Here is a 121,896-nt window from a genome sequence, read left to right on the forward strand (position 1 = left end):
TGGCCGAACAGATAAGCAGACTGACAGGACGCGAGCAGGGGTTTTTTTTATTAGCGCCTTCGTGCCGAGACGTCGGCGAGTCGGGGAATGGCCGGCCATTATCGAATCGGCGACCGCGAAACCGGGCAAATGGCCCGACTCCGTAAATGCCAAGGATGGGGGGCCTGGGCTGTGGCAGCCAGGGGCTGAAGTGCCTCACGTGCCTTTCGGATTGGACGCGGATGGAATCGGTAAACAATCACATCACGGCAGTTAAAACGAGGGGGAGAAACAGCCCCCCCCCCTCCCCCCCCCCCCCAAAGGTATTGCATCATAAACTGAGATGCATGTAATTGAGTCTGAAGCTGAGCAGCCTGTCTCAAAGCTCCCCTTTGTATTGTGTGACGTCTCTGTTTTCATTTACTGTGAGTCCTACGTTTTGTCCCTCTCCTGGGTTACAGTACAAATTCTGTCACGATTAGGGGTCAGAAAAAGCACTATACTGGTCAATTTGTATACATCTCTGCAGTGCATCAGGGATTTGGAAATAAAAAGCTCTCTGTGGAAATAATATATTTGAAATTTAAAATAGCTCCAGGTTGGTACATTTTATTTATCATCTGGCTTAGCTGAAGTGCCTCGATTTCATAAGGAGTAGAAAAATAGAAAACTATTTTCATTTATCATCTGGTTTGACTTAAGTGCCTTGACACTTTAAGAACTAGGAAAAAAAAGAAAACAGTTTGCAGAAACACGATAAAAAACGTTCGTTTTTTTTTAATTTCCTGTAAGTCAATGAATAATTTCCCAGCAGGCCTGTAATGAAGTCCATTCTGAAATGAAAAAAAAACAGAATTTTGACTAATTCAGGTCTGTCCGAGGTGAGAGACACCACGATACCGCAGCGATGAAACACAACAAAAGAGGCTAACGTTGCACAGAGACTGGCGTGTGCCTGCCGAACTGTCCCGAAGAAATCTGCTCCATCTTCATAACTGCACAGCACGCAAGAAACAGCACAGTAGACCACCCTGCTAGGAGCTGAACAATCACTGCAATGTAGAGAGCATACTGAAGATATGATATAACCGATAATGAATATATTGCATCACCATCGAGGAGAAATACTGGAGAGTTTTTGGCCCAGTAATTTCTACTGATTAGCAGTCCATTAAGATGCTGTGTCCCAGCGGGTAGTATTTCACTTCACCGGACAGAGGATGTGTAGGAATTGAGATAATGCTGCTGTTGATACCTCCCAGGCCTAACTGGCCTACACCGTCGACTTTGCTCCTCGTTGTGCAACAATTTTTCCATGCACGTTTTTCCTTTTTTCCTGAATCTGCATTGAGCAACCAGCGCAAGCACGTGCTAGCCGGAGGGTGTGGAACTCTGATGTCCTTCTCAGCACACAGTACTGAAACAATAGCACCACTACAAACATTAGTCAATAGATAAATCACTTCATAATAAATATAATAAACTAATATTATTATTTAGACATTTCTCATTAACATTTGTAAATATCACCTAGATTGTTAAGATAAAGGCCTGCACTCAACCAAAATTTTTCCATTACCTTTGACTCTCAAATATATTCAAGAGTAATTTTTTTTTCTTCACAAATAGGATTGGGGGAATTAATTAATTGAGGGACAAAGTTAAGGCCAAAAGTTGATGTAATTCATGCCTTAGAGTCTTGTTCATAATGTAACTGATTCGCTGCATCACTCCCTTGGGGTCCGAGGTGAGATAATCAGCCAATCATGGCAGTCGATTCGAGGCTTAAAGGTCAGATGGGCTACCCTGACCTCTGTCTGACCAGGATATAAATATAGTGCACACTTCTTCCTCTCACACTCCCCATTGCTGAGCTGCAGCTTTTAGATAGCACATGTCAATCACTTAGTGGACAAAGACTGGAAACATACTTGAATTTTACAGTGCTACGTGTAAGCGAAGTGGTTGTGTCCCGAGTGACATTGTTTGCGGGGGCGGGGATCCTTGATTCTGTGTTGGCAGTATACAGTTGTTTATAAAAACTAAACTGGGTTAATTAGTTGGGACAGAAGCCCGTAAACACAACAGCCTTTCCAGGCCAGGGGTTGTGCAATCCTAATCCTAACCCTAATTTTAACCCTAAACCCTATTTGTTGCCCTAGGATTCCTGTGCAATGTTTTTATTAAGATGGATGAAAAACAATGTAAATATGGTCAAGTCAATGAAGTAAACACAACCTTTGTGCATTTGTGTGCGTGTGTGCGCATGTGATTGTGTGTCCGTGTGTATGTCCCTGTGTGTGTTTGCATGTGCGTGTGCTTTACGGCTGTAACAATTTGGTGATTTCATAAAACGGCTGAAAGAGAGATCACAACCCACAGGAATGTTCACGTGCCTTGAATGACCAGCCAGCAGATCTTGCCGGAGGATCTCCAAAAATCGAATTCCAAGGCCATTTCCCCATCTGACCACAGCTTATTCCATTCCTTACGGACCATTTCCATCCTTTAGGCCTGGAGTGAACACTTCCTCTTCTCTATAAATTGATCTTGTCAGCAGATCGTATCTTCTCTTCATTTCCCCGAAAGACTATATTTGCGATCAAACGGGAGAAAATCGACTTTTCACAAGAAACTCAAACCCGCTTCAGAGCTCGGCCCTTCCAAACCACACTATACTAATCCATATTTAGTTAATATATTGTTTATATCTACAATCTGTTGTGTTATACATAGTAATGTCACCGAGAACTGAAAATTCAAAGTAGAAATGAAAGGTATGAAATGTGAGTTTTTCCAGATATATCTACAACTGTCTGGTTCAAGGGTTTGAAATGTCACCCAATGCTGTCACTACTACTATGCAATTATCCAAATGTCACTTATATAGGGTAATCGGTTCTGTTTCAGACCAACTAACTTTTAATCATTGTCAAGTAATAAAAGCTCAATAACAGTACCACAAACTAAGTAACAGTCTCAGCAAGAATACCATAGATGTTCAGTAACAGTACTATAGACTCTCAGTAACAATACCATAACTTCCAAGTAACATTGCCATAGACTTTTCCCAACATTACCATAAACTCTCAGCAACACTGTCGCAGTCTAACAGAGCCAGTATCATGACAGCAATCTCTGACAGAATAGTATCACATTTTTACAGTTTTAATGCCATAGATGCAGTGTGTTACAATACTGAATAGTGACAATACTGTTAGGAACAATAGACCCTTCTCAGATAGCACACTCATCCTAAGAATATTGCTATGTGATCACAAATCTTAAGCTGTAATCCAGCTACAATCTGTCTTGAAGAAGTTATTGTTACATCAAGAGAGCAATGAAAAAAAACATATCATATGTATGTGTCAATAAATTAATATCAGCATGGTTTGCATTTCCCGAGTTTGAGAACAGAAATAGCAGCACAGAAGTAAATGAGCTTCTCCCTTGCGTATATCCCGTATATATCAGTATACAGTCAGGCGGCCTTGCTAAATCCCATAGCCACTCTTCACTGGGCAATTGATGGAAAGGCTGTCCAAGCAAGAGGAAGGAGGGACTCCCCAATCAGAGCATCTATGTGCCACGCTAATTCCCTGCCATTCAAAAGCCATTCTGCAGAGCTGGAAAAGATGGAGTCAGCCCCTCTCAACGATTCAGGGAGGGTTTAATCTTCTAGATCCGCTGAACAGTCACCCGCCTGTCTGGCCCGCTAGACAGACCTTGAGAGACGGCGTCTGAACTGGAGGGCCAACCTTTTTCTGTCAAACCCAGGAGAAAACATGGCAGCTTGAGTGTTCAGGGACATTTTTGCTTTGAAATGATGCTATTTCGGCCTTGCAACGCGCACACAAAGTCATCAGTCATATCACTGTCTCGGAACTCTACAGGCTGCTCCCTCCCTCTCTCCCTCCCTCTCTCTCTTGCTCGCACTCTTTCCCTCTCTCTCTCTCTCTTTCCCACTCTCACTCTCTTTTTCTCTCCCTCTCTCTCCCTCTCTCTCCCTTTCTTTCCCTCTCTCACTCTCTTTCTTCTCCTCCTCTCTCAGAAAGGTCATAAAAAATGGTCACGCTATGAGAAGCTCAAATTGCGCTGAAATTTTCATTACAGAAAATGTATTTTCCTGAAAAATATATAGGAAAGATATAGAGGAAAAATGTACAGCAAATATATAGGGTCTTTCAATTGATACTTATTCCACGCTGAAAAAAGCAACCATTACCTAGATCATAACAATCAACAGCTTGAAGACACATTTACAAAATCAGTTCAGGTTTTGCTGCCAAACTAGCAGAGATTGTGGTTCCTAGTATTTTGCTTAATTTGCAGTAAGACCAGCTAATTTGCATTTTATTTACAGATACTTGAACAGTTTTAAATGTGTGTGTGCATGTGCATGTGTGTGAGAGAGATATGGTGTGTGTGTGTGTGTGTGTGTGTGTGAGAGAGAGAGCCTGTGCGCAGGATGGAGTGAATGAATTCGTAAACACGGTTGAGCTAACCCCTACATGTGTATTTCCACCAGTGCTGTTAATGTCGCCATTTCTGACATGAAAGGTTAAGCAGGTTCTGACAAAATGACAGATAGTGCAATCATGTGGAAAAAGAACCACTGGTTCTGTGCCTCCCCCTGTCCAGAAATGAGATAAGGTGGAGGGCGAAGAGGACTTACACCTGATTGGATTTATTGGATTTTATGGAGTCTAATCACCCACAATTCTCTAGCCTGCACACAGCCAAGTTGTATCTCAGAGCTGGATTCCAAGTTCTTACTGAAGCAATTTATCTCCACCCACTGCCACTGTGTGCGGGGGAAATAGATTTTAATTGATCCACACTAATATCACACAGCCTTACAGCGTGTCAGACCAAAATTAAATGAAAAACATAGCCCTAATCTGTTCTACGATAAATCACAGGAGTACTATAAATGAAGACAAAATAATAATGACTATCACTTCTAAAAATGTTAACTACTCTTGAATTTAAATTAAATAAAAAATAACACATCAAATTAAACCGGAAAGATCATTTCAGCATTACCCCTAGGAGGGTAAACAAAGTTTAAAGGCCAATATTAAATTAACATCATAGAAAATATTTAACCCATAATTTGCTACAAATGCCCTTTTCAAAAGTCCAGGCCTTCATTAAGTTTCTAATCTTCACTTGGTGGTAAAGTTTAATCACAGTAACTGACCAAGGTTGGCCAATTCTGCATAGTCCTAACATACGCTAAATTCTAGCATTACGAAACACCCAGTGCACACTAAATTACACATTGTGAAGTAGGTCGGGTTCAGTGGTTAGCGTTTGAAGCTCCTTGTTTAAATGTCGGAATCATCAACCAGCTAATGCATAATTGAGGTAATAACGGCACAAGAGTGGACACTAAGACCTTCGGTTGCCATCATCTGAGGCTACTTTAAAGGCTATATCATCACTAATGGCATAATGCCCTCTAAACCTTTCATGCAAGGGCGACCGCTAGCCAAGAACGCTGCTTCCTCCAGTCCTGATGCTCAGTGCTGATGGATTCCAGTAGTTCATTAGCATCCGAATGCTAATACTTCGAGCGAGGGTGAGCGCAAGGGGAACCAGTCCATTTAACATCTGTGCCACCCTGCCTTTTAACATGAACTGAATAATGTATTTCAGTGAAGGTTGGAATTTTTCACACAATGCTGTTTTTTTTTTTTTAATCACGAAATCACACAGACTGCTACAGCAGTGAATCTAACATGACGAGTAGGGAAAAATGTAACAGTGCGAAATTCTGACTCACTTTCTGCTACTCAAATTTTATAAGAAACCACCATAGCAGTTACACAGAGCAACTACCCGCGCGCCCCCCCCAGGACCACCCCCCCCCCCCCCCACCGGACCATTTCCGGAACACTTCCCAGAACATCCAGACTCAGCAGTCTGTTGAGACAGTAACACAGAAAAGAACTATATATTTTATTTATTTATTTTTAAGGATTTGTGAGGGAAATTTTAAAACTCTTACACTATTAACCTGCACATCCTGTTATTCCTACAGCCACCCTGCCTTACAGATTTCCAGCACCCCCGACCCTCCCCATCTCCACATTTGTTCAGTTCTTTCTGTTTAATTTGTCTTCTCTCCGTTTGATTTTTATGTCCAATTTTTTTGGGGGGGAAGCAGGGGCAGGGATGAGTCAATAAGCATGTCCTATGTCCAGATGTGTGGCCTGGGCAATGGATCAGATGTTCCAAAATACAATGAGTCTAAGGACCACAGTTCTCTCATTTGTCAGAAGAACTAAGAGAATTCTGCTACATTGGGGAGGGGACTGGGGGAGGCTGACAAAGGCCCCCCTGGGGGGGACGTGCCAAAATCAACAGAAGAGCGCCTCCGTCTACAGGCCTTGCACACGCCCGATTTGAGCAAGTCCCAATACGCCATCATCTGTCAGCCAGCAAGAGCACAAATACATCTTCTGTAAACAATCCAAATTACATAACACAAACAAAACAGCCCTTTAAATAGACAAGGACATAGCCAAATAAAATGCATGGGAGTGACTCCAGATATCAAATCCAACAGATTCCATAAATTTATGCTGAGTCAAACATCGGTTTCAAAATCAAAACAATGCGAGACATCTGCCGCAAAAGCTATTTAATACCATCTTAAATAAAAATAAAGCTGCATTTTTTACTGGCTGCTAATCGAAAGCGAGTGGGTCAGTCATAAAATATTAAGACTGAGTAATCGTACCGTAAATACAGATGTCTCTCACTTTTTTTAACTGTTATTTTGCCCCCCCGTGAGCAAGAGAAACATCACAAACAAGTTTGTTTATGATGTCAGAAGACGCGCGTCACGTTCGCTGGCAGATAATCAAATAAACGCGCTTCACTCAAGCGTAGAGAACGATGGAGAGAAAGATGCTGCATCAAATCACTGTCTGCAGCTATGAGGAGGAGAAAAATATTTTTCTCATCTTGTAAATTAATCCAATATGACATCTTCCATTCAGTAAGCACATTTTATATGCATATGGTATTAATGGATGGAATCTGTGCAGGCACCAAGATGAGAATTATAATTTGTACAGGAGCCAATGGATGACTGTTCTGATGAAATAAACTATTTATTCCCTTAAATAAGATATACACAGTGATGTAATATAGTTCACATGTGCAATCAACACATATTTCATGCTTACATTTTATGAAGCCCCTCTTTCTCCTTAATTATGCATCTTCCGTTACATACAAGATACAAGAGCCTGTTTAGAAGACAGGATATGCACGCACACACACACACCCACACACACATTAAAAACACACACACATAGCCTGGCCATCTCTCAGTTCAACATCTCCACATCACCCTCAGTCACGGCACACACACCAACATCACGGCACACACGCTAGTTTTATAGCACCCACGCAAACATCACAGCACACGCACTGACGTTACGGCATACACAAACATAACAGCGCACATGCTAACGTTACAGCACATGCCCTAACATCACGCCATACACGCTAACCTTATGGTACCCACACTGACATCATGGCACACATGCTAACGTTACAGCACACATGCTAACATCACGGCACACATGCTAACATTGCGGCACACATGCTAACATCGTGGCACACATGCTAACATTACGGCACACATGCTAACATTGCAGCACACACGCTAACATTGCGGCACACACGCTAACATTGCGGCACACACGCTAACATTGCGGCACACACGCTAACATTGCGGCACACATGCTAACGTTATGGCACACACGCTAACATCAGGGCACGCACGCTAACATCACAGCACACCCGCTAAAGGCTTGGATTCCACGCCATATGGGACCAGCCATGCTGGGCATACCGCCAACCCGCCAGACGCCTCTGAAAGGTCCAGAACGGTCAAGGCGCCTCGTTACCCTGCCCCACGCCCTCCTCCCGCGGTACCCCAGCCTGTACCTCCGTACTGCTGCAGACATTCGGCGGGGAGCTCTCCAGCCTTACCCAATGAGCAGCCAGCAGCCGTCTGACTCCAGACGCACAGTAAACATCTCAGGCTCCATCAGCCCTGCTGAACCCCCACCCCCTAAAAAACCCTCCCACCGCCGCCGACAAATCAAAACCACTCAAGCTGTGACCTCCGTTCTGACAGCCCGCCTGCCAAACGAGCGGGAAACGCGGCGTAGTCTTGGGGGAGCTGTCGCCGCCCACGGCCGATCGCCACGGCGATTTTTCGGCCAAAGAGCCTGAGGGGGTTTTCCGCTTTGGACTGACTGACCAAACCTCACCTCAACGTCGTTACGGCACGTGCTCCCCGCTGCGGTCTACAGACCATAACCGGACCATGTCCCAGAGGCTCTCTCTCTGTCTCCCAAAAACTCCTCTCCCAGAAACCGCTCGTTCTCTCCCTCTCCTAACAGTCCTCTCCCAGAAACCGCTCTCACTCTCTCTCTCTCTCTCTTTCCTAACGGTCCAGAAAATGCTGGCAGGCGCCGGGACCGGCTCTACATGCATAATTAATACGGCAGAGCCGTGCGTTTCCTGTGCCGACGGCCCTATTACCGGAGCCATCAGCCTGGAGATGACGGCCCACTCAGGGGGTCCAGCTGTAGACCTGGCCCAGGTTAAAGAGCCCCTACAAAGCTGTGTGTGTGTGTTTATTGTTTATGTCTGCGTAAGTGAACATGACAATGCACGCGTGAATTTGTATGTGGATATTTGTGCACGTATGTGTGTGAGCACATGCATATCCTTGTCTGCTTGTACGTGCATGCATGTGTGAAGTGTACATGTGTTCATCTCTACATGTGTTTACATGTTTGTGTGTGTGTGCACACGTGTGTGCATGCGTGTGTTTGTGTGTGTGTGTGTGTGTGTGTGTGAGTGAGTTACCGTAGTCAGTCCTGAATTGCGAATCTTGGCTCGTTCAGCCATGTTGTGTTGTCTCTACTGCAGCTCGCGATGCAGCCTGTTCTTGACCGGCACACACAGATGTAGGTCACAGTGTGTATTAAGCTGACTGAGGCGTGCTGGGCACAGAAACACAATTATGTTTAACCTCTAAGAGCACTGTACTGTAAAACTGACACAATTATATCAAAACTACATTACAAGGCTCAGTTAATCTGTAAAACTAACAACTTCTGCAAAACCACGGCTTTAATTAACAAGTATAAAATGTAAAAAAAGGAAAAGTGAATCAAAGAAAATGTAGGCATTATTAATAACAATAATAATAATAATAACTATAATAATAATAATAATTACAACAACAACAATACTACTACTACTACTACTATTATTATAATTATTATAATTATAATAATAATAATAATTATTATTATTATTATTATTATTGATGTGAACTGATATTTGGGTTGGGGCATCTCAACTGTATAAGGTCCATTTTCTCCATTGCAGCCATTATATTTCCCCATAATATTTTGCCGTAATTCTCTTGGACATCTACCACATGCATTATATGGAAGATTTATTATTTTTAATGAAGCTGGAAAACAGTCCTGTCCACTACTGCGGGGAGAAATGCTCCAGGTCAGTTATGTTATGTTATATTATATTATGAGCATTAAAATAACCCCAAGGGTAATTACGCTTTCCAGTTTTTTTTTCAGTTAGTGAATGCATGGATTTGCGTCTGTATATAGTAGGGCTATACAGTACTAAGGTAAACAGGCATGCCAGCACAGGTTTTTAAGAACAGGTGCTCTTCAATAGCCTTAGTGATTAAATACATTCAAACACAATGGTGGACTTAAACAAAACAGCTGGCTGAATGCTCTGGTTTATGTCCATTAAAGGTGAGAGTACACCATCATTTTGCTATCATAAAAAACCAAGCCTTTACGTGTATATTACATTACATTACAGGCATTTAGCAGACGCTCTTATCCAGAGCGACTTACACAACTTTTACATAGCATTTTATATTGTATCCATTTATACAGCTGGATATATACTGAAGCAATTCCGGTTAAGTACCTTGCTCAAGGGTACAACGGCAGTGTCCTTACCCGGGAATCGAACCTGCGACCTTTCGGTTACAAGCCCAGTTCCTTACCCACTGTGCTACACTCCGTATATAATATACATAATGGACTTGATTCACTAAGACCTTCAGCACAACCCAATAGCATGACCAATAATTGGTCATGGTATTTGCTTTGCACAAATCATTGGTTGGTTTATCTGTATTGTTTGTGCTAAACGTTTTTGCACATGCTAAAGGTCTTAGTAAATCAGGCCCTATATGTGACTCAGACTGACTGAAACCAAATCTTAAAATTCTGAACCAAGCCAATAATAGAAGAGTTTGAGAAAAGGCAGAGGTAGTTTCAAAATCAAATCTGGTAGTAATTACATGAATAATAATAACAATTATCCTGCTGCACACATACCGATCATAATAGAGCCAGAATAAGCAATAACAACAACAACAAAAAAACTGTTACTGGAAAACTTGATGATCTTTAATGGAAAGGAGCAAGCAAAGGCCATTATGCTTTACCATACATCACTGCAGACAACTGGGGTAAAAAGCAAATCAGAGCTTCTGTCTGCCAGGGCTTTCAGTCCACTGCAGGCCAATCACAACACGTACAGTAAGAGCATGTCTGGCAAGAGCCGGCCTTAAAGCAGTCTAATGACCAAACTAAGAGCGTTGAGTGGCTATAGGGGAACGATATTACTTTACAAGGGCTTCCTGTTATGCTATTTTCCACACAAAGTACTTTTAAGGGGAGTACTAGAGAATAACTTGGCAGCCCTTCAAACAAAAACAACAGAAATGCAAAAAGAGAAATTCTGATAGAATTTAAAAAGCTGCAGCTAACGGTGACGTGCTCAGACCCAAATGGTGGCGGACGTCTCCAGACAAACAGGAAGTGCCAGCACTGAGGCGCACTATCGAAGCGACCGGGGTGTGGGGGGCGGGGCCCGAAAATGACCGGCCTCGTCCCGAGGACTGGACGATTACCATTGTCACGGGCGGACAAGGCCGGCCCTTATCTCCGCACATGCTCCGCGGCCCGGCCTTTTGTCCCGCGCGTTTGCGCGCGGACCCGAGAGCGGCGAGAGCGCAATCGAGCCATGAATGCCTTTTCAGTGGCCTGTGAAGTGGGCCCTTTTTTTACAGCACATGGGAAGGAGAGATACAAACGAGGGAGGGGGAGGGTAATGTAAGATAAGCACTGAGACGGACACGGACATTGCTGAGGAGAGGGCGGCACAATGGTACTCTGTGCTACCCCTGGCACGGCTCTCTTAAAACAAGACGCCGTTTTTCCACTACGGGGGACAGAGGCCGGCTTTGTGATTCGCTGACGCCCGGCGGGGTCCCCTCGTCTTCGAACACTCAGTGACTTCAGAAATTACTACGACTGAACATATCGATGTCCCAGAAAAGAAAAAAAAGAACTGGATCCATTATCCAAAAGTATTTGACCTGTTCCCCATCAAGCCTGGATCAAATACATTTTTGAAATATTTTAGTTTTTTCATATGCTGGTGAACCAAACATGCTGTTCCCTCAGAATGTTACATAAGAAGCATGTTAATGACCAGATGTGCAATCATACAAAATAATATTCTGTGAAAATCGGTGCTTATGTTTCAATTCGCCTAATTAAAAACTTGCAGGACATTTTAGTGATGTCTAAAGGGTTAAGTGTTTCGAATATTTATTTCACAGAGGCTGATTCCTGTTGCTTTGGTTCTTCCAGTGGCGACAGGGTATGTACAGTACTGAAAGCTTTCTACGGTAAATAGGCTAGCTGGAGATTAGAGGTTAATGGATTGGGGTTCTAACCTTAAGCTCACTGTCACTGATGTTAAGTCCTTCAAGTTATTACCCTTCATCCAATAAACACACAATTAACCTCTTGGATTTAGACATGTTAATGCATTCACCGTTAACAGGTAAACAACAGCGAAATCTGAAGCAACTTCCTTCGCTAAATAAAAAAAAAAAAACTGTTCACTCAAATTGTAAAGTTCAAACAGTAAATAACAATTTCATTAGATTTTACTGCGATGTGAATTACAATTTCATTATTTGTGTTGCATATTTAATATCTTACTCTACTAAATCTTGGTCCTATATTATTGAATACGCCAAACCGAGCAGCCGCCAATTTATCCTTTTCAGATGGCGGTATCATTTGGCTTCCACTTCTCAATAAAAAACAAACAGTGGCACGGACATAAACACATTAACTTCAAGAGCGATAATTAAGGATTGAAAGCGGTAATAGCATTGAAACACCGAATAGCCTCTCTGGGGCCATCTAGAATTACACCGTTGGTTACGCAATGTCTACAGGGGCCAAGCTGTGGTTGCACCTAGGGACGCTCTGATTGGCTGAGAGATGCTAGCCGTTAAGTGTAGGAGAGTAAGAACAATGGGAGAAGTGATCTTTGTTTTCGTCCCGTTAAAGAGACACTGCGCTAATGCTATCTTGCTGACTGGATGGTAATGCTATAGGCTAAGTGACACACTGTGACATCACTGACAGGGTTCATTATTGATTTACCTTGAGTTGTCAAAATGGACGAAATCTGCTCCTGATGTCAGAAACAGGGTTTGTGTTCTGTCTGATAGGACTGCTGTCATACAGGACTGTTGTTTTTTATATCTGTCTACTTGAGTTTGCTTTTTGAATGTTTTTCAAATGAGAATTTAAAAACCGAATAAACTGCCATCTTAGTTAATGCATTTTTTTTATTTTTATGAGTGTGTTCTGTTTTTGCTTACTTCTCTTCTAAAACAAATAATAACAAAATATAAATGGAGAGGAAATAAGATTAACATGTAACAAACGTTTTTTTTTTTTTTTTAATTAAACGTAAATAATCGTTGCAGCAGCAGAATGAATGATATGCACTGAAAGATGACTGAACTGGATTAGGCAGTGTGGTGTCTCCGTGGGGTCTCTCTAACAGATTCACCCTGTTTTGCTCGGGCCTGTGCAGATGGTCAGGCATCAAGCTCTGCTGCTACTCCCCTGTGTCCCGGAGGAGAGGAAACTGATGGAGAGGCTCCGGTTCTGCCTGCCATGCCAGCCATTCGGGGGGGGGGGGGGGTGCCAGCCATGTGGACCAAAGCCACTGGAGTGTTGAGGATGATTCAATTTGGAGCAGCTCTAGTGACCATTAACACACGCTCAGGTCTCGACGCTCAGGGTTTCGATTTCACGGCGTTCCGCATTGAGGCTGCTCTGTCGCACTCCAGCCACTGCAAGAGCTGACTGCATTTTTAAAATAATAAAATATGATGAATTACTTCATTTACTTCTTTCTTCAGCATTTCCTTCTACTTCTTCTTCTTATTAGTATTATAATTATTATTATTACTTTTATTTTTATTATACATTTTTCTATTATCAACGATGCATGATATCATGGATCATGGATCTTAAACACAGTTACACATCTATTATTGCGACCTGTTTTCATCCAATCCACATTCAGGCTTTATTTTGCTTTTAGTCAGTGAAGTTAGGAAATTAGGAAATTACATTCCCTTCGATGAGTGTGACTATTATTTTAACCTTTATTGTACCGGGATGTCACATTCAGATATAAAACTTATTTTGTGACTGAAACCCAGCCAATATAGGGCAGGAACACCAAAGCAGGTGAAGCATAAATAATATACACAGCAAAAGTAAACTTCTAATTATGTACAAAAGAAAGTAAGAGCGCTGTTCCAACAAACAAGCTGGAGATTTCATAATGTGGTTCAGACATGCATTATCGGAGACACACCTTCAATAGAACTTTGTGACAATGGCAAACTATGCATGAAGACATTCTGGTACTTTGACTGAGTTTTGTACAATAAACATGATTTCAAAAGCTGAAAACAGTTGAAGGCTGTTCAAAGCCAAAAGGCTTAAAACGGGCAAAAGTTCAAAACTGAAAATAAATAATAAGCCTTTTCATAATGCCTGCGAGATTGAGAGGTTTCCATTTCCAGATCATGATACAGAATACACTACATTTTATTCATGTCAAAGCAAACTTTCCTGTGGAGGCATTCATTTCTCTTTGGGTGGAAAAGAGAGGAGGTGATGTTTTTCCCCCCAGTAACAGCAGTCCTTTCAATACGACATGACAAAAGCTGCTTCCGGTGGCTGGAATATTTCCACGATTCATATCCAGTCAGGCAAATAATAATCAAAAGGTCAACGGTCAAACACAACAGCTCAGTGAGAATATGAGTCCAGCTTTCTTATTTCCGCACAAGGATAAGCAAGCATAAAAGGTCTTGTGGACAGATGAGACTAAGATTTGCTTGTACCAGAGAGATGGCAAGAGCAAAATGTGGAGGCCAAAAGAAACGCCCCAAGATCCAAAGCTCATCTGTGAAACACGGTGGTGGGAGTGTTATGATTTGGGCATTTATAGCTCCCACAGGTACTTTCTCATTTCTCCTCACTGATGAGGTAACTGCTGATTGCAGCAGCAGACTGAGTTATGAAGTGTACAGAAGCATTTTATCTGCTAGAATTCGACCAAATGCCTCCCAACTCATTTGACAGTCCTTCATCCAACAGCAGTGATCTCATACATACTGATAAAGCAACAAAGCAGCTTTTCAAAGCCAAAAACTGGAAGATTCTTAAAAGGTTAAGTCATTCACCTGAACTGAATCCAATTGAACATGAGTCTCTTATGCTGAAGAGAAAACGCAAGACAGCTAGCCACCAAAACAAGCAGGGGCTGAAAATGGCTGCGGCACAGGCCTGGCAGAGAACATACCCAGCACCTGGTGATGTGTATGGGTCACAGCCTTCAAGCACTCATTGCATGCAAAGGATATGCTACAAAGCACTAAGCATGACTACTTTCATTTACGTAATATTAATATGTCCCAAACACTATGGTTTTGGGAACTGGTTATGTATAAAAAGTGCTGTCACTTCTACATGGTGAAACCAAAGTGCATGAACGATCCATATGATGCATCCAACTTTCCATACTAAAATATTTGTTTTCTGGTGTTTGTTAAAGGGCGGCTCTCTTGGCTCTGACAGTATTTCTTTCTGTACTGTACGCACACACAGCAGAAGCTGTGGGGGTGATGAGGAGAATCTCCCTTTGGATTTTAAAACGGGTCTCCGGACACAGATAAATCCAGGCAGCACGCTGAGGCATACAAAGTGGAGAAGAACAGACGCTCTTTGTAATGTGGAGAGCAGGGTGCGCTCTGGACAGAGTGGTGTCTCAACATTTATATTTAATGCCTCTCCTGCCGGGGTGAAGAGTCTATTACAAGTGCCGCACAGACGCACAGACGCGCGCGCGCACACACACACACACACGCACACACACACACTCGCTCTATGGACATTCTGACTCTGTGTGAGTGTGTGTGCGCGTGTGTATACAGTATGTGTGTCCATGCATCTGTGTGTGTGAATGTATGACTGATTGCATGCGCGTGTACGTGTGTGTGTTTTGTATGTGGCAGCATATTTAAAAGGTGAGTGCTGAAGCCAGAGAGAAACTTCATCACTTTAAAACTAAATAATTTGAGACAGTATTGCTTATGTTAAATAAGATATGATTATACAGAGCACTCTCCATCTTTTATTTGTGCGAGGTCATCATCAGCATCACTGTCATCATCATCGTCAACATCATCACCATCATATTATTTATCGTCACCATCATCATCATCATTAGTATTGTTGTAAACATAATTTTGCCTAGTCTCTACCTGGGGTTAATTCTCAAGAGTTCTTTAAACAGGAGTGATGATATCTTTGTGGACTTGGCAGCTACCCTTTATATATAGACTGACACACATAAGAAATCAAGACTTTTAATTGAAAAAAGCCTGCATGCTATTTAATTAAAAGCTGCTTGTAGGCTTGTTACTATGTTGCCTGGCACGGTTTCCATTCTGGCTCTACTTGCCACTCTAGTTACTGTGTAGCCAGTCATGCCCTCCAGCTCTACTGCCCATCCGGTTACCGCACAGCCTGTCATGGCTTCCATTATGGCTCTACTAGCCCCTGACAGGCTTCTTTTCTTTTTTTTTTTTCTTTTTTTTTTTTTAACTGTAAGGCCTCCGCAAATTATTCCTGCCTCACTAGAGGTGTGAACCGGAGATAAGACACACCATGCTGAGGGGAGCTCATTGATTTCACAAAAAAACACCTCAGAAATGATAATACGAGGGAAATATTCACAACCACACGTTCTCGCATTTCATTGACATGCTCGTTAAGGTTGTTTTTCATTTTATTCAACCAAAAAAAAAACTGATATCTGGAAGATTTGATCCAAGTTAAGATGAAAGCGAGCTGCCAGGAAGAGGAAAGTAATCCCAGCTCAGTTCTGCTTTGATTGAAACAACCCTTCCAGCTGATTTTCTTTGTTAATTAGGGAAGCACCATTACCTCAGCAGGTCCCTCTGATATCTCTATTTCAGGGGTATCCAATCTTATCTGAAAAGGCCTGGTGTGGCTTCAGGTTTTTGTTTTAGCTCAGCACTACGACACCTGTTGACCCAATTAGCTCATTATGGTCTCCAATCAAGACCTTGATACGTGTCTTAGTATTGTCTGAAGGCAAGCAAGAGAAAGACCATTAACTGTCAACCCTGAAATGTCCTGTTCATTTTCAATGCTGTAATTAAATTATTTACTTTCAATTGTGCTGCCTCTTGACCAGGTCTCAGTGAGAATTGCTTGTTAAAAATAAGGGTAAAATAAATTTAAAAAAAAAAAAATGCTTCTTCACTGACTACCTGACGCATTATTATGTAAGAGAAACAGTTATGTAAGCACTCCAGAAGGTGGTGATCTAATTTGCAGCCAGTGTGTGCCACTTCACCTTCGCCGAGCCGAAAAATGCAGAGAACGTAATTTGCATGATTAGTGCACGAGTGGGATGAGTTCACAGAAATCAAAGAAAACCTTTCATGTGCAAAAACACCAAGCTTTTCAGGACACAGTTTTCAATTTTCCTCTGACAAAATGACAAAAAACAAAAGGAAGGGAAAAAAATATTTATGTATGTATATATATATATATATATATATATATATATATATTCTGTTCCATCTACTAGAGTACTTGGTATTCTAACCTGTGTTGATGCCCTGAGGCAGAGACTAAATGGACACCCTGTTTACGGGAACGATCGTCGAACGTTGCTTTCCAACACTCGCTTGCCTCCTTTTATCCACCTCCACTCTGTATGCGGGGAGAGGGGGAGTTCCAGCCTTTCAGCTGACCGCATAATAAAAACAGCAACTCTGCAACGCGAAACGAGAAGCCAACCTGGACGTCGGGCACGCCGTGTCGAATGCAAATGGGCCGGGCCTCAATGAGCTGGACAAAGCGGGGTGTCCCATCAGGGCTTGAGGAACAGCGACGGGTCAGAAAACAGCCCAAAGCCCCGCCCACGACGCCCTCCCCATCTTGACAGCCCGAGACTGAGGATTGCTTTTATTTGGAAACATGGCGGGCGCAAAATAATGACAAAGGTTTTTTTTTTTTTTTTCCTCCACTTTTCATTCATGATGCATCGTTCCGAGCGTACTTAATTCAAGACAGCGACCCTGTTAAAAGTCCCAGGGGTTCTGTTTCTGAAATGACACACGCCAATAGTCTCAAGACCGATAACCAGTGCTATTCAGAATGACAGTGATCCTGCTGGCATTGGCGAGATGCAAAACTCTAAGGAAAGAGTAGGCTGGATTGAGTAATAATATAATAATATGTCTGTAGGTTTTTTTATTTTTTTATTTGCTAAAGAATTAGGAAAATAGAACTCTTTAAATATCAGATAGAGATGTCAACGTGAACTGCACGTAACTGATAAATATTTTACAGACTTATAATAATCGTCTACTCCCAGTTAAATATTATATTTTCTGCAACAGTACTCCATATCTAGGGATAAAGGCCATTTATTACCATTAAGTGTTAAGTGGCAATTTTGGTCACACCTCCCCTAAAAATAAGGTGATGCTAGCATGTTTTAATTGACTGACCAATCATTGCATTCTGCCTAGAAGAGCAGTCTTTTAATTGGTCCATACAAGTCAGCGATTGAAAGCTCACTGCGGCTAACCCCATTATGAGTGAAACCTCACTCGGCCATCAGTCATCATCACCCATCATTGTAGGTGCCAACGTAGCGATTAATAATGCCTGATGCACAGGGCTGAAAGCTTTAATGAAAGTTCTGAACCAGGACCCACTGAATCAGGGATATAATGTAGCATCATCTTTATGGACATTTTAAAAGCGTACAGCCTCCTACAAAGCCACAGGGAAAGAGCTAAATCACCATAAAAAAAGACATAAATCACCATACTTATCCACCTGCATACCTGCTCGCACTGGAAAACTTATTGTTATATTATGAAAAGGAGTGAGCAGCAGCATGGATATTAAATTATGTCCTTTCATGGGGAGAAATTGGGCAGACCACTCCTCTGCGTGCTGTATGTGTATGTGATGGGTGTAGGTGTGTGTGTGTGTGTGTGTGTGTGCGTGTGCGTGCGTGTGCATGTGTCTCTGTTTGCCCACTGTTTGCCAGTTCTCTGTCATGTAATAGGATTTCTGCATTTAAAAGCGCTTCACTTATCCGTGTAGCTCCTGGAAGAGGAGATGCTATTGATCCGCAAATCGGTTTTTCTTCTTCTTTTTTTTTTTTTTTACTGCAGAGTGTAAGAGTAAAAGCGGGGGGCAGGTGCTGTAAATGCACTTTTGAGCTTCCGGAGTGCGAAGCTCTTCCCTCCCTTTGATTTTTGCTCTATGGTTCAGGGCTCAATTTGTCCCTGGCTGTCAGCCATTACTTGTTTCTTCCCCCACTTCACCGGGTCCTCCCACAGACCACTAAAGGCCAGAGGCAATCAAAACAATAACATCAGTCTATTTCCTATGTCCAGCAACAGAAATGCAGTGGTCTATGTCTGATATAATCAGTCTCTGTCCGGCCTATGTCCAATAACATCTGCCCGTATCCTAATATAAGTAAAATAGCACCAGCCAATGTCTTAATACAATAATAACACTTTATGTCCAGTCTGTGTACATTAATAACAGTCAGTTGTAATCCATGTACAATAAAAGTAGTCCATGTCCCGCTCCCAAGAAAACAGGGTCATCATATCAATTAGTTATAACATGACAATTACCTGGCAAGATTGAAATGTGCATATTTTAACATGGAAAAGAATAAATCAATGTGTCACACTATAAGTACATGATCTTCCTTGAAGTAAAGGCCACTGGCTGACGGTGGGTCATGGAATGTTCAATATAACTGCTGTCGTCCTTGATCCTTAACCCTGTGTAATACAGTAAAGCACGCACTACATTTGCCCAATTGACAAATTGTATCTTTCACTGATATCACTTACTGTTTGGGGGTGGGGGGTGGGGGGGGGGGGGGGATTATGTTTGCTTGAATTAACTATTCATAGTGGGTACCACACTGGGAAGAGCAAATGCCCCACTTAGTTTGGCAACATGTCTTTTTAACTGGTTCCTGGCTCCATGGCAACGAAACCTAGACAGTGCCCACTGCAGTGGCACTCTGCCAAGGCCCGATTTCTTCTCTCAGATAGGTAACACTACAGTCTGCTGTGTAATGCCCAAGCCGGCCCACATCCACTTAAGCAGTCACTGCAACGACAAACCAACCCACAAGGACCCAAAACAACGTTTAATAAAAAATTAAAATAAAACAGCTTCTCTTACGGACACTCGCGTACTGCCTTAGACTCTGCTCTGCAGATTCAGGAGATGAAGGGGGGCAGTTCTTTGTGTCGCTCGAAATTAAAACGGAGCTTCTTCGGGGACATTTTAATCGCAGAAAAGTATGTCACGCTCTGATACTGGCACAGTGCATGCCCCAATTATAACATTCCAACAGATAAAAAATGTCTTTACTTGAACAGCAAGGGCACTGCAAATCAAGGGATGGATAAATTGTTATAAGACTTCCCCAAAGACCCCCCTGATAATCCATTTCATTGCAGAGTGTAATTCTCAGAATTTTAAGATGTAGGTTATGATATCCATTTCTTTAACTGTGCATACTTCTGAATATCCATTATAAATCATTTAACTGTGCCCCAGATTACATCTAATACCATATGAGAAAGAAATAAAAAGTTAAACCCAAATATGCATTAAACAAGCAATAGAAATCACAGAGAATAGTAGAATCACAAGAATGTTCTGTCTAAATATAGGCTAAATATCTGAAGGATAGAACATATTCTGTCATCTTTGATAATTAACAAGAACAATTACAACTTAAAGAACACTTCAAAGCAGGCATTGGATCAATACTGTTTAGCGTTGCAAAAGCTGTCCGTGTGATTCACCTGATATAATTAGAGTTGGTGCATGGCCCTTTGTACTGTCACATAAAGATTCCATTTTTGGACCAGCTGGAACTGAAACAGACCACGCTCAAAACTTAACAGTACAAACATCCTTAGAATAATTTCATTTTGCCCAGTGATGTATTCAAAATAATACATAAGTTATATATACAAGATCTGGGTACATCAGGACTGGTATCACAGTCAAAAGCAGAGCACGTAAAAAAAAAACCACAGAACCAAGGACATGGCAGTCCTTTGGATTGCAGAATGTGATGGTGTAGCAGTGATACGTAAGCTAATATTCCTAAAAGGAAGAACAGCTCTTTGTACGTCTATTTTTAAATCAGGAGCATATTCCCCAAAGAATCGCTCAGTGCTGTAAAAGGCTAAAAATAACTCCAGGTTCTCAGCTCCGTGATGGTTGTAAAAACCCGTGGGGATTTGTAAAACACAAAGCTTTCATCTCAGTGAATTTCTCTGACAATTTAAGGTTTGGCCTTAAGGTCCGTCCTTCAAAGTCCCCAGCATGCCTGATCAGCAGCAAGGAAAGGGCGGGGCATCTGGTGCCACCCACTCGTCTGCATGGAAGATAAAATGTGGCAAGGTCAGGCTCTCTGTAGGAGGATGAGTTTGAGAAGCACACCAAGCATCAGTGAATCTGTCCTTTATCTCAGAGCATGAAACAGAAAACGCACAACCGCACCCCATAAACTGCACCTTCATCCTGTCAGTCACACGCCCTGTGACGTTTCAATTCCCTATCAGAGTGTAGACCGGTTAATGTAGTAACGAGCATAGCAACAACGTCGACCGGGCGGCTACTCATACTCCGTTCATAAGAATAAACCTGTGCTACCAAAGCATTATAACCTGGCATATGGCACATTTAATTTCACTTCTCATCCACATAATACACAAGTTAATTAACATCTGTCACTCTATGGGCGTGCACCATTAATGAGTTTATGTTGGAATTACGGTTGTAGCCCGCTAGGCTAAATAATACGAACATCTAGTTAACTGCCAATGACAGCTGCAATATGGGCAGGGCCTTGGGGTGGGGTGGGTCCCAATGTCAGATCTTTTCATGGAGCAATAATACCTGGCGGTGCCCCTGGACATAGACACTAGGCCCTTTCTCAGTGTATACGGTTTACCTGCTGATACAGTGCACCACATTTGCTGATGCAGTACACCATGTCACTGCGCTGCTGAGGTCACTCTACTGGCTATCGGTTGCTGGCAGGATCAAGTTCAAAGTCCTGACCCTCGCCTACACTGCAGCCAACAGTACAGCCCCCACCTATTTACTGGACATGATTCAATCCTACACGCCAGCTCGACCATTCCACTCTGCCACAGCAGGGTGACTTGCACCCCCTGCCATCCGGGGGAATGGTTTTCACTCATCCCTACCACGGAGCTTCTCCTCCCTAGCTCCCCAGTGGTGGAACAAACTCCCTGTTCTTCTATGAACCACTCAGTCATTGCTCATTTTCCACCACGGCCTGAAGACCCATCTCTTCAGACTACACCTGGACTATCACCACTCCGCAGGACACTCCCATTCTAGGATCACTCTTATCACTTATATCCTTCCACTTTGTTCCTATAGCACTTTCATGTAACACCTGTACCTCATGTACCACTTTCCTATTGCATGTACCTCCATCCAGCACTTATATTGCACTTGTATCATTACCTTGATTTTGTAGCTTGTTGTCATGCATCCTAGTTTGACTTAACATTACTCTCTGAACTAGCCTATGCTTACTGAGTGAACTGGACTTAATGTGTTCATGGATACGAATAACTGTTACATAATGAGTATCGGACCTGTGTTTTGTAGTTGTTCCAATGACCTTCGGTATGCACTTGTTGTACGTCGCATTGGATAAAAGCGTCTGCCAAATAATTGTAATGTAATGCAACGTAATTTGCAATATAGTGTCTGGCAGTCAGACGGAGGACTAAAGGCAGGGGCACACTGCCAGGTGTGACAGCAGGTTCAGGAAATCAAATATACATTCCCCGCAGTTACCGACGCAGCAGGGCTAATCCCTTCAACAATGAAAATATATTGAAAATACATTCACAAACATCCTGTAATAGAATGAGTAATAGATTTCGATATATAGAGACATTCCAAATATATTTTCCATATATGCCAACATATTGCCGTTTTTCCTTAACAATATATTGTGTAGGTTATACTCAATAAGACCAATGAGGCAATAATTTATATATTTTGCTAAATATCTTAATACATCATTCAGCTTCTTAACACAAGTCACAAATATTCTACATGTCAATTAAGTTTCTTATTTCACAAACAAGAAGGTGCTATGTCTTAGTTTATTAGTAAGTATGGACAAATTCTGAAAATATAATAACAGCCATGCAGTATCATAAAAAAAAACAACTAATCAAGAGTGCCAAAATGTTGGATCTGTAGATACGGAAGAAATATATGTTGGTTTCATAAAAGCTTCTGTGAAGAACTGGAGTGAGAGGCAGAGATGGAGACTCATGTTGAGTGTAGAGGAAAGATAAAAGGACCCCCCTGGGGCTCCGCCCCCTCTACAATATGAATGCTCTTGCGGGGGCGGAGCTTAAATGCACCTACTCACACACAGTGCTGAACAAGTGCAGGCTATACCAGCCTTTCAGGGAAAGGTAGAGTGAATGCGTTCTTCGTCTTCTTCATTTTAACCTATCTACAGCAGAGGGAACTCAGGGCCGACCTTCTGTGTGAGTGCCTACTTCACTCGGGATGGCTAACATGCACATCTCCCTTCATTTTAATTATTGATTACAGGGGTAGTAATTGCGCTGTGGTCAAGGAGATGCCCCCACCAATTTGGGATGGTCACGTGTTTGTGGGCTTAAGAAATGTCTTACTTTGCCCCAAGCAGGATCTGGAACGCCTAATTATGACTCTAGCCCTACTGTGTCTGTATGCGTGTACTTGTGAGAGCACGGTTTGTGATGTTGCGCGGCAAAGGAAAGAACTGACATACGCTGTTTCAGAGCAAACCTTCCCGCTCAAGTGTGGCATTGCATTTGCCATGTTTTTTCACCGGAAAACGAACACTCTCACTAAGGAACAATCTGCTCCCCACCGCTTCCAAAAGGCCAGACCTGCCAATCACCACTGAGTGCCTTTATTATCTAATGCAAATCAGTTATCTTTTTCCGAAGCCGGATGAACTTTTATCACAACAGCCTGCTGAATACTTAGCTCTAAGAGGCTTCTTGTAACAAGGTAATTCAAGAAAAACAAGACATTCAAATGACCTCCGAAATATTGGGCAGCCAGAAGCACCCTTTCAAGCGAAAGAGAATGTATCGCATTGTTTAACTGTGCTACTGAGTGTCATAAAATGAGTTCACTGAAGGCTCTCCTACTTGAATATGCAAAAAATAAATACTACAGCATTACTACCCGGTTCTACCGAACTGATATACAGATGGATTGTGATTCTAAAAACAGAAGCTTTGCCTGATGGCTCAGGGGGTGATACTTCACTTCCCATTACGTTAACTATTCGACATGCCATTCTACCTCATTTCCGTGGGAGACAAATATCTTTACCCAGACATGTCAGCTTCGAGAAGGTATAGTCACGCGTTGTTCTGGTATTTACTCTATAAATATCAGGTACCTGCACAGACAGACACCAGCATATGCTGAATCATAAGCACCCAGCCCCATGACAGCAAAAGTGCCATTTTGGCTGCCATTTATCTTCCTTCTTTTATACACCAGATGCCCTTTCCAATCACAATCTATCTCCCTCCCCAGCCTGAGAGCCCAACAACCCCCCCCCCCCCCCCCCCCCCCCCCCCACTTCCATAATTGCACTATCCCACCCCTCCCTAAACAGTCTGTGCACGGCCATGATGACCCCAAAGTAAGGAAGGAGACTGCTGATCTGTGAAAACACTCTTTTAATACACAGAAGCACCGTGACGAGAACATCTGCACATGCAGACCCCAAGCGTGATGGATACGGTGGTGAAGGCGCTGTGGTTTCCTCGTTAAAAGCCAAATCTTCAAGTGGGCGGGGACATTCCACATATGAGTACCGCTATTCTGCTACTTACGTTTAACGTTCTGCTTCTCATAAGCTCTATGTAAGCTACCCTCCCCGCCCCCAATCCATGATCGCAATTCCCCCCAGTCCACTGTCACAATATAACCCCCCAAGTCCACAATCACAACCCCCTCCTCCCCCTTAAGTCCTTATCCTTCTGTCCACTTAGCAGGGGCTGATCTGACAGGAACGGGCTCCAAGTCTGCTCAGTACATAGACAGAGACAGCAGGAGCCGTAATTCAAATGCACAACACACAGCTGAACGCACCGCAAAAACACTCAGAGGGTAAAATCAACGGTAATTAAGCACATATGGTCCCTGCTGAACCTGTGTAAACACTGTTAAATCAGATTTAACACAGACTACTTTGCTTTGTGAGGTCAATAAGCACATCACACCCCCCCCAGGGGAGGGGGGGGGGGGTTAGTGTGTTTGCGTCGACAGGGCAATTCCGGGAGCTGCCCCATACGGTGGCATTCTGTACAGACACAGCGTCCATCCCGGCGAGCGAGCGCTGAGGGGCGTGTCCAGCAGCGCCCAGCCGGGTTCTGACGCACGATCCGCCTCGTGCGCCACGCCCGTGCCCGAGTTCCGGCCGTGCTGGCGATCGGCACGATCTCAGAAACCAACGACGGGCCGGAGCATCACGCCCGGCAGGAGCCGGGCAAACATTCAATGGCCGTGCCGGAGGCACCAAACCAGGTGGGAGGAGCTGAGACGGGACATTCCCCGGTTTATCAGCCACACTCCTGACATTCTACAGAGCGCTGAGACGGAGCCAAGATGGTGGCCACGTTTGTTTTTAAGACCCGCCTCTGCAAAGAGCTCAAATGGATGACCGGTGATTTACACCGAATGTAGTCAATTATCACTGCGACTCAAACTCAAGCTAGGACTGCTGCAATATGCTTCACTGGTAAAATATTGAGAAAGCCATCTTATTTTAGACTGACCTTATTGTTCACACACTCAGGGACACTTACTCAATCTTTACACCATGATTACAAGGGCGCTCGTTAACTTTGAGCCAGGTTTAGTCATAGCTCTCCCCATTGTATGTGTGCATAGACAACAATCACGCACTGCAAGACTGATAAAAAATGGTATAGTAGACTTTGAGATGTTGAAAAACGTGAAAAAAATGTGAGCAAATGCTGCACAATCTGTCTTTCTTAACACGATGGAAACAGAAGCAACACACTGCAGGAGAGCAATACTACCCAGAGATTTATTGTCTTAGAATAACCACCAAAATGATCCATTTATGCAGTATGTTGATAAATAATAACCCTCTGGGCTTTCGTGTGACACTAACGAGCTGAAGTTAATTGAACTGGGCACAAAAAACCAAGCGAGCATCAGAGGAATATTAGAAGGCAGGATGGTAACTTCGTCGAATGGGCTGGGTTTTCTTTCACTGTTGTTGTTTTCCAGAATGTGACTCAGCTAACTGAAAAGCTGACTGAGTGTGAAATATAAATGGCCAAAGACGATTCCGATATGCTGTGCCTGTCTTCAGTGGGAAGTCAGTGTCTTTGAAACATCATTCACACAAGGTAGCACATCAATTAAAACACCACTATAAGGCATTAGGGCGTAGGCTGTTAGGTCTTTCAGGAGGGTATTTATCCGTGAATGTTCAGTAAGGTGCAGGTGGTTCCCCTGAGGTCCACGCCCCCCCCCCCCACCCCCCCCCCCCCCCCCCCAAGACACCCCACACACACACAAAAAAACAAAAAAGCATGCCGTCGCGATAATGGCACCGCTTAAAATGCAACAGTACCTCACAAACAGAGCACTACTTATTGAAACATACAGTATACATCATATTGCATGCATTTCATGATGACAAAAAACAATAATAACGCTGCAAATTGGGATCTACTGTGTTGGGTTTGATTAAATCTGTTAAAATGACATGAAATAGATGAGCTGCATTCAAAGGAAACGCCTGTTGGGACCGTGACTAAAATCCTGCAGTTGGGAACTAGTTCGGAATTAGACAGAAAAAGGTGAGGTTTGGAAACGCAACGGCAAGTCAACCACCCCCAACCCCGCCCCCACAGCGCCCTTTGCGCATGCTTAAATTCCACCGTGTTCCACTGACCCTGACGCTGCTCAGCGGCATTACCAACACGCGAGTATTAATTTTACTAACTAACCGCAAAAACACAACTGTTAGCGATACCATTTCTCGACCACATACAAACAACGACACCTTACTTGTTAAAGAGAAATAAATAAAAACATGAATAAAGAACCACTGTCTTAACATTTTTAATTTAGGACGTATGAATCAGTATGATAAATGTGTATAATATATTTACGTGCAATCAGCAAACAAGCGCGCGCTGTCCTTCCCAGTGATTTATCGCTCGCGCAGAAGGGATGCTGCCAATGCAAATGTAACAGCCTTTCAAATGCAATATATGAGGATGCGCTGGAGCCAGACATCCACTTTTTAAACATTACTTTTTGTGCCAAAGCCAGTTAAACTATTTTTACGCACACCGCGGCGTTCCAATCGTATACTGTTCTGCATTGCGGTAAGTTACACTATTATATTTGCTTGGGTACACCGCATATAGCCGTGCCCATTTTCTTCTGTCAGTCTCATCTTCCTGTTTTAAAATCCAAACACATTTTGCTTGTCGCATTTTTATGTTTATGCCATTGATTTTCTTACCTGTAAAAACGGATCGTACGTCTGTGCAACATCGGCAAAACACACCTGCCTCAGTCCCGCATCGTCGCCGTAGAACCAAGCCGGAGGAGCAGCAGCTGGGTTTTCAGTCTTGGATTGGACGCCCGGCGATGACAGGCACATTGGGAAGGGGGGGCGCTCAGACGGCTGCCATTGGACGAAGGAAATGACATCGAAGTTTCTATGCGTGATGGCTAAGTACTAGCCTTGTAAACGCTGCAGTGTATTTTTGATTTTTTTGCCGTTATCGGCGGTCTAACACCGCAGTTGGAATGTGTGATTTATATGAAAAGGCGTCATTATCTGTCAATTGAGGGCTTGGAACGAAATATCAGCGCGTTTTAATATTTGTGATATGTGCGCCTGCACGTCGTCGCTGTGCAGTCTGATGGTTTAAGATAAAATGGATGGAGCTCCTTGCCCTGTGCTGAGGTGCCGAGGGAGACGACAATACCGTCATGCCGACAGTCACATCCCCAAGCTACAAATCAGAATAAGCAATGACAGGACACTCGGAGAATCGCGGTTCAGTCATTGAAACATTTTCCCTGTGAGCGGAGACTTAGCAACACAGTCAGATTCGCCACTTCTCAATTGCAAGGAGTTTCCACAAAAAAAATGTAGCCTACTTGTTACATTTTGTCATACGCCGGTGTAAGATACAGCGCCGTGATTTCTGATTTAAAACAGTATATTGACGTTCTTGATTTATTTATTGATTTTTTATTGTGATCGTTGAAGGCGGTTCTGACTAAATTTCAGCATTTGATGACACATCAATAATGAATGACGTAACTAATACCATTTGAAATATGTCGAGAATGTTTGGAGTAATTTCATGTTCGCATGTATTATTCAATGTATGAGAGCATATTTGTCAATATATACAATATAATTTTGTTGCATGCATGAGCAGATGGCGAATATTTTTTGCTCAAAATGAAAACAGAAAATTGTGGGTTCAGCCCGAGAAATGGGAACAAAACAAATGGACTAAGCTAAACAGCCGCAGATGTAAAATTATTTGTTGCTCGGTGGTCGGTGTGCCAGCACAGTCCTCCGTCTCTAACTGCATATGAGTCTAATGTGAATTTATGAGCGCTGCCACGAACAAGGTAATTACCTGAGAGATGAGGACTTTCCCTCTCCAATGAATTGGCAGGCATGATCGGTTCAGTGCTCACTGTTTCGCATAAATGGAACTATCATGTGCTTCACCAACCTAGTATTCAGCTATTGAAAATACAAATAGGAAACCGCGTCTATCTGATCAAGATCTATAATAAAACTGTACTCTTAAAGCTGGAGCCTATTGTAAAACTACAATATAATATATTTATAGTAACAATAGTATTATTTAACAATAGTATTATTATTATTATAAATAGTATTATGTATATGTTTCTGTATTTTGTGAGGAGAATAACATATAAGAACATGTAAATGAGCATGAATTTTATGCACCATTTAAACCCACTACTTTACAACTAACGCGAATGAATGCACGGAAGAACAGCTGTTGGAATCCATAAAACACACTGAGATGATTCGGCCCAGTGGTGTGTGTGTCATTGATGTGGAAGCACAGCGTTCCTCTCTCTCTGCTGGTGAAATAAAAGTGGTAAACACAGCACACTCAGACCTGCTGTACAGAGAAAATACCTGCCACAGTCACACGGGGCAGTCCTGGTCTGTGTTATTGGATGGGGGTTGGGTGTGGGGGGGTCAGGGGGGGGGTGAGGTTTAGACCACTGATCCCCGGAGGATGGGGAACCCAGGGAATCATCCTCATCCCAAATCCTCAGAGAGAGAAGGGGCATAATCCCCGCACTTTCATTGAAATGGGTGAAGGATGAGGGGGAGGAGGAGACAGAGGGAGGAGGGAGGAGAGGGAGAGAGAGAGAAAGATAGAGCGAGAGAGGGCATTAGTGTCAGATAAAAAGAACAAAAACAAATGCTTGGATTTTACCCACCGAGGGGAGTAGTAATGCCGGGAAAAGAACTAGCTAGTACACTCCCCCAGGAAATACGTCTCTTGCGAAATGTCCAGGACACTGTGCGGGAAAGGCAAAATTCACTAATGCTGTGTAACAAAGCACCAGAGAAGCACTTTGTACAGCAATCCACAGAGAGTGTGTAAAAGCCACAAGGCCTTGACATTGACATTAGCCTGCTCCGGCTTCTGAGTGAACATTTTAAACTGAACAGATGTGTGTTTAGTTTAGCCGGCTTTATACTGGTGTTCCCGGGCACCCAAGACCGTTCATCCCCCAACTGAAGCTACTGGGGATCCCTGCCATTTGTCTGCCATATGGAAATGCCACCCCGCAATCATAAATAATTATCACATCCATCTCTCAGGCCAGAAAAGGAAAAGGCCAGATTTGCATAAAGACACAAAGGACCGGCTCATACACCGAAGAAACAGATTGCGCAAACCTTTGATCACACAGGAACCGTGACCGTGCCAGGAGCATCAAATCCACATTGACACCAAATGTACCAATTTAAAAAAACATAAACAAACAAAAAAACAAAAAACAGCAGTCCTCTGAAATCGCCCAGAGACAATAATTAAAAACAGGAGTTTGTTTCTTTCTTCAAAATTCTTTGGACATTGCACAATATTGCACATTGAGCAACAAACAGGACCAATTGTACTCTAGCTATTGAGGCCATGTTTCGCACAAAGAAGAAAGCAAATCTCAAAAAAGATCCTTATATCCTGTCTGGTAAATCCACCTGAATGTCAAGAGGTTTAAAGGGCGCCCGATTGGAAGATGGTCAGGATATACATGACAGAAGGAACTGGTGGAGTCTCAGGCTTAAAGCAATGAGTGGGGGAAGGGGGGACGGTTAACCCTTTGAAGTGTAGGTTTTTTGGAATGTTTTATTTTCTCAATTCTAAATCAGTGTTCTAGAACTCCACTGCTGCTTGCAATTACCAGTAGCGACCGTTACATCAGCATTAGAATGTTCAGTTATTAACACTAATCACATTTTTTTGACCTTACTCCTCAAAGGGTTAAGGGGCAGGTGCTGATTTGGTAATGGCGGCCAGCAATAAAAGCATCAACAAAAGAGCATGTCATGTGATAGAATTAGCCATTCATAGGGATCACACATCCATTCCTGACACAATGAAGAAGTGAGGGAAATAAGCGCTGTCTATGGGGTGTTTTTGAGAGCTTTTGAGCCATACGGAGATTAAAAAACACCATAGTCATTTGATCATAAAGTACTGTGGTACCTGGCTCTGATTGGATGTTGCTAAGACACAGAGAACTGTAAGTCAAATAACTAATGCAGATTGTCTGTTGCAATTCTATGCCTAATTAGTTTTGATCAGAACAAGACATGAGGCAATTTAAGATATGGTGAGATATTATTCAAGACTTATTGCAGATCTAGATTTGTTTCGGATTTCTTTGGCAGAATAATTTAAATAATACTTGGCTCCTCTTTTTCATTATATGAATAATAAAAGAATTAAGTTAAATAATAAAAACAATCCACGGATGCGCCAAACCTAGGTCAAATTAGATGATAGTAAAAATTTGCAGAGACTCCTGCATGTCTCTGCAAATGATCAATGAAACACGATGATAACAAAAGGTACAATCATAGGGAAAAAAAATTCTGAATATAATTTTTTTTTAATTCTCTTTACATTTTCAGAAATCTGCAGGAATTCCACTGGTATGTTAAAGGTGGGTGTATTTCAAATAATATTTTGGCTCAGGCCTGCCACAGAAAGAGTTTTGGTAAGCTCTCATTGTGCTCTTGTGTTTGTGCTCTTAATGTATATGTAATATATTAGCAATAATTTAATAACTTCATCATCATAACCATTTGTTTTCAGTTGCAGTCGGAACAGACTGGGCTATATACTATTTCACAGTGAATTTGAAGTAATCCCAGTACTAAAATGGTTTACCCTCACCATGCACTAGGTGGCAGTGTATACAAGAATATACTCTATTTCCTATTTAGTAGCGATCTGGAACACAGTCGTACAGACAGATGAAATGAGCATTAACTTGCACCAAAGCGATGGATGTGGAGAATGAAAGGAACTGCTCATGATCCAAAGAACTAATTCTCTCTCTGTAGGCAGCAATTTTTTTGGGAAATAATTTCCCAGATATGTGTCAAATTAAAAATCCTGTTTTCCCCCCAGCCATACGGTTGGGGGCAAGTGCTATTTAAAAATAAAATAATAACGTTAATTAATAACTTTTTAATCGTTTTGTTACTGCATCTAGTGACTGTGTAACATGTATAAAACTACACTACATTTTATTTTTTCTACACTACAAACCACAGCAAAAAAACTGGATTTTCCTGCCTTTGATTCTGTGTTCTACAACAGTACGCTAAAAAGAAAGATAACCTGCAAACTGCGAATTGTGCTAGATATATTTATTTATACTTATAACCATATTTTGCAGTCGATTGAATTCCACTTGTACTCATGGAGGTAAAATTGAAAAACAAAAAAATTAATAATGAGGAATAAAATAAATTGTTAGTGAAATCCTGAAACAAAACATTTATTTTCATTTAGAATACAAAATCATTTGCGATAATATTATAGAGTATTCCACCGGGCAGACTGAACATGCACACGGCCACATGAACCAGAACATAACATCGTACCACCGCTAGCAAACACGTTTCCCAGGGAACCCGCACTCTGAGATTCCGTCGCGTTTCTTCTTCCAGAACCATCCGAGGAGTTGCACGGATTCTTTGTTTTCTTTTATTTGCAAAATCGGCGCCTGTACCGTCAAAAGACAAACAATCACGGCGGACAAAAGAAACACCACCTGAAGATTGGGGGGAATTGTTCTCTGGCCACAAGATTAGTTTGTGAGTGTCTTACCATTCGTGCGAGTTATGAATATACAAAAATTCAGAGCAAATTAAAATTTTAAGGTAGATCATACCCCCACTGGCCATATCTTTTAAACAGTAGCATGTGCTTGTCGCTCTCTTTCTCTTCTGTGGCCTAAATGATTTTACAGTCAAGTTGGGCATATTTACAAAATTCAACACAAATATCTACACATTAAAAACATACAACTGAACTTAAAACTTGATGCAAGTTATGAAACAAAGCACGTCATGAGCTTCCGGAATTTTCACCCACAATTCTCCTGACTTTGACCAAGGTTGAACAGTATTTAGGCCGAATCCGAGCCACCTGTAGCCTACTGTGTATCCTTTTATTTTTCTGCTACTCTGTAAAGCGTCTTTGCGACAGTTGTCCGTATAAAGCGCTATACAAATAAAATTCACTTGATTTGACAACAGCTACCGCTGGTCCCGTGCGATGGAACACTTGCACACAATCGACGAAACGGAACCCACTGCATAGACAACCCGCACTATGGAAAAACGAACGTTCTGAAGATGGTTCAATTTTGGCATGCCACTTGAATAGCCTAAAATGGCAGTTTACTGGCAAGTTGGCAGTAGTTTTAAGCTGTTTGACTGAAAAAGTCTCCCCACCAAATTTCCCCTTTTCTGTAGAGAGAAGCGATGGGAATCACTGTAGGTTTCTGTTGAAAACAATGGAGATTAAAGGCCTACACATCACTCATTTTCAGCTTTAGATTATGAACGTTCTCCGTGAGCTGAGACCTTTTCAATGGATGACTAACTGTACAATTATCATTCTTAAAATTCTGTTCACATTTTCTGTCCTTCGTGTCCAAAAGAATTAACTGATTTGTAAATGTTTCTAGCACATTGTTCCCTATGAAGGCACTATATACTGAAGGGCACCACACACCACCCACATTCAGTGACATCAACAAGACACGTGTGTACGTTTGAACACGTGACACAAACAGATGAGCCACTGGTCAGGACCAAAACACGTGTGTACGTTTGAACATGTGTGATACAAACAGACAAGTCTCTGTTCAGGACCAAAACACATGTACAGTTGAACATGTGTGACACAAACAGACAGGTCTCTGTATAGGACTAAAACATGCGTGTGCGTTTGAACATGTGTGACACAACCAGTCGAGTCTCCGCACAGGACTAAAACGTGCGTGTGTGTTTGAACATGTGTGACACAATCACATCTGGTCAGGGAAGGCAGGGAGCTGGGTGGTTACTGTACAGCGTGTTGTGTTTTTTTAAAAGAAAAATCTTTACATCACCATGCACATGTGCTGGAACCAAAACATGGCCATATATGCAGGGCGTAGCCATGGAAACAGGGAGATTAGATGGGTTTTACATGCAGACTTATAGCCTCCATTTTCATTAGTGCAATTGCAACATGAAAACATTTCAGATGTCAATGACAACAATGATGAAATAAAACATAAATATCAAACAACCTGAATCAGACATGGTGTTGCGTATGTAGGTGTGCGACAACAGAGTACTGTATTTTCATATACTGAGATCAAAGCCCAATACATAAACACAACCAATTTCCAATCTATATATTTTTTTCTGCAATTATATACAAACAAAGCTCCTGTCTTGCAAAAAAGACATATAATAATAGCTATACATGTAGTCACGCATTTCACAACAATGTCCACAAAGACATTGATGCCTTTTTTTATATAATACCAATAAAACACTTTTACAATATAACAAAAGGCATACCCAGTAATTCAGATGTGCACCGTATAGTCAAAATGAATCACTGTTTCCACGTTATACACTATATTTTAAAAAAAAATTCTCTGTGTGTTATAATGTGTGGAGAGAAGATTACGGTTTCCATGCACTATATTAGAAGCAGATGAAAAAAGACGCCCGGTTTTTAATGCAGACCTATCGCCCCGGTTGGACGTGTTGAGAAAATACATGTTTGCAAACGATAAAACTGCAGTTACTGTATGCGTTCCCGTTCTCTCCGCTCCTGCTCACGTTCTTCCAGGTTCCCGTGTCACTTCCGCGGGGCTCTTGGAACATCTGTGTCACTGGTTGTTTTTAGGCGGATAATGTCTTTGTTTTGTTTTGTTTTTTTTTTTCAACAGTAAATGATCATGTGATGAGAGGTCAAAGGTCATAGTGCCATGGAGACGACGAGTGAGATGAGGGGGTGGACAGTTTCTACGGCAACTCCCCTGTGTGTGTGTGTGTGTGTGTGTTTTTTCTCCCCCAACCCCTTGGTTACACGAAGGAGTTCATGGCGTTAACGGGGGAGGGCGCCTCCGAGCTCTCGTTCCCCTCGGCGGTGTCCTTCTCCTTCTTCCCGCTGTACTGCCCGATAAACGACCCGTCCTCGTTGAACTGCCCGTCTCCGCCCTCGCCGTAGTCAACTAAACTGTCGTCACTGTCGTCTTTCTTTACCGTCCCGTTGGATGGCGTGCGGCTCCCTTTCAGGGGCTTATGGTCCTCGGTGTCGCTAGGAGAAAATAACATGCAGGCGTTACAGGTGAAACGACGCTTAAACGGCAGCAAGGGTTTTACTTTTTTTTTTAGATGCGGGAATGATGCAAAAACGCATGCCGGCCGGTCTCTCTGTCCGTACACGTCCGCACGCGCCCTTCTGTCCTTCAGATATCGGTCAACAACGCTTGCTTTGACGTGTTGTTCGAGATGCAGGCAGAGCTCACGATGAGACTGGCCAGGAACGCATAGATATACAGGGGCTGAGTATCTATGTCCCTGTTTTATGATGAAATTCAATTTGAGATCAACCTCGAATGGGTTCCTGTGAAGAACGTACGTGGCCCTGGTTCAAGTGTGGAACCTAAAGTATAGGCGAGTTTGTGCCTGTATTTGGCCGTTTTCAGGTAGACCGACATTTTGGTCCAAACTTTGGTCCCCAGCCTAAAAAAAACAAAATGGGTGTGCAAGATTGGATGGACTGATTGGATTTCATCACAAAACAGGAAATTTCCCATCGGAGTGAAACGTAATTCCATTTCCCTTCCTGTAAGCCAGTGCATGAAGGAGACGCGGCGCGTTTGTGATTTTGTGATTTTCCTCTGACAGCGGTTCCTCTCCACAGGGGGAGATGGAGCTATGGGAAGGGGGGGGGTGGGGGGGGGGGGGGGTTGCTGTGAAAACTGGAAATCCAAGGCAATGATAAACGTGAATGGCTAAAAGCGGTATTGTCAGCCAAAACAATCAGACGTAGCATCCAAAGGGGCGGGGGGTCCGCGGATAGAGCTTTTAGTGGCGGTTAGTCCATGTTAACCGTACAGAATGCTGAATATGCTGATGGCTATGGCAGCGGATGTCGAACCAGCACCAGATACTTTTTAAGGCCCGTCGCGGTTTCCCACAATGCTTTTCACCCATCTGCGGTACAGTGGTGACTGCCGGACAAGAGTGCCTGCTCAGTGTCTCCAGCCACACATGCGCCGGACTTGCGGGTTCCTTCTTACCTTTCCAGAGACCTACGCAATCCCCAATTCAAAGAGTGTGTGGAAGGAGCGCATGAACACCACGGAGAGGAAAAGGCAGATCTTATTCTAGAGTGTCTTCACCCCTCGGAAAAGTCTAGAACACGCTCCCCCGGAACACCAGCTACAGCTCTTAACAGCATGGTTCGCCAGCGCTCCACAGGAAGCTGAGAGAAGACTCGAGATCGATTTACTGTGCACTCAGCATCTACCGCCGTGAGACGAGAGCAGCTCTTTCAGCTCCACAGATTAACAGGAAGTGCGGAGAGATGCAATTCAATACAGGTGCAGACTCCCTAAACGCTCTTATGCACTGTTCATTCTTCGAGCAGCACCGGGAGTATGGATCGACAACACGCCCAGTTAATCTAGAAATCCTCTGCACGAGATGGATTACGTGAACGCGGCTTGATACAGGCCTCAATACGGATTTCAGGCATGAGTTTCGACACACTTCCATTAGTGTTATTTGTACATGCATATCATCATTTTTAATGTAATATCCTGTAAAAAAAAAAACCATAAAGTAATCTAGATTATTTCAAATACCTGAAAGCTCATGTCTTGTCAAACAAATGACCAGACAAAATGTCTGTATGCCTTTACTGAAATCAAGCTTGACTTAAACAACAAGTAAAATGTTATTAATATGAATCATTCATTTCGAAAAAGGAAAGGTATTTTAAATGACATATTTAGACATTATTTTTTACATTCCATTCATTCATTAATTCATCCCATTTATGGTCTGACAGACTTACAGAATGTCAAAATGGCAGAGAATTTGTTATGCAAAACATACATGTCACACTTTAATTAAACGTGCCCCAAGTCTTTCAACACTTGTATATATAGGTTGCGTCTCAAAAGGAAGGCAGCTGCATTGCTGCCTGCTTCCTTAGAAGTGAGCCCGCTTTGAAGGTGTCGTCCTAACGGAAAAGGAACCTCAAAAGGCCATAAATCTGGGATGCACTTTGAAGGCAGGATGATGTCACAGAAAAGTAACTCGATTTCCGTCAAATTAGCTGACTAGTTCATGGAAAGCTCACAGAGGCTTAAAAATCATTCTCTGTTTTATACAGAGAGGGGTAACTGTACCACTTATGAAGGCATATGTCGGTGCACATACGCTTACATATGAAGCTTTTTAACGTATTAGTTGTTAACATATAAATTAGATGCGTATATCTGAGGGACGTTTTAGGACAAAAACAAGTTGAGACGTGTTCTTGCCTTGAGCGACTGTGCGAACGGTGGCGGTAGGGAAAAGTTTCCTCGAGGTCCCGAAAATGTTTTAAAGCCCAAAATCCTAAATCAAAAGAGATGGCTTAACACTACACCAAGGAGCGCGCTTCTGGAGTGAAAAAAAACACACAGCCAGAAAGCAAAAACACAGCCCACCGATGCAAGAAACACACCCACGCACAGACCCGCTTTTCCCGCAGGTACGTCACGGCAGGGTGGTCCAGGTGGAGCGAAAACAGCTGCAGGTGCAGCGCTGCTGGGACTCTGAAGGCGGAGTCAGCCCTCACCTGTACTCCCCGAAGGTTCCGTCGTCCTCCTTCATTGGCTGGATTTCGGGATCTGCGTGAGCGTCCTCTTTTTCTTTCACTGGAGGGGAGAGAGGGTAACGGTTCTTCAGAACCTAAGTCTGGGTTGCTCCGGAAACAGCGCAGCATAGCACTGAGGGACTGAAGTTTGTGACCAAGAGGGATTCGGGTTCAAATCCAGAGAGGGGCATTGCTTGTGGAAAGGCTGAAAATCCCCCGGTATATACCATGCAGTGACATCACCGGTGTGGTATCATGAGATGATATCTCCACAATGCGAGGCCGGGCAACATATTAATGACGCATGTGTTTAAAGGGGCTATGGCTAAGCACTATTTCCTGCTGTGCATGTTTAAAGGGGCCACGGCTAAGCGCTATTTCCTGTTGTGTGTGTTTAAAGGGGCCACGACTAAGCTCTATTTCCTGTTGTGTGTGTTTAAAGGGGCCATGGCTAAGCGCTATTTCCTGTTGCGTGTGTTTAAAGGGGCCACGACTAAGCTCTATTTCCTGTTGTGTGTGTTTAAAGGGGCCACGGCTAAGCGCTATTTCCTGTTGTGTGTGTTTAAAGGGGCCACGACTAAGCTCTATTTCCTGTTGTGTGTGTTTAAAGGGGCTACGGCTAAGCGCTATTTCCTGTTGTGTGTGTTTAAAGGGGCTACGGCTAAGCGCTATTTCCTGTTGTGTGTGTTTAAAGAGGCTACGGCTAAGCGCTATTTCCTGTTGTGTGTGTTTAAAGGGGCTACGGCTAAGCGCTATTTCCTGTTGTGTGTGTTTAAAGGGGCTACGGCTAAGCGCTATTTCCTGTTGTGTGTGTTTAAAGAGGCTACGGCTAAGCGCTATTTCCTGTTGTGTGTGTTTAAAGGGGCCATGGCTAAGCGCTGTTTCCTAGGCAGAGCGAGGTGCTGGAGGCAGGCCCCACAGGGCCCACTCACCCGGGTACTTGCCCCCCTTGTTCCTCTTGATGAAGCAGACGATGAGCAGCACCAGGATGAGCAGGGCGATGGCACACATTAGGCCGATGAACCAGCCCTGCGTGGCGATGTCCACCTGCCGGCTCGCCATGGCTGATCACGTGACCCCAGGAGGAGGAGGAGGAGGGGGGGAGAGTGAGAGAGAAGGAAAGGTGAATTTAAGAAGGCTACTTTTAGGTTAGCTCCTTTACTCCGGGAACAGAAGACGTCCTCAGGATACGAGTGCCCCTCCTAAAGCACCACTGGCAGGGAGCCATCAGTGTATTTGCATGCGATAAAACGGCAGACGCACTTGATTGAAGGATAAGACAGTGACGCGCGGAGCTGCTGCACATTAGCATGCGGGATCGCATGCATAGATGCACGGAGGTGAGGATTCGGACACACAGGAAGCGCACAGTGTGTTGCACCCGTTACAGCAATGGGGTCGTCCTAAAAATCGCATACACACATGCGCGCACGCACACACACTCTCGCACGCGCACATACGCATGCACATACGCACACACACACACACACACACCAGAACAAACAAATACAGATATCATTCTACTAATGAATGATAATGATGAAACATGCACAGCCATCCCAAAGTGTAAACGTATGCCTGGGTAAAAATATGAACACTGTTTTATAATCCTTTATGCCTTTGGCACTTCATCCAAAAAAACCAAAAGGAATCATGCAGAAACAAAACATGTCTGCTTCACGACAGAACATGCTTCAATGCCTTCAACGATCTGAACAAAAAACGTTGGTGGATAGCATTCCCGCGTACACACAAAAAATCTAAAGGTTTTCAGCCAGAGAGGGTACCATGCAGGCAACATCTGCAACGACTTCTGGAGCACAGGAAACACAGGTTGGGACTGACATGCCACCTCACCTGGAACCGTAATCGATAAATCCTCTGTACTGTGCACGATCGCGTCGGACTGATCTCTAGCGACAACTCGCACTCTATACGAAGTTCCCGGCTTTAAGCCTTCTATCTGATACGTCTGGGAGCCATTAACATACTCTCTTTTCCAATCTTCTTTACCTAGGAGAGTATTAGGGGAGATAATCAACTTTGAACACATTGATAACAAATCTATAACAGTAAATGATAAAGCTTTGATAACGGTAAATAAAAATACAAATACTGCACGGTTGAAATTATGAGGCGCTTTGAATTCCCTAGGTGTTCATGCATTTGTGATGGCCTTTTATTATTTATAAAAAAATAATGACAACGTAAAACATTGAAAATGAGTACATAAATGCATTAATAAATGCATTGAACTAATTTAAATTAACATTTGGCAATTTTACACTTGAGTCAGACCCACAAGTACGGTACGGACAACACGCAACCAAAGGCTTAAATGCAAACCCAGCTTTAGATCTGGATTTGATCTGGGCTGTGGGGCACATTTGTGCACAAAGAACAGGGCCTCAAACAGACATGCCAATCTCAAAGCCCACATTCCTATTCATCTAATGCACATCTAATGCATATAACACATAATTCATAAGATAAATACAAAAATACATTTTGAATCCTGAAATCTGAAATTAATTTTCCTTTGAAAACAAAACATCATTTACCTTTTTGAAAACACATCAAATTTTTCTTTTATTCTACAAAGTAGGACAGGTTGTAAAGTTTCTTTTTTGCCCATAAATGAAATAAACAAAGGCAAAACAAAGATAACATCTTACTGTTTTCTACGACATATTCAACATAAACGCTCTTATCGGCTCCCCAGTATTCCCAATTGATAACGGCTCCGTTCTCCCTGACGGACCAGCTAACGTTCCCAAAAGCCGGAACGGCAGGAGGCACTGAACACAGGGAGAGAAGAGAGAGCTGTGAAGCTAACCGCAGCGGTGGCCGCACGGAAAACAATGCCGCGCCACAACGGACAATCACTTCATAAAATGGAGGATGATCACAGAAACATCAAACTGATGGACACATTCCTAACCTTACTGTAGAAAATGAACTTTTTTTTGTTTTACTGTAGAAAAAAAGCCTGTGCTGTGGAATGAAGCAAGAGAACTGGATGTCAGGATAACATGTATCTTTTAGCTTAAAAGGTAAGTTATTGGACAGATATGTATTTATTGGGAAGAGGAGATCTAGTGAAACGTACATTTTCAGAAACTGCAGCTACTGTATATATTTATGCGCTTAAAAAACAAAGCACAATAGGTGCTTTCAAAGTATAGGTTCAATGAAAACGCGAGCTCACGACAGACAGAAGACCTACTTCCCCAAGTACATCCCTAGTTTCATACGAATGCAAGACAATATTAGCCTCCATATACTGTAGCTTGTCTATCAGCATACTGTAGTAAAACAGAGAATAAAGGTTTCATAGCAGTGAAGGCACAGACGTCTGCCAATGTGGGGTTAGACTGGAAATAGGATCGGTCTCTAGGCTAGGAAAGAGAGGTACCCTTGCGAAATGTAGGGCGCGGAGACTGTGTGATTGGTGAGATTGGATGAGGGGGTTCTGTACGCCCTGGAGAAACACGGAGAAGAATAAGAAACACACCACACAGCAGACGCAACACAACGCAAGACGTTAAACATGGTTAGAGACAGGTCGAAGGTAAGAAACAGCAATGTGCTGTGCTCTCATGATCATTCCAGTAGGGGTGCCAACACTTCCTTGTCACACTGCATATAGGTTACACATGCCACGGTCAACAGATTCAGCATAGCACTGAAGTTGATTGGGTGTAGTTGAACAGGTGATTAGGAGCAGATATTATTGTTCATTTACCAAATTAATTACATTAGTAGTGCATAGCAACCATACAGCAACCTCAGTTTGGTAGGTTACTTACAGAAGCATTACATCAGGTGTCCCAAACTGAAAATAAATAATTCAATATTTATCAAGACATATAATAGAAATACAGATATCCCAGCTAAAACAGGACCGTTGGCAGCCCCACGAGTGTTGGCAAGTATGGAAACAACAGTATGAGGTCATGCTACACACCTTGCTTACAAGCTACAGAAAAACAACAGCAGTGGCGGTAGAAAGATGCGGGGGGTGGGGGGGGGGGGGGTTCATCGTAAAGGAAATTATTACTTGGTTTTCTTAAGGGCACAATTGGCTGTGCGATCAGTACTGACTTTGATAGACGGACAAAACTATCGTTTTATGCACGATACATCCATCTTGAAATTTTGTCAGTGCCCTAGCAGCGCTTTCGTCTACGGCTACGCTGTATCTCCGTTTCAGGCTGTTGTTGAACGTCGCGGTTTGCTTATTCGCTCCCTAGCGATGTGTCGCTGCACACAGCCACGCAGTGCGGGATCACAGGGGGTGGGATTTTCAGAGAAAGAGAGAGAGAGGGAGTGGGAGACGCATGCAGATCCAAGGGCGGGTTCAGGTAAAAAATAAATTTTTAAATTTTAAAAAGAAGAATGAGCGACATGCAGACGCATCCTTTTGAATGTCCGTGTTACCTTTGCCCACTTCTACTGCGGGCTTTCCCATTAAAGCTTTGAAGGGAAGAACAGAGAAACAGAAGAACTATGTGTAAGCTGAGCAACCCCGACAATTCACAGCAAAAGCAGCACCTTCTACCTAACCACGATTGATGTTTTAATGGAAAAAAACATTATAAACGACATCCTGAAAAAACGCATAGATAAGCACAACAAAGCAGACAACAAGGAAAACCACACTGCACAACGAGTAGCCTAGCACATCTAAGACAGGTTGAAGTTTTATTTCTCTCGAATTTGACAGATTTTTGACTGAGGATTAAGGCGTGTGCATAGTTTACAAAAGTAGGTTATGCTGCCAGTAGATCAAGATCCAAAACCACCCATGCTGTCAGAAAGCTATTTTGATATAATTCTAAACGTATTATGAATTTTACACAAACGCAGCCAAGAATACATATGTGTATATTTCTGTTCACATCACCTACCGTATAACAACTGAGTCATTAAAAAATGTTGACATACCGAAAACATGATCACAGAAATGACAAAGTCAATGTTTATACCTATATAAACTTTTGGACCTGCATGACAGTTTCAGATTAAACTGAAACTCATTTTTCAACCACGAGACCACAAATATATTACAAACATCCATCAAAGAAAAACTACAGTACAGCTAACTAAACTACAGGGTAAAAGCGAAATGGCAGACAATGGTAGGAGGCACAATCACACCTGGGAAATATCCGAAAATGACATCGCTAACCATGGGTTTGATAATATGATTTATGATTCTGAAGTGATTCTCAATTTTCCTCAAGATGGCATTTGAAAAATTTCAAAGCTGAGTTTAATATTGTCAAAAATCTGAAGGCACTAAGCATTTCGAGTCCATTGCTAAACACAGACACACAGACTGATAGACACACACACCACGGAAATCAATATTTTTGTGGTTATCACCATGTCTTTTGATCAGATATGAATTCAGGCAAGTGATGAGGTGGCTGTCAAACTTTTGTACAGTAACTTCTCAAAAATCAAATTGATCATTGCCTTATATTTCAGTTAATCAAACCAGAACATGCACAGGCATAACCGAACATATGCATTCATAATCATTCACAATTTTATCTAAAGATTAGGCTATGAGAAAGTGCTCCTGGAACCACAGATGTCTTTGGCTATAAAGACAATACAGGCAACGTATGTAATTTGAGTTATGCACTAAGGAAGGGTTTGTCCTACAAGTAGTGTTCATTTTGGTGAACATGACAACACTGACAAGATTAAATGAATTTGTTAGGATATACAAAATGAGTCTGAACAGTCTGAAGATGAGTCCTTCAACTCTACAGGAGTATTTAAAATCGAAGTATTGGCTATAAGTATGACAAAATGTCTCCACAAAATAGTGCACAGGGGGTTGTTTCAGTCGACAGGTTCGAGCGGACCTAGGGATATACTAATTGGACGGCACCCTCCTTTTTTAAAGTGGATATTAAACTCACCCTCATCCATAATGGAAATCGCCTCTTCTGTCCTGGCAGGTCCCGGGCCTTGTGCCGTGTTTGCGTGGAGGTAAAACTTGTAGCGGGTGATGGGCTTCAGATTCTGCAGAGTGAAGGAAGTCTCGTTGGGCAGGAGAGTCACTTCCTCCAGCGGCCCAAGCTCGCTGGTGCTGTTGACTGGAAAGGGAGGGGAAACGGTGGGTGGGGTTACCGAACTGCAGGTCACAAGCTCACTCATCTTGGCCTGTCTATCAATCAATTAATCAATCAGTCAATTATCAGCTGGTGTCAGAGTGTGTATCCTGTCAGGTGTAGCAGTACTCACTGGGCTGGTATCTGAGTGTGTATCCCGTCAGGAGCCCATTGCGCTCGAATGGAGGCTCCCACTCCAGAGTCACAGAGTCCAGGTGGATGTTGGTAACCCTCAGGAGGGCCGGGAGTCCGGGCACTGCACAAGGACAGACAGCATAAGTGTGTGGCCTAAGACTGCTTAAGTGTCCATTGAATCTGAATGCACTCTGAGCTTAAGGCATGTTGCCTTTGCTCATGACATCATGACTTTTTGTCTGACATGTTTTCAGTTTTGGGCAGTTCTGAGAGCTCTGGCGCCTTCCCTACCTCCCTCGGGGGTCTTGAACTGCTGATTGGTGCTGTGTTGCCCGTCCCCTCTCCCGTTGAAGGCCCGGACGTTGAAGGTGTAGAGGCTGTAGGGGTGGAGGCCGGGCAGCTTGCCGTGGGTTTTATTTCTGCTGAAGGTCAGGACCTGCTGCTCCTCCAGGTGTGGGTGCTGTTTGTGCAGACTCCTTTCCTTCCAGTAATGCACCTGCAAGGTAGCCCGCCCCCAACACCACACCTCCATCAGCCTGGACCCCGTTGGCCAATCATCATGCACCTTAATTTACATGCGGCCAATCAGCTGACACACTTATCCAGAGTGACTGACACTGGAGACGTTTCACATACGACCCATTTGCACAGCAAACCATTTACTGAAGCCATTACCTTCGCTCACGAGTACAACATCTTGGAATCGAACCTGCAACCCTTGAGTTACAAGGAAGCCCAGTTCCCTAACTGTCATACTACACTGCCACACCATTGAACAATGCTTTATGCCATCTGCTGATTCATGCATCTAATCGCTTTTATCTGCTTGGGTGTTCACATGTCGTGTTTTATGCAGTACCCTCTAACTTGGGACAGCCAAGGCAATGTAGCCTTTTGGCTCAATTAGGTATGGTGCATCACATGGAAGGCATGACTGTTTTTAATTGCCCATTGTCCCTGATAAATAAAATAAAATAAATGCAGCCTAGGGGTGGTAAATGTAGTGCTGTACTGTAGGTGCGCTGCATTTGTCGCCTGAATGCTCCTCGTGTGCAGACATCGTATTGATTTTCTGAAAAATAGCTAATACTGTAGCACTTAGAAAATGTCATAGTAAGGCTAAAGGAAATAATAAAGTAAGACTTTTCTTAACAGGGTTCCACTGCTCTGTTCAATGAAAGCTTTACTGGGGTAAACATGGCAGGAGAGATCGGTTCCACCCCCTTAAATTCTAAAGGGGGCGAATGGGCCGTTCGTTGGAGATTTCCAGGTGTCCGAACACTGGAAGTAAAGGCCTTGCCACCCTCTCATGAATGACAGACTTCTCTGACTCCCGGCCCAAAGCTGACTGGCTCTTTCTGCTTCCCCTCGCTCCGTGTGGAACGGGACGTAACCGCGAAACCGTCACACAGGCGTGGCGTCCCCTTACCCTGTAGCCTTTCAGTCGCCCCCGGACCGTTTCGGGAGGGACGGGGTCCCAGTGCACTTCCGCCAGCGTGCTGTTCTGCACCTGGACCCTGATGTTGCCGGGGGCGACCGTGGGCACTGTGGTAGAGAAACATTAAGGATTAGAGTCGGGCCACCAAATGAATTCACATATCATAAACAAGGCTGTAAACCCACTAGGGAGTTATTAGCCACACCCACATTTATATTTATTGTCTTAAAATATATGCCCTGTGTGTGTTGAAATTTAGACGCGACTCACTGTCCTCTCCAGAGTAGCCCAGGAACACCTCCGGCTCCGGGCCGCTCCCGAACTTGTTCACCGCCTGGACCTTGATCTCGTACGGGACGAAGGTGGGCGTCCCCGAGACCACGAACTTGGACACGTTGGCCACCGTCACGGAGGACCAGTCGTTGTCCACGTCCTTCAGCCTCCAGATGACTTTGTACTGCAGCTCGGGGCCGTTGGACTGCAGGCCTGTCAGGGGCTACAGCGCACAAGCACGGTATTACATCACTGAGCCCGATCCATTCACTGAGCGCGTTTTACTCATGCTAATTAGCTACACTGGCAGCCACTGAAGGACACTACTTTAAAAGTTGTTCAAACGTAGTGTATATATCATTTTTTTCCTTGTTTTTTTTTTACCTTCCATGATATCACCATGTTGTTGGGTTCGGTTCCTACACCTTCCACTCCAGTAGGGTTTTCATCGGGTGCTGAAAGTCAGAGGATTTACAAACACAATCAGATACAGATCCTACATTTGTAAAAGACATTTTAGAATATATTACAATATATTCCATATCTGCAAAGGATAGCTTGCTAGCAGTCCGGCTATGGGTCTGGGTGCTAGGCTAATTCAGGGCCCCCTCGCATCGCTCCCCTTAGCGGCTCAGGTGAGGGACGTTACCTGCCCCCGCGGTCCTGTACTCCTGCGACCGGGCGCTGGGCTGGCTCAGGCCCATCTTGTTGAGCGCCAGGACCCGGAAGGCGTAGTGCGCGTAGGGGGACAGGTCCAGCAGGGCGGTGGTCTTGGACCCCGGGACGTCGGTGAGGTTCAGCCACACGTCGGGCTGGTGAAGCGCGTCCTCGTACTGGATGAGGAAGCCTGGACAGAAACGCGGACGGGAGAAAAGCGGGTTATCCTACGGGGGAGGGGAGACGAGGACACAACATGCCGCGTGACCTCGGTTAGGAGTTTAGTTTCCCTGCGCGCTGAACTAGAACACACCTTGCAACAGGACACGATATACAGGGTCGTGTTAGCACGCATAGGCCTGGCATGCATTTAACACACACGCACACTAAATTAGGTAGAGCAAGGACAAATACTAAATCGAGTCCCATTAAGACAGACACAGATTTTCAGGTATGAGAACACAGCTAATTAGTACACATACAGTAAATTCCTCTACGTAAGACATCACTGTTAGCACACTGTTAATGGACTGTGATAAGCACACATACACTCCACTGACTGGGGCACCATTGGGACGCATACAGATCGCAGATGCGTTAGGACACCTACTCTGGATTTCGCTGTTGTGTTCGTCTCCAGGTGTCCAGGTGAGCTGGACGCTGCGGCTCTGCAGGTCCGTCAGCTCCAGGTCGGTGGGCGGGTCCGGTCGTTCTGGAACAGAAAGATGTTTCAGCGCCGCGGAGAGGACCGGGAGAACAGCGGTGTGCGTTCCCACGGCACGTTCCCACGGTACGGCTAACAGCATTCCCATGCAAACTCACTGTGAGTCAGTGCTACGCAGGAACCTTAGAAGAACAATAACAATACACACACTGACAGGCTGATCAGGGCTCCTCATTTAATGATCTCCATAAGGAGAATTTTAATTATTTCCTAAGTTATCTCCATGAGGAGAAAAACGTTCAAGCAGATTCTACAATGCTTCTCAGCCCATTCCTTCATGAATAATAATCTACCATCATTTGCTATTTGGGGGAATGATATACATGGGTTTCAATTGCTAATAAAAAACTGAATTGATAATGATCTGACTTTACATTCTAAGACATAACCAAACACATTAGGATGATGATCACATGCTTCATGGTTGAAATGTTTCGGTTGTCTATGTTATGAGAAATGAGTAGCATGCATGGCTTGGGACAGAACTGAATGAAATTTCAAGCAATGGTTAAACCATGATATTCCTCTGCTGGAAAGCCAGACTAATTAAAACCCACTCCAGTCAAAGAAGTCCTCCTCTAATCTTTAATATACCTTTCCATAATCATTAATAATTTACTCATCTTTAGAAATCTTTAGTTTACTCTTTCTTTTTCTTGCATTCGCAATGCAGCTATGCTAAAATGACTCTCATGTCAACTGCAGATACAATTTTGTGGCTTGATACTGGCTGAATTATATTATCTAACGACAGTTTTGTGTTGACTATCCTTTCAGAAATAATCCGAACCTTTCAAGAGAATGCAGAAATGAGCAAATATGCAATGATAATAACACAGTCCATGATGCATCAGCAAACAGTCTTCGCACTAATCTCACATTCCACAAAACAAGACGTGATCTGAAAAATAAAAACCGTAATCTGAAAACCAGGACACAAAAAGAAGCGCATGACACAAAATCAATGTGAAATGACCCATACCATCTACAGGCAAACACACAGAGAAAAGAGAGGCAAAATCTCTGGATTTTAAAAAAAATTGTAAAAATGGACCGAATAAGCGTGGGAAAGTCCAAGCGGAGGCGATGCGTGAGATGTCTCTCAGAAATGTTTACAGTACCTACCATCACTTAAGCATGACACACACACACACGCACGCACACACTCACTCGCTCACACACTCACACACACAAACACACACACAGACACTCACTCACACACACACACACACACACACTAGCGAATGGAGCACAGATGATCAGGCCACGGCATGCTTGAACACGGACAGAGGACGAAGTTCCAAACACAAGCTCGGGCGGAGAGGAGGAGACAAGAGAGATGGATGCTGGGAAGGCTGGCTGGCCATGTGCTCGTGCTTTACCGTAGACGATAGGTGGAGGTGGGGTAGCCTCTGACAGGACGAGGGCAGGAGTAAAGTAGGAGTTAGCAGTTAGTATAGAGTAAGAGTACAGCCCTTCTAAAATGAGAAGTGAAAGAGTAGCACCTTTTCCCCACTGACTCTCAAGTCAACTGCTTAAATAATATATATGTGCTGCTTATGTAAAAGTTAGGCCATGAAACAGGCCTATCTTCTCATCATGTTTATTTAAATTTATCCTCCTAAGACCCTGCATTCATTTTAGTCCCCTGTACAGTAGGTGACATGAGTCTCTGGAACCATAGATATTAATCTTGAGAACCATAGATATTACTATGCTGAAACCTATACAAGGGACATTCAGTAAAAAATAAACCTTTTTCTGCCAGGTCTAATGAGTATATGATCTGTAGCTGGTCTATAATTTCTCACTGTGATAATCTGAGCATAACAGGCCAAATTGGAATACAAATAGTGACATTTTTAGCCAAATAAATATGATATTTAAATACAATGAGGCTATAAAATATGACGAGATGCTACTGAAGTAGAAAAGCTCATGTTGTCATGCGCCACTGAAACTACTTTTTCTTGAGTGTTTAAATATGGTTTGGCAGTACGTAGCGCCTGCATTTAAACACAACTAAGTCCTGTGTTGGTCGATCTCTGAGGGATTTGGATAGTTGGGTCAAAAGCTAATAGGACGGGCGAATGTTACCGACGACGGTGAGGATGGCGGTGGCGGAGTCCTGGTCCAGCGTAGTGTTCATGATGCAGGTGTACGCGCCCTCGTCCTCCTCAGTCACCCCGGTGATGGTCAGGCTGTCGGAGTCCACCACAAACCTGCCCAAAGAAAACAGCCATGTTCCCCTCAGTCCAGTGGGCTCCAAACGGTGCTGAAGAGAGGGCCACTTTAAAGCAGGAAACAACCCTACGGCTTGGTATTTTACCCATAAAAATTCAAGACATACCAGAAAAATAATATTTAAGACTGTTGGGGTTGCTAAAAGAGTACAACTCTCACTTGTAGACAAGAAATATGTCTAAACTAACTAATAGAAAACACCCAGCTTTCATATGAGTACAGGTTAAGTAAACACAGTACTTATGACAGATAAAACCGAACTACTAAGACAGAAGAATCGAGGACAACCCATAACAAGATGGGTACGTAGCAGTTTTCAACCTACATTCAAATTAGCGCACATCCGTGCCCCATTTGGCAAGCCACCAATGTAAATAATCACCTGACTGCCACTTCAAAGACAGCCAGGATATAAACACACTCTCACTCTCACAGGAAACGACCCAGACGGGGGGAGGAGTGGCCTCCCGACCCCTTTAAATATCCGTTCTCTTTCTCTGGATTGGATTTCGTTTTGGATTATCTGAAAGATATAGCTATATGAAGGCTATCTGTCAAGTCATATCTCCTTTTGTTACAATAAAAACGTGTTGTTTGTTAGGTTTATATGACACGTAATGGTTATTAATGGGCCTCTTGGTGACACTGCATTTTTGTATTCCTGGGAGGAGCACGGATGTTCTCCCCTGTTGTACGCCGCTCTGGATAAGAGCGTCTGCTTAGCGACGGTAAGGTAGCGTAGCAACACCTGACCTCTCGTCGTCGGGCAGCTCTCCGCTGTCCTTCAGCCAGGTGACGGTGGGGATCAGGGAGGGGTCGTGGGTCACCCTGCACTCGAAGACCGCGTTTTTGTTTCTCTCCACCTCCTTGTGCTCGTCTTGCTTCACGATACGGGTGGGCTCTGAACAGTGATTAGCGGCGGTTAAAGGTCAAGGGTCACTTTGCATGACTGGCCTTGATGACAACGCAGATTACATCAATAATTATAACAACAAGACCCCTCCCCGGGCCACAGGAATCATTAGGGGACATGGTGAGCTAAACTCAGGTGTGACTGGGACCGCCCTCACCTTTGACCTCCAGGTAGACGTGGTTCTCCTTCTTGCCCAGGTCATTTGTGGCCACGCAGGTGTACCGGCCACTGTTGAGGGGCTGAGCCTCGTGGATCTCTAACGTTCCGTTCTCGTGCAGGCCGTACGGGTCCTTGGAGAGGACCCTATTCTCGCCCTCCTTAAACCTTACGGACAGAAACACATGCAGGAGTCAGTGGCGCTGAGACAATGGGCTGAATTCAATCAAAATCTGTCCTTATTGAACAAAACTGATGCTATTCAATCAAAACCCGTTGTTGCTGAACAGTACTGACACGGATGTGCAGCTGTTTTACAGGTGTAATTTTAGACATGATTAGCTTTCTGTGAACGATCACGTCAGAGATGTTAAAATGATGCCAAATTATGATTACACAATCTCTCCTTTATTAAAGGAGTAGCAGCTATTCAGACTCTGGAGATACTGTAGAACCAGGCACCGAGGACTGTAAAAGGAGTACTCAACGTCTGATTGATTATTTCGCAGGTCGCTGTGACTGTTTCATACAGACAGGTACAGCCTGTTCACACCTCCAGGGCCAAACAAAGCCATACACTCGCTCGCTCGTGGTCTCACCATGTGATGTTCGGTATGGGAGACCCAAAAGAAGCACAATCCAGCAGGGCCGGGGTGTCACGGATCACCTGGTACACTTGGTTGAGTGATGTCAGGATCCTCGGAGGTTCGTCTAGAGAGACACAGACAGTCTCGGGGCTCAACAAGGCGCAAGGAAGCCTTTACTGAAACAATGAACCTTTGAATACTACCTAAAAGGTTTACAAATAATTATTTGAAATAATTATTTAACTCAGATCAGTATGTTACACTAAACAGGTTCTGCATGCTTTTGTGGATGACACCAGTCCAGGAAGGTGAAGGTTAAGTAACACTCACTGAGGACATTGACAAATGCGTTGGCCAGCAAATATCCATATTCATTGGAGACGTTGCACTGGTACACTGCACTGGACCCGGTCTGGGCGTCGGAGAAGGTGATGGTGTCATCATCAATCGTCCTGCTGGGGTCTTTGGGTGTATCTATCGAAGGATCACAGTCTATATATATTCATTTTTTTTAAATCTTCTCATACAGTTTGACATTATACAGATCTCTGACATATATTAAAACAGGGGGGTGCAATCTTATCAAAGTGGGCCCTCTGTGGACACAGGCTTTTGTTCAAGCGCTAGAACTCCTGATTCAAGTAACCAAGGTCTTGACTGAAGGCCATGATTAGCTGATTTGTTGAACCACAACTGTCAATTCAATTTCAATTGAAGAACTGAACTAATATTCAATTTATGATTAGAAAAACACCCCACATTTTCCAGAGATTTTTCAATAGATGAATTGAGTTTTTGATAATAGGACTGACACCCCCCCCCCCCCCCCCCCCACCCAACCCTTTGTTCTAGCCTGACACTAAAATTAAATTAATCGAATGATGGGTTTCAATCAAGACCGTATGGACTTCAGTCAGATACTTCAGTGCTGAGCTAGATCAGAAGCATGTGCCCATGAGCTGGCATAAGACTGGATGCCCCTGGTTCGGTCACGGGGCGATGGGCGCGGTGGTACTTACTCTCAATGGGCACCCCGTTCATGGACCAGGTGACTGTGGGCTTGGGGTTCCCCTTGGCCTGGCAGGTGAGAACGCCCGTCTCACGGGGTGCCAGAATCAGGTTTTTGGGGGCTTTTCTCCAGTACGGGGCAGCTGTTTTACACGGTAAAGCCAAACCGTTACCAAACAACACACACATGTACTTCTTACTCACAAACAAACTTTGAATAACCACAGTTACTGAGCAAATCACAAGAAGCCCCTTATCAAATTCTTACAACTTCTCTCTGGTGTCTTCAAACATATAATGGTGCAAAAATACTTTTAATATGAGCGCATATTGATTTGCGTTGTTGGCAAACAAAAGCAAACAGACAGAAATGTTTGTGTGCGTTTGACACGGGGAGCAATTTTCACAATGTGCATGTTGCCTGTCTATTCTGTGGAGAGGACAATCTTCTGATTGGCTGAAGAAAGAGTATGATTGACAAGTCATTCTAGCTCCACCCATTATGGGGTTCATCGTGAGTCACATGACTACTACCTCCCATGCTGATTATACTATTTAAATGAAACGTAATTACATGCAAAATGTAAAACAAGACGGCTCCTTACAGACCTTTCACGATGACGGTGATGATGTGGTGAACAGTGTCCAGGACATTGCTGGCCGTGCAGCGGTAGTCCCCTGCGTCCGCCTCCGTCACCTCGGCAATCTTCAGAGTCTTCTGGAAGCTGTGATCGGACGTCCTGTCGCTAGGCAGCTCTGCGTTCTCCCTGCTCCAGGAGATCTCTGGGGTCGGCCTTTTTTTTGGAAAAGAGATAGCGCCCATAGATGCAATGAGGTGCCTCATCGGCATTGGAGATAGAGAGATGCAGCCAGGATTATCCAACCTCAACATTTGCCCTTAAATAACTTACAAATAAATGGAATCAATGTAAGCATTTTGTTCATTGAAATAAAAATAAATGCAAGCATTCTTTTTTTTTCCCCTTCACAAACAGTTTTCCAGGTTGCTTTTGGCAGCAGCTGCTGACCTTGCAAAACTGCGGTTGCGGAAATCGAACGCGCTTGTAACTTCATCTGCGGGGGACAGTTAAGGGCAAACGCTGACGCAAACCCTGGCCGCCACAGACAACACGTGCTCACAACGCCCGCCTGTTGCCGCGGTAACTCACAGGCCCTCGGCGATGCATTCCAGCTCCAGGTCCTCGCCCCTCAGGACCATCTTGGTGCTCCTGGACCCCGGTGGGAGCATAAAAGATGGCCGCCGCTCCCCCACTGGGCTGTCTGAGGTAAATAAGAGTCAGGAGACAGTGTCAGAACCCAAGCGGGTCTCATTTGGGCCTCTCTTGGATCCAGCACCAAAGAACCATAGAGAAACCAGCCCTGACCAGCAACCACAAATTCACCATCCCTGATTCATCACTGTTCATATACCCTATACATACATATACAGAATGGTAATTACAGTAAAACTACCCAGAATGCACCAGTCATTTAGTAAACAGTATACCCTTTTTCATCCATTCATAGTTTTTCAGTAATGACTTATACTCACCAATTAAGAGGAAACATGTTCTTGCATTGACTTATTTCAGTAAACTTACTGTTACTAGTCATGACCAGAAAAATTTCAGTGGTGCATTCTTTTAGGTTTAGTACACAAACAGACCAAAGCAAACAGAAGCTAATACTATATATATATGTGTGTCCACTTGTGTGACTTTGGTCCATAGCAACACATTTCCATCAACTTTTACCATGTACAGAGCTTTCACCCACTGGAACCAGCCAAAGACACACTTTAAAACAATGTATTTTCTGCTCTCTCTTACATCCGTATGCCACACAAACATAATAAACAAATAAAAAATAATAATAATAACCTGAGTGGAATCCTTAAAACAATGAGCAATACACAGAAATGAAATGAATGTGTGAATGGAGAGTTGGGATTAACAAAAGGATGAGTGGATGGAGAGGTGAAAAGACTGTGGTGACTTCATCCTTCTATGTTCCTTTGCAGCTCTTCTGGCTTCAAAGCTCATGGAAGGATCTGAGGGAATTACCCACAATGCACTGGGACTGTTTGGGGGAGGACCTCATCAAAGAATCATCAAAATAACCATTTGTGTAATGGCTAAAGAGAGAGGCATATTCATTCCTTTAGAGGAACAAAAATGCTCTCTATACAAGCAAAGGCTACGGAAAAGAATAGGTCTCTGAAAGAATAGATTGCAAAAGCAAAAAATGATTTTTTTTTCTTTGTGGTAATGAAAACAGGCATTCACAGAGATTTTGCAAGCTGGGCTTGCTTGTTTTTCCATGCATGGAAGTGAGTACCATTGATATAAAAAATATAAAAACCACAAATTTACAACTAGCCATACATTGTAGTTGTACTGTGTTCCACTATTTGTTCATTTTATTTTATTGAGCTTTCACTGTATTCAAATACAAGTTGAAAAGCTGCACAGAATAAATACCTCCATTTCCCATGTGAATGTCCTTTTTTCATTCATAAATTAATATTTTATGTCAAAAAACAAGGAAAGGAAAACTGTCTTGGAATGTTAATGCGGTTCTTCACAGACAAGTGTGACTAGTGAAAGAAGGAGTAGGTTTGTAGCCCAGGAGGAAATGCGATTAATTCGATTCAGGGATGAGGTAGCGTTAGTGGTTCTGGGGGGTAAATGTTAGTGGTGGGGTTCTGCGTTGTTATGTTGGGCAGCATTCACTAGTTGGCACCAGCACTCACCACCAAAAAAATCAGTGTCATTCAATAAAGCTGCCATTGTCTCATTGATTGCATCCACTGTAACACAAAAGAAATCATAAACATGCTACCAACAGAGTCCAACAAATCTGCTCACAGACATGCGATGGCTGAAAACAACAGATTCATGAATAATTAACGCAAAAAAAAAAAAACATACAAATCTAAAGAAAATTACACAAAGAAAATGCGTTCCTAAAATAAAATGACAGAAGAGGTTTGGCGCAACGTCAAATCACGGGGTAACCAGCTGTTACTGTACGCGAAGCGGCCTGACTGGACCCCTTGTTCCTGAAAACGGGACGTGACGCAATAACAGTGCTCACGCTCACAGACAACAATAAAAAACCAAAGAATAATTTCGCTGTCGCACGGTTTAGTCAGCGAATTACCAGCCGCCTTTTAGACAACCTTTCAACAATGCTTCCTTTCTCGACCGCCGCCGCATCAAGATCGTAAGTGAATTTTCCGCTCATTCGGCGCGGCAGACGCAGGGCCGCGTATCGTACCGTAGTGACGCGCGTAGCGACGGCGAGGCCGACTCACCGTTGAGGACCTTCACGGTGATGGGCTGCTTCTGCTGTATGGTCTGCGTGTGCGGGAACCTGGCGTAGCAGATGTAGTCGTTGCGGGTGTCCTCCGTCAGCACGTTGGAGAAGTACAGGTCTCCGTTCAAGGCCTGGGACACGCGTTCGCTTTGGGGAAGCCTCTGGAAATCTTAAGACAAACAGGGAGAAGAATCCCTTTTGAGAGGCCGAACGCCATGACCAGGGTTCAATTAACGCAACTGCATCATATCATATTGTCAGAGTAATATTCACTGTGTGAACTGGACTTCATGTATTCATGGCTATGAATAATTGTACAAAATGAGTATTGTATTTGGCTTCTGCCCAATAAATGTAATATCACTAGTAGAGTATTTCCAAAGACAAGGACAAAGATGGGTGTTTAAATCTACACTTGAAAGCTTACAGCACATTAACTCGGAATGGACCTGCATGAAATACTTTCTTAGAAATTCAACTTAGAAAGCAGATGCTCATCACAGGAATAAAATGACTTGTTCATCTCATAACAAAGGTATGCATGCAGCTTGCATGGAAAAAGAAAAGATTTCATTGACAATTTAAAAAACACATATTCATCAATAATAAGAATAAAATTCAATTTCCCGTGAAATGCACATTTTAAAAAGACACAGCTGATGGCTTAAAACAACTTGACATACTGCAGCACAACTGTATGATTCTGAGTGCGTTTGGTGGAATGAAGCAATCTATTGAACATGTCTTTCAACATACAGAAACTACATGATGCTGCAGGTATCCCACAATGCACAGTGATGGCCCATATCGGAGCCTTCTTCAGAGGTGCATTTCCTGAGGAAACTCACTGTTGTCCATCCAGAATACGATTGGCGGGGGAAGGCCGGCCGGGGGCCGACATGGCAGAATCAGGGACACGCCCTCCTGCACGACGAATGGGTCATTTCTCTCTTTTGACCACAAGGGGGACCCTGTGAGGAGGGACAGTAGAAGTCTGTGGTAAAGTGAAAGCCTTTTTCCTTTCTGCATCTCTGTCACTCAACTGCACTCTCTTTGCAAGCTTTTGCTCAGGAAGCAAGAGAGACAGAAAAATAAAAGCGCACATTGATTTATAAATGGGTTGGATTCGATAAATATTATGTTTTTCCTGGTCTCTGACAAACAATTAACTTGAAAGTGTAAACTGAAATAGCTGGATCTCGCCCATTGTGAGATTGCCAATGATCTGTGTCTACGATGAAGTACACGAATATAAGACTTTATAGAAGACCGATTTCATTTCATTTCTTTACATTTTTTGTACCCAATTTTTCCTTCATTTAAAAAAAAAAAACATATTTACAAGTTTGCAACTAAAAGTGCTTTACATATATTAAAAACATATATACTATATGTGTACACGCATAAACATAGGTCCGATATGCACAGTAAATAGGGAAATGAAACTGGGTGTGGGTAGAGCAGGAACTGGCGCAGTAACTGCGTTGGGCAGCAGGGGGTGCTCTTACGGGACTGGCGGATGACGATGTTGTTGGAGACGGCGGTCCCATGCTCGTTCCGGGCGATGCACTGGTACACCCCCTCGTACACCTCCGCCCTCTCCCGGCTGATGTCGATCACCAGGGTCCCCGAGTCGGACTTCATGGTGACCCGCGGGTCCTTGTCGATGTTGAAGTGCGTCCCGTTTCTGGTCCACGAAAAGCTGCGCACGCAAAAACAAGGCAACGAAATATAACGCTGTCAAACATCATCTCACGCTTCTACATATACTATATCTGATTACGAAATGCAGTATCTACATGGAAGAGGAAAAGTATCAGTGTCCCAAAGCTAACTAAGCACACCGATGTGACAAGCAAATAAGCAACAAGCAAAAGGCATGCAAATATAATATCAGCGCAGCCTACAAAGACACTATGCATGGAAAAAACAAACAAAACCAATCCCAGCTGTGCTTGGGATTTGCCATTTCAGTGCACAGGCAGGAAATCTCCCCACAGTATATGCAATAACAGACACATTCAGCATCCATCATCACTTAGTACCAAAACTCTTTCGTTTCTCTTGTTGCAGCACAAATCAAACACATTACTTCACATACGCATCATCATAAATAAAGTTTAGAGGTAGCGCCAGAACAGAAGTGTTATGTTTGTTATATATGGTTCCATAAAGACACATTACATAATGCCTGTATGAACACCACATAACTACTTTAAACGCCACTTTAAAGGATCCGCAACAATTTTATGACTGCAGATATGCAGGTTCTGCCTTTTTTATTGTTTTATATAAATATCTCTATGCGATTGTGACACACTCATATGGTGTCCTATCAATGCTTTAGAAATGAGCACTGTGTTTCACCCATACAATAGTGTTAGAGCCTTTATGAATGCCTTTGTGATATTATGGTTTAATGTACAGACTGCCTCAGGCAACCAAACACAAGATCAGTATTCATGGGGTGATATAGGAAGGGGCTGAATCCACCATTTGTCACATGCCGCACCCTAATCCACTCCACGCCCTGATTCCAGTATGTAATTGGTGGGACCATATCCGCACCTGATTGGACAAGGAGCCGAGAGTGGGGGTGGAGCTAGAAGGGTGTAATTTGTACCACACTCATCGGCCAGAACTCAGGTATTCGCCAGTAGAAGTCTGCTGTACCACAGATTTGTCTAAATGCTTCCGTTTCCCCATTGGTAAAGTGGTTCACCACACAGATTTCCTTCAGATGGCTGTTTACATGCTTTTACCACAGAGTTGTTAAAACAAACCGTAGTGTCGGATGTAGCACTGGATTGCTAGCTAACACTAGCGGGCTACATGTACAGCTACATAATGTAACTGTAAAACAATAGATACCTTTGATATTCTAACATACGGCAGGCTGAATTTTTATAATGTCAGTTTTGGGGACCCTGGCTCACCAGAATGACGTTTCTCACACGCACTCCTACCTGGGATGGGGCTTCCCTTTGGCCTCGCAGTGGATGACGATGTTTTCTCGCGGGTCGATGATGTAGTCTTTCGGCGACTGGTTAGTTATAGTCGGTGGCTGGGGAACTAAAGGAGGTGGGGGGGGGGGGGCGATGTCAGATTTGGATGCAATTTTACAACAGACAGCGCAGTACATACCAAATAATATAGATGAATGACAATGCATTTGCTACTATCCATTCTCAAGCACAAGACAACGTCATGCAGTGACACTATAGATCTGGGTTAACTCCACAGCTAACAAAAGCAAACTTTTAAACAAGCAATACGCATTCTAATATACATACATAACAATACAATTAAACAAGAGTGATATTATCTACTGTAAAGCAAAATAAAATATCATGCAGTGGCACGGTCTTGGAAATGGTTTAACTGCATGTTCAGCAACCAGTACATGCAACGTGTGATAGGGAACCAGACCTAGCCAACAGGAGAAGATGGAGAGCATGCAGTGGAATCTGAAACGTTTTGTTCATTGATCGCCCCTCCAAGACAACACATCACTGTTTACAGAACGGCAGTGACACTCTCCATGTGAAAAGCAGCAGTGTTTTTATAAGGAAATCCTCCAACTAAATAAACAAGGCCAAAGGATGAAATGCAAAAAAGTACTAACCAAAATACATGCAAATATAAGTCCACAGACACTGTACATGAAAAACAAAAACAAACCAAAAAAAACAAAACAACCGAAAGCACGTTACACATGTGCAAGCCTTTTAAAGCACACCGGCTCCACGGCAACAGTAAACCAACTTACATCCTTCCAGAACTTTAGTTTTTGGCCCCAAAGAATTGGTGCAGGCATAACAGACATGATAAAGAAAAGCGGACGTTAGTGCTGAGAACATAACATCCTTGCGTTTTGCTCATGAAAAAAAAAAACCATCAGAGTATGTTGGCCACAGGTTTGTAAGTAAAATGTCCACAATGTTCTTCTGTGGCTTGGACAGAATTTATAAGGCATTTACTTTTGTGGATGTTCTCATGACGTTATTTCACAAAATGGGAATCTAATTACCCCCAAACTTTGTAAATGGTTCGTGTTTCCCGGGCAGTGGCTAAAAAAGTGGGCTAGAAACGGGACCCTCGAATGGGGTGGGGGGAGGGGATGTGGTTGGCATGGCTACAACACTCTTGAATAAGCTGCTTAACCTTAATTTCTTTAGTATATTTCCATCTGTGGATGTACAGTGTTAAATATAGGCTACACAATTTGTCCTGGATAAGACAAGCTGTTACATGGATATGGTAAACTTGCTAAAATAATTCATTTTAATGCTCACTGTTAGAATAAAACCATGATTTATCCTGGATTTTGATGTGTACACTGCTCATTCAGGTATGAAATGACTGGGGTCAGGATTCTGGGCTCAATACTTGCATTTGAACTAAAACCTGAAATGCAAAGTCAGAGGTACTCAAATCTGACCCTTGAGACTAGTGGCACTGCTACTTTTTCTACCTGAAAGTTAATTCATTGCTTAATGACAATAATTGGACAGAGATTTAACTCACCTGCTGTCCCAGGTTTGCATCAGTCCTGATTAGATTGGAAGAATGAAAACTAGAAGTACTACTGGCCTCAAGGGCCAAATTTGAGTATGCTCAGTGCTCAGATTATAGCAGGGTCTGGCAATTCTGGTGCTGGAGGGCCAGTGTGTTTTCTTTTCCACCACTTACCCTCGCTAAATTAGCCAGCTGGCTGTTTACACCAACAACACCAACACTGGTTCACTCATAGATTAGATCACAGTAAAACATTTCATATAGGGATTAGGGAGACAAGATCAGTCTTTGGCTGTCATTCATGCGCTTAATAAGAAATGTAGCTAAAGTATCAGGTGACATAAATGCTAGGGCTAATTAAGTCATTAAAGCCAGAAGCTGACGTGAAAACCAGAAACAGATACAGCCCTCGTTGCCCACCTCTGGGTTAGAGTAAGCCCCCTTTTCATAGTTCCCTTTTATATAGACAGTCTTCCGCACATTCTCCAGCCATTATAAAGCCAGAAGATTGTGAAAACCTTCTGTGACTATTTAAAATACCCTTCATAGCACACAATAGCTGTCCAGGCCAATCGAAAACTATCAATAAAATCCAGAGAGTGAACTGTCTGTTTAAGACTCGTATGCCTGGGAAAGGTTTCTCTGCTGGCAAAGCATGGATTCAGTGGAGCCTACCTGCACTACCTGAGTTCCATGCAAATCTACGCTGCCAGCCTGCACTTGCTGGTTCAGTAGATCAGTAAATTTGGTAACCTAAAATGTGGGCATGTCCAACAGTACTATGCCAATGTGCGGGCAAGGCATAGAATCATACACAGATGGTTGCAACAATTTTTTTTCTGAACCCACAACCCCAATCATGAGGAGGTCCCACATCTATCCTGAAATCAGTAAGACATAATCGCTTATACAGAGAAGAGTAGAGGGGGGTGTAGTTATCTAATACAATAGGAAATCATGTCGAGGTATATTGGGAAGCACAGCTCAGTCAAAAAGCCGGATGTAGGGCAACCTCAGATATAAACTCAATCAACCCATGTCAGTTGACTTAACTCAGAAATAAAAGTGTCCTTTTTCACAAATGTAATTTGCCAAGTCAATCTTGGTGAACATGGCAAACTGTATTTGCGGAAAAAATATCAGTATATAAGTTTAGAACAAATGTTGATTGACTCCAGGTCATAGTTAAAACTGCCCCCACTGTCCAATGTGAACACCTGATGATGGCTTCACTGAGGCTTTCCTCTAGGTGCCAGCAGAGGTAAAGCACGCTGCGATGGCGCGACTTCCTGTTTTTCGTAACTCACGGTCAAGAGGCACTTCCAGCGCTGAGATCATGTGACCCAGGACCAGCACGAGCGCGGGCCCCCCGAGCAGCTCGTACTTCCTCTTCCTGTTCATGGCCGAACCGTGTCTCCCTCTGCGTCTCTCGTCAAAGACACGTCCCTCTCCTCGGTCAGGACAGCAGCTCCAACCCACAGCACATCCACGCCCGCCTCACAGCTGAGAGGGGGGGGGGGGAGGAAAAGAGATGCAGAGAGAGAAAGACTTTTACTTCATCGATCTGGATATCTGTGGCCCAGGGATCAATCGGCAGCAAGAAGCATTTCAGACAGCCATTAAAACAGTGAGCACATGAGAGAGAGAGAGAGTGGGATAGAATGAGAAAACAGATAAGAGAGAGAGAGAGGAGAAAGAGAGAGAAAGAGAATGTAACAGAGATAGTGAGAGGAAAGAGAGAAAGAAAAGGATGAGGAGAAAGAGAGAGAGAGCGAGACAGTGAAGGTGAGCGAGAGAGACGAACTCAATCCCCACACCACAGACAGCAATGCCGTGGTCTGCCGCTCTCTCCGCTCGCTGCGCTGTAGATAATCCCGCCCGCGAGGCCACGCCCCACACGCAGCCATAACGATCATGCCCGCGATGCCAGCTCCATTAGGCTGCCAGGCTGGCACATAGCTCACATTACACAGCGCTGCAGCTTCAAACGGGCACCTCTGCCCGGCTCCTCACACACGGACGAATGGCAAGCACCGCTCTGCAGGGCACTACCAACCTGGGATCATTTTCATCACATAAATCCCTCTACTTTGCTCCTGTAGCACTTTCATGTTACACATGAACCTCCTGTGCCACTTACATTTTACATGTACCTCCATCCATATTGTACTTTGTCTCATTTTCTTTATGTTGTAGCTTGTCATGCCTCCTAGTTTGACTTAGCATAGGCTAGGTCAGAGAGTAAAGTGTTCATGGCTATGAATAACTTCATGAAAATGAGTATTGTACCTTATCGGACCTGTGTTTTGTAGTTCTTCCATTAACCTTGGGTAAGCAAATATTGTACGACGATTTGGATAATAGCATCTGCCAAATAATATAATGTGAAGCACCCACAATCCTCCAGTTCCCTCCACTAGCAGTGTCAACACACAGAGAGAAACTCATCAATTAAGTTTCCGAGGGATCCATCAAACATGAAGGGCAAGACAGTGCTGGCAAAACAAAAGGCGATTCTGTGTACGAGAGACTCATTACTTATCCGCAAGGAAGGATTATTGTAACATCTAACACGGAAAAAAGCGATAATATAAAATATGACAAAGCGACTTGCAAAAAGGCGCATTTAACATGCTAATAAAACTGCCAGTAGAGCTGGAAATAGGTACAGAAAGGTAGCAATAAATCTGCGCTGTTGTCAAGACATGTGTGACACAAATATACATTTACATAAATACTTTCAAAATAAATAATACAATGGAAAGATTCATGGATATTCATAAGCTGGTACATGACTGTGATTGGTAGAGAGGGTAAATTGAGTCGGTAGATAAAAGGAACAAAGTACACCACACCCAAATAAACAATGCAAGAGACAAGGGAAAATATGAAAAATGAGCACCATTTCTGCTCCCAGAAAAAGCTTATTCACCAGGAAAAAAAAAACATTTTAATCATAATAATGGCATTATAAATTTTTATCTATTTTTGTGTGGTGAAAAATCTTTTTGGAGGGAAGTAATCATGGTGTGTGGACTTGATTCCCATTCTCCATGATAAGATAAGACGAAAACTGAATCACTAGCTCTGCACTGCACAGAGCAAAGCCATCAAGATGACTCAGGTTTAAAAGTGCACAGTACGGTCCATATTGACGTGGGATGTGGAGATGCTGGTTATGTCAGCTAAATGTGCTCGGGGGTCTGCATTATTTATGAGGCCTGAACTTATCAGAGCGATGCGATGGGAATCTCTGCGGGCCAACCAAGGTGAGCCTCCCGGAACCGTGGAGACAGATCAGGCCCGGGAACCCGATCCATTGTGATGTCACAGAGATACTGTTCCATCTGGAGCTGGACGTGTAGCACAGCTCTGGCACTGAAGGGTCGATGTAATAGTTTCTATTAAAACACAGAGAGCGACTGCCTGATTCCTAGAGACAGTCAGCTCTGTGACTTAGGCCTGGATTCAGTCAACATCTTATCTTCGGCTAAGAAATACCGGTACTTCTCATCAATCCAAGCACAGACTGGTGTGTTCAGCGGAAAATCACGGAAATCTACTAGCTGAAAAGTCTGTGAAGAAATTCAAGTAAAAACTTGCATTTAACAGTTAAAAATTAAGGACGCATGTTGCAATTCAGGTCTTATACTGCCTGTAAAAGGTGCAAATACAAATTTCATGTTAACAATCAGGTTTGAGGCCTTTAATACACTTTCCTCTGCAGTTCAAGTGTTTTTAGTGTTTTACTGGGCCTCATTTTTAAAATTCAGACATGCAGGCAACTTTCTTTAGCAGAAAAAGCATCACACACATCCACAGAATAATAAAACTACTCTATCAGACCCAAACAACCTCACAGCTCTGAAAGCTGTTCTGCCTGGCAAGAACTCGGAAACTTCTGGAAAAGTCTGAAAGATGGAGCTGACATCACTGTGAAAATTAAACTGCCAATCATATGTCAGGAGATAAAGGATCCCTTTGTTTCCAGGCAACAAGACTGTGTCATTATTTTTTAAAAAGGCAAGAGACCTTTGGTGAAAAAGAGATGAAATGTTCTGACAACACAGATCCATAATTGGCAAGAGGGTTCAATTTGTAGTGTAGAGTCTTGAATAAAAAGCTGGTGGGGGGGTGGGGCAGATGTTTTATGGAAACATACGTATTCAATTAGACAGCAACAGACAATTGAACTTGCTAATAAGTCAGCAATTTTACAACATATTCGTCAATGCTTTCACCTTCTCCTTCCATCTGTCAAGTACAATTACAGTCCTTCTTTCCTTTTTTTTGGTTCCAGTGCTTTCAAAACTGTTTTGCCGTCTGTAATATGCAGCAATTAAACTGTTCCTCCACTGCAGGTTGACAACATGCTTTCTAAAGGCATTCATGTATACATCAGGGGAAAGAAATGTGTCATTCAGAGACAAGACGTCAGACTGCAACTTTCTGGCAGTATGTCCCTCAGCGTGAAAGAGCATAATAAAAAAAGTGAGTATTAAGACTGGAAATTTTTTGACAACAAATACACAAATGTATGAATGAATATATCCTTCCGAATGCACTTGCAAGTATGTGCACACACACACATACACACACACGCCCCTTCACACACACACACACACACACACACACACACTCACACTCACACACCTACACACACATACACACACACACACACACCCCTCCATTTAGGGTTACTGACGGCATGTTTTCTTTACCTCAGGCTTCTCCTGTCCAAATAAAACCAATTTAAATGTCAAGGCTAATTCCCCAACCTCCACACAAACCGAACTGCTGTGTCATGTCTGTCTATAGCAGTTTATTTCGACCAGGCTTCATTGGGAAAGAAAGGGACCTCCCGTGTTCTCTCTCTCTCTCTCTCTCTCTCTCTCGGACGCATCATGGCAGACATGATTGCAGATAGCAGGTCTGACGCACGCCTCAGCTGTTTCTCTGCGGATTTTTTTTTCCCTGTATCGGCTCTTTGGTAATTTATCGCTGAGCTGGGACCAGCCCCGCCCCAATGGAGGGGGGGAGGGGGGTTTGGGGATCTGTCACTCGCTGGCCTGCCCCATACAACAGCTCTCTGGGGAACACTGCACCCCCGCCCCACCTCCCCACCCCCAGTGCAAAGACAACGACCCCCGTTAGCAAATCACTGTGCAAACCGGCCGGGTGTTCTGACACAGGGAGAATTCATGGGAGCAATTTTACATGTGGGGGTGAGGGGGGGGGGGTTGGGGCGGTAGGGGTGGGTGGTATACATTTCCACACATCACATGCACAGCTTGGTAAACCTGACTCTGCTACTTGGTTCATTTGCTTATTGACCATCCGTACTGCAGTGTACTAGGTGTGTTTCTTCTCCAAATGCTGCTCATTTTACATTTCTCAATGTAATTATTACCTTTAACTAAGTCCATCACAAGAATTTCTTCAAAACGTCTTATAATAAGCGCATACTGCACTTCAGACCCACAAACATATATTTAACAGGGTCTGTGCAGAATTATCTATGTGGAACTGGCTGTACAAATGGGTGATTGGAGATTGACATAATATAGAAACATACTCCACACTTTAAATGTGTTTCTTTAAAAGAAAAAACAGTCAAACAGAAGATTTAATCAAGCACTTAAGGTCAAGCACCTTCTTTAAAGTTAAACCAGCAATGCTCCACCAGGGACTCAAACCAGCAGCCACTGACTTACAAGCCCAGTACATAAACCACTGCACTGCACCACCACACACAGCGAAGGCAAGAATGGCAGTGAAACATAACACTAAAAGGCCACACAATAACTGGCGGGAAAGAGAAGGGGGGGGGGGTCATTTCTGCAGGAACCCCCCCCCCCCCACACACACACACTCCCAGGTGCACAGAACAGGAAATAGTAATCACCTCGAATTTTGACCCTACAGAGAGCAATTTGAACTTTTGTCTTGTCTCGCTGCGTTTCTCTATTGGAGCGACGTGTTAAGGGTAAGCTTGTTTGTGGGAACTGCTCCAGGGCGAGACTGAAAGACCAGTAAGGTGTTGGCCCCATTCAGATTACACGACGGCTTTGGGTAAAAAGGTGAAAACAATAGGCCAGAAGAACCCAGGGTTCACCGTAGAGCCTTCAGGCACTTTTTGTTAAGAGATATATCATAGGAAAGGAAATGCTAGCAAAAAAAACCCACAAAAATGACAACCTGAGAATCTTCATCCGCAAGCAGAACTCTTCTCACCCAATAGTTATTCTAAATCCTCACTAGGTTACAGTGAGGAGCCTATTCTTCTTTAGCAGCAATTCAAAAAACATCAAGTACTACAAAAGGTTTGGTGTCCAAACAGAGATATGAATTGACTTATCTTTGATTCATGATTCCAAAATGCATGATATTTTCTGCATGTAAAAAGAAAAAAAAAATCTCTGATTTGTTATATTAAATTTTCCAGGTCTAATTCATTTCGGTCAATTTCCTTTACACTATTTAGTCACGGTCTGATTAAACGTTCGCAGCCTTTCGATGTCCACTTCAGACTTAAAGTAAACATGTCTTTCGGCAGGGTGATGTATGGTTTGTTAAATTGGGGGAGATTCTCCTCAGTATGTGCTCTGTAGCTCCTGGTTCCACACTCTTACGAACAGAGAGGGGGCTTTTCCAAGACCCGGCTTCGTCCGCAGATCGTCCTTTCCCGAAAATGTGCTCGCGGCAAGGCTGAAATATCACAGGCGAAACACTCCTCTGAGAAGCAGACCCAAATCGCAATGCTGAGGCCGGAGGAGAGCTCCCTTTCACAGAGACGGTGTGCAGGCAAATCTTCTGCATCTAGACTTCACTGACAGTATTAATGTCACACAAACACACACATTTTCAAAGGCACAATAGATCCTGTCTGAAGAACTCCCACTACACCCGGCACTGATTGGCATGCCAGATTAGAAAATAGATCTTTATTTTAAAAAAAAAAAAAATAAAAAAAAAAAAAATATATATATATATATATATATATATTTCACAATGACATCCTACTCAGGCATGAAGTCAGCATCTGTCCTTAAATTTGACTTGGAAATAACTGCAAGTTTTTGTCTATTCACAAGCAGACAAGGTACATGAGGCATCATCAGAATGTACTTGCTCAAATGTGCTTTTGAAGAAACACGTGCATTTTCTAAAATACATTCCGGGACACATACTGGACCCAGCCCTGAATGTGCAGGTCTTTCCCACACTGTGAGCAGTATCATGAACTCTATCCGGTCCTATCACTTTTCCTCTGCAGAGAGAAAGTATGTGAGACAGGCCTACTCACGTGGCTCGCTCTATCAGAGAAAAAGCAGAGAAGTCCATGCTACAGTTATGGAGAAGCTAATGTGTTCATATTATTATTGTTGTTGTTTTCATTATTATTATTGTTGTTGTTATATGTGGCTATGCCGTGTATGGGCAGGGGTGGACAAAAATGCAATGAATATATTACAAAATAAAAAAGATGTCTCTAAATTTTGGGGTTTTTGGGGACTGGGGCATGGGCACGAGCGTTCCCGGGGACCCCTCTGCCGGCCCGATTCCAGCTGTCAGGCCCCAGCCAGCTACAGGGGTGCAGATCTACAACCCTGAGTCCCGCACTGGGACAGTGTCCAAGCCCCATCCCCAATGAAGCCTGCCCTATTAGAGAACCCAGGGGGTCCCACTCATTCCATTCAAGTAAACAAATCACTTCACAACATAAAGGCAGTTATAGAAATTACTGGCACTTTCAAAATACTTCAATGTGTTTTTAAAAATGCATGTATCCAGTCCACATTAAAATATATTGCAGTATGTTGTATGTAAGGGTGCTTCCAAATTCACTCTTTCGCCATAAGTTAATGCTAAACCACCCCTGCTTCCAAAACCCACTCTTTCACCTTGATAATCGGCACACATACGCATGGTGAAGATGCTCAGTTTTGAGCTGGCGGATATATAAAAACCAAGGGGACTGCCGTGCCCCAGCGCGATCACGACAGCATTCCACCAATCAGGTCACGGCACACGTTTCCCATAATTCCCTGATGGATTTTTATAATTGGGCAAGGAATGCAAATGATCGGGGTGTTTAGCATAAGAATGGGGCGCGGAGGTTCATAAAAGATGGGGTGCTCAGACAAGCCGTTCTCTCGTCCCTGTTTACAGTAGGACACAAAGTGCTATGCTACACTCCAACACGCTCAATAACAGCGTCTGGCTGGTCTTTGTTTCATAGTGCTCTGCTCCGTAAACAAACAAGAGGACCACTTAAACAGGCCTGCCGCATTCAGTCAATATCCATCCTGAATATTAACTCATATATAAAACGTGAGGCATTTTATTTTCCCTTCACAAACACAGAAGTTCAAAGTGTTCAGCAATTACAAAAATGAACTTGCCAAACTAGAACACTTGGATTTTCAACTGTTAATAATAATAATAATAATAATAATAATAATAATAATACACTGAATGATGCATATGTTATTTAAACAATGATAAAAAACAGTAAAAACTAAGTAATAAAATGAATAATCATTTAAAAGAAAGCTATGATTCACTGCCCCATTTGACTCTTTATCAAACACTGATGAAGACAAACTAAGATGCATAAAAGAACAACTAAAAAAACAGAGAGACATATAAAGGGAAAACAGGCCAGTACTTTAAGGGTTATTCCAGTTATGTGATGGTCAGCTCTCCTTGTTATTCGCAAAAATACACGCTGATGACGACTATGAATTAATATTCAATTCAAGGACCTGACAGGCCACAAAATAAACATCTTTTACAATGATAAGACTCTTAGTGCTGGTAGCAAAGAAAAGACACATATATTCCTTGTACTTAAAAGAGCTTTTTGTTTGCACTGGTACTCTTCAGTAGAACAGGGGTCCCGGCACGAATGCTTTTTTTCTCACAGCCTCGCAGACCGGCCCTCTTCAAGAAAACAAGGAAAGAAAAACAGGTTTGCATCTGTTGGGGATTCCTCTCCTCAACATTCATACACAAACAAAACGCCCGCCCCTTCAGCATCCTGTCTGCTAAATGCTAATCAGCACAGAGACTTTACAGAGAGGCTCGTTAGCATTCATTGCAAAGAGGAATTGCATGTGTACCAGCGACGGAACTACAAAAGGAACACAAAAAACAACAAGCCATCAATCTATCCTGGAATGATCCGGAACAACAAGTGTTTTCGTTGCTGTCATAACATCCCAGACTGCCCATGAGTTACCCTGCAGAAACATATCACGTGACCGCCATCAAAGTGTTTGTTTGTATTACTGTTAGAATTCCATTTCCATCTCTATTCATTAACGTGTTCATAAGTATGGAGGCTATAGGAAGTGGCCTTTTCACAGTAAATCAGCAACCAGGCTACACCCAAGAAACCAGGTGATTTGGGTTAATTGATCAATTAACAACAAAATGAGAAATGCCAAAAACCAGCGGACACTGCAGCTCTCCAGAACCAAGCTTCTGGACTCCTAAAATACTTCAAAATATATTCAAAAAATCGCTGTGAAATACCATAATAGCTATGTCTACCATATTTTCAGGAAGGTTTCAATATTCGCAGTATTACATTTCATATTTTATACATTAGATTCCATTTCTGTAAGAGAACAGCCAACCACACATGATAACCAACATGTCTGTGCACAGGCATCACAGCAACATTTCTTGAAAACTTGGAAAGAAAATGAAGAAAGATAAATTTCAGCTCTGCAGGAGTACTCTGATGCTATCAAAATAAATTAACACCAACTTTGTCAAAACACCAAATCTCAAAAAGGCAGGACACTTTCCCCCATTCACAGTCATTTATTTATAGACATAAGATACAGGTCTGTCCCACTGTTAAATTTTCACTGACTGCTGGCATCTGTTATTTCAGTTTTGGAGCAGCCCCGTTGTTTAGTGGTGCATTGCAGCAACGTTGTAGTGCTTTCATTCTTTCATTTGTTTTAAAACCCTTTCTTTGGATCTGCACCTGCGACGATTCTCTCACATGAGACAGAAATGAGCACAACTGCCTTTAAAGATCTCTGAGGAATTTTCTATATTTTTCAAGGGGATTTACAGAGAGAGTAAAAAATAAATAAAAAATGATGTCATAGAATTCCTCTGCAACGCTGACACCAAGCAATGCTAAGTGAGGTCCCGAAAAGCAATACCGGTTCAAGTGATTAAAACAAGATTAAGGATCGAACAGAGGGCCCAGCTTGGCCCTCAATTAACAGAGCAAGCCCACAATTTAATTAAAGCAGTGAATTAGGAGGAATACTGTCCCAGAAGTCAATGAGACCCACGCATGAACATCAATATATCAGAGCCGTGTGAGCGGGAACAAAGCTACATGCAGCCGGGCCCTTGAGCTCAGACAGCGGAGCATGAATAGCACAGCAGTGTGTTCCGCGGAGGCCCATTCACATGCTGAACAGAGGGCCCTGCATTAGCATAGACAAACATGCTACAAAGGGCTACAGCAAGCCGGAGGCCCGCGCTCAACGCTAGCCGCACACTCGGGCGCTCGCTTAAAAAACACTCTCACGGGCCGCTGCGCACACCCTCGAAACCCCACACACTGCAGCCTTTCACACGAGGACAAACACACATGCGCGCGCATACACACACACACGCACACACACACATACACAAACACACACACAATACACACACACATACACAAACACACACACAAAACACAAACACACATGCATGTACGCATACACATGTACATACACAAACGCACACACAATACACACACATACACACATGCGCGCGCACACACACACACATATACACACATATATATACAAGCATATGCTTAGAAACACTCTGAATCTGTACACCCTCTAAAAACACATTTCATACCAACACGCACACACACATGCACAAAGACACCATTTTATAACTGAAGAGCTGAAGTCCTGTGTCTCTACAGAACTAGAGAATGAAGTTCAAGTGCAGAGAACCTCCACTTCCAGGAACCAATCTGTAACCACGGCAACACACCAGCCTACGAGGTCTCTTCGAAATAGCACAGACCAGTCAATCAAAAGACAAGGAACTGAAAAGACAGAAGGTGATGCAGTCACATCTGTTGCCCATTAGGTATATCCCCAAGACACTAACATCCTGCTTCTTTGAACATCACATAACACGGATCATCCATCAAAACATTAAAGAGTGCCCCATGATTTGGAGATATAAAAGCTTCCATTTACATCTGAAACTAAATATTCCAACATAATACCTTGGGGCAAAAGAGAAGGTCAGATGACCATTTTGTCTTCATAAACTCAATGAAGAGTTTATGAAATAAAGAAGCCAGCATTGTCTAAAGAACTCCATAAGGGATCATGCAGTAGAATTGCATACGTAGTCCTCCTCACTGCTCAAAATGCAAACTGTAGGAACCAAACACACAACTGGCCCATTGTTGCGCTGCCTGTTGATATTACGAAACAGAGAGGGCTCAAGGTTTATGCATTCATGTCTTGGTCTCACTGAAGTGGCTCTGTTCAATCACTTAAATAACAAAAGTAATAAAGTCTTAAAGGATACAGTATAGCTCTCAGTAAACAGATATCCGCTATTGAGTGACAATGACAATACAGGCTTGTCCACATTCACCAAATCATCAAATCGTGTTCCCATCGCGCGGTGAGTTTAAAGCTACTTGTGTTACTTGTCATGTTACCGACTGCCATTGTAAAGAAAAATAATAACGCGTAACAGTCTGTAAAAATTAAGCACTGCTGGAGCCGTGACAGATTTTACAATGTGGAATTCGCGCAGCATTGTGGGAAATCAGCGGCGGAAGTCTCGGGAGTAATAAGTGACCTCGGGACCCTGTTATACCGCCGGGACAGGCTCTGCGGTTCCGGCACATTCCGGCACGTTCCAGCCCACGCCCGGGGCTTTGCATAGCGCTGACTGTCAGCGCCCACGCAGCGCGTGCACCAACGCAGTGCAGCGCCGCGTCGACACGTTTCCGTCTCGCAATCTTATGGAAACGCAACTTACCGAAATAACATGCTTACGTCGATACGAATGATAAATACTTTTTCCAATAGCTGTACTCGATTTGCTTAAGTGCACACCAGTGCATCATACATGCGCAGTGAAAGAGTGGGTTTGGAAGCAGAGGTAGTGCAAAAGTGCATTTGGAAGCACCCTTAAATGTGAATTTTTAAAATAATGCAAAAAAATACATTTCGTATCAGTGCTTGTATATAATGAAGAAGAAAAAAAACACTGCGATATCTGAAAATTATAGCACAGACCATTATGGCACGGCTGAATTCATAGAGGACCATGCAAGGGAATCACCTTTCAGTAGCATCAAGTAAACAAAACTTTACGGTTCAGACATTTAGTACAAACCCTCAGCTGGACTGAACATGAATGTTTGTTTGGGAAACGGTTGCGCTGTCACTTTAAGCCCAATGAGGAGCCGCAGCGCTCCGTGATCATTATTAGCGTTATCCAACGCTAATAAGCAACAGCGCAAAAACACTTCAGGAGGAAGTCATTACTGTTGAAAAGAAAGGAAATCACGATCTAGATAAAGCTGTTACTGTAAGGCGGACGGAGAGAATTATTACTGTGGAAATGTAATATGAGTATATGCTTTGGCTGGTCGTATAACTTACTGAAAAGAAAACGAAGAGAGGAAACACAGTCCTTTAGATTAACTTTATATTAACTGTGGCGTGCGTGACGAGAGTTATGTGTAGCCTATAAATTATGTTTTTTGCAATATGCGACCTCAGTGGTTTATCCACTTTCGCTAACCGCAATTGCCCATTTGAACCGTCTGCAACACTCGCGGGCGGTTCGTTTACGCCGAAGCTGTCCTACTATAAAGAGTTTGTATTCGCTCTCTTAGATCTCCCTATGCATGCATGTAATAGAAAACCCTTACAGTTCTAACGAGTGGTGATTTTCCACCACATTACCATTGTAATTTAAAATGTATTCATTTGAATTGCAAAGGAAGCAATTAGCAGCTCTGTGGCACGGCTCTTCCCTGGGCTGGATCTGACGCTACCTCCAATTTCTAATATAATTTGAAACACGGTTTCCGTCGTCCATCTGTTGAGAACTTGATCCGCTCGCCAAAGGATCGTGTTACAGGCAGATTCTTCACCTCTTCCGTCTTTGCTTAAATGGGTAAACATGAGATAAATGCGGTCCATACCTTTCAAAAGCCTGACAATATGCAGAATGCGCATAAACTGCACTTATTCTAGTCCATATGGTGAATGCATATTTTCATTATGCCGGGTTTATGACGTAGGCATATGCATCGTAAGTAGGTTAAAACACAACGAGGCAAAAGGAGCACAATAACATCTGCCTCACGGATATGGGCTCCCACTGCTCAATTAAACTAAAAAAAAACCGCTCAATTAACTAATGCAGAACATGGGGAGACAGTGTTTTCCCCTACCAAGAATGTCTGGTGCTGATGCTAGACATTTTAATGTTTTAAAAGTATATACAGTATATTCCATAACAACACTAAACAAACTGGTAGCTTTCATTCAGCAGAATGTCATATCAGCCTCGAAATTGGTCTAAAGATTTTGTCATTGAGCTGCACTGTAAATCTGATAACCCTTGCAAAACCCATGCACTGCTGTTGGAAAAAATCCTAGGGATGACACCAGGAGAGAGGCTTGTACAATCGGCTACTGGCCACCCGCGCATTCCCAGCAGAGACGAGCGCAGCCCAGGTGCGCTTGGCAACGGAGCAGAACACTGACCAACGCACGCGACTCACGCCCAGGCATCCAAAGCAAATCAGAAGCAATGGATGGAAGAGACGAGGTAGCCGCTGTCATGGACATGTTGAGAGATGCAAGGCCACTAGTTAGCCCCAACAAAAAAACTGGAAGCATTTCTGCTTTCCCTCTGTCCATCTGTGTGTCCCCTCCACACACGCCTTTCTCTGTCTCTCTGCCTCTCCTTCCCCCCTCCCATTCCCAGGAAATTCAATTAAACCTCTCTAATATCCTTATTGTTCCACGGCCTAACCTGCCTCTGCTGGATCCAGTCCTACCCCTGCAGGTGTGTGTGTGTGTGTGTGCCTGTTTGTGTGTTCGCAGTAGAAACAGTTTTCTCAACTATGCACTATGCCAATACTGGGTGTAAAGCAACATGGCTGCATGAGAATCAGCTAATTAAAAGCCTAAGAATCAGCCAATTAATGGCATGAGGATCAACCAATCAAAGGCCTGACGATGCCTTCTGAGGACAAAATACAGAGGAAACCCTCAGGTGATGGTCAAACCCACTGCTTTAGCCTTTCCTTCACTCCTCCATTCAGAGAGCAGGTGAATAGAAATCAATTCTCCTCCACTGCTCTGTTAAAGAAAAAGCCAATCGATTTCAAGAACAAAAAGCCAACAAACAATACTGTCTTAGTGCTGGGAAGGGCTGCCTGCATCGCACACAAGTTAATCTTCTTGACACACTGTTCATTGTCTTGACACATTCAATCTGGACCGAAAGAATATTAAAAAAGCAACAGAGTTAGTTCTGAAACCACACAAATGCTACTATAGGGCCTGAAATTTCAGATAAACGGTGGACGTGTTCATTTGCGGTCAATCTATTCTTGCTTCTGAACTCCATTGATGCAAAATGATGAGATCACATGAGGGGTGTGTTTCAGTGGCTCCTGCGGTGTAAAAACAGATTGTGGCTCTTGGCGCTGGCAGAAAAAGCCCTATTTGAATGAGCTGGGGTTAAATTTGCTTGAGAGATGACTGTACGATTCATAAACGAGAGCTGGACTCGGGTCTCCGTATGCAAAGATCTGCAAACAGCTCAAAGGGCAGAAGCTATTCAAATGCAGGGTAGGCAAATGTAAACATTATTTGAACAACAACCCACTGAAAGTCAACAAGACATATATGGTTTATAACATTATTATTAATATACTGCATATTTTTTTATAATAAGAGGCTTATTATAAAATGTTTCATATACATTGTCATAACATATTTTTAGAATAAAATTGTTTTATAAATATATTATGAGATTAATATATAATAGATAATAGTTCACATTCTCATTAACTTCAGTGAGTTTTAGAGGAAGCTTCATAAGAACAGCATATTACTTTTACCTACATTATTCACTTCTCTTACTGCAGTCAGGAAGAGATTGAATGGGGGGGGGGGGGGGGGTTATACATGCTACTGTGAATCCCTACGCCCAACCCCCACCCCCCATGTCATGGATGTCTTAGTCTAGCAAAACATCCCCATGGATTTGTAACATACACCCTGCACCAGACCCATGTTTGTGCAACTCTTCAGAAGTACGTGCACATCTACAGCATAAGAGAAGCATTACTAATTTTACTGCCTGTGACTGATGGACCTTGTGCTGCTCAGATGACACGGTCGTAGAGAAACGTGACCAGGAGAATAGGACGCTTCTGATGTCCTGACACATCTTAAGCTCAATCACATGGAAGAGCCATCGACCCTACGCACGCAAGAAATACTCGCCGACCCGTGTTTGACCTCTTTGTGAGCATGTAGGCAGAACTCAGAAAACAGAAAACTGATGCCATTTTAGTATTGGAAATCCATGACAAGTGGGCTGATAAGATCATTGCACATTCATGAGCTTATTCAAGTTATTTCGGCGGTAGTGTCTGAAAATGGCATTAAACCTGATTAAGTGGTGCCGCCGTCTAAAACTCATTTAGTGAAAGTGACTGGCTTTCACTGTGCAATCATGTCATTGACAGAATGAAGCTAGCCATCAACAACCCCCTATTAATACATTCTCAACCTGCTTCTTCAATAACTCTCTTCTCTTACGTACCCAGCTGCTTCACTGACCACTCTACTCTGTATCATAGGGAAAGACACAGATACCACATTTGCCTCTACACATAAGTGCGTATTAGAGAGGCCTATGGTACTTTTAACATTTCCCTACCCCATTTAGTGTTCAACCAGGAAAGCCATTAATATCAGTTGTCCATGGAAGTCATTAGATGCAGCTCAGAAAGACATATTTTCAGGAAATAAAACCTATTATCACAAAAAAACATGGCGAGCAAATTGTTCATCTCATTGGGTGCTATTTTCAGTTATGCCCGTACCACACTGAACTATTTTCCACATATCGAAAAAGCAATCATTGTTGCTTTATAAAGTTATTTCAGTAAAAAGTACAAAAGCTAGGTTCTTCGTAATGGTGAATTAAGCTGACCAAAGCAATAGTATGTCTCTTGTTTTAATACTTTCTTGGACAACAGTTGAGTTCTGTGATTTCCGGTATATTGACAGTGGCTAGACAGACAAATAATTGTTCATAGGATAAGTTCATGGAGAGCTGCACAGAAGCATTATCGGTTTTGGTCTTTTCCTAGGATGTGTCGACGATACAGAAAAAAAGGAAATTACCGGTGTTATCCATTAAGGCCTCTGTACTTTAATACAGCTCACATATCAGTGCCTGTCCAAAAGCAGGATATGGGCTCAGTTAGATTCCCTGTTGGCTGGATACTGCCATGATTACAAGAGGATGCAGTCAGAACATTAGACCCCCAACTTACAGCTACTGAGACCAAGCAACGTGGTTTCAGTTCAGTGCTCACCATCCATTAACATTGCATTACAATGCATTTATTTTGCAGATGCTCTTATCCACTGCGACTACCAAAAGGAAAATAACATAAGTGCACCCATCTGAGTTATACAAACAACAATGATGTAGACCCAGCTACAGCCATAAATAATCGACAGAAACTTTCACATGCTGTCCAAATGCAAAGTGTGCGTTTTAATCTTTTCCTATCCTTCACTGGACTGGCCTGGACTGGCCTTCACAGCGCGTGATCTCCACGGCCCCCTGTCCCATCGCTAGGTGACTTTCAGCGATCAAATTAGCCAAACAGCTGTCTTCAGCGCTGAGAAACAGAACACAGATCTGAGTCAGCAGGCACTAAAACAGCCTTGGAGCACTTATTACCCCTGATGTCCGAGCGCAAACGAATAGCAGGTCATGAATATTTCAAAAATGGATCTGGGAGTCATTGGGATAATGGCAGATTTACTGAGAATTGCGGGAAATAAAATGTAATACCAAGGCTATGTCTGTTGGAATTGCATGCAGCTAAATGGAATATCACTTACAGCCTAAAATAATTTCAACATTGTGATCATCTCTGCAAAAACCAATATAAACTGCTTTGTTTTTGCCTGTTTTTTTTTTATTTGAAAAAAAAGAAACATTCTCATATATTTTAACTGCATCTTCCAGGAGAGTGGCAAAACGTTTTCCTTCTGAGGACAATTCCAAGGTAGTCTGACATTGGAGGCCTGATATCCCAACATGCATTTCAAACAGGGTTGAACCTTGACTCCCCTCATTTGTATTCTGAGACAGTGTCGCGCGGGTGTGTTTTGTATTAATGAAATACTGCACCTGCACCTCGGCGGTGGTGGGGGGGGGGGGGGGTTTCACGGTGATATATTACTGTTTCTCCCCCACCAGACAAATGGATGTCATGCATACCCAGCTCCTCAGCTTTATGCCTACATTCAATGCTCTTCTGTATGTTTATAAGATCCAAAGGAAATTTACAAGGGTTTATAGAAAGATATAGAAAGGAGTGCTCAAAGGTGAAAAAAAATTGATCCAAACATAAAATGCTGTAGATTTGGATCATCTGAATTGTTCTATGGAATGGGAAAGTATCGATCAATGCAGCAGAAAGCCATTGATAAGCCTATTTATAATCCTGATTCAACACCAATTTTATCATTCAATCCTTTTACATAAACATGATCAGAAATGCCTTGTATTCTTTTTAACACTGTATAATAATGATAAGCATCCTTTTTAGCTAGTTTCTTTAATGTCATAATAGTATTCTGTAGATCAAGGGTGTCTTCAGTAACAAGTTAGAATCCTGACTTCTACACGCCAGTGCTGTGGCACAGCATGCCAGAGCCGGATTTGAGCTGGCAGCTCTGACACGCAGGCCCATCTGTTCACCAGGTCAGGAGAATGCAAGGCCCAGAATATTCCTCAAGGTGAGTTCACAGAGTTCTGATGTCTGTTATCACTGGATTACAAATATGCTACGCATAAGGCTACACTTCTGTCAATTTCCTGGTGTGATTTTATATTATAGAAAAGCCCACTGTCAGCCAGTCCTTGTTTATATTACAGACATATCTATATACTGACCATCACACACTTCATATTACTGACAAAACAGATAACCCACCAACACACACTGTTTATATTATGGACAGAACAGTTCACTGACTACCACACACTTTAAATTACAGGCAGAACACAACACTGACCACTACATACTGTTTATATAACTGACACAACTGCACAGTGACCACAACAGACTGTTTATATTACTGACACAGCAGCTCACTGACCACAATAAACTGTTTATATTACTGACAGAACAGGGGAATATCTCACGAAGCAGGACTAGCAGGATAAACCCAGAACAACTCTTTTTGTTTCAGTCCATGTTCCAGATTTGGGAGGGGTCCAGGTTTTACGCAGCATAGTTATCCAGCTAACTCATGAATCCTGCTTTGTGAAACAGGGCCTGACAAATCACTGACCACCACACGCACACACTGTTTATATTACTGACACAGCAGCTCACTGGGAACCTTCCTCTGGATGCCACCTGGAATGAGGGTGACTCACTGTGTTAAGCCACAGCCCATCTCCGTTATTTCCACTCAGTGTCAAAGCTCCTAACTCCAGACCTTCTGCTGAACTTTGACCTTACTTTCTGTGCAAGATTTATGTCCCGAAGATACATAACACACACTGTGACGCGCAATTCTGTTTCCTAATGAGCATCGGGATCTGTATCAGAGCATTTAAGACCAATTCAATGACCAAGCAAATGTTTATGTTCCCAATATTATTCCTATTTCTGAAGTCAAAATAAGACAGTGAGAGAAAGCGAGTGGTAGACAAATGACCCGATTCATGCACAAAGCTGGCCAAATCGAAAAATAAATAACATGCAACAATCGTAACAAACCCTGCTGAGTTCATTCAAAAGTTCTTGAAAGAGAATGCATGGCTTCTGGCCATTCTGTCTTATTAGAAAACTGCCTTGTATTCATTGAGAGAATCTAATCTACTTTTCAACTGTTGCTCAGTCCGTTCTCATCACAGAAACCCCATTAAATGATTTCAACAGTGGGGAATTTAATATTGACATAAAACAATCCCTTTATCCAGTTACTAAACAGAGATGCATGAAGCAAAGGAAGTTGTTTGGCTGATTTTATCTATTTGCTTCAAAGAGGTTTTCCAGACCTAATTTTGGCACAATTAGAAACAAACGACAGCTTTGTAACATTCTGTCAGCGGGGGATCAGAATATCACGGGCTTAAAGAATGCACTTAAATCTGTGGTAACAAATTATTTCGACTTTTTAAACAAACTTATCCAAACCCTACCTTTCCCACAAAACACAAAACCCCAACACTGAGATTGTTTTAAAAAAGGGGGCGGGGCCATGAAAGTGTGAAAGTGACCAGAACAGTGTAAACACAAACCCCTTTTCACGGGATCGGGGGGTCAGGGCTGGGGGCTGAAGATTTCGGCGCACAAAAGATTCACGCCTGAGCGGGTTTCAAACCACCCAATCAGCTCCTGTCTCTTCTCCTGATTCATATTCCTGATCTCTGCCCACCCCTCAGTAAGACTATTCAAGACCTGAAGAGGCGGGGCCTAGTTCAGAGGGTGGAGCCGAGCTCAGGCGGGAACCAGCACTCATTGGCCTGCATCACTGACCTCAACACCCCTGACACTCAGACTGACCCAAGGTCTTACACTTAGCGCCAACACCTCAGTCAGCATTTCCCCTTAATTTTCCTATTTACTGACGCAATCCACACATAAATGCAAGTGCCAAAACAAACACAAATGAATAAGGCTTCTGCTCAGATTCAGCCAACATAGTCCTTGAAAACAAGGTGTGGACTCTTTAGCTAATCAGTGACTCAAGGGCATGCTGAAATTCACTGAAAACCAGCCAATCCTGTGACCCTTCAGGACTGGTGTTTGATATCCCTGACCAAGCCAGTGGATCCTTTAATGGGTAATGCATCTGTCTGTGGAGCTGGAGAGAGACCAGAGGAGACCGAACAAGCCTGTTATATGACTGAGCTTTTTGAGACGGACAGTTTGCATGCAAATTAGAACCAACAGCCCAAAATATTTTAAATTTATTCAGCCTTCAGACACATTTTTCTCCATCTGCTGAGGACACACGCATCTCCTTCACTTTAATTCACTCAGGGGCAGTTCACAGTGGGCCAACACCTGCCACCTGAACCTGTCAATCACACCTGACACTAGCCTGTATCCCGAACCAGCCCATAGTTAACTGACAGATGCAGAGCAGAAACAGGACTCTATTAAAAAAAAAAAAACTTTGAAAACCAATGAAACTCTCATCAGTTAAACGAGGAGCACAAAGTCCTTCAGCGAGGAGCCCTCACAACGCGCCTCATTGTCCACGCAGTCCATTTGGCCCATTCAGGCAACATCATCAACGGCACAGACACTCATACAACTGCAGCTCCCATGCATAGCGAATGCTTCTGACAGAGGCGCTATTCACCCGGTCCCCGGGGACTCGCTGTCAGAACGGGCCAGATAAATGCCAGAATTTTTTATATTCTTAAAAAAAAAAAAATCCCCCCGCTCGAGCTGTTTGTGAACAGAATGTGCCCTGTGGTTGGTTTCGGGGTTGCGGCCAAATCTTTCCTCTTTTTTGAATCTGTACATGAAGGAAGCATAGTGGAAATCCACTGGGGCAGGGGGCAGGGGGAGGGGCGTGTCGTTTGAAGAGCATCTCAGTGATTGACAGGCCTTACCTGTGTGGGTCCACTAACACCCTCTGTCCTCCACTGGTGCAGTCCTCTGTCTCTACCGGACCGCTTGGGTTGGCTCTCTGTCCTACAAAAAACAGAAAGTTACTGTTTATTCAGTTTTAACACAAAATCATTCATAAAAAAGGTTTTGGAGGATTTTAAAAACGGTCAATTCGGCCTGCCAGTCAACACATGGGGCTGAAATAAAATTCACCCTGGTCACATTTTTCTCTGCGCTGTCACTGAACCAGACCTGGGTCAAAATCATATTAGAAATACCTGTAATTCTTCAGACCTGTGACCTCTGTGAGAATTATAACAAAACCTGTAACAAACAAAAATGTATGAATCCTACAAAAGAAAAAAAATAGCGTACAGGTAAAAACAGATGTTTACACTAATACTGTCAGTAATATACAGGAATTGTACTAGTGTATAAAGGGTTAAAGTATTTCAAATAACTATTTGAAATTATCCACACTAGTTGCTTGCCAATGACACTAGGGTAATGTTGATTTAGAGGCTCACGCCACGAACACCCTGCTGAATGGAGATGTGTGTTAGGCAAACATCAGAATGTCGGTGACAAAGTGGCATTGGGAGTGAAATAGATTGCAGGAATTCCCTATGAACTCGGGAAAGAACATTCTGGAATCTTGGAAGGCACAGCTCGTAGAGGGGAGGGGGAGGAACGACGGTGCGTGTGAACGCATTCTGCGCGTAATTCCGGTGAGAGACGAAGCCACTCTAACCTCGAGAGTCCTTTCATACGGGCGTTAGAGTGAAGAAAAACACATTTCTCATACTAAGGACTTACGTTGACCTTAGTCTACTCTTTTCTCTCGTTTTTACATCCTTAAATTTTTCCCAGGGAATACCCCTTTATGATGTCCACCGCTCGTCCTTGACGATGCCACTCAAGGTGGGTTTTCTTTTACCCCTCAAAATCAAAGCCAGCCTGCTATGCCATGTCTGAAATTGATAGAAAAAAAGATGAAGAAATCTGCTTGGTGGAACAGAAATCCTTTTCTTTAGACATGGAAATAAGATGTATAATTCAAAAGCAAAGCAAACCCGTGTCTGCAAAGGAGTGACATGTAAGTAGGAGCATATCTCATCTCAGGGACCGGATTGGGCTTCTGTCAAGACAATGCGTGAATAGCTTTTCCCCAGATTACCGTATCAGAAGAACCACTCAAAATCCTTCAGACTGATGCAGCATATCAACTGTTGTCAAAGGATTTACACTGACTGCGTTCCCAGAGGATATCATCTGAACTGACAATATAGAAACGTATTGCGTAATAGGAAAATAACCATAATTCAATGTCAGAAACGCATTGAAACCATTTTTCGAAAATGGAACCGAAAACCGGTACTGTGGAACCAGGAAGTTGCTCTCTGATTAAACATCATCGCCCGAGAGCAACCAGGCTCCTTCCGTCAAGACGTCAACAACAGCTGTTCTCGCTCGGACGGTGGATGGCGCAGAAACGCGCGTCCAAGTATCCCCAGCGCCGGCCAGAGCCCCGCGCCGTTGCTATGGTGACGGGGGAGACAGAAGGAACCACTGTAGAAAAAAAATAAACGTAACGCGAGTTAAAGGGGATTCTGAGCGCATGCATTATTGAGAGTCGCATCTAAAAACGCTTCACCGGCAAACGATGCTGCTCTGTTTATGCTCTCGTCGCGAAGGTCCACGTGCCAAACCTAACCCAAATGAGCAGAGTATACGCTCCACAAGACGGTCCGCATCAACGTCAACCGAATGGATATATGACCGGCTTTTTCCCCCGAGAGAAAAAATCCGTATGTATATATATATATATATATATATCCTTATGTAATAGAGAAAAACGACGAATCCTCACAGCATCAGAGCTTGGAGCATCCGTACACCCGGAGCAGGAGAGGAATGACGCCTGCCGTTAAGGATCATATGATGCTGCATTTCCTCTAAGCTGTCAGGGCAGGGAGAGCCTGCTCCTATCCAAGGGAAAAGAGGTCAGCCCAGACATCCCTACCACCAAACCACCATTAACAGGAGAGACCCAAGGCCAGACATATCCATTAATAAATCACCCTGCGCATGCTGCTGCAGAGTGGAAGGGCTGCAATTAAATACTCACACCCCTCGCAACCCCATGATGATTAATAAAAACCCGAATGCAGAGAACAGTCTAACGATGTCATCACAAGTGACAATTGAACATGAGGAACAGCAGGAGAGCAGGGGAAATCTGGTGAGCAAACACCAGGGGAGAGGATGCGAGACTGACATGTGTCACCTGCACATCTGTCTTTCACTGGCAATCTCTCTCTCTCTCCTTCCCTCTCTCTCTCTTTCATACACACAACACACATTCAAACTCATTTGCATTACATTGCATTACATTTGCACACACAAACTCACTCGCGCACGCATGCACACATACACACACACACACCCTCCCATGCACACATACAAGCGCATGCTTTCTCATACACATGCATACACACACTCTCGCTCACACGTACACATGCAAATTCATTCACACGCACTCTCTCTCTCTCTCTCTCTCTCACACACACACACACACACACACAAACACACTGGAAGCAGTTCAAACAGACCCCCTCAGCCCAACGCTTCTAACTCTTTAAAATGTAAAGCTGACTGGCTGCGTTACCTGGTCGCTCAGTGCTGTCATTAGAGTGTCCTGAGTGAGCAGCCCTGTTTCCTGTGCTGTCGCTGCTCCGGAGAGGCTGGGCGTGTGAGCAGCGCAGAGAGTGAGAGTGAGAGAGAGAGAGAGAGAGAGAGAGAGAGGGAGGATGCTCACGCCCAGACGGGCTGTCCCCGACCCTCCCCTGGCCTCGCCCCCCAGCGGGATTAAAACAACCCTTTGTCCCGGCACAATAGAGGTTAAACATTTCCTGGTATCATGTGAACGCCAGCAGAACCCACCAAGATTCAAACACCAAGAAACAACAAAATGCTTAATTAAAAAAAAAACTTAAATATGAATATATTTTTTGTTCTATCAAAAGAAAAAAATAACTTCCTGTCTGTGTTTCCTCATGAGCTGTTTAAGCCCTTTGAATGACTTCACCTGAAAAATTTCAGCAAAAGTTGCCCCGGGGCAACAATTCTGACTTCCGTTCCCATCCAATTTGTGGCTTGAAAGCAGAAGTTCAACTCTAGTGAGCAGATGTCCCATGGAAATCAATCCAGCAGATTTTACATAAAGAGACCCTGTTTATGGTCAGTTATTAGTGACAGTTATCACTGTCACAGTTTAAAAGAAAGACTTTTTTTTTTTTAAAGTCTTGACATCCATAAGCTATGGTTGCAGCTGATCACAATGGAGAGAGTTCTCTTTAGCTCCCCCTTTGAAAGTGTCACTATTCTCTCTCTTTCTGAGGTGAATAATACCATGCTTCACAAAGCACAGTAGCAGGAACATAATCTCCCTCAATGCATATTGTCCATCGAAGGGGGGGGGGGAGAACAATGGCCTTAGCTCAGAATAACGCCATTGCGCGCTAACTTCGTTCAGGGCAAACTTTCCCATGTTGATTCCACTCTTATACACCCTCAGCGTCTGGTTTAAATGCCTGTGATACAGTAAAGCACGATGTTAGCGTATGCTCTGCGTCCTCCGCTACGTTCACGGCGGACCTGAAATGGCTTCATTAAGGGGGCCATTGTCCGTGGCCCATGGTGCACATCATCAGAAGCTAGCGTATCCTTTTTCCGCTGCATTCAAACGCCGGCAGACAACCTATGGCTTTCCCTTCCCTCGTTGGTGCCCTGGATCTGTGGAGTGAGTGTGGGGGGGGGGTTAGCCAAAAACGGAACCTGATACACACCTGTTAAACCACTCTCCTAATGAAATGAGTAAACATTCAGTCAGTTTGTCAGTCAGTTTCCCGCATGTTTGTTTCTCCTCATGAAAGGTGCTGTTCAAATAATATTTATTACTATGATGATGGTGATGATGAAGATAATGAGTATTATCATTATTAATATGATGTTTATCTTTTTCTTCTTCTTCTTCTTCTTCTTCTTCTTCTTATTCTTATTATAATATTGAAAGGTAAGCTTGTTAGCCCAGCACATTTCATGCAAAATAATCAGAACTGAGGACTACTTGGGACTTTGAAGGAAAGGCACACAGAAGGCTTTTAGCGAGATTAAAAGAGATGAGGTGTGGGTGTTTACACTGCGGAATACGCCGCGATTGACCAAGCCTAATCAGAAATTATTTCGGCACACTGCACCCCTTCAGCGGGGCAGACACGGCTGGGACGCTAAACGGTTCCCGATGCCCATTCAATCACGCCAGGCCGTCTGTCCATCTGGACGGCTGCCCGCGCTAGCCATTGTTGAGGACGGCGTTTGAGAAAAAAAAAAACAAAAAAAAAAACCTCCATATTTTCAATGAGGGGGGTGGTATTTTTACACAGTGTGAAATTCGGGCAGGAATCAAATCTAACTCCGCGCCACCTCCCCCAACCCCAATTCTTCTTCTTCTTCTTCTGGGAATAACTCTTTGGAGTTTGTTTGGGAAGACGTGGGGGTCTTTACACAAGGAGCCCCAGGAGTGGAGGTCAGCTGGGGTCCCCATTCACAGAGCAAAATAGAGGCAGAACGTGATTGGCTGAGACGCTGAATCGGGGGCTGGGTTACTTCGGAGTCCCCGGTGAGAGAGAATCTGAAGGCCTTTACAGTTATTATTGTAAAAGATACAATGCGAGAACATGGGTGCATATTAACAACCCATGTGGATTACTCTTTTAATCAAAGGTCTTAGTGTTATTTGGCTACCAGCAAGGTTATTTTCTCAAAGCCTGAAGCCACCTGTTGTTCAGATTTATTTGTTAAAATAAAAATAGAAAACAACAAAGATCAAACCAGCATGAATTCAGTTAACATTTGTCCTTAACTTTTATTCGCAATTCAAGCATTATTTATTATCATTATTATTATTATTGTTATTATTATTATTATATAACAATTACATTTAATTGAGAGACAAAGTCAAGGACAAATTCTAATTAAATCCAGGCGATAGAATGCTCACCCACAACTTCAAGGAGTGTGCGCATCACTTTACAGTGAAAACGCCCTCAAAAATTTCCAAAAGTAATTTGCTTCCATATTTACTCTCATCACCCAGCAGACCGCAGTCCGAGGAGAGGAATCCTCTCCACCGCCATCTGACCCGCAAACTCCGAGAGCATAACGCTGCCATGGCAACGGCGGAGCCGCTCATCGTTAGGCGACCGTTCATTTCAGATGGGACATATATCACGGGCCCCCCCTCGTAAAATCAACACCCAAAGCAAATCAAGACCAGCAGAATCTGTTGGAGCGTCGCCATATCGCGCCAAAAACTTGTATGTCAGGGAAAATATCCCTGCAGATCCATGGAGCATTCAGGTCAGACACAGATATTACATTACAGGCATTTAGCAGACGCTCTTATCCAGAGCGACTTACACAACTTTTAGATAGCATTTTTTACATTGTATCCATTTATACAGCTGGATATATACTGAAGCAATGCAGGTTAAGTACCTTGCTCAAGGGTACAACGGCAGTGTCCTTACCCGGGATTCGAACCTGCGACCTTTCGGTTACAAGCCCAGTTCCTTACCCACTGTGCTACACTCCGTCCTGGAAATGGATAAAATACACATTATTACTAGAGTAAACGTAGCCTTATAATAAAGCATTGGTCGTGAGTTCAGTTTGGAGTAGGCTACTTTGGCTATATAGGCTTGACGTTTGTCAAGCAGACACTTCTCTCCCCCTTCCCCTCCCAATACAAAAGCACAAATAAAGTGGATTTGAGAGGTTTCCATGGTTATTAGCAGTGTTCATTTACTTAGACTGAGTGTTAACATCCCCGCAGAAAGACACACTGCCGTGCGCAACAAGGCACAAAGGATGCCAGAGTCTTTTAATCAGAGAGAGATTTACCACCCACAAGCTGCACTGCTTCACCAAGGTTAAGGGCAAGCATTGTCCTGTGTAAAACGTTACTCCCGACTCCAAAGAACAAGGTTATCCAGAAATCGGACCCAATCATTTTTTGAAAGCAATCTTCATCTCTTCTTGGCGATCTCTCAAAGCGAAACATCAAGTAATATAGTATATCAGACACAGAATGCTTATGAACGCGAAAACATTTTTTTCATTTTTAAAATTGTAGTCAAAGGCAAGATTAATATCTAGCCTACTCATGCAACAGTAGCCTGCCCTACAGAACAGAGGGTTTGCGTACAGGAAACACAAGTTTTATCCTGTACAGATTGCTTTAAATTCATTTATTCTCTGCCGAAACACAGTTCTTCAAAAGGTCTGTGTAGACAGCGACGTTTTCAAAAATGCGCACAGGGTAATAAAGAGGTAGCCTACTGTTGACAGGGATTATAAAAAGATGAGACAGTGATTGTCTGAATTTCCACCTTAATGTCCGCTCCTATTACTTTGATGAAACGGGACAATTTTATTCACACATATTAGCCCATAAACACAAAGTCATTTTCATATAAATATCAGAGCTGTCAAGAGCTGATTTAAACTTCACCGTGAAATCCGTGAGAAAGAAAAAGAAACAAACACCGCAGTTCGTAGAGGAAAATTCATTCAGGCGCAGATTCGAGACGAGCAATAGGCCACTATTGAATTAGCTATATCGAATAAGCTATTGATGCAGGAACACGATTATTCCTCTCTGGCAAAGTACGGGTGTCAGATTCCAGTCTTGGAGATCTGCTCATTTCCGTGCGTTTACGCACCGGCGGATTAAGTTGATTGGCTAAAGAATCCACACACCTTGTCCTGGAGACCTCATTTGCCTGCTGAGCGAAAGTTAACGGCAAACACCTGCAGCCTCCGTGGCCTGTCAGGCCAGTTTGACACCCCCCACCTGACGTAGCCTGCATTAGCTTAGCTTCCTTACCTCCTGAAGTGGACCAACACGGTTTCCCTGGCCTAAGGATAATTTATAGCAGGCGTGCAGAGTACATTTGTCACTACGTACCATACACCCACTCAGGCAGAAAAAGTATCACGGTGAATGTCACAACCTATACACTCAGAAATAAAAACCAAGGGCTGCAGCTCTGCTGTGAGCAGTTGGCTAACCTTTGTAATTCTGTCACCATGTCCAGAGAAGAAAAAACCTACTGCCATAATCTTAATGTCGCCTAAACTAATTCCTGCAATAAACATGTTTGTCTTCGCACTACATCACATTACAGTTAGTAGATGCTCTTATCCAGAGCGACGAACATAAGTGGAAGACATCAGTGTATTTCTCAGCAATACCAAAATGCAATGTCACCAAGAAGACACAGAGGCCTGTTAATAATCAATAAGTGTAATGTTAATCCAACAAAACTATTCGTATCATATTCTAATAACATATCAGTACACAGTTAGCTTGTCTATATGTGTAAGTAAACGGAAGGTGTTGTCTCAGATTGACGTTAATATGACATTCCAGAGACATAAATGCACAAACTCAGTAAAATCACAATTTCAGGAAGCCGTCTCACTTCCACGTCAACGAGCGACAAGGAGACGCGAAGGACGAGCGCACGACCGCGAATCAAACGCGGAGAACGCCGCACCTGCGGTAAGCGTCGCTGGCAGGTGACCCCCACCGGAGCGCGGGGACAGCCAGCGCATCCCAGGAGCCCCGGGGGAGGGCCCTGTGGGAGGTTCTGCATCTCAACCTGCCACTGTGCGCTGAGAAACAGCCTTTATCTGGGTCACCCTCAGTCGCTCACTCACACAAGTCCCAGAGGAACACAGCCAATCACGGCGCACCATACGGAGTCAGCAACACGCACGTGCAGGCAAGCACACACGCACGCATGCACATACATACATACATACATACCACACACACACACACACACACTTTGTCTATATTACAGTCTTAGACTGTATATGTTAAACACACACACACACACACAGACACTCTGTCTATATTATGAGTCTTAGACTGTATGTGTAACACACACACACGCACACACACTCAGGGAGAGAGTGTGAATCATGCCTGTGTGCTCCCCTGGTAATCATACTCAATGTTTCCTGCTTTGGCTGTTGCCAAATTTGTGCACTTTCCAAGAAGAATATGTTTGAAGTTTTAATTGATTCTGTAACATCTTCAGCGTTGCACCAGCAGCATGTGCCAAGAGAAATAGCAGCTTGATAAACAGTGAATCAACTGCATACGCACATGAATCTCTAACATGTTGGTTTTGTTCAGTTTAATAATGATTTGAAAAAAGATTTCCCCAGGGACTGGAAAATAAACAGAAAAACAAAGAAAAAAGTCTGATTAAATGGTCTTAATCACACAACAACAACAGAAAACACACAATTTATTTCATTTCCCAGCTCATGAATGCATAAGTGAATCACAGAGTGAGTGACTAGGTCACTGCTGTTGGGAAATGGTATTTAGTGCTTGTGCTGTAAAGATTCAGTCCTGTGGAAGAGGCAGGGAGAGAGGGAGGGAGAGAGAGAGAGAGAGAGAGGGACAGAGAGAGAGAGATCCCATACCACCGTGTTCCTGGTGACAGCACAGGGGAAAATGTGATGATATCATCCACTGCTGCACAGGGTTGATGGTTGCTAAATAACATCCAACAGGCTCCCCAGTGAGCACTCCTTTTTTTAGGGTCTGTTGCTCAGCCAAGGAACAGAACCGTATGCCGACCGAACTCCACCATTCCCCGTCTGACCGTCCTCTCCATGGAGCCTGGCAGCCACGTCTCTGTTTCCCTCTCTGTCCAATTAGCCCTGAGCGCAGCGGTTTACTTCACTCACTCACAAGTTTAACTGTAATGAAGACTTACAGGCAGGAAGAGAGAGGACAGCTGAACAGATGCCTGCAGATCTCCCCTCCAACCGGCTTTCAGCAACAATTTAAAATGAACCTCAAGATCAAGTCGTATCTGCAAAAACCCTACGGTCTGTAGCTGCATGGTGTCCCACTGTTAAGATCAAACACGGTTTGATTGATTGATTGACTGTTTAATTGACTGCTTTGGTTGAAAATAAACCCAGCACGGTCATCACTTTTGAGCACCCGGTGAGCAGTTCCGCATTTAGGAACAGGATCTGACTACATCTAAACATACACAACGCACCGCAGAGGAGCGGTTTTGCGCTCGAGTTGACCATATCTGCAGTGGTAAACCGCCAGTCTAACCCCCGCCTTAAATAGCAGGTTTGGGACGAGCACTGAACACCGGTCTGCGGGTTATATTTACACATCATCAATAATTCACAGGCCGGAGTCTTGTTTCTCTTGGGAGTTCAATATCACCTCTATAGGAGCTGTAGTCACATTTGCATGAGGACAGGGGCAGAATCCCGGGGTTCTGACGGACACGGGGAGCCATGCTTAAAGACCAGGTGTGAGAACTCGTGATTGACATGGCTTGGCTTTGCAGACTGACTACAATACCGGTGGCACACCTCAAGCCATGAACCGTAACCAACGCCGCAGGAGCAGCGCAGCAAACGTGAAATCTTAACGGGTGTTACAAACTTAAATTCAGCCAGCAACTCTTGATTTTTTGGTTTCGGCATTGACATGAACAGATTATATTTAACGACTGTGGAATTATCTACGAGTCCATTTTGCTGAAAATAAACAACTAAATATTGCCTAAGTTCAGTCAGGCTGAATTTGCTGATGGCACACACTGTGTGCAGTATGCAGGTCCAGGAAACTGACCCAGACCCCTCCTCTTCTCTACTCTTCTCCTCTCCTCTCCTCTGAGTCCTTCCTCATTTTTATCATAAAATATGAAGCCATGCACATGGAAGCGCGTTCCACACAGCTTCACACCCCTACAGTAAGACATAATGAAGCGTACCAGCTGACAACCCCGGGGACAAATTAATCAGTTTCCACTCTTTTTCACTCCTTCAGCTGCCCAATGACGTGATGTCAAACGCTAGGGTCAACGAGAGAACCTTCCTATTGGCCGCTTCCAAACAGAGGGCGCGGTTATGCATGAATTTCCAAATGCCACGGACTAATGATTTATCCTTTTCATCTTAATAACTAAATTCCATGAATTCCATGGATGAACTCTACTGTAATGTCTGTGTCTCTCTTCAGCTATTGGCCGAGTGAAGTTACGCAAACATTATGTGTCCTTCACGTTGTTGGCCCGACTCTCATCACAGGACACCGGGGATGACAGGACTGCGCGGGTCACATGTCCAGCTCACATGGCGAATGCCCAGCCAAGAGCCCTTTCTCTGGCTCATAGAGGGCTTCTGTCAGAACTGATCACATGAAAGGACTGAGCGCGGTCTGTGTGAGAGCCTGATCGACTCCTCCACTTCACTCTCAAATGCCAAACACAGGCAAGATGTCTACCTTCTGGGCCCAAAAAGACCTGCTGTTTAAGCAGCAGTGGGATCTAGTCTGTTCTCTCTCTCTCTTTCTCTCTCACACACACAGTCCCTATTTCTCTCACTCTCCTCCTCTCACACTATTCATTTTCCCTATCTTTGTCTTTCTTTCTCCCTCCCTCTCCCACTCTCTATCTTTCAAAGGAACCTCAAAAGTCTAAAGACCTTCTGTAGCACTTTCTCTCTCTCTCTCCTTTAGTATTTTTTTCATGAACATTTTCCATCAGTAAATGCTACAGTACTTTACTGCCAGAAAAAACCATGCATACACACTCCAAAAATATACTAGGCTTTAAGAAACTGTATCAGAATGTGTTGATAGCACTGCTAACACCGTCCTCCTTGTGGTTTCTGCAGATCTTCTGAATAAGATCATACCTAAGAAAACAAAACTGCTACATGCTGAAATTCATATATATATATAAATATATATATATATATATATATAGTGTATGAATGAATGTATATGTGTGTGAGAGGGAAAGAGAAAGACAGTGACAGTGAGAGTAGTGTGTGTGTGTGTGTGTGCACGTGTGAGAGAATAAGCAGTAAGTGTGTGCGTTTGGGAAGGGGGGGAGGGGTCAGTACAATGGCTGTCTAATTCCATTGGTGGTTAGCGCGCGGGACACACACACACACACACACTTGTTAAAGAGCAGGCTCGTAAAAGCCCGGGCCACACACAATCGGGCGGCCGGGCTCCTGAGAGGGGGCCCCTTTCACATGATAAACGGCCTCATGCGCCGCGCGCACAATGGAGCATCTGCTTTACGGCAGCGCGGAAACGCACTGCGGCCGGGCCGCTGAATGGGCCGGAGCTTCCTGTGCGGCCTGGATCGGGCCGCCACGCGGACGGGCCGCCACGCGGCTGGCCTGGCAGCCCAGAGCAGCCCTCAAGTGCCTCCGTACGCTTTTTGGCGCATTGTCCCTCCTTTTCTCCTCAGTTCCGAACGCCTGCCTGTGTTCACCTGTCGCCTTGTGACCCGTGATGATCACTTGATCGCTGTGCCCTTTTGCTCTCAGTACGGGACAGCGCGGAGGGGCGTGTGTCCGCCCTCCACCGAAACCCGCCATGTCAAAACCCGCCGTTTTTCTCTAGAAGAGCCTCCCCTTCGCCCCAGTCTGCTTGCACCACTCGCCCAATCACGGGACAGGGGGAATGGTTTTCGCACTGGAGCACCCCCACAAAGCCCCCCTCCACCCCCATTAGCGACGGGATGTCCCGAGGCAGTTGGAATTGAACGTCGGGTCGAACCAGGAACGGCAGGCCTGTGAACTTGGCTCCGCGGGGGTACGGGGCCGCGTTTGGATTTTGGGTGGCGGGGGACTGCACGTTTCATAAATCATTTAAGAGCCCTTTCAGCCGGCATCAAAGCGGCCCGGTACAGTCAATGAAGCAGCACTGCCCCAGGCTAGGGGGCGGGGCATGTGTATTAATGAACACACGCTGGCAAGCGGGCTCATGAATACGTAAATGTTTCTTTAATGGGAACTTAATCCGTCGTATTGCGACATTCTGATGGATTGGACATTGTTAAGCACCATTTCCATTCCGCTTTTGTTCTTCTGTCTTTTTAATCGTGAAGAAGCATTTATTGTGTCAGAGAAAAATTGCTTTGTACGAAAAGGCTGTAATCTGTCATAATGTCATAAACCCACAGAGTGCCTTGACTTTAAAGCAACGTTTGACATTGTTATTGTCCCGCAGAATTTAAAAAAACAATGAGAGATTGGAAGAGACATAGGTAACCTCTGCCTTCTCTTCTTGCACGCATGGGCATAACACACAGTAAGACGTTCAGTGTAAAATTACATCTGGAAAGAGTACATGTCACAATCTGACTCAAATAAACACTGCTAGATTTAATTTAATACTTTATAAAGCTGAGTTAACATAAAGACGTTTGCTGTGTTTTAATGAAAACAAAAGGGATGGATCACAACATGACTTGCAGTGTTATAAAAAAAAAACAAATGGAAACAAACCAAAAAAACTGGTGCTGGGTCATAAGAACGGGCTTTGAAAAGCAAATATTTGCACACTCGCTTGATGCTCCAAAAAAAAACCAAAACAAATAATAGTATTTAGCAATGAGAACAGTTAATGATTCAACCACACCGGTCTTCATCAAAATGCACTGCTCAACTCTTTCCTTCTGCGAGTTAATGAGATTATTTTGGTTGGCCTTTAGAAAATGGCTCCAGAGTTAAAGTCCTAACTGATAATTCCATCAAGTCACCTGAAAGCAGCGCCACTTTCCAGCCCTGTGTGAGGTCCGCTTAATCCAGGGATCACCGAGGAACTCGGTGCCCAAACAGACCAGCTGGGCCAGATGATATTGTTATATAATACTATTATATGCTGCATTATTTCATGATATAGATATTTATAGATGTGGAGGATAAGAGAGCTCCCAGAATGCATCTGCATGCCGCAGCGCTTTTTAAATGCACGATTACAAATGCGATGGAAACAGAAGCGTTTGCATTAAATCTGCCAGCATTGGTGGGCAATGGAGCGCGAAGCCAACTTATTTATGGACAAAAATATAATTGCGCATTAATGCATCTCTTATGTTTGAGAGAAAAAAAATGTCAGGAAGTAAAAGAGTCCTGAAATGTGGCATACCATTAAATTTTCCAAATTGATGATATTTATATCCATGTAAATGTAATGGGTATGATATAATTAATATGTAAATATAGCTTTGACAACAACAAATGCGGGGACTGAATTATGTATTATTATGGAAACAGCTGATTATCATCGCAGTGGTGCTTCAGGCCAATGCAGAGATTTCGTTATGCATTTCAATCGTTTTTTTATTTCCTTTTTCGAGAGAGATGCTTCGATTCACCAAGGCCGTACTGCTTGTGGAACGGTTGTGATCCACAAAACAGCTCTCCGATCATTCCCAAACAGGATTCCAGCCCAATAAAAGCAGATGTTTAAGCCAGATCACCACACATCTCCTTTATCATGATTTTTCTCAATAATTTACCCTCACGTGGCCGTGAATTATTTATTTGTTTGGGGAGAACTAATGAGAAATATTTAAATTCAGCGGCTGTCTCAGATCACTGGGATGAGTGTGTGGCCAAAACAACTCAATATGACGAATATGGATTTATTTCCTCTCTTTCATAACAATTACAATATAATGAGTCCATGGTAACATGAACCTTCTGATAACGGCCTTTGGAATGAGAAAACGTTGCACGTTTCCATAGAGACGCGGAAAGCATCCCTTTCCAAAAATACGCTCGCTTCTTTGTGGGAAACACGTGATTAGCATCCTGAGGCTCCTACGGTCAACATGAGAGAAGAAAAACAACATGCATTTCTCATATATCTGCATGAGAGCAAATTAATTATTTAAAACAAACTGTGGTATGCTTAGCCCCAGAGAGAAGGCTAGTCAAAAACATAAGATATCAATGAAAGAGGCTAAGCGTGTCTTTCGTGTGTGTCTTCATTCAGGGCAGACTGAAATAACAGGCAAATTTCTCCCGACAGCTCCACGCTCTCTCTTTGATCAGATGACAGATTGCACCCTGGGACAGATCCTGGAGGAGCCGGGCGTTTTCTCTTTAAAAATCTGAGCTGAAACGCTGTTGCCTTGGAGAAACCGGCTGGAAATAAGGTCAAATCGTTAAGTCGCTTGATACATTATGAGCTGAAAGAAGCTGAGCCCTTGTGTCGCTTATTTCAAGCAACGCCCAGTTATCACGACAATCATTTAACATGAAAACAAATTAATTTACATTTCATGTATTCACACTTCATTAAGTACATTGCCTCTTTATGTTTGGTTAATGGTGTCCTATTCTATAGGGCTGTTCTATGTTTTATCATCTTGTTTTTTTTTAGTTCATTTGTGACCAAAAAGCATAACAAAACAGTTCTTCCAACAAAAGCTAATCACAAGAGAGAACTGGAATGTTGGGAAGACAAGTCAGACAAACTATGTGCCATTGTGAATAACACTAAAAGTGATACTAAGGCCACAAAGTTACTTTCCAGGTATTAAGACCTTTTGTTGTTCTGGCCTTGGATGGTAACAGAAGCTCTTACCTTTGTTGCATACAGTGAAATTTGAGGAAACGTAATTCTCCTTAGCGCTGAGGTGTTGGGTATGGCAACGGTAAGAAATTCTGTGAGGTCAACACTATGAAAACCTTTAGATTCACACAGACCTTTGATTCATGCCTTGGCCTATTATTTGCTAAGTGAGAAAGAGCGCTAACATGCTATTCATGCCCCCAAAGCAAACATTTAATCACGCGACAATGCTTCAATCACAGTGCGTTTTATATATAGATAATGAGAGAGAGCGAGAGAGAGCTTCAGTCTCTGAGGGAATGCGTATATATTAATATATATTAAATGCCCTGTGGTGACGCAGTATGTGACTGGGAACCACACGATGAATTATATATGTGAATTATAACAATACGAATCCTTTTTATAACACGTTCCTCATGTCAGACCTCGTGTGACAGGAGCACACAGGAAGTGACATTTTCGTTCTTCTTCTCTGATTAAGTAAAGAATAGCATGTTTGCAGCGAGGTTCTGTGAAGCCAACTGCAGTGACAGCAAGCCCTGTCAGCGGGAGGAGGGGACACGGGGACCCCCACGGGCGCATTGTTGCAATCATCAAAGAGAGCCATATTTCATAATGTCTGACAGCACGACTCAATAAGACCGGGCACGAACCCCCCCGCCACACGCCGACCCCCCTTCAGTATGCACGGAACCCCCAACGAACCCCCCCCACACCCACCCCCTCCACTATGCACTGAACGCCCAAATCTCCCACCGCACCCCCTTCACTATGCCCTGAACCCCCACCCCCACACTATCTTCACTACGCACTGCATCCATGCAGCCCCTTCACTACGCACTGAACTCCCAATTTCTCCCACATGCCCTTCAGTTTCCCCTGAACCCCCACACACCCCCTTCACTATGCACTGCACCCCCAAAACTCCCCCCACACCCCCTTCACCGCCCACTGCACCCCTAAACCCCCCCCACACCTCCTTCACTACGCACAGCAACCCCAATTCCACCCCCACCCCCTTCACTATGCGCTGAACCCCAAACCCCCCCTCCCCCCTCCCCCCACCAGCCGTTCAGTTACATCTAACATATCCTTCGGTTGCTTAGCCTAAAGGTCACTCCCTGGTGTGTTTTGAGATTGCACCATTGCTACAAAGCAAACTTCATTTTGTCCGTAGATGTGTGTCTCTACTTCCAGTCTTGTCTTTGTACTGCCATTTACTTTGTGTCCTTTCCTTTCTGCTGTTCTGTATGGTCGAAAGTGCCATTTGAGCTGTTGGGTAAAGAGTATCCATGCCCGGTGTGTTTGGGGGGTGTAACAGCAAAAGGGCAGCATTCAGAGAGAATTAACAACAGCTAACATTTACTTTCCTTGGCTGCTCACAGAAAGGACAGAAGAGGAAGTCAATAAAGTCGTCTGTATAGCCGCTAAATAAAGAGACAACAGCACAAAAGGAGCGACTTCCTGCTGGGCACAAAACAACTTCCGGCTGTGGACAAAACAACTTCCTGCTGGGTTCCAGGTCCATAAAGATTCAAGTGAAGGACTTGAAGATTTCACCTTGCAAACTACTATCCAAACTGACTTAAGGGTCAGTAACAATTTTGAGTCCATGTGGATGAAACATCTCAAGAAAAGCATAAAATAACTCGTAAGGGTTATTCGATTATAATAATTAATAATTCCCACATTTCTGCCCCTGGATCACACAGAAATGATACACATAACTGTTGTAGAATATCTCTGTCTTTGTATTCTCATTCCCTCACAAATCATAGTTTGGTGAAGTCAACAGTGACCAATAATGAACTTGTCAAACTGCCAATGAAGAAGTTACACCAGTACATGATTGCGACTCAGCTTTAAGGACAAATATTGATCGAATTTAGACGCTTCTTATATTTTGCAGATTCTGCAAAGCATCCAAATGCTGAATAATGATGAGTGCTGTAAAGCAGGTCATTCAGCAGGTGCCAGGTTACAGGCGGAATGGGCAGAGATCGGTGTTTCAAAGCAGAAGCAAGCCTGTCCTCTGGACGTACTGCAGGTATAGGCATCCGTGCTGCACAAACAGCACATTTCAGCAAAGGTTTGACACTTTTTACTGCAAACAACTTAAGTAAATGCAAGTACATCCTAACGCTGTGTCAGAGGGCTGCTTGCTGCAAATCAAGTCTTCGTCATGTTTGAGTGCTTGTGTTGAAATGATGGGAGACTGGTGTAAGATCAGAATGATAATAAAGTGACTATGTATGTATGTGTCTGTCTGTCTGTCTGCCTGTCTCCTATGGGAGGGGCTGCATGGCCAATGGGGTTGAGCCTTGCAGTATCTCAGGCCAACAGTGACAGCCTCACTCACACAATATTTTCAAAATTAGCAAAAGCAATTATGATTTCCTGAGGAACCAACATTGGTACACACTCAGAAAAAAAGGGTTCTTGGTCGCCATAGGGTAGCCCATTTTAGTTCTTTATGGAAACCTCTATGGTAGGTGAGAAAAGTGTGAAACCATTCTGAATCATTCTGAACAAGAACAAGAACTAGACAGAGTTCCTCTTTAAGAGTCAGGGAGGAACATTTTCGAACACGTTATTCTGAGAGTGTAGGGCCTGACTTTTGAGAGTACAGAAGGAGGACAGTGTGCTTTAGGGGGCAGTCTGTAATTCTGTTCCATTGGTTGAGCTTTCTGCTTCCATCTATTTAAGAACAGTTTGTTCAGTACTCTGGTACCTCAGTTCTTTCTAACAGAACCTCTGTCAGATGCATCAGTTAGACACCAATGATTGCTCCAGAAAATCACTTTCCTGGAGCCAATCCAGATAATTATCCAGCACACAGTTAGCGCCCAATTAAGCTCATAGAATCTGAGACTGAGGAAAACAGAGAAGTAGACTAACAAAACAAAAAAAGGCCTAAAAGCAATTTGCAGTCATTTTACGAAACATTCAAAGAATTTTAAAAACACAATTAAGGGTGGATCATTGGATTAATTTCTTGTCTGTTTGTGTGTTTGTGTTCTTCATCAATGTAACAGAATACAGAACTGAATCACCAGTGGCGACTGAGTATTTCAATGAATGAAATTAACCTTTTGGGTCAAATTCTTTCCAGCTCAGACCTCAGTGAACATTTAGGAGTGATGGACGGACAGCCTCACGCATACAGAGCAAACACGTTTAATATGACTGCACACACACAGAGGGATGCTGATATATAGATGAAATTTTCTGTGAGGGTCTGGAGTCTGGAGATGAGGGATCACATGATTAGAGTCCCGCCCCTGCGATGAACCGGGAGATTAAAAGGCCTGTTTATCGCACACCCCCAGGGCTGAGCCTGCGTGTTCGGGTGGGAGGGGGGTTGGGGGGGCGAGAAGGAGGGGGCGACACCACCAAGCGGGGATCGGGCACAGCTCGGGGGCACCCTGCTCCTAATTGCTTCCCCCACCACCGACCCCCCCCCCACCCCTACTCAGGCACGGCATGGAGAATCTATTTAGCACAGCCTCCCCCAGCTTAATCTGCTCCCCATGCAACATCAACCAGAGATGAAATTGTCCATTTACACAAATATATTGTACATTGAACGGAAACCTCAATACAATAAGCGATTTCCACATGCCCACATGCGGCTCCTATAAATATCACAACACCACAGAGGGCTCCTGCACAAGCATGTTCCACAGCACAGCTGGGTAAATCTAACTAACCCTTCTGAAAAGTGTCCTCATTACGTATTTATAAGGAGCATGAATACTCCAATTGTATCAGGGTACCAAGGGTAAGACTGCAGGCGCGGGGGTGGTTAGACATCAGACGTAGCCGAGGGGTCGCGTTACCGCCGAACAAAACAGACGCTCTCTAATTACTGTCCTGTACCCTTTAGCTGCGTAATACCGCGGTGACAGAACTGTACAATGAGATTCTGCTCCCAATGGCTAAAGATCCCTCTGAGGATATTTGATTTTTATATTTAGTCATTAAAACCCACACATTTTGGGCTCCTCTGGGTTGAAGCAGGGGGTGTCCAATCTTGTCCAAAAAGCGCATACGTGGGTGCAGGTTTTTGTTCTGGCCCAGTACTACGGCTCCTGATTCAGCTAATTAATTAATTGCGGTCTTCAATCAAGACCTCGATAAGAAGAATCAGGTGTAGCTCTGTGCTGAAACAAAAACCTGCACCCCAACTGGAATTTTTCAGATAAGACTGGACACCCCTTATTTTTAGTGCCGAATATCACATCTGGGTCAAATAATTGGTTGAAATATTTTAACCCTGCAGACACTATTAAAATCCCTGTAGATTACTGATGATGGTAATATGTCGATTTTCACCAATATTCAGAGGAAAATTCTTAATATGATTGCGCATTTTGGTTAGTAATATGTATTCTTGAAAATTCTCAGGGATATGTTGAGTTTTTTTAACTATTATGAATTTACATTTCTCAAGTATTTCAAATCCATATTTCACCCCGATCTGGTGGACATCTATGAACACAAATTCAAATTTTCAGTTTGAAAATCAATGAGACCTTATAACGAGGAACAGAATTACATACTAGGATTACCACAACTAAATATGGCACACTCTTCACCACTCTCTAAAAACCAGCCACCAGGATTCCCATAAATATAGAGAAAGCGTGTCATCCCCACCGCGCACCCCCTCCCCCCTAGGCCGAGTTTATGGGATCAAAGAGAGTAATCTTCTTTCTGGGGGTTAGTCCAATTTTATCTCAAAATTTCAGCAGAGCTCCTCTTTAATGCGGGAACATCATACACTCACAAGAAATTGGATAAATCATTTTGTTTTCTATTTGTGTTTGTGCGATTCAGAGTGAATTTAATGTTGTCCTACAGTCACTGAAGCAGGTTTTATAGCCACAGTAACAACTCTGAGGCTGTGGCAGCAGTGTGCATCGCACTATTTCACCGTCAGTCACTCGTTCCCGTTCGCCACGTTTCTCGCTGTCATCAAAGAGGAGAAAATGAGAAAAGTGTCAAAAGGCTAAACCAAAGACAGCTTCCTAAGAAAGCTCAGAATTGTGTGTGTCTGAAAATGACAAGGGGACCCTTTCTTTGTCTTAGAGCCAACTACTATTCATAAAAATAAAAAAACAGCGTAAAGCCATTCAGATAAATCACAATACAATACTTATAACATTTTAGGGCTTGTATTTATATTTTCATGGGCAGTGCATATGAGAGCTCCATTCTCCTCAGAAAGGGTCAGTTTTTAAATGGCCGTCATCATCATCATAACTCATTGTTTTCGGGGGTCATGGGGGCTCTGGCTCGGCCGGCCTTTCGGACACGTCAGTTTGGCACCGCTTCGCGCTCCTCCTTTCAGTCCAATTCGGCAGGAAATGCCATGGCAACCACGCGGAGGGAGGGCCAAATCAGGGGACCAGCCACTGACCCAAAAGTGAAATGTTTTATAATGACCAACTGACTCATAACACAGCGGATCTGGCCACACAATGGCCTTTCATACTTTCGTTTCATACAGAGCAAACAAAATGAAAAATGAATGACTGGACTCACGGCGTCACGTGCCAATATGAGCCAACTGACCGTAGCCGTACACAAACATTACGAAGGAACGGCAAGACCGGTTTGCCGGGGATCGGTGGACTGCTGGCCAAAACTGTGTTTACTGTGAGATCCGATCTGTGATGTCACTGCCAACCGAGGCCGGCACTGCCGCAGGGCGACGGCAGTCATGCGCTAGACTCAGGGTCTCAGGCGGCCTGGAGGACCGTATCCCAGCACCCACCCCCCTGGTAAAACGTCTGCATGGTGGGGCGGTGTGACTAAGGTGCCGTCTGTAGGCCGGCTAAACCACTTCCCCCCTTCTCTCTGACTGCAGCCTGCAGCTTGACCTAGCCACACCTCCGTGGGGTGCTTGCAGTTGGCCTTTTGAGCTGTGGTCGCGATGAGTGTTGCAGAATGACTGGGTATTTCAAATTAGGAGATAAAAGGGAGAAGTATTAAGCGTTCTGCGACATGGTGAAGAACTGACACAGTTCCCAGGACACAGTCACACACATTTCAGTCCAGATTCAAGTTATTACAGGAATTACACTGCCTATATTTCACTTAGAGCCCCCAGATGAGGCCACAAATGACACATAACACTGTTATAAAATCAGAATGGATCACATCAAACCTTTACATTCTTGTTCCAGGCTTCCCCTTCTCGCAATAGACCCACTTTACATCGATTCTTAAAATGAGCAGTAAATCCGCACGTGTTTATCGCAGAAACGCAGCGGCCGATCTGGCTGAAGGAAAGCGGGAAAAGCCTTGGTGCGTTTACCCGCTGTCCGACCCCCGCCAGAATCCACAGGTCCCCGCCCGCTCCGAGTCACCCGGCCCGCACCGCTGGGAGAACAGGGAGGACAAAGCCGCGTTCGGGGGGAACGGGATTACCCACGCTGGACCCCCACGGAGCTCTTCGGGGGAAGGGAGTGGAGCGGACGAAGGTTCTAATTGGGTTATCAGCCGCTAGCCTCCGTGTCGCTCCAGCTTCCCCCCCCACCCCCCCCCCCCACTCTGCATAAAGACAGGCAGAGTGCTTCATTTCTAAAACAATGACATTCCTCTGACCAGCAGATGCTTGTTTTGACCAGCCGTGTTGGTTGGTTTGTATCCGGGAGGGGGAGGGGGGGAAGGGGGGTAGAAATGCGGAGGAGCTGTACGATATGATCTCAGCCCCCCCCCCCCCCCCAACGCCCGCACTAATCTGATGTGATATCCTGTCAATAACAGAGCCAGCATGATGGCAAACTTATCTCTCTGTCTGAGAACTCCATAAAAACAACTATGAAAAGCTCTTACGGTCTGGAAATTTGTGAGAACCATAAAGCTCTGAAAGAACTGAATCATTATTTGATGGCAACTGCGCTCTACATTAAAAATCACTTTTTGTAATGAACTTGAATGCAAAAACATGTAAAGCTGGGCTAAACGGATCTGTCAGGAATACTGAGCATAACAGAACCTTTCAAAACACAGGCTTTGCCCATTCTCAGAAATACTTTCCCCAGAACACACTCACTTGAACCAAGAATTGGCCATAGCTGACACAACAAATTATGCTCCCGGCTAGCGAATGCTCATTGTCCTGAAGTGGAGCGCGATTGGTCCGTTTGAATGACTCCATGCCCCACCCCCTTTCCATGTGACCCTGGCCTCTTCCCCCAATTGGTTGTGGCTGACAGAGAAGAAAGGGGTTTACTGCATTAATTTTATGATTGTAATGGGTTTCTGACCTCAATCTGCTCTAATCATCCTGGAGCCCCAGATAAAGATTATAGCAGTAAAAAAAACTATGCTTTTCAGCAGCAGGACTAATGCCAGGGAAGAGCGATTGTGCATGTGATCCCCCATTTTCTGCCTTTCTCTGTGTGACATTATTTCCACTGCCAGGTTCCAGTCCAGGTATATCACTTTACTGTTATACCAACAATACTGCTAGTTCCACATATGAAAATGAGGGAAATATAAAGATCATGTATTATTTTCATTTAGAAGCATCACATCGACAACATTTCATGTTGTTTTAAATGAGCCAATGGGAATGTGAGGTAGGGTGGGGTGTGGGTGGAGTAGGGGAGTGGTAGGGGGGTGCAGGGGACATCAGTGCCTGATTCCTGATGTCTCAGTTCCTCAGCAGTGCACTTGAAGAGACTCCCCCTCTCCTTCCCCTTTCAGCAGAAGAGAATTCACAAATTCAGAAGCGTCCAGTTATCTCTCGCCCCAACCCTCCTCCCACCCTGCACTCCCCACCCCTCACCCCCTCCTTCACATCTGGGGCCCCTCCCTGGGGCAACGAGGAACCGAACATATACCACCAGGCATCTCCTCAACCCCCCCTTAACCCTGACCCGACATAAACCCTAGGCCCCCCCTCAGTGTAGAGAGGATGAACAACAGCCCAGTAAGTAGGGACAGCTAAAAACAGGCTTTCTTTGTCCCCCCACGTCCCGTCTCCCCACCCCCTTACAAGACTCTGTTGGGGTACATGATTCGAGAACCATTCCAGCCTCCGTCTTAATATAAATAGAGGGGTGGGGTGGGGGGGGGGAATCACCATACCACAAAAGCACTTGAGTGGAGATTAGATGCCGTCGGCTGAAATTAGTCACTCTTCCTCATCTGAGTCACATTTTTCTTTAAAATTAACCTTATTTGGTTCTAATTTTACGCGTGATCCATTAAGATTTGATTAAAAAGTCCTGCAGGCCCATAAGGGTGAATGGCAGGGACCCTTAACCTATGGGAATCCTATACGGAGAACATAAAAAAACACCACGCCACTTCCAATCATCCTCACCCCCCACTCCAAAGGCACCACTCATGCTTAATGGTGTAATGCAGCACTGAAAAGTGCAATGCTGTCTTTGCTTTCCCAGAGGAGTGCAATAATTTCAGCTGGGTCATAATTCATAAAGGCCAGGATTCAATCTTCAAAATTAACTTATAAATAAAGTGTGTGTTTAACATTTATCTCATAAACACAGTTTTGTGTGTATCAGCAATGACTGAAATGAGCCTGCCAACTGCCAGATGCTTTCTCATTTATTTTTATAGAAATAAAGATGTACTTATGTGTAAGTGCATAAGTGTCAGCTAGTCAGTCAGTGTTGAAGTGTTAAAAACAAATGTTGATTGAATCCAGACTTGCGATTTATTCTGTTTACTTAAAAAATAAATTGAAATAATTGTTAAGGACCTTGAGTCTGTACATGAGCTCAGCATCGATATCTGAAAGCCTAAATGTAAATGATTCCGAATTCATTTAAATAGGGCTCCAGGGGGCAGGGCGGTATTACACTGGGGAGCCCATTGAAAGATGTACAGTGTGATGACTTTAAACAACATGTCAAGGGCTGCGGTGGCGACAAATGAGATGTTTCCTGACATTAATTTATCAGTCCTCACCCAGTCATGGTCATTTAATATGACCCTGACACAAACCAAAAGTGTTTCAGCTGTACAGCGAGAAAGAATAACAGAGAGAGAGAGAGACAGACAGAGAGATAGAGAGGGAGATAAAGAGACAGAGAGAAAGTGTGACACAGAGATGCACTTCCTCCTTACTTGCAAAAAATATTTACAAATGAGAAAAATATATCTCAAAAAATGATCCCTAATTACAAACACCTTTATTTGCCCATCAAAAGAAGAAAATATGCAACTGTATTTGGAGAAGGACCAACAGCCCCAACTGTGGCATACAACCTGAGGGACAGTGAGTGACAACCTACACCAAGCATATAAACATGCACATATTTATTGGCCACAATTTACTATTGTTGTTGTAGCTACTGGTATTATTGCAATTGTTACATGTTGTTACATTTAAATATTATATATTTAATATATAATATAATATATAATATTATTATTTTACATATTATTTACATGTATGCTTCGGCAATAATTACATTTGTATTTCCTGGCAATATCGCAACTTGAATTTGAATTTGAGTGAGAGACAGAGAGAAGTAAAGTGACAGAGGAATAGAGAGGGGAATAGAGAGAAGGAGAGAGAGACAGACAGAGAGAAAGTGAGAGGGGGGATAAAGGGAGAGAGGGAGAGAGACAGAGAGAGAGAGAGAAGGAGAGAAACAGAGAGAGAGAGCCCAGAGAAACTGTGTCAGTCTCCATTAGCCTCAGCCTCAAGCCGCGTGTGAAGCATTAATTACGCTCACCAGCTTGCCAACACTATCACCACTCAACCTCCACCACCAGCAAGAGTGCACGAACGCTCGGGCTAGCCAAAAAGCAGCGGCTAAGTACTGCACACTGCTATTCCCGCTGTGCGGGGACAGCCAGACTGGGCGGAACAGGACTGTACGCGCACAGGAAGTGGGAGGAAAATGGCAGGCCGGGCAGGCCGCACCCTCCCTGATGAATCATTCGCTCATTAACCAGAGTAAAGCCAGAATAAGAGACAGAAATCCCACAGCTACCACCATTATAATGGCTGAGAGTTCGAGGGATGTGTAGGCCCTCCTTATCCTGGTGTTTCCTAAGATGTCAGTGCAGGTGGTGTATATGAGTTAGGCACTGCTGAACATATTGATAGTGTGTTCAGTGGTAAATAAAGGTGAGAAGAACAGTTATCCACAAGCTGCACAAGAGTGGAAAGTGTCGGAGCCATCTTGAGGGTCAAGAGCAGGTCAAGGCTCCTCCTAATCACCGGTTTTAGACATCCAGCAAAGATCAAGGAAAGATGTTTCATGATAGCTTTAAATGTACTTCAGTAGCTACTACTTAAAGAGTGCCTTGCTATATTGTATGTATTATAATGTCATACACCAAAGTGGGGAAATATAACTTCATTATTTGAATTAGAAAACAGCTGATCATTTCCTTTAGGATTTCTGACAGTTGGGGAAGACAGATTGACCTTCCAGGTCCTGGCACATACATGAAAAAAACTGGCCCAACAATGTAATTCACCAGAGACTGTACTTCTCTCTTCACTTCTAAAGCCTAAAAAATGGCTGCTGAACACTGGGCTGCATTAGGTTCAAAAATGGCACGTAGAAAAGAAATGTAAGACAGCTCAAATAATGTCGAAAATGGGAGAAAAATGCCTGACACCGCAACTCTGTACAGGCCCATCATAAAATGTGTACTAACAGTAAAAGGTCACAGAGATACAATTTCTCAATACCTGAACCCCTAAACATGGGGTAGATCACTAACTGAACCCCTCAACATGGGGCACACAACTAAATGAACACTGAAACCCACTGAAAATTATTTTTGACAGAATTGCAGGCTTAACATTTTTATTCACATCTTGTTCTTGGGAACATTCAGCTCTCTTCGTATTTATTGATGAAATGAAGGAGCAATTAAATTTGTGGCTGTGGTTTAACTAATTATAAAACAAATAAAATTAACATGTGTTGTTGCCAGAAAAATGTATCAGTCATAAGCACACATAGCAAATAATCGATGTCCTCAGTGAATTAAACTTGCTTGGAAAAGTGAATTTATCACACAAAAAGGATGTGCTAATGAAGTCTCTTTTGTTGTCAAAACACATCTGTTTTTGAAAATGGGGGTGGGGTGGGTGGATATAAACAATATAAAATAGCAATAATACTGCAGTATCCTAACATAAACTGTAAGTGCTTGAGTGCTTCTAAAGTGGTTACTTCCTTAAAGAAAGCTGACAGACAACAGTCAACTAACATACAGAGCCTACAGTATAACAAGCCTCTATCATAAATTATGTAGGACTAATGCACTTGTTACATACTCATAAGCACACAACATAAAGACCCATTCAATTTTCACACCATATTAGCATTAGTAGCAACATCAAGCAGCCTAGTATGACTAGAATGTGGTCACTTCCATTACTTTAGATGTTTAGGATCTGACGCACAGTAATTAACAAAAGATCGTTTTGTTTATCCTGTGGGGCAATCCAGGGTGCGCGATCTTTACCACTTGTGTCATAAATTCTCGCGTCATGAAAGACTGCAACATCATCGCCACGACCACGGCCCCGGCCACATTCGAACGAGTCACAGAATACATAAAAAATAAATAATAAAAAGGAAAAAAACTAGGAAGAGAGGAGGGGTCACATTTTACAGAATAGTTAGCATACCTCCCTGCCTACTCTGGTACATAAGCGGCATTCATGCGGGGACTGCCGCCGCGTATCTCTTCTCCCACTTTATGGTCGGTTCCCATAACACCGAGCCGAGTTCAGGTCATCCCTACCACCCACCCTTCCCATTCACTGGATTAACACTGTACGGTGTTCATTTGACTCTAACAGAGTTTATGTACGAGCTGAAAAGGATAAACATTTAAAATGGAAACGGATGAGTCTGGACTGTTTTATTCATTCATTCATTCATTCATTTTCAACCAAGCTCAAATACACAATTTTACTGATTCTGAGGATGAATGTTCAGAATCTAAATAGTGTGAATCAGTGTGAATCTCAAGCACGTGATCGCCTCTGACTAATTAATTTCACTTTTGTGGTCAGGCGTTCGAATCAAGCAAAAATCAGACAATTCAGGCACTCCAGGACTAGGGTTGCTACCCTCCGGGGTGATACTATGAATACGTTCGGAATTTAAATTTTGTTTTAATTAGAAATTTATTTTGCCCTTTAAAAATATCCAGATATAAACAACCCCTTACACTTGAAAAATCAAGACCTTAGAATTAGACATAATATGATTTGTACACCGCATCCTGAGGGAAACTATAAAACCATCACAGATAAAGAGTTCAATATCAATATTGGCAACCATGAAGGAAACACTAGACTACAGAATTTATAGCTTTCATAAAACTGACCGTATTCTCGCAAGGATTCCCCTTTCAGTATTATGAATCCATTATTAATTTTGCTAGTTTGAATATGATAAATATGGAGGGCCTTTGACCTAATAGAGTGTGATGCGACGACTTCTGTCATCAGCAATAATAGCTTTTATAACACAAAATTAGGTATGATAAATCATTAACTAACAGTTAAAGTGAACCTCATCAGGGAAGATCATGACTCACACATGTTAAAACAACACAACTAGACGTCAGAATTATAAAAATGCTTATGGTATATCGATACACAATACACGAATGACAGAACACCAGGTAGCAACATGAAGTAGAAGCATAGCAAAAATAAAGACGAAATTTTAACTTTTATCATTCTATATCACAAAATGCTAGCAAGCGGGCACTCCTACAGACTACAGATTTGTATTGGAAAAAATAACCTAGCGGTGTGACAACCAGATAGACATCTGTGAATTCGTATTTTTCTATTCATGACGTTTCTCGACCAACTGTGACAACCGAATAAATGTTAAAATCAACGTAATTAGATATCGGCAATATATTTATATCGCGTTCAATATTTCCTGGCAACAGTTTATTTTCGCTCTATCCACATTAGGCCTTCATCTTTCCTTGCTGTCAGTAGTAAATAAGCCAGTCGGCACTCAGCAAGAAATCATGAAAGGAATATAGATGGATTGTGGACCACAATAAAAGAAATTGCGGACTACAACATAGACAAGTGTATAGATAAACAAACACATATAGGACGAGACCGTTCGTGAATGACAAATATTGGTATTTTTCACTGTGTTAATCGCTGCGGCACATTTGCACCTGCTTCCGTTATCGCCCACTGATGAAGAAAATTGAATTGTTTTCATTTAGCCTACATTCGCAGCACCGTGAAATTTCAGTTCTTCCCCCGGCCCATCCAATTACACCTGGCTGGCAAGCACAAACATCCACCACACCATTGTTTGTCACTGGAAAAGGCACAGCCTGTAGCCCCTCTACATAGCAACGCTACTGCACCAAATGCGCATTTTTCCTTTCGGGGGAAATCAACACAACCCCGCTCGTAGCAAAATAAAGCGCCACACTGGCAAGAAATTGTAGAATCCATCCATTTTGAGGCGCTTCGCGACGAATAAACGGAGCGAAATAAACTCACCGTTAAGCAGAAACTGCGAGGGATGCTTATTTTCTCCACCAGGTAAAAAGAATCGGATGCTTTCCTGGTGCTAGACCCCTTCCAAGCGGCGTTCACGCTGTCTCCGGTCCTCTCCCACCAGCTCCCAGCCTAAACCAGCAAACGCCGCCTTTTGCGCACGCTCCGTTCGTGTACTACTGCAGCGCGCGGCTTGCGGCTTGATGAGATGGGATGGTGGCTGCGATGATCTGGTCCTTCTACCACAAGCGTATCAAAAATATGCAACGTCCCTCTCTCTCTCTCTCTCTCGCTCTCTCTCTCTCTCTCTCTCTCTCTCCCTCTCTCTGTCTTTCTCTCTCACACACACACACACTTCGTGTCACCAATCTGGTACAACGCCAGTTTTGCAGTCTTTAAATGACCACGCCAGTTTTACTAATTAACCTTATCTATCATCTGTAAATTATGTTCGAAAACACATAGGCTATTCCATAAAATATCCATAGAAGGGAATAATGTGTTAAGGATTTCATTGTGGAAGCTTTTTTTCTCAGCCTCTCGAAATTATAGTTGTTGCCCTCTTTCCATGGGCTACAACTCTCGCGCATCATCACACTGTAATGCACGACTTTATATTTTTGGACGATTCTGTTGCAACCATTGCAGTTCGTTATTTGCGTCCAGAGACTGATTTCCACCAATAATCACTTAAAGAAGACGGGTGGCACGGTCACGCGCCTGCCAAACTATCATCTCCCTGATTCGGGCGCAAGATTCCCAGGCACGTGCCGCCATCGTGGGAGGAGGGGTGGTGGCGGGGCTCTGATACAAACTGCACCACCGGGGGCCACCACCACCGCCAGCGGCTGTATGCAGTTAGCTCATTCCGCGTTTCCTCGTGAAGTATTCACCCAAAACCCACAATTTTTTCCCTTCTATATTTAGCCGATCGTATCTAATTGCTCCTGCATAGGAACCTTATTGGGTGGAGTCAGGAAGGAAGGGCAGATGCTGAAACAAATTAGATGCGTGGGGGTCCCCAGGGAGTTCCCAGGAGACAGACATGTAGATGTACTTTAACCTAAATTACACTGCAACTGTCAGAGTGTGTCTGCGGGGACAAATGGGAGTTAGTTAAGTGTGTCTCTCCCTTGATACCATATCATTATTTTGGAGCTGGGGAATGTATGTCTGTACAAGACTGGTTGTAACATTGTAATCTCAAATAATCTCAGTACTGGGAAAAGCCCATTATTGGGTAGGGGGTCAAAGTGTGTTTGACAAAAACAATGTGTATATTTTGCTGTTGCAATTATTATTGATTACACATTGAAGCCTGGTGGCAGGTGGTGGTCAGACTGTGCTGAAGCCTGAATTGGGGTGTGTGAAAAAAACGAGTCATTTTTCAAATTGTGGTGGTATGTGGGATGGCGGTTTATCTTTACAATTCGAAATAAATTTTTTGACCACGGCATCCCCCAAAGAATAACGAGACACTATGCTGAACATCAGAAACACACAGAGGTGCTCACAGGAAGTGCAAGAGACTGAAGAACTGTCTCAAAATGAGAATGTTTCACACAGCGATGTAAATGTATATGTTTTATTATGTGCTTTAATGAGATGTTCTGCTGTCTTATTCAGCCTTAATAAAATCCATGAATCTATTTCAGGCCTCCTCTGTGGACAGGTTAAAATTAACTCAACGAAATGGCAGCATTATTAAAATGCTAATATTTCAATACTATTTCAAAAAATCATTTCATAATCACGTAATTTAAAAGAAAGCGGCAAGAGGGAACTTCACAGAAATGAGACCAGGGAAACACAGCAAACAAACAGACAAATGTGGACACATCACAGGCAAAGATGAAATATATTACTCACAGATAAAACACATAGAGAAGGCATCCAATAGGAATAAATCAGGAAGTACAGAAACATTGTATTTAAAGAGCATAAGACATTAAAGTATATGATAAATAGGCTACATGCAAAATGCATTTACATTTTATTGTAGATTAAAACATAAAAAATATATATTTTTTATTTCATGTACTCTCGTTTATGTAATATATTCATATAATACATAAAATAATGAATAAATTGTGAGTACATGATGAGATCAGTACATGCTCCTGCATGTTGTATTCCTGCCTCTTGCCCAATGCATGCTGGCTACCCCTCGCGACCCTGCCCAGGATCAGCGGGTATAGTTAATGGATGGATGGATGAAATTTCAGGGTATTCTCAGTGTGAAAGCGAGTTCCAATCAGTAACAGCACAGATGTTCCATTATTGACATTTAAAAAATGCTCTTGTCCAGAGCAACTAATACAACATTTTTACACCCACCTACACTGAAGCAATTCAGTTTAATGAGTTTAAGCGCATTTCTCAAGGGTGCAATAGCAGCCTGGGAATTGAACCCGCAACCTTTGTTCTCTAACCAGCCCAGGTCTCTAGCCATTATATTACACTTACACTGCCTGTGGACAGCCAGGACTAGCCCATGTCAGTCCACTCTCTGCTCATCCCATCCAAATCAAACTAGGCTGATTCCATTTCAGGAGATACAGGTACATGCATTATCTGGTTAAACAGCATATCATAGTGTACAGCGCATTCACCAAGTCGTTTAACAAATTGAAAGACATTGCTTTTTGAAACATTTTAAGGATGGCAATATGCACAACAAGCCTTAATAGAGGGGGAGAGCAGTGGGACAGGAGATAAGAGTCTACAGCATTTTGAGAGGGATTTTATAATGAGCACAGCGACTGTCCATCAGACAGGTTCAAAGCCTATCTCTGGGCTGCCTCTGAAAACCAATTAAGGGCCTAACGAAAGAGGACATTGGCAGATATAGATATATCAGGAGCATGATTGAACACCTGGAGTGTGTATACTTATATAACCCTTGTGAGTATTACCGTTGACAGGAATAGTCTTGCCATCCTGGGGCTCAGTGTAAATTATGTGATGGAAAACAATATAAAGAATAAAGTAAAATAATACAAATCTCAAAAAAGGTTAGAAAACAAATTGTATGTAAAAAAATAAAATAAAAATTGTTGACATGCGAACAAATGAAACCCAGAAGAGATTTTGAAAGAGTAAGCCATAAACAACATCAGAAAAACAAATACCTGCCTCAGCAGTAGTCAAATATTAGTTATTCACAGATCATTTAACATAATATATATTATACAAAATGATATCATTGCATTATTACCCAGTAATATGATAGCTATTAATGTAATGATGATTGGAGCTAAGTGGTCCCCAGCTATTCTCTGTCATTAGAATTCCTTCCATCATTGTCTTTGCTGTAAGCGCTGTAAAGTACAGTTTAGAATAGGAATGAATCATTCTGATGGGGTCACCCCATGGGCTGGTGCAGGGGTGCAGTCTGGAGAACCTCAGGGTTTGAGTTCGGCCCTGTCTGGACCTCTGCCTTTGGGTATGAGCTGGGGTTGTTCTCCCAGTAAAGAGACAAGCTGCCCAGGTTAAGTGGTGTCTCCACATAGTCCCCTGACAACATGCACATGTGTGCGTGTGTGTGTGTTTGTGTGTGTGTGTGTGTGTGGGAGAGGGTGTTAGAATGTGTGTACCTGTATGTACAGCATATGTGTGTGTTTCAGTGTTACCCTCGACGGGACAATAGGAATAGATCAATGGAGTGGAATATTCCCAGTGGAATATTAAACCAATGGTGGCAATACTACTGCAGAAAATTCACATATCATTGCTTCCCCGGGGATCAAAAGACGCCTCATTTTCATTCATGAGCACAGGAAGACCTATGCACCCCACAAAACACCCTCCCCCACATCCACTGGCAAGGTTTTACTGCTCAAAGCACCGAGACAGCACCATAGTTTGTAGGGGCAAAAAAAGCAATACACTGCTCAAAGCAGCTCAATGAGGGTCACAGACTAGAATTCTACTCTTACTAAAACTGCTGCTAGATCCTTTAATTCATGTACAAAAGGCATTGTGTAAATTATGCAATTTCAAATGTATCATTTCATGGTTGGTATTCTGCTGTGGGTGTTGTTTAATCTCTCTTTATAGGTGGTAATACTTATTGTGTTCTGAGATGGAGCTTTACTGGCAAAAAGAATAAATACGGATAACAATGATTTCATCATTGACAAGGAGAACAAAAACAGATAACAAAATATGTAATGACAAGCCAACTGTTTCACTGACGAGCAGAATGAACACTAATAACAGCCACATGATTAACAAATGACACATTTCACTGACAAACCGTCAAATTCAGTGGCGACCAGAAGACATGATTTTCCATTGATAACAAGATGGAAGCCTGATAATGATTTCACAGTCAAAGAGAATGAACGCTGATGACAATTTCAGGTTCAATTCTCACCTGACCGTTCTGGTTTTTCGTGTGATTGACAAAGTCTTAGTTAATGAGGTGGCCTGTTTGATGGCCGGTATAATAGTGGGAGAGAGCAGTGGGACTTGAGATAAGAGTCAACAGCATTTTGAGAGGGATTTTATAATGAGCACAGCGACTGTCCATCAGACAGGTTCAAAGCCTATCTCTGGGCTGCCTCTGAAAACCAATTAAGAGCCTAACGAGAGAGGACACTGGCAGATACAGATATATCAGACACACGATTGAACTTCGGACACCCGGCCGGAACATAAATACTTACGTAAGCGTGCCTGAATTGAAGCCTGTTCACCAAGTAATTAGAAGAAAGTGAAGCGCCTCTTATTACGAGCGGAATAGTAGAAACAGAATGCTAAATTGATCGTTGAAGAGGAACAGCGTGTGATATATCAACAGTGTTGGGGAGTGGCTTACGTTTTGCAGCAGTTTGGTGGTAGTTCAACTACATTTAATTCTGTGTAGTGGTTGTGGTAGTTAATTCTTTTGTTGTCATTTTGAGGTGTAGTTAACTACAGGATCTACCAATTACTTTTGGTCCCAAATAAAAAAAATTCAAAGCCTTTTGGCCAAATATAATCTCCTCTTTATCTTTTTTCTCTAATCCTGGTTGGTGAGAAGAACTCCACTCCACTCCATCAATGGTCAACTGCCAATTGCCACAGATTGCTGGTTCTCCCCATGTGTAAAAAGAAGGTATTGTTCACATGTACATCATGTCTAGAAACATGATTTATTTTTATTTTTTTACGAAATAGTTTGAACTTCATTTGTTTAGCAACTGCAGTTTTTCAACCTACAGTTCCCTTTGGGTAGCTTTGCAGTAGTTCAACTAGGCCTATAAGTAATTGGTAGTTTGTGCAACTACGCATTCACAGTAGGTTCCCCAACACTGTAGCTCAGAGTATTTTGCGACTGGAAATCGATCAAAATGAGAGTGGTACGTGAACTGGGGAATATATGTTCCAAAGAGCGAATGAAAACTGCTTTCATCCAGCTCTCTGGGAAATGGCAGCAATAAATTGTCATTTTTTAAACCGGTCCTGGGTCAAGTTCATATTTAAAATGCAGTAATGCTTAATGTTGGTATAACTGGAAAACACACCTCCAGATCCTATGAATTGTCAATTAAACTTGTTGTGAATGAGCACTGTCATGAATGAAAAAAAGAGTTTTGTTATGAATAGTGGTGAAAATGTATGTTTCAAACAGAGCATATTATATTGACTTATTACTACGGGGCAAAAAGGCAATTCGATTTCCTTTCATAATCCAAATTAGTAATAATAATAATAATAATAATAAAATAAAATAAAAACTGAAATAGAACTTCAGGTGGTAAACCATAAAATGTGAAATTAGCAATTAGCAGCCATTCAGTGTGTTTAATTTTACCAAACAATGTCTCGTATCATTTTAACTAGCAGTGTTGCAGAATGTGGATTGCGCAAATCTGCTGTTGCTAAGGAACAATTATGCGAAACAAGCCCATTGAATTCCCCAACTGTGAATAGCCATCCAGCTTTGCATTATTATTCTCTGTACAAGGTGTACAGGCCCACCGCACAGACTCAATTAACCTTTACAGAAGAGCCCAAGTTCACTCTGAATGCAATATGCCTTGTCCTAAAAATGTCTCGTGTTAAATTAATTCAGTTTTTACATTTTTGTAACTGAACGTCAAACCGTTGGAACACCGGAGGAATTTGCTGTACGAAGCGATCCGTCATAAGGCAGCGGTATTTCCCTGATGTCAGCGGGCCACGCTAGCTCTTGTCTAGACCGTTCGCGCTCTCGGTCAGCCCCGCGACAGCACGGCGCAGCTCTCCGTCCTCCTTCGCGTCTGCTCGCCGGATTCTTCGAGTATTTGCGCTTTCTGTCGGAGCAAACAGAATACTCTAAATGCCACCGTGGATGACAACTAGGCTATTCAGTCTTGACAGCAAAAATAATTGCCCGGCAACCTATGGAGTCATGGCGACGGCGCAAACACTCGGTGGAAATGCCAAATGTGAATCTGCAGCAGATTCCTAGAATCATAACAATTTTCCAATTTTTCCAGCTGGTGTGACTGATACGTTCCTGAATACATTGTCTTCTGCTTTTTGATCAGCAATATGATTGACATCTTAACAAGATACCTTTGTTCAAACAATTATTGGATATACAATGCATAGACATGAATTTACAAACAGACATTTGACAATTGTTTGGATCCTATACAATTTTATCCCACTCATGGCCTTAATGGAGTTCACTGGCTTTTTTTTTGGTCTCAAAAACAATAGCCAGTAAACAACAGGATTAACAAATATGATAAGTGATTGTGTGAGAGATAAGTCTGAGATGGCTGTTATTCGTCAAAAATTAAAATAATAAATAAGGATGAGGTTTGCTGTATTTGTAAGCACAATGTGAAAAAATAGGAAGCTCTGGTATTTTACTTTGAACACACATAAAGGCTAAACACATGCACATAATCTGAAATCGCCCCCACAAAAATGTGGCTAGCACAGCCTTGCACAGAAAAGCCCAGGAGTGATATCAGTCCCATCAGTCCCACTGCAGCAGTAGAGCCAGCAGTAGTGACAGAAATGATCCTTTGAGGATTTTCCACTGCACTTTCCTGAGAGAGAGAGAGAGAGAGAGAGGGAGGGGGGTGGGGGTTAGGGAAAGGGAAAGAGGGAAAGAGTATCTCTGCCAGCAGGATTAAAACAACGCCAAGTGTAAATCCTAGAGTTAGGGGTTCAAAACCCAGAACAGATGTGCACATATGTGTCACACTACATAATGTATTTCATTAATAAACAATTTTACAGAGAAAGGACTTACCCTTTGTGTGAGTGTTTATCTGTGTGTGCGTGCATTTGTGTGTGTGTGTGAGGGTACCTTACAGAGGTCTGCAGCTCCTGTTCTGGGGAGCTCACCTCACCTGGTCTCTCTGGTCTGAATCGGTGGCTGATTTTTAGGCGAAAACAAAAGCCAGCAGAAGCTGTGGCTCTCCAGGACTAGGGTTTCAGAGCCCTGTACTAGAGAGCAGGGCGGGACTGGCCGATTTACAGCGCTTTGTGTTGATGTGCATTGATGGCAGTGAGGACATATGGAACTGTAACGCAAGGGGGTATTTTAACATTGCCCCCATCCCATCACCCACTTTAGGTTTCAATGCATTGGCTGTCCAACACCCTACAACAGGACAGTAGGTCTTAGGTCTGGTGGCATTATGGATCTATAAGAAGCTGCTGATCCTGCACTCAAGTAAAAATACCCTGGGTGTGCACACAAACACAACTACCTATACAAAATAATATTTTTAAAGCAGGCTACAACTGCTAACATCTATACAAATGTTGATCTGACGATCTCTCTTTTTTTTTGTGTATGTCCTACCAATTACAGAATCGAAACCGGTAACAGCTTGGCAAGTTATTTGCAATCTTTAATTTGCCAACGGTGACGAGGACGCCGGAAAATGAGGGAGCCCCAGGAGGGGTACTGGCGGGATCAAAGAGGGGTACTGGGCCTCATTAGGGAGAGGCAGAGCAGGAGGCCGGGGCCCCCGCTCCAACAGAGCCCCAGCGATCGGGTGGGGGTGGGGTAGAATTATAATTTGGCAAGAAATACATTTGTGATTATTGCCAAAGCATACAGCAGTGCTACTACAACATACGTAATGTGAAAATAGCAATAATAATCATCTTCATCATCATCATCATCATCATCATTTCCTCTGTCAAATAAGAAATTTAACACGATGCCACAACAAGAGCTCTGTTAAGGGCTTTCCCTACAAACTGCACCTCCTGATAATTCTGTCGTAAAGTGTCTGGTATCCTCACGGGGGTGCTGGTCAGATAATGAATGACGGGACCCTCCCGGGCTTCACACAAAGAAATCCCCAGATCTTGAATTGTCCAGCTGCTGAATAAGACCGCCAGCAGTGAAGCACCTTTAAAGGCTTAAAGACAAGAACAAGTCCTTTCAAAGGAGGAGGCGCATTCGCCATCGCAAGAAGAGCCATGTATTTGTAAATATATACAATTATTTCCCCCCCACCTTTGAACACTGGAGGCAAGACCATTTTTTTAAAGCATTGAGCTCAAACCGCACGCTAAATTCATCCTTCATCACAAAAGAGGGAACTCGCGTGACATTCCGAGCTGCATCCCACAACAAAAACGGCGGTTCCCTTTTCAGAGCGGGATATCAGTCCTTTTACAGTAACGTCTGAAGGATTTACGGCCCGTCTTTTGATCAGGGGCCGTAAAACCTTCAGCAGGAATAAGCAGTTAAGTGCGCTGTGGAGCTCCAAGGCTGGACTTACAGAAAAGGCAGCAGGAGGAATTTCCGCCCGCTAAACATTAGCGCGCGGTAAGTGCTGAGACAGCTCGGCACGTTTCATATGATAATACGCGCCACAGTCTCCGCTAGCTAGAGAAATGCACCATGGGAGGAAGCTAACAGGGTTTAGTCCTAATGGAGAAGCCATGAGGAGGAGTCTGCTCGACCCTGAGGAGGCCGTCGATACAATTAAACCGCTGCAGCATTTAGCCTTCATCATCTGACTCGTTCGTCTTCTCGTGGGAGCCTAGATTTGTGCATTTAGTACTGAGCCATCGCTATATGAAAACAGCTTTCCAAGATCAATAAATAGCACATCTGATGCTATTACGGAATGTCATATGAGATGGTATTGTAGAAAGGTATGCATGATGCTGTTGAATGATGGTAGATCAGATGCTATTGTGTTTTGATCTGTAATTTCCCAAGAATTAAACATACAAGAACTTATGGGAAAGCTGAGATACCTGCAGCTCAGTTAAGCCTCTTTTTGTCTTGATTATAGCCTTGGTCGGCGAGAGAATTTGAAATATCCAAACCAGAAACAAGTTTCAAGTAACCAGTGTCTGCTCTTGAGTGCAAAGTCATTTGTGTTAAGGGATTCTTTCATGTGATGAATTATTCAGTACTGATCCACAGAAGTCATTTTCTCACTCGGAACTACAGCTGAAACAAACAAACAAGCCCCTCCCACCTCGGACGGGACTGGCCTACTGTGACCCGCTGGCTAGGCGCTTAGCTCGAGCGATGCCATCCATGGGGACGGACAGCCCCAACCTTGGCATCTTTCCCTATTTAGTCATTTGAGGATGTTTTTTATTCCCCTCCATTTTGGCTCTGGAGGGGCTACGCTTGGCCAGCGGCCCACCACCAGCTCTTCACACAAGGATTACAAGCCGGGACATATTTGGACTTGGGTTTTAAATTCGAAACAATGGCCTGTTTAGGAAAATCTGTGTGAGCGAGCTAGCATCCACCCCCACCACCACCACCACCACCCCAGCTCACCCCACAATCCCTGATCCAAGCTGTCAAACACTCAGCATGGTGCGTGTCAAAGGTCACTTCCACTCACTGGGAATCCGGAGCTTAAGCCCATCCCCACTTAAACGTGTACTTTCAATTTGTAAAAAAAAAAAAAAAAAGGCAAACCACAGAGGTTAAAATATCCTTAAAAAGCTAAAGGTCAACCACCTCCCTGCTTTTCTGTGATCACCATTGCTGAGATTGACTCTGAATTACGCTGATTCGATCATACAGCTCTCGTCCAATGGAAAAGGCTTATTTTGAACTGAAATCATATTCGAACTGTTAGTTTTTGTATGTGCCTCTGTAACAACCACAATGCTCCGGGTTCGAAGGAATGGCACCGCTATAAATCGAAATAACGGCTTTCACACCCCGGGTTAGTTGCTCCTCTTAGACTGCTAATAGTTCTAAGCTTCGGGCGTTCACGGCTAGGTCACCAATTAGCCACTGGGATTCTCCGGTACCGTGATTAACCCCAGTCTTTTTCGCCTCGTTAAGTGAGCTACTGTGCTCAAGGGTCTGCAATTAAAACTGCACACCACATCAATAAAAACATTACCAAATGAATGCCACCAGAGGGCTGCACCTATGGAGAGAACTACAAAAGCACTTGCCCTTCCAATATCTTTTGTTGGAGTAGCTTTCAACTGATGGAATTCGGCCAATCAATTGCACTTTACTTGAACCGCAAATAAATGCAAGCAACCATGTTTTTAAAGGCAAACATGTTGCTCATCACATACACATATTATATATCTGTAGATTGGTCAATAAACAGGAAGTGCAAAATGTGATTCACCCCTGCACTATTTTTGCTCCTTAGATCTGGCCCCCATTAATAAAGCTGTTGGAGAGCCCTGCACTAAACACTCTGGACAAGGAGGAACCTGTCCCTTCAGAGATGGGCTTGGCACCGAGACAGCAAGAGGTCCGCTACGCTGTGAGTCTGATTTAGGAACCCGGTTCTGATAAAGATTAACTGGAATCCTGTTGCGTAAATTTGGCTGTGTCTGACGCCCAGCTCACCACATAAATAAGGCATTAAGAATGCCAGGGATGTGGCTTTCCTTGCATTCCATCTCAATTATTTGTGTACAAATAAAGAGTAAATGTATAGCGCAACACAAACAGATAGGCTTGTTCTTGTGTGTTTCTTAAAGATTTCAAATACCAGTACGGAAACTGGCTGTCTTGGCCCAAGTTAAATGCTTCCTGTCGGATGCATAAGTTATCCTCAGCTAGTTCACTTAAAACACTCCAGTAAACATGGGTGATTTAGGAGTGATTTAGTCTGTATAAACATCTGCTCTGAGTACAGTCTGAGCCCTATGGTCTAGGCCAGGTGTGTCCAATCTTATCCATTAAGGGCTGGTATGGGTGCAGGTTTCTGTTTTAGCCTAGCACTAAGACACGTGATTCTACTTCTCAAGTTCTTTACTGAAGACCATGATTAGTTAATTAGTTGAATTAAGTGTTGTAGTGCTGGGCTAGAACAAAAAACCTGCATCCACACCAACCCTAGGATTGGACACTGCTGGGCGTAGATCTCAAATCCAGCCCAAGATGGTGACAGTGGGCTTGTTCCAATTGCTTATTTTCACTCCTTGTATCCTTTCCTTGTGTCCTTTCCTCACTCCTTAGCCACTCCCAATAGAGGATGCAGTGAAAGGATGCAAGGAAAGGACATGAGGATAGAGATGTAATAGGAAAATGGAACATCCGTGTTCACTCAAGCGTCAGTTTGAAACCACAGGAACTACAGATGTGGCAGATGAGGAGAGGTGGATTTTGGTGCATTTCAGCACTAGTGATTCATTGGAAAAATAATCCACACGCCATGTTGTCAAGGCCTCAATTGGCTTCAGGCTTTAGGTCCAGCTTAGAACTGGAACACCTAATTCAACGAATCAAAATGAATTAGTTGAATAGTGGAATCAGGTGTTTTTCTGAAAGCTCAGGTTCAGACACAGAACTCCTTGTGCAGGTAAGGTTGTTGAGTGGAGGCATGAGGAAAGGTGTAGTGCAACCATTGAGGACAATATTTGGTGAAAAATCTACAATAAAATTTTCACAGACCAATTACAGTGCAGAAATGAAAAGAAGCCATAAAAGAGTGTTTCCTTTCATACTTTCACTCTTCTCTATCTCTCTCTCTCTCTCTCTCTCTATGGCCCGAGGCCTGTGGCCACAGCCTGGATCATTGTCCTGACAAATGGAGGTCCCTCCATCCCTCATTATATAATTACACCGACCGGTTCCCCTCCCTGACCTTTGACCCCTGAGGTCGGAAGGGCCTTAATGAGGTTCAAGTTCCCCCGCCATCTCGGGCGGCGAACGGAGGCGCGCGGTGCTTACAGACGCCATCTGTGTGAGGGGAAATTGCTAACGCTGCCCCCAGGCCAGGAGAGCGTCTGAGCTGGCTGTGCCGCCCTTCGTCCTCCCCTTCTTCCTCTCCTTCCCACCTCAGAATGAACGACAGACTCATGAATCACTCGCTTCCGCGCCCGAGTCCTCCCCCCACCTGCTCAAATAAAAGAGGAGGGAAAACAAATATCGAGCTAGCGCCATAATGTCGTTTTTTATTTAGGAATGCAAGAAATCCATTTCAAAGCAATGGCAGAATAGAATGCAATGTAATGTGCTCCTGTTCTCTTTCGGGTCTGGAACACATGTTAATGTTCATTTCCATTTCACAGGCACTGAGAAGATTTCCTGTGCAGGATCTGCATCACAGGAGGTTTTCACAATTATCAGTAGATTTGCATTAATTAGCTGTGTGCATATACAATAAGTACACAGACACAGACACAGAATGCATAAGCCTCACTCTGCACAATAACTAATCATTGAATTCATGCAAGAAGTATGTAATATAAAGATCTCTCTCTCTCTCTCTCTGTGAACATAACTTTGACAGCTCTGAAAATGGCTCAATAAGGAATTTCTTTTTTTTTGCTCAAAGAAGACCTCATCTCACACTGTACCAGCTGTCAGAGAGAGAGAGTGACACTCTCCTCCACGGTGTGTAATCAGCCAGCAGACAGGTCTAATCCCTGCTGGAAGAAAGGGCTGCTGCCCCCTCTCTGCTGGGGGGTGAGGGGGCTGAGGGGGGTGGAGGGGAGGAGAGGCGAGGGGGGGCACGAACAGGGCCAGATTCCTCAAATACAGTCCAATGAAAGGTACAAATCTCAAGGGATGAATGAGATGTGTGCTGCCTGCTGGAGAGGGATCTGGAATCTGTTCCTAAAATCTGTTAACTTGCCCTCTAGGGGCGCTAGTTATTTACTATATTTGTGAAAATGCAGCAGAGACAAATGCTTCAGATTTCCTTATGACACATCTTTACTTTTTGTCCTTTCCACAGTCATGTCAATGTGTGCACTCTCAAACAAGCAGCAAGTTCTCACAACTTTTAAATGACAGTTCACTAAAAATGTTAAATACAGCCTACCCCTTTTGAAAAACAAAAATAAAGGAATCTGCTGAAATCTCTTTCCTATGGACAAGAGCTCCTCCTACAGGGAACAGATTTGGGCACCACACCTGTTGCCCCGCCTCCACTGTTGCCTGGCACCCTGAGCTATGCAAGCGTGCATGTACCCCTGAGCATAAAGGGATGCCACAACCAGCTTTCCTTTAGAGCCTGTGCCCGCCACTGTGACTGCAAACTGCAAACACCCTGCTTCCCCAATGGATCAAAGCCAAACAGCTACATTAGCATTTTAATCACCCAAATGAAAGAATATTACTTCATATCTTAAAAGGGGGGGGGGGGGGGGCACGTGTACTTAGAGATAGAGAGTACTTTCACTATTCATGAGGTACGTTAAGCAGCCTTGAAGTGCCATATAAGCCTTCTGGGGTTAGGCACTGTTTTTTTACTTAAGAGGTAAAATAGTTTTTAGTCTTTAGAGGACACATTCAGAAATAATCTCTGTGCAGCTTTAAAGGAAACAGGGCTTTTTTTTATAAGAG

At 43.4% G+C, this 121,896-nt stretch overlaps 2 protein-coding genes across 16 annotated transcripts in view; both read right to left on the bottom strand.

Moving 5' to 3' along the window:
- LOC118232407 (contactin-1a-like) overlaps window positions 1-27,529 on the bottom strand; it is a 64,891-nt gene extending 37,362 nt beyond the window's left edge. The window contains exon 1 of one of the 3 annotated variants that reach the window (XM_035427384.1): window positions 27,154-27,529. The gene's annotated coding sequence lies outside the window, so the exon portion shown is untranslated. Of the gene's footprint in view, window positions 1-7,995; window positions 8,043-8,279; window positions 8,433-27,153 lie in introns of those variants that run through there. The other 2 variants (XM_035427385.1, XM_035427386.1) reach the window with 2 other exon arrangements.
- A 4,050-nt stretch (window positions 27,530-31,579) lies between these two features.
- On the bottom strand, window positions 31,580-108,435 carry LOC118232405 (neuronal cell adhesion molecule-like). 13 transcript variants are annotated; one of them, XM_035427373.1, is made up of 33 exons: window positions 108,150-108,434; window positions 80,139-80,215; window positions 60,518-60,713; window positions 58,462-58,473; window positions 57,659-57,764; window positions 56,201-56,394; window positions 55,541-55,663; window positions 54,691-54,861; window positions 54,127-54,183; window positions 52,544-52,655; window positions 51,984-52,168; window positions 51,386-51,517; window positions 50,697-50,840; window positions 50,379-50,490; window positions 49,781-49,947; window positions 49,464-49,611; window positions 48,564-48,688; window positions 47,849-47,878; window positions 46,353-46,454; window positions 45,735-45,932; window positions 45,470-45,540; window positions 45,083-45,308; window positions 44,804-44,919; window positions 43,666-43,870; window positions 43,373-43,495; window positions 43,048-43,224; window positions 41,552-41,587; window positions 40,527-40,592; window positions 39,787-39,909; window positions 38,969-39,124; window positions 38,044-38,175; window positions 37,094-37,172; window positions 31,580-34,555 (listed from the first exon to the last, which is right to left on the bottom strand). In XM_035427373.1, the coding sequence occupies exons 3-33, from the start codon at window positions 60,609-60,611 to the stop codon at window positions 34,321-34,323; spliced, it is 3,957 nt and encodes a 1,318-aa protein (XP_035283264.1). In that variant the 5' UTR covers window positions 60,612-60,713; window positions 80,139-80,215; window positions 108,150-108,434; the 3' UTR covers window positions 31,580-34,320. The 13 variants fall into 13 exon arrangements, with proteins under 13 accessions (XP_035283264.1, XP_035283262.1, XP_035283263.1 ...); XM_035427371.1 differs by having other exon boundaries at window positions 80,139-80,220; XM_035427372.1 differs by lacking the exon at window positions 108,150-108,434 and adding an exon at window positions 82,805-82,898 and having other exon boundaries at window positions 80,139-80,220.
- Window positions 108,436-121,896: the final 13,461 nt, after the last annotated feature.

Source organism: Anguilla anguilla, chromosome 7 (genome assembly GCF_013347855.1).
Source record: "Anguilla anguilla isolate fAngAng1 chromosome 7, fAngAng1.pri, whole genome shotgun sequence".
In the NCBI taxonomy this organism is placed as follows: Eukaryota; Metazoa; Chordata; class Actinopteri; order Anguilliformes; family Anguillidae; genus Anguilla; species Anguilla anguilla.

Bases quoted from the DNA above. Each gene is read 5' to 3' on its own strand.
- LOC118232405 (XM_035427373.1), bottom strand. From the start codon at position 60,611: ATGAACAGGAAGAGGAAGTACGAGCTGCTCGGGGGGCCCGCGCTCGTG. The intron at 49,612-49,780 runs GTGAGGGCGGTC...ATCACTGTTCAG, and splicing joins CGTCTACCTGGAGGTCAAAG to AGCCCACCCGTATCGTGAAG. The intron at 46,455-47,848 runs GTAAAGCACGAG...TTTCTGTTCCAG, and splicing joins ACCTCCACCTATCGTCTACG to AACGACCGGACCCGCCCACC.